General features: G+C 41.5%; 1 protein-coding gene and 1 pseudogene across 1 annotated transcript; both read right to left on the minus strand.

The window, feature by feature from the left end:
* Window positions 1-22,083: 22,083 nt before the first annotated feature.
* Window positions 22,084-23,179, minus strand: LOC132483006 (transcription elongation factor A N-terminal and central domain-containing protein-like; annotated as a pseudogene).
* A 22,166-nt stretch (window positions 23,180-45,345) lies between these two features.
* Window positions 45,346-91,545, minus strand: EGFL6 (EGF like domain multiple 6). The gene is given in 14 exon segments (XM_060088276.1): window positions 45,346-45,476; window positions 54,872-54,880; window positions 57,931-58,200; window positions 60,357-60,458; window positions 66,112-66,192; window positions 67,582-67,777; window positions 67,779-67,906; window positions 77,791-77,935; window positions 79,527-79,636; window positions 82,473-82,592; window positions 86,639-86,724; window positions 89,456-89,462; window positions 91,225-91,337; window positions 91,433-91,545. Coding segments are annotated over 14 exon segments (1,611 nt in total).
* Between the last annotated feature and the right edge of the window lie 23,054 nt (window positions 91,546-114,599).

Consider the following 114,599-nt stretch of genomic DNA (forward strand, 5'->3'; position numbering starts at 1 on the left):
AAGAAAGAAATGTGGTGACCTAACCTGGCCAGAGTAGCAAGCCAACTGCAGATCCAGCAAGACTCCTCTGAGGCCAGTGGATGTTCTTCCTGCACCAATTCTCCTGATCCCTCCCAGAATAAAACCCCTCCAGTAATAACAGAGCACACATCCTTTTTAGACCCCACATGATAGCAACCATTTTTTAGGTGTATAATTTAGCATCCCCATAGCAGACAAAAACTGGTAAGAGGCAGAGAAATCTATCCATTAGCAATGAACAACACACTGTCCAACAGCAGGAGTCAAAAAGCAAAGCTCCTCACAAAAGATGCCATGCTGACCGCATGAATAACAATAACACTCTCACAGTGATTCCTAAACAGAGCCAACCTTTTTTTTGGCCGTGCTGCATGGCGTGCAGCATCTCAGTTCCCCAACCATGGACTGAACCCGGGCCACAGCAGTGGAAGCCCAGAATCCTAACCACTAGGCCACCAGGGAACTCCCAGAACCAACCCTTTTGGACTCCTCTCACTCACTCCCAAAGTTCACCTAAGAGTTATATCTGCCACCAGTACGAAGCACTACATGGACTGAAGGGGCTAGATTTAGGCATGGTGAAAAAAGCCTGGAAAATGCCAGAGAAAAAATGCAAAATTCAATTTAAAAATTTTTTTCATTGCTTATTTCTTCTTTTTTCTTAATAATTTATTTTTTATTTTTATTTTTGCTTGCACTGGGTCTTCATTGCTGTGCACGGGCTTTCTCTAGTTGCAGTAAGCAGGGGCTACTCTTTGTTGAGGTGTGCGGGCTTCTCACTGCGGTGACTTCTCTTGTTGCTGAGCACGGGCTCTAGGCACGTGGACTTCAGTAGTTGTGGTGTGTGGGCTCTGTAGTTGTGGTGCACGGACTTAGTTGCTACGCAGCATGTAGGACCTTCCCGGACCAGGGCTCAAACCCGTGTCCCCTGCACTGGCAGGCAGATTCTTAACCACTGTGCCACCAGGGAAGTCCCAGCTGTTTTGTTTAAAGATACCTGGCCCATGACCTTGGATGGGCAATAAATTTTTTTCTAGAACAAAGTTAGAACATGATCTCATGACAGTGGTTAGACTGTAAGCTTCGGGGAGCTGGGACTCTCCATTGCCCTTCGTATCACCAGCACCTTTGTATCAGCAACCTACAGGCTAATCAGAAAATGTTTGTTGACAAGTGAAATAATATAGAAACCAAATTCCCTAAGTCTACTTCAAGGGCTCTGAGTGACTCTCAAGTTCTGATACTTTTGCCTTCGGGAAAAAAAGGGGGGGGTGGGATTTCCCCGGTGGTCCAGTGGCTAAGACTCCACGCTCCCAATGCACGGGGGTCCGGGTTCAATCCCTGGTCAGGGAACTAGATCTCCAGTGCCGCAACTAAGACCTGGCAAAGTCAAATAAATAAATATTTTTAAAAAGGGCAGGGGGAGATTCTGTTATCAGACATTTTTTGGTCAATCTTTCACATGAATGAATATGTCCCTTAGTCAAGGTAAATCTCTTCAAGTTCTCAAATCCTTCCCAATCCCTGCTCTTTCTTAAAATGAGGAGGAGGTACCCTAAATACGAACAAACATCACATTTGAAGAACTAAAGAAGTGCTGACTGTGAGCTCTGGAGTTACACAGACTGAGGTCAAGCAGGGCTTCTCAACCTGGGTGCGAGTGACATTCCGGGCCAGACAACTGTTTGTTGTGGGGAGTGGTCCCGTGTATTGTAGGCTGTTGAGCAGCATCCCTGGTCTCTACCCAATAGGTGACTGCAGCACACCCTCTCAGGTGTGAACCAAAAATGCCTGCAGACATTGTCAAATACACGCCCCCGCCCCCCACTGAGAACGACCACTCTAAACTCACACAGCCCTGCTCTGAATCCCGGCTCTGCCCTCTCACCACCCACCACCCGTGACCATGGGAAACAGACCTACCCCTCCTACGCCCCAGCAAATTCTTCATCTTTAAAATGGAGCTAATACCACAGAAATGCTGTGAGAAGTAAATGAAATGATGTACTTACAGGATTCACATGCACAGAACACCCAGTGCTGGAGTGGCCGCCCAAGAAATGGTAAGAAATGAGGGTAGGCTAAAAGTCCGTCTCTAGAACCAAAGGAACTTATCTGCAGGCCTCCAGCGTACCACAGTCTAGATGGAAGAGTGGCTGAGGAAGAAAGAAATGAAAATAGGAGAGGCTGGACAAGAGGGAAGAGCACTGAAGTATTTCCTTAGTCTCCAATAACCCGGCTTGGAGTCAAGGCCAACAATGTTCTACTTTGTTTTCCTCCATCTATTCTAACCTCGCAAATGATAAACCAAAAATATCCCCAACTCACAAAACTCTCCAAAGTAAATAAGTCAGCAAGCCAGAAACTTTTTAATACAAACAAGAGGAGTTTACAATGTCCACACAAAAACAGTGAAAGCCCCAGACGGCCACAGCAGATGCAGAGAGTAGGAGACAAAGCAGTGAAGATAACTTCAACCTAAGCTTCTAAAAGAGAAACAAAGAACAGTCTTCTTAAAAGTCCCTGGCTGAAGAATACCGAGCTTCCTTCATCTCTTCAGTTTTGTTCCACCCAACGGTTTTTGAGATCACGGGCAATTTATGCATTTTCCACTACAATGATGCCAGAGAAAGACAAACCCGGAAGAAAAAAATTTTTAATTGATTTTTTTAAAAGGAACCAAAATCTATTGATTTTTATCAGGCCTCCGAAATCCTACAAAAAGAGCGTGGTCACGTGACAATTTGGAAACTAGCAGGAAAGTCATTCCTCAAAAGAACCCCTGTCACAGTATGTGTCATCATTTGAAAAGAAAAAACTACCACCCAAAAACCAACTGATACCTCCACAACTATTCGGACAGCACTTAAAATGTTCATCTTGCCTCCCTACATACTAAGTTGGAAGAAACAGAAGAACACGATTCCGAAACCCTAGCGAGAGTCTGAATCCGATAACACTCCACACGTCCTAACTGGTCTTCCGAGTGGCCCCAACACCTTAGCAAATATCCACCTGGGAAGCAGGTCAGAGGTCGCCAATATCAAATTGTGCGCGCCTCTGCTTTCTCTCCATGAGTCATGCGGGAGTGCGCTGGGCTGGCATGCCAGGGTGGGTTTCTCCGTGTGACCCTGTATGTCTCCCCGGGGGTTGGTGTGGATGTGTCCCTCTCCCTGAGTGTTTGGGTATGTGTCACCAGGTGTCGATGGATCTCCTTCCCCGTGTGTGTGTCTCCAGGACGTCTGGGCGTCTCTGTCTTCGGGCGTGTGTCTCTCTCCCCGGGTGCGCAACCCCATCTTTCCACCTGCATCAGTCAGTAGGAGGCAGGGGGCAACAAGCCGCCCCCCTACCCCGGGGCGGGAGAGTGACCCGCATGGGCCACGCGCGCCTCCCGCCCCAGCTGCCCGAGGCCCAGGCCGCACAAGCGGCCCGCGGGCTCCGCTCAGAGGCTGACGCCCGCGCAGCCCGCCTAGGCCCCCGCCCGGCCCCGAGGGGAGTCGTCGCCCCGCTCACCTCGCGGACACACGGAGGAAGCCCAGGAGCTCCGGGCCGGCCCGTCCGGGTGCAGTGAGGAAAGGGAGAGGGTCGAACACCCGCCGGGTAGCAGACGTCCGCGGCACCGCCCAGGTGCAACTACAGTTGCTCCTGTCCAGCACCGAGGGAACAACAGGGTGACGGGGCGGGGCCGGGGGGAAGAGGGAGGGGCCTGACCGGCGGGAACCCTGGGAAGGCGGGGCGGGGCCTGGTCGGGGGTACCCAAGGGCGGCGGGTCTTCGAGGTCTCCTTCGTCCAGCACTCACCAACTCCGTGCCTGTCAATTCTAGATAAATCCCGGGTTCTCTTCTGGTCGGCTGTTCCTCTGGTCCTACGGCTGCGTTTCCGCGAGAGAGAGCACGAAATAATAGTTATCTTTAAAGGTTGACGTAAAGTGGAATTAAACAGATCGCATAAGCACAATCACAGGATGCTGATTACGTTGAGAAATGAATATGCAAATAGACAAACGAGTAGATGAAAAATGAGGACAGCTGTGATATTGTGAAATAACAGTATTTTAAATTAAATTTTTAAATTTCCTTGTTCTTGTTAAAAATTTTACTGCCTCTGTCTTCTCTATATATAAAGCAGTAGTGGGAAAAGGCGGTACTGAGGAAACTCTTCTTAATTCCTCACTTTAAATATGGAGTTGAGGGCTTCCCTGGTGGCACAGTGGTTGAGAGTCCGCCTGTCGATATGTGGGATACGGGTTCGTGCCCTGGTCGGGGAAGGTCCCACATGCCGCGGAGCGGCTGGGCCCGTAAGCCATGGCCGCTGAGCCTGCGCTTCCGGAGCCTGTGCTCCGCAACGGGAGAGGCCACAACAGTGAGAGGCCCGCGTACCGCAAAAAAAAAAAATAATAAATATGGAGTTGCGCACACGGGTCTTCCGATCCAGACTCCTGGAGACCAAAGAGGGGTTTTTAGCCCCTCTAAATATATTTTGTAGGGCAGATTTAGTTTGTTCATTTTCCAAGAGAAGGATCTCAATTATTTCCTGGGCCCACAATCATTAACCTCTGGCTCTTTAGGGAGTCATTTTCAGGTAATGAATCTAATTTAACTCTTTTCATTCAGTACTAGAACGGTTCTATATGAGAGAGTTTGTCACAAATATCAATATAAAAGACAACTTTTTATTTTGCGCGTCCGGAGCACAAGGCTCCGGATGCGCAGGCCCAGCGTCCATGGCTCACAGGCCCAGACACTCCGCGGCATGTGGGATCTTCCCGGACCGGGGCACGAACCCGTGTCCCCTGCATCGGCAGGCGGATTCTTAACCACTGAACCACCAGGGAAGCCCTAAAAGACAATTTTAGAATACTTGTGAAAGTGAGACGTAATAAAGACTGAGTTCTAGTTTGAGCTTAAATGAATTTTTCTTTTATAGAAAAAAAAAGTCTTAGGGACTTCCCTGGCAGTCCAGTGGGTAAGGTTCCGCACTCCCAATGCAGGGGGCCTAGGTTCCATCCCTGGTCAGGGAACTAGATCCCACATGCGTGCCACAACTAAGAAGTCTGTATGCTGCAACTAAGAAGCCTGCGTGCTGCAACTAAGACCCGGTGCAGCCAAGACAAATAAATTAATTTTTTAAAAAAATCTTGGTTTTCCCTGAAATCTAAGAGTTTTCGAAAAAGGGCCCTAAGAAGGTCCTACGAGTGATTCTTAGGCTGTTCCAAAATGTTAGTAAGGCATATAAACATATCTGAGTGTAGCCATAGTCAGCACCTGAAGAAAGAACTGCAGAAAGCTACTTTTTCTGAAATCTCTTTTTTTTATTAGTTTCTGCTTTATAACAAAGTGAATCAGTTATACATATACATCTGCTCCCATATCCCTTCCCTCTTGCGTCTCCCTCCCTCCCACCCTCCATATCCCACCCCTCCAGACGGTCACAACGCACGAGCTGATCTCCCTGTGCTATGCGGCTGCTTCCCACTAGCTATCTACCTTACGTTTGGTACTGTATATATGTCCATGCCTCTCTCTCGCTTTGTCACAGTTTACCCTTCCCCCTCCCCGTATCCTCAAGTCCATTCTCAAGTAAGTCTGTGTCTTTATTCCTGTTTTACCCCTAAGTTCTTCAGGACATTTTTTTTCTTAAATTCCATATATATGTGTTAGTATACGGTATTTGTCTTTCTCTTTCTGACTTACTTCACTCTGTATGACAGACTCTAGGTCTATCCACCTCATTACAAATAGCTCAATTTCCTTCCTTTTTATGACTGAGTAATATTCCATTGTATATATGTGCCACATCTTCTTTATCCATTCATCTGTTGATGGGCATTTAGGTGGTTTCCGTGACCTGGGTATTGTAAATAGTGTTGCAATGAACACTGGCGTGCATTTGTCTTTTTGAATTATGGTTTTCTGTGGATATATGCTCAGTAGTGGGATGGCTGGATCATATGGTAATTCTATTTTTAGTTTTTTAAGGAACCCCCATACTGTTCTCCATAGTGGCTGTATCAATTTAAATTCCCACCAACAGTGCAAGAGTGTTCCCTTTTCTCCACACCTTCTCCACCATTAGTTGTTTGTAGATTTTCTGATGATGCCCATTCTAACTGGTGTGAGGTGATACCTCACTGTAGTTTTGATTTGCATTTCTCTAATAATTAGTGACCTTGAGAAGCTTTTCATGTGCTTCTTGGCCATCCATATGTCTTCTTTGCAGAAATGTCTATTTAGGTGTCCTGCCCATTTTTTGGATTGGGTTGTTTTTTCAATATTGAGCTGAATCAGCTGTTTATATATTTGGGAGATTAATCCTTTGTCCATTGATTCATTTGCAAATATATTCTCCCATTCTGAGGGTTTGTCTTTTTGTCTTGTTTATGATTTCCTTTGCTGTGAAAAAGCTTTTAAGTTTCCTTAGGTCCCATTTGTTTATTATTGTTTTTATTTCCATTACTCCAGGAGGTGGATCAAAAAAGATCTTGCTGTGATTTATGTCAAAGAGTGTTCTTCCTATGCTTTCCTCTAAGACTTTTATAGTGTCCTGTCTTACATTCGGGTCTCTAATCCATTTTGAGTTTATTTTTATGTATGGTGTTAGGGAGTGTTCTAATTTCATTCTTTTATATGTAGCTGTCCAGTTTTCCCAGCACCACTTATTGAAGAGACTGTCTTTTCTCCATTGTATATCCTTGGCCCCTTTGTCATAGATTCGTTGACCATAGGTGTGTGGGTTTATCTCTGGGCTTTCTAGCTTGTTCCATTGATCTATATTTCTGTTTTTGTGCCAGTACCATATTGTCTTGATTACTGTAGCTTTATAGTATAGTCTGAAGTCAGGGAGTCTGATTTCTCCAGCTCCATTTTTCCCCCCTCAAGACTGTTTTGGTTATTCAGGGTCTTTTGTGTCTCCATACACATTTTAAGATTTTTTGTTCTACTTCTGTAAAAAAATGCCATTGGTAATTTGATAGGGATTGCACTGAATCTGTAGATTGCGTTGGGTAATAAAGTCATTTTCACAATATTGATTCTTCCAATCCAAGAACATAGTATATCTCTCCATCTGTTGGTATCATCTTTAATTTCTTTCATCAGCATATTATAGTTTTCTGCATACAGGCCTTTTGTCTCCCTAGGTAGGTTTATTCCTAGATATTTTATTACTTTTGTTAGAATGGTAAATGGAAGTGTTTCCTTAATTTCTCTTTCAGATTTTTCATCATTAGTGTATAGGAATGCAAGAGATTTATTTGTATTAATTTTGTATCCAACATTACCAGATTCATTGATTAGCTCTAGTAGTTTTCTGGTGGCATCTTTAGGATTCTCTCTATATAGTATCATGTCATCTGCAACCAATGACAGTTTTACTTCTTCTATTCCAATTTGTATTCCTTTTATTTCTTTTTCTTCTGTGATTGTCGTGGCTAAGACTTCCAAAACTATGTTGAATAATAGTGGTGAGAGTGGATATCCTTGGCTTGTTCCTGATCTTAGAGGAAATGCTTTCAGTTTTTCACCATTAACAATGATGTTTGTTGTGGGTTTGTCATATATGGCCTTTATTATGTTGAGGTAGGTTCCCTCTATGCCCACTTTCTGGAGAGTTTTTATTATAAGGTGTTGAATTTTGTCAAAAGCTTTTTCTGCATCTATTGATATGATCATACGGTTTCTATTCTTCAGTTTGTTAATGGTGTAGTATCACATTGATTGATTTGCATATATTGAGGAATCCTTGCATCCCTCTTATAGTTTTATAAATAGTTTATAAATCCCACTTCATCATGGTGTATGATCCTTTTAATGTGTTGTTGGATTCTGTTTGATAGTATTTTGTTGAGGATTTTTGCATCTATATTCATCAGTGATATTGGTCTGTAATTTTCTTTTTTTGTAGTATCTTTGTCTGGTTTTGGTATCAGGGTGATGTTGGCCTCATAGAATGAGTCTGGGAGTGTTCCTTCCTCTGCAATTTTTTGGAAGAGTTTGAGAAGGATGCATGTTAGCTCTTCTCTAAATGTTTGATAGAATTCACCTGTGAAGCCAACTGGTCCTGGACTTTTGTTTGTTTGAAGATTTTTAATCACAGTTTCAACTTCATTACTTGTGACTGGTCTGTTCATATTTTCTATTTCTTCCTGGTTCAGTCTTGGAAGGTTATACCTTTCTAAGAATTTGTCCATTTCTTCCAGGTTGTCCATTTTATTGGCATAGAGTTGCTTGTAGTAGTCTCTTAGGATACTTTGTATTTCTGCCGTGTCTGTTGTAACTTCTCCTTTTTCATTTCTAATTTTATCGATTTGAGTCCTCTCTCTCTTTTTCTTGATGAATCTGGCTGTTTTATCAATATTGTTTATCTTTTCAAAGACCCTGCTTTTAGTTTTATTGATCTTTGCAATTGTTTTGTTTCTATATCATTTATTTCTGCTCTTATCTTTATGATTTCTTTCCTTCTGCTAACTTTGGGTTTTGTTTGTTCTTCTTTCTCTAGTTCCTTTGGGTGTAAGGTTAGACTGTTTATTTGAGACTTTTCTTGTTTCTTGAGGTAGGCTTGTATAGCTATAAACTTCCCTCTTAGAACTGCCTTTGCTGTATCCCATAAGTTTTGGATCATCGTGTTTTCATTGTCATTTGTCTCTAAGTATTTTTTGATTTCCTCTTTGATTTCTTCAGTGATTTCTTGGTTATTTAGTAACGTATTGTTTAGCCACCATGTGTTTGTGTTGTTTATGTTTTTTCCGTGTAATTTCTAATCTCATACAGTGGTGGTCAGAAAAGATGCTTGATATGATTTCAGTTTTCCTAAATTTACTGAGGCTTAATTTGTGACCCAAGATGTGATCTATCCTGGAGAATGTTCCGTGCGCACTTGAGAAGGAAGTGTAATCTGCTGTTTTTGGATGGAATGTCCTATAAACATCAATTAAATCTATCTGGTCTATTATGTCATTTAAAGCTTGTGTTTCCTTATAATTTTCTGTTTGGATGATCTGTCCATTGATGTAAGTAAGGTATTAAAATTCCCCCGTTATTATTGTGTTACTGTCGATTTTCTCTTTTATAGCTGTTACCAGTTGCCTTATGTATTGAGGTGCTCCTATGTTGGGTGCATATACATTTATAATTGTTATGTCTTCTTCTTGGATTGATCCCTTGATCATTATGCAGTGTCCTTCCTTGTCTCTTGTAACATTCTTTATTTTAAAGTCTATTTTGTCTGATATGAGTATTGCTCCTCCAGCTTTCTTTTGATTTCCATTTGCATAGAATATCTTTTTCCATCCCATCACTTTCAGTCTGTATGTGTCCCTAGGTCTGAAGTGGGTCTCTTGTTGACAGCATATCTATGGGTCTTGATTTTGTATACATTCAGAGAGACTGCATCTTTTGGTTGGAGCATTTAATTCATTCACATTTAAGGTAATTATCAATATGTACGTTCCTCTTACCATTTTCTTAATTGTTTTTGGTTTCTTTTTGTAGGTCCTTTTCTTCTCTTGTGTTTTCTACTTAGATAAGTTCCTTTAGCATTTGTTGTAGAGCTGGTTTGATGGTGCTGAATTCTCTTCACTTTTGCTTGTCTATAAAGCTTTTGATTTCTCCATCAAATCTGAATGAGATCCTTGCCAGGTAGAGTAATCTTCCCATAATCTTTAAGATTACTTAAAATCTTTAAGTAATCTTAAAGTGATGAAAGTTTCTTACCTTTAACACTATAAGTACATCATGCCACTCCCTTCTGGCTTGTAGAGTTTCTGCTGAGAAATTGCTGTTAACCTTATGGGAGTTCCCTTGTATGTTGTCATTTTCCCCTTGCTGCTTTCCATAATTTTTCTTTGTCTTTAATTTTTTCCAATTTGATTACTATGTGTGTTGGCATGTTTCTCCTTGGATTTACCCTGTATGGGACTCTCTGTGCTTCCTGGACTTGGGTAGCGATTTCCTTGCCCATGTTAGGGAAGTTTTTGACTATAATCTCTTCAAATATTTTCTCGGGTCTTTTTCTCTCTCTCTTCTCCTTCTGGGACCCCTATAATGTGAATGTTGTTGCATTTAACGTTGTCCCAGAGGTCTCTTAAGCTGTCTTCATTTCTTTTCATTCTTTTTCCTTTATTCTGTTCCTCAGCAGTGAATTCTACCATTCTGTCTTCCAGGTCACTTATCCATTCTTCTGCCTCAGTTATTCTGCTACTGATTCTTTCTAGTGTATTTTTCATTTCAGTTATTGTATTGTTCATCTCTGTTTGTTTGTTCTTTAATTCTTCTATGTCTTCGTGAAACATTTTTCACATCTTCTCAATCTTTGCTTCCATTCTTTTTCTGAGGTTGTGGATCATCTTTACTATCATTATTCTGAATTCTTTTCCTGGAAGGCTGCCTATCTCCATTTCAGTTAGCTGCTTTTCTGGGATTTTATCTTGTTCCTTCATGTGGTACATAGCCCTCTGCCTTTTCATCTTGTCTATCTTTCTGTGAATGTGTTTTTTGTTCCACAGGTTACAGGATTGTAGTTCTTCTTGCTTCTGCTGCCTGACCTCTGGTGGGTGAAGCTATCTAAGAGGCTTGTGCAAGTTTCCTGATGGGAGCGACTGGTGGTGGGTAGAGCTGGCTGTTGATCTGGTGGGTGGCACTCAGTAAAACTTTAATCCACTTGTCTGCTGATGGGTGGGGTTGGGTTCCCTCCCTGTTGGTTGTTTGGCCTGAGGCGACCCAACACTGGAGCCTACCCAGGCTCTTTGGTTGGGCTAATGGTGGACTCTGGGAGGGCTCATGCCAAGGAGTACTTCCCAGAACTTCTGCCACCAGTGTCCTTGTCCTCACAGTGAGACACAGACACCCCCTGCCTCTGCAGGAGACCCTCCAACACTAGCAGGTAGGTAGGTGTGGTTCAGTCTTTTATGGGGTCACTGCTCCTTACCCCAGGTCCCAATGCACACCCTACTTTGTCTGTACCCTCCAAGAGTGGAGTCTCTGTTTACCCCAGTCCTGTTGAAATCCTGCAATCAAATCCCACTAGCTGGGCTTCCCTGGTGGCGCAGTGGTTGAGAGTCCGCCTGCCAATGCAGGGGACACGGGTTTGTGCCCTGGTCCGGGAAGATCCCACATGCCACAGAGCGGCTGGGCCTGTGAGCCATGGTCACTGAGCCTGCGCGTCCAGAGCCTGTGTTCCACAATGGGAGAGGTCACAACAGTGAGAGGCCCGTGTATGAAAAAAAAAAAAAAAACAGTTTGAAAGAGGGAAAAAACATACAACCAAGTCAATAGACGATGAAAAAAATGCATTCAATAAAATTCAACAACCATTCGTGATAATCTCAGCAAAGCAGGAATAAAAGGGGCGTTTCTTAACCTCATAAAGTATATCTACTGAAAACCTATACCAAACATCATTCATTCTTAACAGTTAAAATCTGTAAGTATGCCTCTTCAACATCGCACTGGAGGTCTTAGCTCACAGAAATAAAAGAACAAGTATGATGATTGCAAAGGGAGAAACAAAACTGTATTAAACACAGATGATATGCTTAGAAAATCCAAAGGACTCTTCAGAAAACTTATCATTCGAAGAGTTTAACAAGTTATCTTGCTGTAGATTGAAAGTGTGTATCCCCCAAAATCCATATGTTGAAATCCTAGCTGCCAGTGTGATACTCCGGCCAATCAGATACTCTTTTTGAAGATCTGAGTCTTGGTCAAGCAACATGGAGATGCTGGAACAGCTCAGAGTTCATTCTGGCATGGGTAGTGGTGGCCCCTGGTACCCAGTGACCACAGGTAATGCCAGTGGTGATGATGCCAGTGGCAGGATCTAGTACCTAGTAGTGACAGCATCTTAATTAAGCCATTCATGATCTGAATTCCTGTTTTCCTGCCCAATGTCCAAACTCAACACTCCAGCCTTGCCTCTAAGACCTACCCAGCATCTCCCCAAGAAATTCCTTTTCTAAGTTAGAAGGAGTTGATGTCTTTATTTGCAACTACTGGGTTGGCCAAAAGTTCATTTGGGTTTTCTGTAAGCTGTTAACACTCTCTTAACACTTTTGGATCAGCCAGCTTAGGCTAAGCCATACAGTGGTAGAAAAAATAACCCCTCCTCAAATCTCCATGGCTTACAAAAACAAAGATTTATTCCTTACCTTAATGTCCGTTATGGGTTAGCTGTGGTTCCATGTCATCCTCCCTCTGGACCCAAACTGATGAACCTGAACTAGCGGAGCAGCCTCTGTCTGATATATTGCAGGTCTCATTGGCTGAAAGAAGAGATATCAAAGTAATACCCCTGCTGGCTCTTAAAGCTTCCACCCAGAAGTGACGTTCATCCTTTCCACCATGGCATTGGCTAAAAAGCATGTCACACACTGGGATGTACAATCCTTCAAAGGGAGGGGCACTGCAAGTCACGTGGCAAATCTGATCTGAGTGGTGTGGTGTTCTAGAACTGGCCCACTGGAACGGTCACCAAATATTTGAACACTAACACAATCTAACACAGCTCTTACAACTCCGGGCTTTGTTTTATTAATTTGATAAGTTTCAAATTGCATAACATCAATGAAATAAATTTATTTTGAACAAGTTCCTTTTCTGGAGATTGGGTTTGAAACATGAACAATAGCAACATTTGATCTAGTTTATTAAAGTTTGATGCAGGATTCCAAAGTGTGGGGTGGAATATGCAGAACAGAAACACATATGAACTCATGTTGAAATTCTGCTCTAAGTAAAAACCTATTTTACAAAGTTTCATTAAGCATCTACCATGACCAGAGTTGGCCTCTGGGCTTTGAGGGATATAAATACAACTAAGAACTTGATGGACAATTCAAGGGAAAAAAACATGTTCACAAATAATAAAAGGCAATGATAAAAAAGAGATAGAGAAAAATTCATAGGATGAGCTAAGTGTGAAATCCCCCAGCCTAGAGATATAATGCAATTGCATGAGGAAGGGACTACTTTACAACAAGGCATGGAATTCAAATGCACAATAATTTTATACCACAGGGTATGTGTGTTTAGATGGAAATGGGCAGGGGAGGAAAGATTGATCCAATATGTTGCTAAGAATTACTAACTTTAGTCCTTACAACAATTATAGTGATGACATTTGATTGAACTCATATCTGTCAACTAAATTAAGAAACTAGGGGAAAATATCCAAATTTCCTTTTTCTTAAAGAAAAAGAATTTTATGACCTTTACCTTATAGAAGACAGTGGGTTTTTTTGTTTGTCTGTTTGTTTGTTTTTGCTTTCAAAATGTCGTTTGGCATGTGGTTAATCAAAAACAACTACTGACACAAAAGTTTGAAGGAGTATAATTGTGACAGACATAAGTGCTTATTAATGTAAATTCAGTTAAACCTGCATTTTAAATAAAGATCAGTACAGTTCCTTTGGTTAGTAAACTAGTTTACTTCTTGAGTGTTCAAAAAAACGCTCATGTGAAAGAAACCAGACCCAACAGACTACATATTGCATGATTCCATTTACAGGAAATGCCAAGGATAGGCAAATCCACAGAGACAGAGGGGAGATGAGTAGTTGCCCGGGGCTGGAGGGAGGGGGGGAATGAGGAGGGACTGCTAATGGGTACAGGGTTTCTTTTGGGGGGCGATAAAAATGTTCTGAAATTAGATAATGGTGATGGTTGTACAACTTTATGAAAACTCTAAAAACCACTGAATTGTAAAAAAATATAAATGCACAAAAGCTTAAAAATACTCATAAGTTGCAAATAGGGTATATATGTATGTATGTATGTATATGTATATGTATGTGTGTATATATATATATATATATACATATATATGTGTGTATATATATATATATATATATATATATATATATATATATATGATTTGGGGATGATTATTTTCAATGAGCCACTTTTAAAATTACTAACATACAGCCAAGTACAGTATGTAATGCATAGATAATTAAGTTAAAACAACAAGGAAATCACCAAGCAACTCTTTAAATTCTATTCCTTATCAAATATTTGTAGGGTCTTCTGGCAAGTAAAACAGTGAACAAACAGAATTTTGTTTTTGATCTCCTTTTCCTTATTCATTTCTGGTGACAGTGCTATTGAACATGAAAATGGAAAACGCTAAATAAAGGGAAAGGTTATAAGACAACTGGACAATTGTCTGTAGGCTAGTTTGAGCACATGGCCTAATACTTGATGGTGTACCTGATGCCCACTCAAAGAGCACATGGGGAAGAAAAGCTCAAAAATATTCTGGGCAAAAAAAATGTTCTCTCTTTTCCAATTCTCCATCACTCCACTCTGAAATTGTTTTGCCTATTGTAAACTACAATCACTCCCTCTAAACTTGTTTTTAATCCTTCATTTAAATTTATGTATGTACTGACAGGTTATATTCCTGGCTCTTCTGGGTTTCTTAAGCACATAATTTCAACAAATATTTGTTGAGGGCTTTCTATGTGCCAGGAACTGTCGTAGGGGCTGGGGATAAGCTGTGAACCAAAAAGGCAAAAATCCCTGACCTCCATGGAGTTTACAATTTAGTTGCGGGGAGGAGGGAAGCAGACAATAAACAATATAATTAAGCAAGGCATTGTATTTAAATGGTGAATAAGCTCTATGGAAAAAAAAAAGTCAGAAAGGGTGTTAGGAAATGTAATAAATAGCCAGGGAAACTTCACTGCCCAAGGTGACATTTGACCTAGGGCTTGAGAAAGGTAGGTTAAGTTGTTGGGAATTTGGGGGAAGAGCATTCCAGGCAGAAGCACAGCTCATGCAAAGGTCCTGTGGCAGGCATGTGCCTGGCACAGTCAAAGACTAACAAGGAGGCCAGTGTGACTGAGTGTAGGACGTAGCAAGGAGGGAAGTGGTAGTTGAGTTGGGAAAGTTAGGAAAAAGTCGAGGAAAGGCAGCAGAGGGGCCAGATAGGTAAGGCTTTAAAGACTTTGCCTTTCTCTTGGAGACAGGAACCAACAGAGAGTTTTGAGTGGAAAGTTGACATGATTTGATGTGCATATTTCCTAGGATCACTCTGGCTGCTGTACTGGAAATACAGCTAGGGGACAAGAGTGAAAGTCAGGCAACCACCTAGCAAGGTACTGTGGTCATCCAAGTGGGGGATGATGCTGGCTGAGATGCGGGATGGTGGCAGAGAACATAATGTGGTCAGATTCTGGATATTTTTAACAGCTTTAATGAAGTATAATTTACATACAATAAAATTCACTCATTTTAAGTGTACAGTTCAAGGATTGTTAGAGAGTTTGTGCAGCCATCACCACAATCCGATTGCAGAACATTTCCATCACCCCAGTTGGATCCCTTGTGCCCATTGGCAATCAATTTCCAGTCCCACTCCCAGCCCCCAGCCACTACTCATCTATTTTCTATGTCTATGGATTTGCCTTTTCTGGACATTTCATATAAGTGGACTCAGAGAAACTGTGGTCTTTCGTGACTGGCTTCTTTCACTTAGGAAATGTTTCGGAAGTGCATCCTTGCTACAGCATGTATCAGTACTTCATTCCTTTATATTACTGAACAGTATTTCTTTGAATGGATAGACCAAATTTTGTTTATCCATTCACCAGGTGATGGACATTTGGGTTGTTTCCACTTTTTTGACTATTACGAATTACACTGCTATGAACATTCACATACAAGTCTTTGTGTGGATGTATGTTTTCATTTCTCTCACATATATACCAAGGTGTGGAATTGCTGGGTTGTGTAGTAAATTTTTGTGTAACTACTTAAGAAACTGCCCAACTAGTTTCCAAAGTGGCTGCACCATTTTACATTCCCACCAGCATTGTAAAAGTGTTCCAATTTCTTCACATCCTCTCCAACACTTGTTATTTTCTGATTTTTTTTATTATAGCCATCCTAGTAGGTATGAAGTGTATCTCGTCTGGTTTTGATTTGCATTTCCCTAATGACTGATGATGTTGGGCACCTTTTCCTGTGCTTATTGGTCATCCTTGTATCTTATTTCATCTTCTTTGGTGAAGTGTCTATTCAAATCTTTTGCCCATTTTTAAGTTGGGCTTCTGGATATATTTTTGGAATAGAGCCAATAGGATTTGTTGATTGTTTGGATGTTTGATGTGAGAGAAAGAAAGGTATCAATCATGCATGCCTCCTAGGTTTTTAGCTCAAGTTATACAAGTATGGAGTTGCCATTAAGTGGACAAGCAGTATTGGAGAGAAGATCAGAGGCTTGATTTTAAACATGTTAAGGGTGAGATGCTTATTAGACATCCAAGTAGACTTTTCAAGTAGGCTGTTAGATTTATGGGCCTGGGATTCAGAGGAGAGATGTTAGCTTGAAGATAAGGAAGGGAGCTCATCAGCATAAATGCTACAGAAAGCCATGGAACTAGATAAGTCAACAAAGGAATGGGTGTAGATATCCAAGGTGTACAAGGACTAAATTCTGGAAACTCCAAAATTAAGAGGTCAGGAAAATAACAAGGAAGCAGCAAATTATATTGAGATGGAGTGGCCAGTAAGAGGGAAAACCAGAGAAAGCACAACCTACTGCAAGCCACATGGAAAAAGTTGTTCTCAAGAAGGAAGCTAGTGTGTCAGCTGCTGATGATAGGTTTCAGGGCTGAGAATTGTCACTTGAATTTAGCAGTATGGAGGGTAGAGGTGGCTGGTAACCGAGACAAGTGTAAAGTCCTGTGCTGGCTAGGAACTCGGGCATTCCATCCAAAGATATAAGCAGGAAGGCAGAGTTCATAGGCCCAGTTCCTGAAGATAAGTCAGCATTTCACAAGCAGTAACATGCACTAGAATCACTGAGAGCTTTGTGAAGAGACAGATTTGGATTCAACAGGTCTGGGATGGGCCCCTGTTTCTGTATTTGCTCCCAGGTGATGCTGATGCTGCTGATGCCTGGGCCACACTGTGAGTAGCAAGGGTCTAGAGCTGATTTTATCTGCTGTTTCTTTTTTGAGTGCAGATCTAACCACAGACATAAATGGCAACTGCTCTGGGTTGATTCTACATGATTTGTTATGTTCCAGGGGCTTAATGTCACTGATAGTGTAGCTCCAATCTGTGGCTTGAGAAACAGGGAAGAAAAAGAAGGGGCAATGATTGTGGATGGAAGCTTTAGCCCTGTTTGTTGTGTGACTGAAAGAGGGAGGGGCTTCTACGTAGAAATGCAGAGGCCAGGGCCCAGCACACTGCCTGGATAGAGGCCACTGCCTGCTGGATGGCTGTCAGTATGAACTGGCAGGGCGCCTCCCAGAAGGCCTCTTTGAGGAAGCCTGCCAGTATTTCTCCACAATGTGTATGCATAATTGGGATACTAAAGGTTTAGAATGACTCACTGAGATAAACATCCAACAGAGATCCTGTCTCCAATTCCCTCCCTCAGTCCGTTTGATTTATTGAGATATAATTCACAGACAATAGAATTAAAATAGGGTATAATTAAATATAATTATAATTAAAATAGGGTATAATTCAACGGTGTTTAGCATATTGGCAGAGCTGGGCAACCATCACCACAATCAATTTTTGAACATTTTCATTACACCCACCAAAGAAACCCCCAAGCCCTTGAGCCACCGTCTCATGTAAAAACGATATCAAAATCCACTAAGATGTTTGGAAACTTTCTGCTCAGCCATTATTGAGATTTCACAAAGCTGGGGGGGTAAAAGTCCATCTGTTGCATGAAAAAACTCTGCAGAGATGGAAGTCCTCAGTCTGAGCAGACACAGATGGCCTAGTAGACACAGAGATGCCAAACACACAGTCCACTGAAACCTGGGAGTTCTTTTGCCTCGGACATGGGTGAAGGTCTACTTCAGCTGACTTAGGCCTTCCCGGGCACCTTTGGAAATGTCTGAATTTTTTGTTTCCACCCACAAAGGTGAAATTAGCCTATTATGATCCCATTTTGATGATTTGAAAAGAAACTGCCAGGGGTTTCCCTGGTAGCACAGTGGTTGAGAGTCCGCCTGCCGATGCAGGGGACACAGGTTCGCGCCCTGGTCCGGGAGGATCCCACATGCCACGGAGTGGCTGGGCCCGTAAGCCATGGCTGCTGAGCCTGTGCGTCCGGAGCCTGTGCTCCGCAACGGGAGAGGCCGCAGCAGTGAGAGGCCCGCGTACCACAAAAAAAAAAAAAAAAAAAAAAAGAAAAGAAAAAGAAAAGAAAGAAAGCACACATTTATGAAATATAAATTTTATCTCACCTGGGAGCCTTTATAAGGAAATGAACACCGAAAGAAACAGTTGCCTGGGTGTTTCTATACTAGGTTTGATGAAGAATGGAAAGTTGTGGGAAAATGTGAAGGGACAAAGAGTATGAGCTAAGGGTAGTCAAGTGGGGGAGACCCAGCAAGACCTGTTCACTGCGATTCCCTCCAGCATCCCTCCATCTGCAGAGATAAGGAGGCTCCTTTCCTCGGTCTGGGGAGGGCACCTCTCACTTGAGGGTCTTATGACCTACCTCAGGGGAAGGTCAGTGAGGCCCTCCTGCACCTATAGTTTCTCAAATTCCTTCAGCTTAAAATATTCACTATGCCAAAGTGCCAGATTTGGGGGTAGTGTGTCCTCACCCCCATCACCAAGGACTTTGTCAGCTATATGGATGCAGGGAGACCAGTCTTTGTGTACTCTTGTTTAAAACCAGTTAAATGACATTTGGACCATTGCTACAGCCACCTAAACTGGTGTCCCACCTAAACTGGCATCTGTTCTTGCTTCCCTCCTCATCTAACTTAACACAACAGCCAGAGGGATGCTTCCTAAAGGTCATTCAAGTCTTATCACTACCAACCCCTTGGCTTCCATGGCTTCCTATCAGGCTTGGAAAAATCCCAAAGTCCTTATCATGACGAACAAGGGCGCTCATGAACCCGATGGCTCTTGGGCTTCACGTTCATCATTCTTCCCCTATGTCACTGTGCTTCAGCTCTGGTGGACTCTTGCTGTGCCTTGTCTGTGTCAGGCACCCTCCCATCCTGGGGTCTTTGTACTTGCTGTTCTTGTCAAAATGATTTTAAATGAAATGAAAGATACTTTACCTCATGAGCACTTAAAAAACAAACAAACAAAAAAAAAACAACTTTCTTTTTAGGAGATAAGCATAGGATATAAAAGAATCATTATCTATACTTAGAAAATGTAGTGCTTTCTCATTGACTAAAAGAAACAAAAAACAACCAGATTACTATTTTCCTACCTATAGTTGCAAAAGTCACTGACAAAGTTGATACGAAATGAGGAAGACTACCCAGATTTTTACATCTTGGAGCATAAAGGAATTTCCATTTCAAGGGCTTTTATTTGTCTGCAAATTTAGTTTGCCAGAACAAATAAAAACTACCAAAAAACACACACCCCAAAACACACCCAAAAACCCTAAACCAAAAAACAAACACTGACATGAACTAATCACACATGGTATTCATGTGCTGTGCTCTTTTATAACCACTGAATATTTTTTTTTTTTTTTTTTTTTTTTTTTTTTTTTTTTTTTGCTGTACGCGGGCCTCTCACTGCTGTGGCCTCTCCCGTTGCGGAGCACAGGCTCCGGACACACAGGCCCCGCGGCCATGGCTCGCGGGCCCAGCCGCTCCGCGGCACGTGGGATCCTCCGGGACCGGGGCACGAACCCGTGTCCCCTGCATCGGCAGGCGGACTCTCAACCACTGCGCCACCAGGGAGGCCCCACTGAATAGTTTTTAAGATCATTCCAAGTCACATGAAACCTCACTTTGTGAAACTTGAAGTTTTAGGTGACTTTGCAAGTTTTTCTTTAAAAGACTGTTACATCATAATAGGCAGCCCTGGGAAGACACAGATACAAAGGTATCAAAATAGAATTGATAATTAATGGCCTCAAGCCCATTTCTTCAAAACCATTTGAAAACACGAACGTATTTTCATTTCCTGCACCTTTGAGGGAATTCTGTCATGAGGCAGGTAAACTGTACATTACATCAGAGCTCTAGCAAAGGGGCTTAGGATACTGAGGGGAAAAGAACTGGTGAAAATGTGTAGTTTTGGAGACAACTCACAAACTATAGTTAAAACTATAAAAATTAAAATCCTATGAATTTTTAAAAAAGAAAAAAAATCACACGGAATCCTTGTTGTGTTTAAACATTATACAGAATGGTTAAACACTGTTTACAAAGGCCTCCAAGAAGTAATTTCCTCTTCGTTTATTAGAGAAACGTTGGTAGATTCAAAGGCTGAGGCAATGGAATTCCTCTGAGAGGTTAATGCCAGTTTTTACAAAAACAAAATTGGAAATTCAGACCTAAAGGGGTTCAGAGTGTGCCACTCCCAAAATACAATGGCATGAGGATCATTCGGACCTGAAAGCAAATGAGAAAAAGTAAACACAGGATGAGCTCTCTGCCTTCCCCATACCTACCTGAAAACAGAACACAAATTCCCCTTGTGAATTCCCTACCAGGAAGGGGCTAACAACCTCATCACAGGAGGCAAGATGGCACTCGAGAAAGAGTCTACACAAACAAACCTTGCTAAATGACCATTATCTGCCATTAGTTCCCCCCCACACACACACACTAATTTACCTTCCCAGAGTTTGCTGCCACTAAAAGCCTAAAGCCCTTTTCCTTTGTCTTGTTACTTCTCTACAAACATACTATTGTTTCTTAAAATGCTATATAAGCCCAAGTTCTAACCATCCCTATGAGTTATGCATCACCGAATTTCTCCTGCATGTATGCTTGCTACTTTTCTCTTGTTAATCTGTCTTTTGCCAGTCTAATTTTCAGGGTCCCAGCTACAGAAGACCCTTGAGGGAGTCACCTCCCCTACAGACCTAACTCTTGATAACATGAAGATTCCCTAACATCAGAAACCTAATGTCACAAAGAATTTATAAACCCTGGAGAACTTGTGTGAAGGAAAAAAATACATGACTCCTTTGACTGAGCAAGAGGACTGGAAACAAAATTCTAACTGTGGTATTAGTCATTGGTAATTTTCAGGGTTCAAGGAAGACCTGTAAATTGAGAAAAGAGAGGGGAAAATAACAAAGTTCTTGTTCTCCAATGTTAGAGCTTGAAGACACTATTCATTTAGTCCCACAACTCCAGGACTGTATTTCTCAGAAATCAATACTGAAGCGGTCTCAGACAGGGAACTGGAAGGAAGAAAATCCGGCAGCAGTTCAAGTTTGACTATTTTATGGTGTGTCACCGGGGCGAGTCATGGTACCTCTGTGGACTTTTCCTCAACTGTGAAGTGTATAGAATAACTTTCTTTTCTTAAAGGTGACAAAAGGATCAAGTGAGAGCCTATGGATGAGTAATTCTCAACTCTGCATCTTAAAATAACTTGAGGAATTAAAACCAAAATGTTTATGCCTGGGCTGCATCCCATAGATCCAGATGTAGTTGTCCCAGGGTGGGTCCTCAGCACTGTGTTTTCAAAGCTCTCCAGGTCCTGCTAATATGCAGCCAGTGCTGGGAACTACAGGCCTATTGCAGAAGCAGCACTTCTCCAATGACCTTGAACAGGATTTCTTGAGGATCCTGCCAAAATGCAGATGCAGATTCAGCAGCATGGGGCTGGAGAGTCTGCATGTCTAACGGGCCCCTAGGTTATGCTGAGCTGCTCCCAAACATACTCAGAGTACAGTAAAGTACTAAGTAGCCACTAAGCATGATGCAAAGAGGCATCCACTCTCTCTCCCAAAACTATCAACTTTTAGTGACAGTGGTGTGAGCTTCAGCAAACAACCTTCTTTCCTTCTTCATAGGATAGTTTTGAGAATAGTGTGTATAACTCACTACTATATATAAAATAGTTAACAACAAGGACCTACTGTATAGCGCTGGAAACTATACTCAGTATCTTGTAAAAACCTATAATGGAAAAGAATCTGAAAAAGAATATACATATATGTTTCCATTATAGATTATTTTACATATATATAAATTAACTATACCTCAATTTAAAAAAAAAAAGAATAGCGTGTACAAGATTTAAAAAACAAGCATAAAAGGGTGGCATGAATAAAAGGGATCACTCCAGTTATCTGTTAAGAGAACATTTATTATAGTTACAAGCACTCCCACTTGCTATGGTACCACTGCTCCCCACATTCATTGCAGATTACATAGGTCATCATTTCTTCATCTGGGTTGGAATTCTGCACCCAACTTGGAAGGAAGAGTGTCCCTCTGGCGATGACAGTGAGCTGGCAATTGAATTTCTCGCAGCATTGGCACTTTATTTTCTTGGTCAGTGTGGCCTCCACCACTTGGGGCAGGTAATGTTCCCGTATGCCAGATTCCGTGTAGGAGGCTCTCAACTGCTTCAGTTCGTGGCTGACCATTTCCATGGCGGTCACTTCGGCAAATTCCCTTGGAGACATGGTCCCAGGGAGCAAGTTTTGCTGTAAGCGAGACTTGTTGGGGGGGTTGATTGGCAACTTTGCTTCGGATGCAAGTTTTATATTTTTTGAGGTTATTGGAGTGAAGGGTAAAAATGTGCTCTTCAATTTCTCATGCAAAGTTGTGCCACAGATCGGCTCCGGGCTGCTCTGTGCAAGGACTAGTTAGAGCTTCATACACCAGCTCTGTGCATTTGGCTCTCACAGGTGCTGCAGGATCTGGCTGCTCACTCGCTCTCTCGTCGGGGGATTGAGGGTCACCGGCCCTGAGATGAGCTGTCTTAGGCTCCACTCCACCAGGGCTATTTTCTGGCATGATCCTTTCAACAGCTCCTGCAACATCCTGGGATGCGTGCAGAGAATAACAGCGGGAGCTGCGCTGTATCTCATCCTGATTTGGGTCAGGAGAAAGTCCTTGATTTTCTTCTTTATTTCCACCTGGAAGAAATAGTTTAGGGCTGCCACCGTGGCAGAGCTTTCCATTCTGACAGCAAACGCTTGGCTTTCTTTTTCAAAGCCGCCGTGGGGCAGTTTTTGAGGACTCTGTACACAGCCCTGACCACATCCATCTCCTGGAGATGCTCTGAAGGCACACGCAGAGTTTCTAGCTCAGTAAGGTGGTTGCTGAGATCCTCAAAATTCCTTTTAGACATCAGTTGCTCAATAAGGGAAGCTCTGGCAGCTATCTGCTTCTTGTCAGACATCTTGTTACAGCTGCAAAGAAAAAAGAGGTTTCTGTTTTCTCAAGCTTGTGTTTGCCAGGCGCAGATTCCTGATAGAAACACAGTGCTCTCTGCCAGTTACCTGTGCAGAGAAAGAGTCTGTAATAAAAATGGGTGCAATGTATTATGTTGCAGTTGTTCAGTCAGGGACGAAAATGAGTCCAACACATGAGATGTATGTGTTAAAGCACAGTGGTAGAGGGCTGTTGCTCGCTCAGGCAAAACAGCAAAGCCCTCAGTCCACTATGGCGTATTTATTTAAGCTTTATCTAATACAAAAAGGTTCTTTTTAGCACAGGCTGTGTCGTCCTTGAACATCTAAGCAATGCACCTCCTTATTTTCTTATGTTCCCAATTATACCAAGGACATGCGTGGATCAGTGCCCAGAACAATCAGTACTGCTTGCAGTCCTGAAACATTCTCACGCACCCAGCTTGCTAGGTGAGCAGATTCTTGGGTCACGTCTCTTCCCATGTCCTCAGTTATCCTTCTACAGTATTAGAAAATGCAATCTGCAGTGTAGTATGGTTTAGCCTCAAAAGTCTGATTCTCAGTAGTTAAATATATACATATATATATACACACATATATAAAACCCTGTAAACATCTTTTGCATTAATAGTTGCTTAAAAGAAGCATGCTGAAAGATCTGCTCTAACTTTCCCATCTCTAATTTTACAAATGAATGATCTTTCCAAATCAAGATTTGTCCACTCTTTTCTGTGGAATTTGGTGGTTATGTTGGGGATGAAAACATGCCAGTGTCAGCGTCAATGGCGGAAGGCTGGGAGGCTGGACTGTTTTCCCCCATGTGCAGCTATTTCACTGAACTCTTTGCTGATTTTACAGTCTTGTCGTAGTTTTCTGAATATAAAAGCATGAGAAACAGGGCCAAAAGTGGATGCTGTTTAGAAGTCCCAAGGGATTTAAAGAAATGATGAAGCGGCACAGGTTGGGAGGCAGCTGGATCCAGGTCAGATGGGCCCCAAAGTCAACAGGCCACACTGTGCTGACACCTGACTCTTCTGAACAATGAGGTCAAGGTTCCGACTCTGTAGTCCAGAGGATTTATGACTTTGGACTAACAGGTCCCTAGGCCAGAGTTTGGTCCCATTGACTGTTTTTCTTCTTTTTTTTTTTTTTAACTTTTAGGTGTAAAACGTTGCTTAATGGTTATGTCTGTGTGAATCTCATCCTGGGGAGGCGAATGTTCACTTTATCTAACCAGTCTCTTTTTCTCTCCACATAATGCACATAACCTTGCCTACCAAATACCCTTGGATCTTTATCTGCCCATTTGGTCCAAACGTGAACATAAGCATCTTGACGGCAGGGATACTGTCTTTTCAACACTCCATGGACTCTCATTTTACAGCACGTGATATTAAATAAACTATCACCGATCACACGTAGGCTAACGCTGAAGCGATTACAGGGAGAGTTAATGCAGTCTTCCTAGACACCATCTGACAAGGGCTGTAAAACGTAAGCTCCTTGCAGTCAGCAATTCTACTTTTATAAATTTACTTTAAGGAAATAAGAGATGTGGAAGCTGTTTTTGTAAGAATTTTCTGCAAACTTAGAAGAAACTATGAAGTCCCAAATGGTTAGACTTGCACATGAATGTTCACAGCAGCATTGTTCGTAACAGACAAGTGGAAATAATCCAACTGTCTATCAACTGAGAAATGGATAAACAAAACATAGTATATCCATATAATGGGATGTTATTTGTCAATAAAAGGAAACTCTGATACAGACTACAACATGGATGAGCCTTCAAAGCTATATGTTAAATAAAGACACAGAAGACCACGTATTGTATGATTTCATTTACATGAAATGTCTGGAATAGGCAAATCTATAGAGACAGAAAGTAAAAAAGACCAGAGCTGGGATGGAAGGAAGGGGGAGGGAACCAGTGGGGTGGAATGAAGAGTGAGTAGCAAAAAAAAAAAAAAAAAAAAGGTCATGAAGAACCTAGGGGCAATAGTGGGCCCCTAGATTCTTAAATACATGGGAAATAAATACACAGGAATAAAGACACACACTTACTAGAGAATGAACTTGATGATATGGGGAGGGGGAAGGATAAGTTGTGACAAAGTGAGAGAGTGGCATGGACATATATACACCACCAAACGTAAAACAGATAGCTAGTAGGAAGCAGCACATAGCACAGGGAGATCAGCTCGTGCTTTGTTACCAACTAGAGGGGTGGGAGGGAGGGAGATGCAAGAGGGAAAAGAGGGCTTCCCTGGTGACGCAGTGGTTGAGAGTCCGCCTGCCGATGCAGGGGACGCGGGTTCGTGCCCTGGTCCGGGAGGATCCCACATGCCACGAAGCAGCTGGGCCTGTGAGCCTTGGCTGCTGAGCCTGCGCGTCCGGAGCCTGTGCTCCACAACGGGAGAGGCCACAATAGTGAGAGGCCCACGTACGGCAAAAAAAAAAAAAAAAAAAAAAAAAAAGAGGGAAGAGATATGGGAACATATGTATATGTATAACTGATTCACTTTGTTATAAAACAGAAACTGACACACCATTGTAAAGCAATTATAATCCAATAAAGATGTTTAGAAAAAAAAGAGTGAGTGGCTACTAATGGGTGCAGAGTTTTTCTTGGGGGAGGTGCAAAATCTTCTCTCAAGTTGACTGTGGTGATGGGTGCACAGTTGTGAATAAGCTAAAAACCACTGAATTGTACACTTTAAGTAGGTGAATTGTACCATACATAAACTATATTTGAACAAAGCTGTTACTTAAAGCCAGCATTTGGGACTTCCCTGGTGGTCCAGCAGTTGGGACTCCATGCTTCCATTGCAGGGAGCACGCGTTCGATCCCTGGTTGGGGAACTAGGATCCCACATGTTGAGTGGTAAAAAAAAATTTTTTTTTTTAGTAATAAAAATTTAAAAACAGCATCTAGGGAATTCCCTGGCGATACAGTGATTAGGACTCCGTGCTGTCACTGCTGAGGGCCCAGGTTCAATCCCTGGTCAGGGAACTGAGATCCCACAAGCCATGTGGGGCAGCCAAAAAAAAAACCAAAAAAGTCTTTTTAATTAAAAATAAATAAAAAGAAAAACGACATCTAGAGTCTGATCCAAATTTAATTTAAAAATCACATGATGAGAAAAGGCCAAAAATAGATAAAAAAAATTTCAGACAGAAGTATTTTCTGAATGGCAAGATTTTAAGTGATTTTCATTTGTTCTTTTACTTTTTCCTGAATTTCCTCTAATGTGTATTATTTTCCTAATGCGAACAGTGATTAGTCTAGTTCAATTTCATGATAAACCTTATACATTTAAGATATGTGGCCACTGGAAAACGGCATGGTAAATGGTTCATTCCACTTCACCGCCCTCGGAGATCAGGGCACCACAAAGCAGCCGCCTCACCCCACCCGTGGCTCTGCATTCAGGTCAGCCCTCACAATTTCCTCACAAATCCACTGCTGTATCGAAACCAGTTCCATCTCCCCTCAAGCTCTAGCCCCAAATGTGAACAGTTAAGTGCCCAGGACTACAACTCTGAGGTTCCTACTGGTTTTCCCCACTGCAGAGCTCAGATGACCAAAATTCTGGGTCTTGCATTTTTACCACCTGGGTGGTCTTTTTTTCCCTCTATTTCTTTTTTAAAGTCAGTTAGCAATAACTCAATAGGCCATTGATTCTGGATCTTGCATTTTTACCGCTTGGGCAGTCTTTTTTCCTCTTTTTTTTTTTTTTTTTTTTTTTTTTTTTTTTTTTTTTTTTTGCGGTACACGGGCCTCTCACCGTTGTGGCCTCTCCCGTTGCGGAGCACAGGCTCTGGAAGCGCAGGCTCAGCGGCCATGGCTCACGGGCCCAGCCGCTCCGTGGCATGTGGATCTTCCCGGACCGGGGCACAAACCCGTGTCCCCTGTATCGGCAGGGGGACTCTCAACCACTGCGCCACCAGGGAAGCCCTCTCTATTTCTTTTTTAAAGTCAGTTAGCAATAACTCAATGGGCCATTGATTCTGTATCTTAAGTGGCATTTTCTAATTACTGAGAATTGGTACTTCAAGATCACTGTTTTTCCTTTTTGAATTCCACTTTCTTTTTTTGAATGATCAGAATAAAGATTTAGATTTACTTATTTTTTTATAAATAAAGTTTATTGGAACATAGCTCTACCCATTTACTTATGCAGTTTTAAAAAAATTTATTGAAGTATAGTTGATTTACAATGTTGTGTTAATTTCTGCTGTACAGCAAAGTGATTCGGCTATACATATATATTCTTTTTCATATTATTTTCCATTATAGTTTATCATGGGATATTGAATATCGTTACCTGTGCTATCGTACCTACAGGACCCTGTTGCTTATCCATTCTATTTTAATAGTTTGCATCTGCTAACCCCAAACTCCCAATTCATCCCTCCCCGATCACCCCTCCCCCTTGGCAACCACAAGTCTGTTCTCTATGTGAGTTTGTTTCTGTTTTGTAGATATGTTCATTTGTGTCATATTTTATATTCCACATGTAAGTGATATCATACAGTATTTGTCTTTGTCTGACTTACTTCACTTAGTATGATCATCTCTAGGTCCATCCATGGTGCTGCAAATGGCATTATTTCATTGAATTCCACTTTTAAAGACTGAAAACAGTAAAAGAGGTCTTCCTAAGAATCAAAGGCTCAGTAAACAGAGAACAGGCAAGACAGCACAGAAAAATTAAAAACACACATCCTCGATTGCTGAATATTGCTCTCAGCATTGTCTGCCTGAGATCTTGGGATCTGGAGGAAGTCAAGCAGGGGCATCACAATGATAAGGTCTCAAGCAGCTCAATAAACTTGAGCCCTCCCCCCAGCTGTGGGAAAGTTTCCTAATAAGTATTCATCCTACCCGCATCTATACTCATTCTATATGCATCACTACCAAAGAAAGCAAGATTGAAGTTGGCTGGATGTCAGCAAAGTGGTTAATAAGAGACCAGTCTAGAGTGCCCACAACGAGGTTAGGCAATATTTAACTCAGGTCAAATTTCTCAGTGAAGGGTCAGAGCTTCAAGGAGATTCTGAAGGGGAATTTAATTGTGGCTTCAGGGCTTCAGGGCAATGGGAGCACTGTTTGTCTTAACAGTAAAACTTTTTCTTTACTCATGGAAATCTACAGAAGTTAAATGGATTCATATATAAGCATTCTGCTCTGCATTTCATATGTCCTTTTTTTACAAAATAAATTTATTTATTTATTTTTGGCTGTGTTGGGTCTTAGTTGCTGTGCATGGGCTTTCTCTAGTTGCAGCGAGCAGGGGCTACTCTTTGTTGCGGTGCACGGGCTTCTCATTGCGGTGGCTTCTCTAGTTGCAGAGCACGGGCTCTAGGTAAATGGGCTTCAGCAGTTGTGGCTCGTGGACTCAGTAACTGTGGCTCGCAGGCTCTAGAGAGCAGGCTGAGTAGTTGTGGTGCATGAGCTTAGTAACTCTGTGGCATGTGGGATATTCCCGGACCAGGGCTCAAACCTGTGTCCCCTGCAGGCAGATCCTTAACCACTGCGCCATCAGGGAAGCCCCTTCATGCATCCTTTTATTTACTCTTCCTCCATATTTTTTTGTTTTGAATTGTGGTAAAATACACATACCATATAATTTACCATCTTAACCATTTTTACATGGATGGTTCATTAAGTACATTCACATTGTTGTGCAACCAACTTTCAGAATGCTAGTTGTCTTGCAAAACAAACTTTGCACGCATTAAACAACAACTCTCCATTTCTTTCTCCCCTGCACCCCTGGCAACCACCATTCTACTATCTGTCTCTATGAATCTGACTACTTTAGATGCCTTATATAAGTGGAATCATACAGTATTTGCCTTCTTGTGTTGGGCTTATTTCACACGGCATAATGTCCTCAACGGTCAACCATATCAGAGCATGTGTCAGATTTCCTTCCTTTTCAAGGCTGAATAATATTCCATTGTATGGATAGAGCACTTTTTGTTTATCCATCCATCCACTGCTTCTACCTGTTAGCTCTTGTGAATAATGTTGCTATGAACATGAATGTACAAATATCTCTTTGAGACCCTGTTTTCAATTCTTTTCGGTATATACCCAAAAGTGGGATTGCTGGATCAATATGGTCGTTCTATTTTTAATTTTTTGAGGAACCACCATACTGTTTTCCATTCTCCTCCATATTTTTAACAGCATTTAAATGTTGTCACATTTTCTATTCTCCCTGTGGGACAGTCATGTGGATATTAAGCAATTTATTGCCCTAGGACGCTATAGTGTGGAAGCATCTGGGATGTAAAATTTTGAGAACTGCCACAAAAAGACAAAGTAGACTGTGTGTCCAGTTTAGAGTTCTACACAGTTCATTCAATAAATGTCTATTACGTATCTCATACATGATAAATGCTGAGCCTAATGAGCTACTCTCTGCCTTGAAGGAGCTGACAGCCCAGCAGAAGGAATACAGACAAGAAGCTGGCCAATTACAAGGACAGACACCGCTGCTAAGGGACACATGTAGGAGGAATACAGAAAGCAAACCTGGGCTTCCCATCATCTGGCCGGCTCCAATTACTTCTTTGCTGCTTTCACTCTGATTCACAACATTTTGTTAGAGGGATCATCCTCCAGTACATATCTCAGCAAGAGATTCCGCCATTTGCCTGCTTAAAGCCCTTCACAGGTTCCCCTCTGCTCTCAGGATGTAGCCCACGGTCCCTGGCCAGGTAATGAAAAGCCCCCTTCCAGCTTCCAGTGTGATCGTGCTGAATCGCTGACAGACACTGCCTACCTCCCAGCTCGATGCCTTTGCCCCATTAGCTCCCTGGGCCTGCCTGCCTGTCTCTCACCAGGAGTGGGTCTCACTCCTGACTGCCAATCTGAATCATCTGGAGAAATTAAACAGCAAAAGCAAAAACAATGCCAGGGCCTCACCCCAGACAGAATGAATTCGAATCTCTGAGGGCAGGCCTGGGTGTTTTGCAGCTCTCTGGGTGACTGTGATCTAAACCAGAGCTGCACCACTGCCTTGTACACACAGGCACAACCCCCCTCCCGCAGCAAGACCAACCCAGCTCTGCTACCATCAGCCCGAAGGCAGCTCCCGTCCTGCCCCCACACTGAACGCGCACAGCCTCTCTGACTTTGCATTTTGCTAGAGGAGCCTCATTAAATTACGAAATGTTAAAAACGCTTGCTGTGCACAACTCACCTGAGAACCTTCTCTACAAACCACAACGTGTGACTGCAATATTTTAAGTGTCACGGTGCACAGAGTCCCGAAGAGTCATTCCCGCAATTACCTTCTAACAGCAGAAGACAGTGCACATCGAGCAACACTGTGCGCCGTATACGTCATCTCCATCTCAGAAAAACCCTGACACAGGTATAGCACTTAGCTCCATCTTACAGATGAGGAAACCTATTAAGAACATCAAATATTTGCACACTGGTTTTTTTTTTCATGGTTTATATCACACGAAAAAAAAAATTTTATTGTCTGCCTTCCCTACAAGACCACAGAAGAACAACGTCTGTTTCATTCACACCTGGCAAACACCTGCCAGGGCTTACTATTACTCAACAAATACTTTTTCCTCTCTGCTGGTGAGCATCATTCTTTTCACCACGGACCAGCTTGCTTGTACCCACTTTCATCTAAGCCCAGTGTCCCTCAGCTTCTTCCACGGGAGCCCAACCTCATCTCAATTCTAGTTCAGAGAATCATTTTTAAATATTCTAGTTCAAAAAAAAGAAAAAAGAAGCATGGTGCCTCCTGTGGGCTAATCAGGTGGGCTCCAGGAGTCAAGCCATTTGGGGATAAGGAGGGTCTAGAAGGTACAGTTCCCAGAAGTAGGGGGTGTCAAGTATGTGTGTGTGGGGGAAATCCAACATCCTAGAATTAATAATTATGAGAATTAAACGAGAGAGTCTTTATAAAGTCCTTAGAACTATGTCACACACTAAGCCTAATTGACAATTACACAGGACTACAATGAAAAGGTTTAGTTATATCTACCCTACCGGGCATTGTTCTAGAGCAGGGTGTCAGATAAAGGAAAGGTTTAAAAGGCCAGATAGTAAATACTTTGGCCTTTGCAGGCCATGCAGCCTCTGTATGGACTACTCAACTCTGCTGTTTTTGTATCAGGAACAGCAGTCACAGACAATACAGAAATGAATGGATATGGCTTCACTTCCAAAGATCTCTTTTTCAAAGACAGGAAGGTTGGATTTGGCTGCAGGCCATAGTCTGCTGACCCCTTTCTAGGACAGTGCTGTCCAATAGCAATATAATGCAAGCCAAAGATATAATGTAAAATTTCTAGTGGCCATGTAAAAAACATAAACAGGTGAAATTAATAATACATTTTATTTGACACAGTGTATCCTAAATATTGCTGTTTCAACACGTTGATGGATATAAAAAAAGTGGGATAGTTTGCATTGTCTTCTTCATACTGATTCTCCAAAATTCGCTGTTTCACACTTAAGGCACATCTCAATTCAGACCAGGCACATTTCAGGTATTCAACTGCCTTATGTAGCTAGTGGCTACCATATTGGACAACACAGTTCTAGAGCATATGCTAGTACAGATAATGCTGAGATACACACCTATACCCCTAGCTTCTGAATACATATTAAAAACACTTCATACAGTGCCAACAAGAGTAGGCCCTAAATATCTGTTGACTGAATGCATACAAAACCTTGTAAATATTAGCTGACATTATGGATATATGGACAAAGTGCACACATCCGCCCTAAAACGTGATGAAAGATCAAAGAGAAATTTCCAAAAGCTGGTAACAAATCAGCAATAACCTAGATCTGTTTAGATCTTTAGATCTAAGACCTAAAGAGAAAATTCAAGTTTCTAGCAGTAACTCACATACATCTCTCCGGCTACACAGGGAGACTTCCTCTGTGGAGAGAAATGATGCCAAATGTTGGTAGGGGCGTCGCAGTTTCTGAAGTCACGCAGTACTGCTCTAGGGCCCTTTCACTTTATGACGACCCCTAGCAAAGGTGCAGCGAGGGGAAGTGACGAGGGGAAAGGACCTGCACAAGGGCCCACTCTGGCCCGGGTTTGGGTACCAGTGGGTGGGGTGGAGCGACAAGCAAAGCCTGTTGCAAGCCGTCCAAGGATGACAGCCTGGCACCCAGCACACAGGCAGCGGCGGCCCCGAGGGAGCGGCCCACACGGGAGATCTCAGCTGGAGGAGAGGCGAGGGCGAGGGCACGTTCGAGCCTACCGGCCCTGGGCACACCGAGAACCTCCTCAAGCAGGGGTGGGCTTCCACTGGGAACAAGGCCTTGCCTGCCAGCAGAGACAGAGACGCCGGCGAACATAGAGCATAGCTCACGGAGAAGCACAGGCTAACCCCGCGAGACTTCGCGTCCAGATAGAACTTCCGGTCCCGGGGCGGGACCACGAAAGCTCAACCAATCCAAGTCAACAAGGCCCGGGACCCAGCGCATGCGTACTAGGGAAATGGCGCCTGCGCTGAGCGATCGGCAGCCGAGGGGTCCGGGTCGGGGACCGGGTCAGGGCCCGGGGCCACCTCCGCAGGTCAGCCCATCCCCGTTCCTGCCACACACCTCCATCCCCGCAGCTCCCAGGATGGGGTCCTGTGGTTTGGGGCCGGAGGTCCGCACCGGGCCCCGAACTGAAAGAAGCTAGCCCTACTATTGCTTTTGAGCATTGCAGTGTGTTGAACTACTCTGCAACCTATCCTTTCTGCTTCCAGTCAAGACAGCGCTCAGCTAAATGTTGACAAAACTTTGGACAAAAACTGTGAATTATCTATTTATTTAACGCAGTAATTAATTGAACAAGTACCTACTGCACCTTTCGCATGCATCAGCTGATACGAAAGTAAAAAACATTCATTAAGTAGCCTTGTGCATCCTGTACTTCCCACCTGTACACATTCTTTACCTGCAAGGGTCCAATAGAGACAAAGTGTTGGTAGAACTAGAGAAAGTGGCAGCCTTCTGGAGGGTAACTTGGAGGAAGGTTAAAGGAAGCAGGGTTTAGCTCTGGATTGGATGCTGTCAGGAAGCAGGGTGATTCTATGACTGAGCAATGTAATAAGGCTTACCTAGAAGGAGGGAAGACAGGACCAAGACTAAAGCTGTAATTAGTAAGGCAGCAGCAGCGACTCCATTTTTAAAACTGTTGAAACATTGCAAGTTTAATCCTTGATGTAACCTCAGAGACTAGTTTCAAAAGGCTATTGCTACAAAATTGCTTCCATCACAAGAACAAAGTGAGACACCTATTAATCTACTTTATTGAACAGGCGGGGTTCTGCAGGGTGTAAGAAAGAAGAAACTTAATTTTTTCTCACCATTGCCTTGAAACAAGCTCTGTTGGCTCTCTCGGTCCCCTTGGTTGCTCCAGGGCTGGAGCTTGAGGCTTGGGCAGATCCCACAGCTTTTCTTTTCTTTTTCCTTCCAGTTTTACTGAGATATAATTGACATATAGCACTGTATAAGTTTAAGATGCACAGCATAATGATTTGACTTACATACATCATGAAATGATTACCACAATAAGTTTAGTGAACATCATCTCATATAAATACAAAATAAAAGAATAAAAATGTTTTCCTTGTGATGAGAACTCTCAGGATTTACTCTTAACAACTTTTATATTTAACATACAGCAGTTGTTAATTATCTTTATAATATTGTACATTACATCCCTATTACTTGTTTATCTTATAACTGGAAGTTTGTATCTTTTGACTGCCTTCATCCAGTTCCCCTTCCCCTGCCTCCCCACAGCTTTTCCAGTCACTTTCAGGTATAAAGAAACAATCTTATTTTTAGGTTGTTAAATCCATTTTAATCTAATATCAGAACTTCTATTACTCAACCAATTCAAAGTGCTGACCCTTGCTCAGCTCAGGTGTGATCTGTAACTCTGTGGCCCAGCAAAGGGAAAGATACATGGATTAATTTCTTCACTCTCCTTACTCGACCCTTTCTCTGCTTCCTGCACTATTTTCTGTTCTCCCCAGGGTGAGGGCAGGAAGAGGAAGGAGTGGTAAAAAGGTCTTATTTGATTAGTATTGTGAATTGAATGGTCCCCCCACCCCCCCAAGATAGATATGTCCACTCCCTAGCCCTGGAACCTGTGAATGTGACCTTATTCGAAAAAAGGGTCTTTGTGGATATAATTAAGTTAAAGATTTTCAGTAAGATCATCCCTTACTGAAGGGATGGCCCCAGTAGGGCCCATCCTGGGTAGGCCCTAAATCCAGTGACAAGTGTCCTTAGAAGAGACAGAAGAGGAGAAGACACAGAGACAGAGGAGGAGCCATGTAAAGACTAAGGTAGATGTTGGGGTGATGCAGCCACAAGCCAAGAGACTCCTAGAGCCAACAGAAGCTGAAGGAAGCAAGGAAAGATTCTCCCAGAGCTTTTGGGAGGAGCATGGTCCTGCCAACACTTTGAGGTTGAACATGCAGCTCCAGAACTGTGAGAGAATACATTTCTGTTTTAAGCCACCCAGTTTTTTATGGCAGCCACAGGAAATGAATTCAGTTAATGATACTGTTACCTGGTATTGGAGCTCTCTGTGTGTTGATATCCAAAGGCTGCTTCTTTTGTTCTTTTTGTGCGCTCACTTTGGGGATATTTTGGAGACCCCACCCTCTTGCTGGGGGGCCCCTACTTACCCATTCTCTGGTTCAGATGATACACTGGTTAACCACCAGCTCCTGCATTTGGTGGCACATCCCACCCAGCCTTTTTCTATTGGATCAGCTCACCTTCAGACAGGCCTCTTGGGCGAGGTCCTTCCAGAACAACCCAGCTACTTGCTTGATGTTGACTTAGCCCTTGGCAAAGTCCCAGCAGCTCTGACCCCACCAAACCCTGGAAGCAGACGCCGCTCCCTCTGCAGTCATATGAAGACTTAAGCAACCCCAGCTGACAAAACTGTCCAGTTTTTTGGGCAAGTCGTGCACCATTTCTAGTGCCCTTTCAATTCAATTTGGGAGCACCTGTCAATCTCTCTGAATAGTTCTTTCAAGTTCCCCTCCACTTGCTGGGATGCGGGAGGAAGCTTCTAGAATTCTAACAGCCATCTTCCAATTTTGTCTTCTCCTGTACATCAGCAGAAAAGGGGTGACAGGCCATGGGTGGCAGACATAGTGTTGGGCTCCCCACTTAGTACTGGGAAGATGGTCTAGCATGTCCCTCTATAAAAGTACCCAGAAGGCACTTAACACTGGGCTCAGATTTGGGTGAAACTTCAAGTCTGGAAAAGTTCCATTTAGCATCCTCTTGTACCCAGAGTAATCTTTTTTTCTTTAATTTATTTATTTATGGCTGCATTGGGTGTTCATTGCTGTGCACAGGCTTTCTCTACTTGTGGCAGGCAGGGGCTACTCTTCGTTTTGGTACATGGGCTTCTTATTGCAGTGGCTTCTCTTGTGGTGAAGCACGGGCTCTAGGCACATGGGCTTCAGTAGTTGTGGCACACGGGCTCAGTAGTTGTGGCTCGCGGGCTCTAGAGCACAGGCTCAGTAGTTGTGGCGCACAGGCTTAGTTGCTCCGCAGCATGTTGGATCTTCCCGGACCAGGGCTCAAACCCAAGTACCCTGCATTGGCAGGGAGATTCTCAATCACTGCGCCACCAGGGAAGCCCCTCAGAGTAATCTTTAGCTCGTTCCCATACCTCTTGCTCTCCTTTCCCACACCATTTGTCCATTTTGCCATTTCTCTAGAATGTAAGTTATTGTACCCTAGATTTATGGCAACAGGTTTGTAGAGAATGAAGGAAGCCTGGCTTCCATCAGTTGGTGGCACATATCATACGATGGAAGTTCAGAGGCAGTAAAGCAATATTTATACTAGTTTGTTACTGGAGATGCTTCAAAATTCCATGTAATCAGAAAAATGGAGAAAAAGTACAAAAAGAGATGGGATAAACGGATGCCAACTCAAACACCGCTACCTGTCTACTCATTTGCCTCCCGCCTTGTGGTTAACAAATCTGAACTGAAGCCCACCCGCTGGGATTTCACTCTGTCAGGGTGACTTGGTACCAGCAGGAATGCGTCTGCCAGGGATGTGGACTGCTCCATGAAATGCCTCACCGCATTTTGGTTCTCAGGTTTTTCTTTTAAAAGGAGGTCGTTTTGTAACAGCAGTTCATCAGAGGAGCAAGATGTGAGCACTGAACTGAAAACCATTGGTCTGTGCTGCTGCTTTTGTCTTTCATCCTCGCACCCTGTAGCCTCAACGTTTATTCTCATGGACTCACCACTGTACACACCATCCACAGCCCCCCTTTCCCAACATGACCTGGGTGTGCTGCCAGAAGCGACCATTCATCAGAAATGACAATATAAAGGGGAACCATGCTCATCCTAGGTCTTCTAAGTCTTCAGTGGGAGAGACATTTGGCCAGAAGTGTACCATTCTGATTTATGGTGCCCAAGAGAAGGATTTTTTCCATTTCAGCCTCATTTTCCCCCATAACAACCTAATACTTTTTAGTTGCCACATGATTTGGCGCATATAATATTATTTTTGCTAGTTATTATTCATTTCAAACCTGATCCAAACACCACCTAGTTTTCTAGCTGCTGAAGAGAATGAAGGCATCAACTCCTTAGTTATAAGAATAAATCACTTAGTTTGGTATGTTGGCTGGGCCAATTACATGTACTCAATACCAGCTTTTATGTAATGGGGTCTATGTGGTGGACTTTAGTGGGTTTTGGCCACCTGGCTTTCAGCCCACCTTCAGAACAGCCCATCGGGTGCCCCGCTCTGCCCTAGCCAGGGGGCAGCTACATGACCGAAGCGGGGCTGATTGCACACCCCTCCCTGGGATGTGAATTTCAAGCAGAGTAATGTGGAGACTAACATAGTAAGAGATTATTCCTGCGATGGTGGCTTCCTGATCAGCAATGGCTTTTTCCCATTGTCCTGCTTCTAACCCTGCAGCTCATATCCAAGGCTGGATTTCTGGTCTGTCCATCCACCTGCACACTCCTGTTTCCTTACTGTAATTTCCCTTTGCTGTAGGTTAGTGGAGGTCTCTTTCTGTTGCTTGCTACAAGCAAACACTGACTCAGCCCCCGTCTTGATGTAGCTGTGTGATTTGAGTCATCGGAAGAGAATTCCTGATCTTACATGGTGCTGAAATTGCCTTCTTATTCGTTCCTTTGTATGAAGGCATTGGAAGCTGCTATTACAAAAGAACAAGTATTACTTAGGGAAGGTTACACCGCCAGCTCTTTTCTCCTTACACCTGAGTTTTCTTATAAGGGTCGTTTCTCTTTACTTGTTAGAGATCAGCAGAATGGGACTTGAACAAGTAAATGTTGAGAGGGGTGAACTGGGAGAGAATGAGAGGTCTGCAAGATAAGATTCTTCAAAATCTCACGGGTGACTGATTGGAAGGTTCTCGGTACCCAGAAGAAGCATGAATTCACAAGAAACTGAGGAGAAGAGAAACGGAGCCAAGATGAAGCAGGAGATGCTGAAGACAGCCCTCTGCTGCTTGCCTGCTGGCAGCCACACACATGCACATAAATTGCCAGGAGGGGGCACTGCTAGAACTCTGAGAGAGGGTCTGGAAACCGAATGAGGCAAGGAGAAAGCGTTTCCCTTTCAGCGGGGGAGCTGTGTGCGTGCAGCTCAAACTCAGGAGGAAAAATATTTTTAAAAGAACAGTAACAGGGATAGGAAAGGGGACGAAGAAACTTTTATCGCTGTGCAGAAAGAGCAACAGATGTGGGGAAGGTGAGCGTGTGTTCCAGGCTCCTGAGCAGCAGGAAAGGAAACCCTCAGGCCTTCGCTCCTGCTGAATGACTCCTCAAGACCCCAGGGCCATTTGCCTTCAGTCACAACCCGCCTGGTGTTAAGAGACGAATTCACTCCAGGTGTCACTGGTCAACTGGCACCAAGTCACATAGATGAGGTTCATCTTAAAGGGTGGGGGGTGGGGGTAATACTTTTACTTTTTAAAGTAAATTTTTTATTGAAGTCTAACACTTGTTATATACAAAAGTCAGTGCAGCAATCATTAAGTGTGCTGCTCAGAGATTTTCACAGAGTGAACATGTCCGTTTAAAAAGCATCAAGAAACAATGACCACTCCCTCCCAAAAGTCCCCCACTTGTGTTCCCTTGTAGCACCCTCTCCAAAGGTAAACACAGTCTGAACGTCTCCACCATAGAGTTATTGTCCCTGATCTCAAAACTTTTGTAAGTGGAGGGGGGAAAAACTTATATAAGTGGAACCATACAGTATGTACTTTCTGGCTTTTAAAAAAAATTTTTTGGCCACACTGCGAGGCTTGTGGGATCTTAGTTCCCCAATCAGGGATTGAACCAGGGCCCTCATCAGTGAGAGTGCAGAGTTCTAACTCGTGGACCACCAGCGAATTCCCTGGCTTCTTTTGATCAATGCCACATTTAAAAAATTCATCTGTGTTGCTGTGAGTAGCATTAGTTTGTTCATTCTCATTTCTTGGTAATATTTCACTGAATAAATATAACAGTTTATTTATCCATTCTGCTTACAAGGGACAGTATGGATATTTGAGTTGTTCTACTGTGATTATTACAAAAAGTGCCATGATGCTTTTCTATTGAGTATAAACCTAGAACTGGAATTCTGGGTTGGTATTATGTACTGTTTCTATCATAATCTAGAAAGTGGCCACAGGGTGGGAGAAACCATAACAAACAAAACCACCACCTAGAAATTGAGAACAATTTCTATAACATTACCAAACTGATTAGAGATATACATAGGACAAGTTTTTGTCAAAAATATGCATATGTATGCCCAGTAGTGGGATTGCTGGGTCATATGGTAGTTCTATTTGTAGTTTTTTAACGAACCTCCATACTGTTCTCCCTAGTGGCTGTACCAATTCACATTCCCACCAGCAGTGCAAGAGTGCTCCCTTTTCTCCACACCCTCTCCAGCACTTATTGTTTCTAGATTTTTTGATGATGGCCATTCTGACCGGTGTGAGGTGATACCTCATTTGTAACCAACTAGAGGGGTGGGATAGAGAGGGTGCGAGGAAGATGCAAAAGGGAGGGGGATATGGGGATATATGAATACGTATAGCTAATTCACTTTGTTATACAGCAGAAACTAACACAACAATGTAAAGCAATTATACTACAATACGGATGTTAAAAAATATATGCATATGTAAAATTTTTATCCTAAACCCACTTTGGGGCAGCCCTTCTCAGCTCCAGGCCAGACTCTCACCGGCCCTTACAACTGCCTCTAAGTCTGTTTATAAACTGTTGTACAGAATCTTTTCACATGTATGCTAAGGATAGAATTTTTATGAAGCAGGACAGGACGTTTAAAGATGTAAGAGTTCCCCAGAGGTCATAAGTAACCACTCCAATCTACAACTCCATTCCCCACAGAAGACAAATGACCTTTATTTGTACACATTTACAGGAATCACAAATTGCTTGATGCCTTGCCATTCCCTGGCCAAACAGAATGAAGCTGCATCCATGCAGCGCCAGGACGATGTTTTGAATGGAGACGGACTGCAGCTATTTGGCATTTGCAGTCACTGTTTGGAGGAGAAAAAAAAAAGGTTGAATGCATTTACAATGGCCTTTTAAATGTTGATCTGGTCTAAACATTCTTGAAGAGCCTCAGGTCTGTTAAAGGAATTTGAAAAAAATCTACTGGCAAATGTGGTTAGGGCCACTTCTCTATAAAAGCCAGTTCTTCAAAGGGAAACATATGTTTCCCTTTTAAACTAGTCACTACCCCTGCCCCTCATTCTTGCTTGGGGAGAAACTATACTTGATTTGGATTGTCAGTCTGATAGCACTACACGTACCAAAAGAACTGCATTTACTTGAAATGATGCTAAATGGTCATTATCCAACTTGCTACTGTCGGATTTCTTAAATGTTTTAAAAGACAAGAACACTTGATTCAAAAACAACCACTACTGGAGGAAAGTATCAAATTATAACATATTCTAAAATTTTTGGATGCCATTTGCAGCAACATGGATGTGAAGTAAGTCAGACAGAGAAAGATAAATATAATATGATATCACTTACATGTGGACTCTAAAATAAAGATGATATAAATGAACTTATTCACAAAACAGAAAGAGACTGTCAGACTTTGAAGACAAACTTATGGTTACCAAAGGAGAAAGGCAGGGGGAAGGGGAGGGATAAATTAGAAGTTTGGGATTAGCATATGCACACTACTATACATAAAATAGATAATCAACAAGGACCTACTGTATAGCACAGGGAATTCTACTCAATACTCTGTCATAACCTATATGGGAAAAGAATCTGAAAAAGAATGGATATATGTGTATGTATAACCGAACCACTTTGCTGTACACCTGAAACTAACACAACATTGTAAATCAACTATACACCAATGTAAAATAAAAAATTAAATTAAAAAAATTAAAAAATTAAATTTTGATAGTTCTCTCTCACAATGTAGAATGATTTTACTCTATGTTTACTTTGCAGAAACTAATTTACCTGATATCTTATGGTCTGATTGGAACAAGATTTAAATAGAAGTACTGGAAAAGTAAGTTCCAGAAAGCAGTAGTAACAAAGGTGAGAATGTTATCTGCAAAGCTATAAATTTATAAGAAGCCAAACTTGCTACAGTCTTTCTCACTGGCATCACCTCATCTCACTGATACCTGAAAAGTAATAAGAGTCGGATCTTGGGAGGGCACTCTCCATGGACCTCCTGTGTTTCCACCTATTGTCTGCACAAAGGCATTGGCAGCTTTTGTTCTGTACTATCTTATCAAGGGTGTTGGTAGAGCCTGGGAGAATATAGAGATAGTATCTTATTTCTCAAGAGCAGATTTATTTCCTGACAAAGATAAATATATCATCTCCTTCTGGGGCAAAGTTTGGACAGGTTGGCTATTGGTCCCCTTATAAGATTGGGGCTTTCCTCAACTCAGAGTTCCTCACTGTGGCACAAACTCACTGTGTGCCCAGCATCCACCTGGACCTGCCTCTGCATTGCCCCACCCCCTCTGAGACTTGGGGTGGGGGACAAGGGGCAGTGGTGTGACCCTGAGGCCCATGCTACCTGTTGTCCTGTGGGTAATAAAGTTCACCTCTGACCCAGGAGTCTCATGTTTTCAACTGATATCTATGAAACTGTGACAGGCCAACTGGTTAGCTTGCAAGTAGGGGAACAGCTCTTGACATCTGTAAACATCTTCAGGTAAAAGTATTTTAGAGTCATCCCACAAGTATTCTGTGCCTAAGAAAAAAAAAGAAAAGTACCAAAAATATAGGTTACATCAGGCCACACTAGAGATCAGTGCAATTATAGGGGGGCATCAAGTGCTTGACTAGAAGGGGTCATTCAGTACCCTTCCTTGTTTAGGACAGAGGCCCAGATGTGGTCTCAAAATCTTTAACTCACAGCTTCCCTGGTGGCGCAGTGGTTGGGATTCCACCTGCCGATGCAGGGGACACGGGTTCGTGTCCCGGTCCGGGAGGATCCCACATGCCGCGGAGCGGCTGGGCCCGTGAGCCATGGCCGCTGAGCCTGCGCGTCCAGAGCCTGTGCTCCATAACAGGAGAGGCCACAACAGTGAGAGGCCCTTGTACCGCAAAAAATAAAAATAAAAATCTTTAACTCAGTGCTTTGGGCAGCCGCTGAATTCAGCCTCCTGAGGAGGCAAAAACAGGGCTCAGGCCATTGTTATTTCAATGTTTATATACACTCGTGAGGCTGGAGGTCGTGGTAGATCCTGATGAAGGTAATCTAGTCTATACCAGCAGATAGGCAGCACCAGTCAGTGGTAAGAAATTTGGGTAGCACTCAGGGCCTGTGGGAGGTTGAAGATCTTGGTTTTGTTGCAGACCCAGTCTGCACAGTCTGTCCGTTTCTCTCACAGTGCTTCACAGCCTGGAGACAAGATGGAGAAAAGAAAGCAGTTGGCTTGATCCAGACTGGGGCTCTGCCTGGTGGCTGTGGCAGAAAGACACCAGAGCACGGGCCTTGGGAAGGCAGTGGCAAGGGTGTCTTTGAAGGTATGGTGGGCCTTGGGGTCTAGGTTGTGTTTTATTAGAGAGGAGAGTCAAACAAGGGAGAAACCAAGAGATGGGGAGAAAATGGAAATGTCAAGGGAATGGGGGTTTCATTTTTAAAAGGTCAAAGGATAAGCATGGGGAGATTAAGAAGAAAAAGCCAGGTCAATCAGGAGAGTTTGATGTTGGAGTTCAAGAGTTCAGAGGTGATGATCAAGCTCAAGGGGGGCCACAGGGCAGAGACTGAGGAGAAGATGGTTACTGGAATAGAGGAGGTCAAAGAACCATGAGGGCAGGTTCTGAATGGGTCATTTGGCTAGATGCCACCACGATGGTTGATGGCTATGGCTAGAAGGACAGAGGGCCAAAGAGTTATTTAACTGCACCTTCAAGGAACAGTGGCCTTTACGTGCAAGTAGAGAAAGAAGAGACTGTGGACAAGAGTTGGAGCAATGAGGATGCTGCCCTCAACTCCAGCCCCTGAAAAGAGTGCAGTGGGGGAGGATGAGCAGCTTCATGTGATCTGGATGCAGGGGGAGTGGTGGCCCTTGGAGAGCTCAGTTCAGCTAAGGTTGAGTGATGGAGTCTGTTTACCAGACAATGGAGTTTGTGTGATGGGGAGGGGGCAGAAATGGTGGGAGTTAGTGTCCACAGGAGGGAGCCCATAACAGTGAAGGGATGAGAGAGTGGGAGAGGATGGATGACAAGGGGCAGCTGCATGCTGGGTGATGGACAGGGTCAACATTTATGGGAGTCATGGCTGAATTATCTGACCTTAGTTTCCCCAAGGGAACCCAAGTATGATTCCATGCTACTTCAGGCTGGAGGTCCATGATGCTCTTGGCCATTGACTGGAATTCAAAATAATATGTTGGTATGTAAGGTCCAAGAAGTTAATCACAAACACTGTGGTCTTGTAGTAGAAATGGCAGGGGAGCCCACCAGTGGTCAGGGAAGAGTGGTCAACTGACTGGATTGTGTTTCATTTGAAATCCTAGATAGGCCAAAAGAGGTTTATTTTTGTCTTACTTAATGGCAAGCAGTGACCAGTATGGGATGGAGTAGACATGTCACCATATCATCAGGGACCCAGGCTTCCTCCAGCTATACACTCCTCCATAGGTTGTGGCCCTTGCCCTCATGGTCACAAGGCAGCTCTCAGAGCTCCTGCCCTCACAACCACATTGCAAGCAGGAGGAAGGAGGAAGAGAAATGGCAAAAGGGGCTGCCAAATGAGAGCCTTAATAATCCTTCCTGGAAGCCCCACCAATGACTTCAGTGTGCTCCCCCATCTTAAAGAGAGGTTGGGAAATACAGTCTTTTAGCTGAGCACATTACATTCCCCCCATATATATGGTTATACTAGTAAGGAAGAAGGTGAGAATGGATATGGGGTAGGCAACTAGAAGTCTCTGCTACACATATTACAGAAACATGAAATATTATTATTCAATTTAAATCATCTTTGTGTATTGATTTTCTCCCCCATAGTAACACAATTGCAGGCCTCCCTATTTCATTTCTGGTTCAATATCTCTTCCTGTAACCTGGATTACTGGGGCACTGTCTTTCACTGCAAGTTCTTCCCTCTATTTTCCTTTAATCTAAACCAAACTATGCTCTCAAATCTCCTTGGTCACTGAAGAGATGGGGGATGGGGTTGGGGGTGTCCTTCTTCAAGTTCTAGCACAGTGTTAGAAACCACTGCTGTATAACAAAGCACCTAAAATTTTCACATTTTAACACAACTATTTTATTATCTCTTGCAACTCTGTGGGCTGATTTGACTGAGCCAGGCAGCTCTCCATCTGGTCTCAATAGAAACACTGTTTTGGGGGTTTCTATAACTAGCAGTTATCCTAACACATACAGCTACAGTCCTGTATAGACTCTATGGCCAAAGAACTTTACACTAAAGGAAAACAATGTATTTTTTCCTACCATCTTAAAAGGTTGTATGTGTTTGCTGTATTAAAGAGAACATTGTTGAAGAAACATTACTTTTAAAAAAAGGAAAAAGAAGAAGGACTACCAAGAGTTTCAGTATAAAAAAACTCTAAGAGTAAGGCTACAAATTTAGTAAGATTAATAAGTGGACACCTTCTTGCTTTCCTTCCTTTTACAGCTCAATGCCTTCATTGCTTTCAGGCTAACAGGCGAGTATCTGGGGAATTTTCTGTTTGGGAGATCTCTTGAACCTCTTTCTGATGTAGAATCTTAAGAATATACTTTCATCATAAGGGAATACACTCAGGATTCATTACCACACAAAGCAGTTCTTGAATTCAGAAGAAAAGAGAAACAGAAAAGGAGGCATTAGTCTTTTTTGGAACCTGGCTACTAGCATAATTTCGTTTTAGGTATTTCTCTGAGGCCTTCATTTAAACAACTTAAGCTAATTCGCATTGCAGTTATGAGGCCTAATAAAGCAGTCATGTGTCCCCATAATGGCAAGTAATTTTAAGAATTTTTAAGAATGTAAGTAAAAAAAAATATATATATATATATATATATATATATATATGTATTTCCATAGAGAAAAGAATGAAAATCACATTTTCTAGCAAAGCAAATAACCATACACGTAATTAAACACAGGATCAACAACACATTTTCTTACTTAGAAATACTTAAACTATGACAGAAGGTGATTATTTAGATATTATTATTACAAAGAATTTAAATATACAAATTTGGTTGTAAAAGATCAGGCTAAGACACTTAGGTAAAAGTCTATCTGTGATGTTATACTTTCCAATAAGTGCCATAAAAGTCAAACAGTTAAACATTTCTCTGTGTTTTTTTTTTTTTTTTTTTTTTGGTAATTCTCAAAATGTTATATAAAGTGGTTCATCAAATCATGTAGACATATCAAACATACTGGGGTTGGAGGGGAGGGCTGAACTGACACATCCACATTTTATAGACTCAGAAATGAATGAGAAGACACAGTGGTATTATATTGAAAGCAAATATTGGCATATCTTGTACAAGAAAAGCATCTAACAATAATGATTCTGTTGATACATCACAATTTTTCAGTTTGTATTTCTAAAATACAGGGAGGATCTATTATATAATGTCAAAAAACAGAGGACTGACATAAAAAGCCAAATATAAAGATACAAAAGACAACAGTAACACTCAATCATCCACAGATAAAAGGCCATCTGGACATAAGCCTGAAACAGATAAAAGGCCATCTGGACATAAGCCTGAAACCAGCAAGATGCCATCCACCGCAATTTCTCCAGTTTTGCCCTTACCACGTTCTGCTTCAGAAATGATCTAATAATGTAGAGGGAATAAAAAATTACTTCAAAATATTTAAAGCAATGATAAAGTCCCACTATTTAATAGCTATTAAACTGGACTAAATTCATATGTCCCTGTTGCATAGAAACAGGCTTTGACATTGAATATATAATAATATATTTTCCAGATGCCAGGTATCTACACTGAGTGAATTACATTCAGAGAAAACAGGGTCACTGCAATACCTAAAAGAACCTGGAAAGCCCTGGATAGCTGAGAAGAGTCAGGTTTAAGAGGAAATTCTGTAATTCCCAATTAAAGGGAAAAAAAAAAACCTAAAAAAAAATACGATTTTCTTTTCAAAAACCAGGCTAGAAGGAATTTAATACTCCCTGTGAACATAAAATGATCACAGAACAGTGTTCAGAGCAGCAGAGATGAAGCAATTTTAGGCTTGCATGGTGACCAGTGTGTCCGGCTTTCCCTGGCTCTCCAAAGAGAAAAGTGGAAGCCTCAGAAGGACAAATGGGGGCAAAGACAGACTGAATGCCCACTGCCCAGGCTACTATCTGTTGTTCTTATTCTCCCTGGATTCACTTTCTTGAGAATGGCTGGAGACAAGCTATCACTGAGCAGCAAGTGATAGTATAACTGGGTATAGAAATCTCTTCCTCCCCTAGTCTCTTCTCAGGAAGGAACTGCTTTCAGAAATATGTTCCTTTTGGATAATTTTTTAAAGTAGTGAGCTGAAAAGCAGACCCCTCACAACAGCTGCAATGGGTGGGATAATGAAGGGAGGCATGTTTAGATCTTGGGATATGGTGGCTTTCCCATCACTAAAATCCCTGACCGATACTCCCAGATAACTAAAAATAAATATCAGGATAACCAACTGACATCCTAATTTGTGTTTGTTTTTCCACTGCATTTTTGCCAAGTCTGGAACAACAAAAAAAATTGAGGGAGGCTTCTCATGTTCTCTTTCATCAAGGAGATTTGGGATATAAAAATCAAAAGTAGACTTTTCTACAAGACATCCCCTTCCTGATATTTGCCACCCGCAGGCTTAACCTCCTTGAGTAGACTAAGCCAGTAGAAGGTGGAGTGAGGTGCCTGTGAGGAGTAGAAGAAGAAAGAATGAGGGGAAAAGTGAGTTTCTCCAGGACTAGGAACCACACCACTGTGTCTTTGTGGCAGAGCCCTGGGTGGGAAACTGTTGCCTGAAACCTTCAGTAAAGTTTTCTGGGTCCAGTCTGGCATGGAAATTCAAGAGATGAGTGACTTGAAGAACTACGTGGGTGCAGAAAATGTGGGTCTCCAGGGCCCTCATGATGAAGTGAAGATGCGCTGCCCCTCTCTTAATGTCTCTGCCACTTTTAGCCTTTCAGATGCTTAGGCCACCCTGGAGAGGGTGGCCCTCACTCAACCCTGTGTGAGCAAATAACGGAGACTGAATCCCAAGCAGCCCCACCCCCCCGCCACACAGCCTAGTGGGATGGGGCTTTGGGTTCAGATATAATTTGATTTAGAGAAAGCAACGTTACTTACCTTGTATGCCTGAATTCATGGAGTAAGACTCACATCTGCTACAAATATCCACAGCCAATATGACACTGATAAACTGAAATGCATTATTTAGTCTGGACTACTTGGCTTCCCCACCCTCCAATATGCCCCATCAAGGTTTGCCCTAGTACTGAAAAAGTTCAGGGCACAGGTGCCTGCCTCAGGCCCCTGCTGGGCCTGCATATCCTTCTAACAGGCCAGGCTCTTTGGGCGCATGTTTTCAAAAATGTGCATTTAAATAAAAGCACTGTTTTGATAGCACACACCCCAGCAAGCTATTGAGTTATGTAAAATATTTCTCAGTATATAAATTCTGTAAACATTGAGGTAATTACGAATGCTGTGCAGAGCATACTTCAATTCTCCAACAGGGATCTCAACCCTTTACAGCATGACTCAATGTTATGATCCCCAAACTATGCTACAAACACTACAGTGTAAATATGTGGATTGGATGTGTATGGACTCAAATTTTTTGCAGTGAGAATAAACTAGAATTAAGGTGTTCGTCGGTGCTAAACCAGCCCTAGAATTGGGAAAGAATGGTTAGGAAGTTCATTAACTTGGCCCAACGTATATTTTTAACTAAAGTCATGTCTCAGGATGTATTAAATTAAATTAATTAATTTATTTTCATTATAAATATATTTATTTATTTATTTGTTTGTTTGTTTATTTACAGCTGCATTGGGTTTTTGTTGCTGCGCATGGGCTTTCTCTAGTTGCGGCAAGCAGGGGCTACTCTTCGTTGTGGTGTGTAGCTTCTCACTGCGGTGGCTTCTTGCTGCAGAGCACAGGCTTTAGGCACGCAGGCTTCAGTAGTTGTGGTGCACGGGCTTAGCTGCTCCGCATCATGTGGGATCTTCCTGGATCAGGACTTGAATCCATGTCTCCTGCATTAGCAGGCAGACTCCCAACCACTGCGCCATCAGGGAAGCCCAGGATGTATTTTCTTTATTTATTTAATTAATTTATTTGTTAAAAAAAAATCCTTTTTTTAGGTATCTATTCTTTTTAAAAATGTATTTAATAATTTAATATATTATTTTTGGCTGCATTAGGTCTTCATTGCTGTGCACAGGCTTTCTCTAGTTGCGGTGAGTGGGGGCTACTCTTTGTTGCAATGCACGGGCTTCTCATTGCGGTGGCTTCTCTTGTTGCAGATCACGGGCTCTAGGCACGCGGGCTTCAGTAGTTGTGGCTGGTGGGCTCTAGAGAGCAGGCTCAGTAGTTGTGGCGCACGGGCTTAGCTGCTCTGCATCATGTGGGATCTTCATGGAGCAGGGCTCGAACCCATATCTCCTGCTTTGGCAGGCAGATTCTTAACCACTGCACCAACAGGGAGGTCCACAGGATGTATTTTATATAAGATGCTCTGCTTTGATTCAAGTGTGATGAGTGAATGAAGAGATGCTGAATCTAACATCTGACACTAAGGACCTGGCTTTTTGGTTTGACGCCTATTACAGGATTTTACTTAAACTAAGTAACACATTCTATTTCACAAACAGAGTAGAAATGGAATCCTGATCATTCTTCTTGTCACCACTGGTTGGTACTCTGCTCTTCGTGTATCTCCTTCTAGATTTCACCCTATCTTTTCCCTTCCCACTTCGAGCAAACTTTTCATAATGGCCTATAGGGGCTGTCCCCAGGGCTCTGTTCTCTTCCCTCCTGATGCCTCTACAGTGTGGCTTTCCCTCTTCCCCTCCAAAGACACTACTCCTGCAAAGGTCGGTAGCCACCTACTGATGGTCAAACTTGATAGACTGTCATTTTTATCCTATTTATTCTTTCTGAGCAGTACATCCCATTGGTCAACTTCCTCTTAAAACTCTGCTCCGTTTTCCTTTATTAAATCCACTGGGCAATAAAGGATGAACTTAGCAGGTCTGGGTTGTCCAAACTCTGCACATTCCAAAGACAGGTTTGGCCCTTGACTGATTCCTGGAAAATAACCTCTAAGTCCCTGGAATATCTTACCTCTTAAGAGTGTCTGTGGCCACACCAGATAACTTATGCTAACAATTTGACTTATCGTGGGGACCTTGGGCCACACAGTATCAGCCTGTCCTCCAGAGAAGCTAAAGAGTGAGAAACCAGGGTCAGCCATGTGGGCAGTCATGCAGGCAGACTGATCCAGAACAAAACCCCTGAACACCAAGGCTTGTGTGAACTTCTCTGGTGGGCAGTACTTTGTGAATGTTGTTATGCATTGTTACTAAGAGAATTAAGAGCTGTCTCTATGACTCACCAGGAGAAGAAAACTACATGCTATGCCCAATCTCTCCTCTGCCTTACATGCCTTTTCCCTCTGCTGATTTTAATCTATATCCTTTCACCGTAACAAACTATAATTGTGAATATAACAGGTTTTCTGAGTACTGAGTCCTTCTAGGGAATAATGGAACCTGAGGTGGTCTTTGGTACCCCAGACAATGGCCACTCTCTCAGTGCAGTCCAAAAAACATTTAAAGAATGACCTTCTAGATGTGGTAGATATATACAAAGGAATACTACTCAGCCATAAAAAAATGAAATAATGCCATCTGCAGCAACTTGGATGGTCCTTCAGATGACCACACTAAGTAAAGTAAGTCAGACAGAGAAAGACAAATACCATATGATATCACTTATATGTAGAATCTAAAATATGATACAAATGAACTTATCTACGAAACAGACTCACAGACATAGAGAACAGACTTGTGGTTGCCAAGGGGGAGGGCGGTGGGGAGGGAAGAAATGAGAGTTTGGGATTAGCAGATGCAAACTATTATAGAGACGATGGATAAATAACAAGTTCCTACTGTATAGCACAGGGAACTATATTCAATATCTTGTGATTTACCATAATGTAAAAGAATATGAAAAAATATATATATGTATAACTGAATCAATTTTCTGTACAGAAGAAATTAACACAATATTGTAAATCGGCCCGGAGGAAGATGGCGGAAGAGTAAGACGTGGAGATCACCTTCCTCCCCACAGATACATCAGAAATTCATCTACACGTGGAACAACCCTTACAGAACACCTACTGAACGCTTACAGAAGACCTCAGACCCCCCAAAAGGCAAGAAACTCCCCACATACCTGGGTAGGGCAAAAGAAAAAAAGAATAAACAGAGACAATAGGATAGGGACGGGACCTGCACCAGTGGGAGGGAGCCGTGAAGGAGGGAAGGTTTCTACACACTACAAGCCCCTTCGCGGGCGGAGACTGCAGGTGGCGGAGGGGAAAAGCTTCAGAGTAGTGGAGGAGAGCACAGCAACAGGGGTGCGGAGGCCAAAGCGGAGAGGTTCTGGCACAGAGGATCGGTGCCCTCAGGCACACATCAGCCCGAGAGGCTTGTCTGCTCGGCCGCCGGGGCGGGCGGGGCTGGGAGCTGAGGCTCGGGTATCGGCTTTCAGTCGGAGCGCAGGGAGAGGACTGGGGCTGGCGTCAGGAAGAGAGCCTGAAGGGGTTAGTGCACCACGGCTAGCCCGGAGGGAGTCCGGGGAAAGGGTCTGGAGCTGCCGAAGAGGCAAGAGACTTTTTTCCCTTTTGTCTCCTGGTGCGCGAGGAGAGGGCATTAAGACGGCTGCTTGGGGAAGCGCTGGAGACAGGCGCGAGCCGCGGGTAAGGCGTGGACCTCGGAGACGGGCGTGGGCGGCCGCCGCCGCCTGCCGCCGCCACCGCGGGGCCTGTGTGCGAGCACGGGTCACTGTCCGCCCCGCCTTCCGGGGGTCCTGTGCACCCCGCCACTGCCGGGATCCCGAAACCCAGGGACGGCTTTCCCGGGAAAGCGCACGGAGCGCCATGGGCTGCTGCAACGTCACGCCAGCCTCTGCCGCCGCAGGCCCGCCCCACACTGCGCGCCCCTCCCTCCCCTCTGCCTGAGTGAGCCAGAGCCCCCGAATTAGTGGCTCCTTTAAACCCGTCCTGTCTGAGCAAAGAACGGACGCCCTCCGGCGACCTACGCGCAGAGGCGGGGCCAGGTCCAAGGCTGAGACCCGGGAGCTGTGAGAGCAGAGACAGGGAACTCTCTCTGTGCAGCCTCGGAGGCAGCGGATTAAAGCTCCACGGTCCATTTGATGTGCCCTGCGTCTGTGGAGTGCATGAATGGACAGCGAATCATCCCAAATTGAGGAAGTGGACTTTGAGGACAAGATTTAAGACTTTCCCCCCTTTTCCTCTTTTTACAACGAATTATTCCAAATTAAGGAGGTGGACTTAGAGAGCAAGATTTCAGACTTCTCGCCCATTTCCTCTTTTTACAACGAATTATCCCAAATTGAGGACGTGGACTTGGAGAGCAAGATTTTTGATTTTTTCCCCTGCTCTCTTTTTGTGAATGTGTATGTGTCATCTTCTGTGTAAATTCTCTCTGTATAGCTTTGCTTCCACCATATGTCCCAGGGTTCTATCGGTCCGTTATTTTTTTCAATAATTACTTTTTAATTTTAATAACGCTACTATATTTCATACTTTATTCTATTTTACTTTACCTGCTCTATTTTTTCTACCTTCCCTTCCCCCCTCCCTCCCTCCGCTCCTCCTTTCCTTCTTTCTTTTTCTTTCCTCCCTCCCTCCCTCCCACCCTTCTTCTTTCCACTTTCTTTTTCTTTCCTTCCTCCCTCCCTCCCTCCTGTCTTTCTTTCTTTCTTTCCTTCCTTCCTCCCTCCCTCCCTTCTTCCATTCACTCTTCCTTTTGCTTTCATTCCTCCCTCCCTCCCTCCTTTCTTTCTTTCTTTCCATCCTTCCTTCCTCCCTCCCTCCTTTCTTTCTTTCTTCCTTCCTTTCTTCCCTTCTTCCTTTCTTTCCCTCTCTCTTTCTTTCTTCTACTAATTCTTTCTTTCTACTTTTTCTCCCTGTTATTCTGAGCCGGGTGGATGAAAGGCTCTTGGTGCTGCAGCCAGGAGTCAGTGCTGTGCCTCTGAAGTGGGAGAGCCAACTTCAGGACACTGGTCCACAAGAGACCTCCCAGCTCCACATAATATCAAGCAGCGAAAATCTCCCAGAGATCTCCATCCCAACACCAGCACCCAGCTTCAGTCAACGACCAGCAAGCTACAGTGCTGGTCACCCTATGCCAAGCAACTAGCAAGGCAGGAACACAACCCCACCCATTAGCAGAGAGGCTACCTAAAAACATAATAAGGCCATAGGCACCCCAAAACACACCACCAGACGTGGATCTGTCCACCAGAAAGACAAGATCGAGCCTCAACCACCAGAACACAGGCATTAGTCCCCCCAACCAGGAAGCCTACACAACCTACTGAAACAACCTTAGCCACAGGGCTCAGACACAAAAAACAACGGGAACGACGAATCTGCAGCCTGCAAAAAGGAGACCCCAAACACAGTAACATAAGCAAAATGAGAAGACAGAAAAACACAGAGCAGGTGAAGGAGCAAGATAAAAACCTACCAGACCTAACAAATGAAGAGGTAATAGGCAGTCTACCTGAAAAAGAATTCAGAATAATGATAGTAAAGCTGATCCAAGATTCTGTTTCCAAGACCCATAATCTTGGAAATAGAATAGACAAAATGCAAGAAACAGTTAACAAGGACCTAGGAGAACTAAAGATGAATCAAGCATCGATTAAAAAGACAATAAATGAAATGAAAAATACTCTAGATGGGATCAATAGCAGAATAACTGAGGCAGAAGAACGGATAAGTGAGGTGGAAGATAAAATAGTGGAAATAACTGATGCAGAGCAAAATAAAGAAAAAAGAATGAAAAGAACAGAGGACAGTCTCAGAGACCTCTGGGACAACATTAAACGCACCAACATTCGAATTATAGGGGTTCCAGAAGAAGAAGAGAAAAAGAAAGGGACAGAGAAAATATTTGAAGAGATTATAGTTGAAAACATCCCCAATATGGGAAAAGAAATAGTTAATCAAGTCCAGGAGGCACAGAGAGTCCCATACAGAATAAATCCAAGGAGAAATACGCCAAGACACATATTAATCAAACTGTCAAAAATTAAACACAAAGAAATCATATTAAAAGAAGCAAGGGAAAAACAAACAAATAACACACAAGGGAATCCCCATCAGGTTAACAGCTGATCTCTCAGCAGAAACTCTACAAGCCAGAAGGAGTGTCAGAACATAATTAATGTGATGAAGGAGAGAAACCTGCAACCAAGATTACTCTACCCAGCAAGGATCTCATTCAGATTTGATGGAGAAATTAAAACCTTTACAGACAAGCAAAAGCTGAGAGAGTTCAGCACCACCAAACCAGCTTTACAACAAATGCTAAAGGAACTTCTCTAGGCAAGAAACACAACAGAAAGAATATACCTACAATAACGAACCCAAAGCAATTAAGGAAATGGGAATAGGAATATACATATCAATAATTACCTTAAATGTAAATGGACTAAATGCTCCCACCAAAAGACACAGACTGGCTGAATGGATACAAAAACAAGACCCATATATATGCTGTCTACAAGAGGCCCAGTTCAGACCTAGAGACACATACAGATAGAAAGTAAGGGGATGGAAAAAGATATTCCATGCAAATGGAAATCAAAAGAAAGCTGGAGTAGCAATTCTTATATCAGACAAAATAGACTTTAAAATAAAGACTATTAGAAGAGACAAAGAAGGACACTACATAACGATAAAGGGATCAATCCAAGAAGAAGATATAACAATTGTAAATATTTATGCACCCAACATAGGAGCACCTCAATACATAAGGCAAATACTAACAGCCATAAAAGGGGAAATCGACAGTAACACAATCATAGTAGGGGACTTTAACACCCCACTTTCACCAATCGACAGAACATCCAAAATGAAAATAAATAAGGAAACACAAGCTTTAAATGATACATTAAACAAGATGGACTTAGTTGATATTTATAGGACATTCCCTCCAAAAACAACAGAATACACATTTTTCTCAAGTGCTCATGGAACATTCTCCAGGATAGATCATATCTTGGGTCACAAATCAAGCCTTGGTAAATTTAAGAAAATTGAAATTGTATCAAGTATCTTTTCCAACCACAATGCTATGAGACTAGACATCAATTACAGGAAAAGATCTGTAAAAAATAGAAACACATGGAGGCTAAACAATACACTACTCAATAACGAAGTGATCACTGAAGAAATCAAAGAGGAAATTAAAAAATACCTAGAAACAAATGACAATGGAGACACGACGACCCAAAACCTATGGGACGCAGCAAAAGCAGTTCTAAGGGGGAAGTTTAGAGCAATACAATCCCACCTTAAGAAACAGGAAACATTTCAAGTAAACAACCTGACCCTGCACCTAAAGCAATTAGAGAAAGAAGAACCAAAAACCCCCAAAGTCAGCAAAAGGAAAGAAATCATAAAGATCAGCTGAGAAATAAATGAAAAAGAAATGAAGGAAACGATAGCAAAGATCAACCAAACTAAAAGCTGGTTCTTTGAGAAGATAAACAAAATTGACAAACCATTAGCCAGACTCATCAAGAAAAGAAGGGAGAAGACTCAAATCAATAGAATTAGAAATGAAAAAGGAGAAGTAACAACTGACACTACAGAAATACAAAAGATCATGAGAGATTACTATAAGCAACTCTATGCCAATAAAATGGACAACCTGGAAGAAATGGACAAATTCTTAGAAATGCACAACCTGCCAAGACAGACTCAGGAAGAAATAGAAAATATGAATAGACCAATCACAAGCACTGAAATTGAAACTGTGATTAAAAATCTTCCATCAAACAAAAGCCCAGGACCAGATGGCTTCACAGGTGAATTCTATCAAACATTTAGAGAAGAGCTAACACCCATCCTTCTCAAACTCTTCCAAACAATATCAGAGGAAGGAACATTCCCAAACTCATTCTACGAGGCCACCATCACCTTGATACCAAAACCAGGCAAGGATGTCACAAGGAAAGAAAACTACAGGCCAATATCACTGATGAACATAGATGCAAAAATCCTCAACAAAATACTAGCAAACAGAATCCAACAGCACATCAAATGATCATACACCATGATCAAGTGGGGTTTATTCCAGGAATGCAAGGATTCTTCAGCATTCGCAAATCCATCAATGTGATACACCATATTAACAAGTTGAAGGAAAAAAACCATATGATCATCTCAATAGATGCAGAGAAAGCTTTCGACAAAATTCAACACCCATTTATGATAAAAACCCTGCAGAAAGTAGGCATAGAGGGAACTTTCCTCAACATAATAAAGGCCATGTATGACAAACCCACAGGCAACATTGTCCTCAATGGTGAAAAACTGAAACCATTTCCACTAAGATCAGGAACAAGACAAGGCTGCCCACTCTCACCACTCTTATTCAACATAGTTTTGGAAGTTTTAGCCACAGCAATCAGAGAAGAAAAGGAAATAAAAGGAATCCAAACTGGAAAAGAAGAAGTAAAGCTGTCACTGTTTGCAGATGACATGATACTATACATAGAGAATCCTAAAGATGCTACCAAAAAACTACTAGAGCTAATCAATGAATTTGATAAAGTAGCAGGATACAAAATTAATACACAGAAATCTCTGGCATTCCTGTACACTAATGATGAAAAATCTGAAAATGAAATCAAGAAAACACTCCCATTTACCATTGCAACAAAAAGAATAAAATATCTAGGAATAAACCTACCTAAGGAGACAAAAGACCTGTATGCAGAAAATTATAAGACACTGATGAAAGAAATTAAAGATGATACAAATAGATGGAGAGATATACCATGCTGCTGGATTGGAAGAATCAATATTGTGAAAATGACTCTACTACCCAAAGCAATCTACAGATTCAATGCAATCCCTATCAAACTACCACTGGCATTTTTCACAGAACTAGAACAAAATATTTCACAATTTGTTTGGAAAAAAAAAAGACCCCAAATAGCCAAAGCAATCTTGAGAACAAAAAACGGAGCTGGAGGAATCAGGCTCCCTGACTTCAGACTATACTACAAAGCTACAGTAATTAAGACAGTGTGGTACTGGCACAAAAACAGAAAGATAGATCAGTGGATCAGGATAGAAAGCCCAGAGATAAACCCATGCACATATGGCCAACTTATCTTTGATAAAGGAGGCAGGAATGTACAGTGGAGAAAGGACAGCCTCTTCAATAAGTGGTGCTGGGAAAACTGGACAGGGACATGTAAAAGTTTGAGATTAGATCATTCCCTAACCCCATACACAAAAATAAGCTCAAAATGGATTAAAGACTTAAATGTAAGGCCAGAAACTATCAAACTCTTAGAGGAAAACATAGGTAGAACACTCTATGACATAAATCACAGCAAGATCCTTTTGGACCCACCTCCTAGAGAAATAGAAATAAAAACAAAGATAAACAAATGGGACCTAATGCAACTTCAAAGCTTTTGCACAGCAAAGGAAACCATAAACAAGACTAAAAGACAACCCTCAAAATGGGAGAAAATATTTGCAAATGAAGCAACTGACAAAGGATTTATCTCCAAAATTTATAAACAGCTCATGCAGCTCAATAGCAAAAAAACAAACAACCCAATCCAAAAACGGGCAGAAGACTTTAATAGGCATTTCTCCAAAGAGGATATACAGACTGCCAACAAACACATGAAAGAATGCTCAACATCATTAATCATTAGAGAAATGCAAATCAAAACTACAATGAGATATCATCTCACACCAGTCAGAATGGCCATCATCAAGAAATCTAGAAAGAATAAATGCTGGAGAGGGTGTGGAGAAAAGGGAACACTCTTGCACTGCTGGTGGGAATGTGAATTGGTACAGCCACTATGGAGAACAGTATGGAGGTTCCTTAAAAAACTAAAAATAGAACTACCACATGACCCAGCAATCTCACTACTAGGCATATATACCCTGAGAAAACCATAATTCAAAAAGAGACATGTACCAAAATGTTCATTGCAGCTCTATTCACAATAGCCCGGAGCTGGAAACAACCTAAGTGTCCATCATTGGATGAATGGATAAAGAAGATGTGGCACATATATACAATGGAATATTACTCAGCCATAAAAAGAAACGAAACTGAGCTATTTGTAATGAGGTGGATAGACCTAGAGTCTGTCATACAGAGTTAAGTAAGTCAGAAAGAGAAAGACAAATACCGTATGCTAACACATATATACGGAATTAAAAAAAAAAATGTCATGAAGAACCTAGGGGTAAAACGGGAATAAAGACACAGACCTACTTGAGAATGGACTTGAGGATATGGGGAGGGGGAAGGGTAAGCTGTGACAAAGCGAAAGAGAGGCATGGACATATATACACTACCAAACGTAAGGTAGATAGATAGTGGGAAGCAGCCTCAGAGCACAGGGAGATCAGCTCGGTGCTTTGTGACCACCTGGAGGGGTGGGATGGGGAGGGTGGGAGGGAGGGAGATGCATGAGGGAAGGGATGTGGGAACAGATGTATATGTATGACTGATTCACTTTGTTATAAAGCAGAAACTAATTTAAAAAATAAATAAATAAAAGAAAAAAAATATTGTAAATCAACTATACTTGAACAAAATAATTTTTTTAAAAAGTGGCCTTCTAGTCTCCATTCATTTTCATAAGTGATGGGCATTAAATGAATGAGCTTTCACATATTAAGGAGTTTAGAGCCTGGTTTGGAAGGAAGTTTGTGAGAGGAGCCTGACACACAAACAGCTCATTCCCATAAAATGTTGATACGCATGCACTTGACAAGTATTATCATTAGTTGTGCTATTAATTACCTCATTTATTTCGCTCCAGAATATAAGCTCTTTAAGTGGAGGAAAGAGTCTAATTCATCTTTGTAGCCCCAGTGCCTATATACTTCAGTAAGTGTTTTATTTTTTTTGTTAAATCACTGAAAAACAATGTAAATATCTCATTTAATATGTTTTCCACTCATGCTTTTGGGAATATCAATCCCTTGATACAGCTGAATTTTCCCCATCTTCCATCATTCATCCATGCTCCTGGTCTTCTCCCATGCCAGGGCATTATTACTATTTTTCACAAACACTCGAAGTTTCCCTACTTTGTTTCCAGCCAGCCAGTAATGAAAGAGCAAACAGAAGTTGCTTTGGGGCTGCAGGTTAGGTAGGACAAGTTTCAAACGGCCGATGTCCTTCTTCTGACCTGCCAGTACTGGAACTGCCATATAGTAGCTAACAGCTTGAAAGAGAAGAAAAACCCACAGTTAATGAGGCCAATGTAAAGGGTTTGGCTATAGTATATAAAGTATCTATAAAAAATTAATGCTAGTTTATTATAGGGAATGCTGAAGTCCTTTTCATTTCAAACATTTAGGAACAAAATTTTCATGCTAAAATGGATTTTAGAGATCACAGAGGTGAAGTTCTTTGCTCTCCAGACAAGGTAACTAAGAATCAGAGAAACTGAAGAATTTGTTCACATTCACAAAGCTTGGTAATACCAGATATGGGGCAAGAACCTAATTAAATGGTCTTTTATCACTGTAGGTGATTTTCTGCTAATGGAGAACTTGTGTTCCAGAACTTTCCACATTGATTGTTTGAACCTTGGAATGCATTTCCCCAAGTTGGCATGTATCATGGCCAGATCATCAGGTGGGTCCACAGTGTAGTATTTAATCCACACATACATGACTTTGTAACAATGGTATCATGGTGCTCAGCCACCATGTGTAATGTATCACTCTAAGTTCTGATTGAACATGGCAGGAACACAGGTCACTTTTGTTTCTAAGATCCTTTTCTCAGGTATTTTTTAACCAGTGTGGTGGATGTTTGCTCATCTCCAGTCTTCTGGTTGTGGCTTTGATGGACTTGGGCAAAAACTCTCATAGAGTGGGGTTTGAAGAAGTTGATAGGAAGAAGGAATTCCTCTAGAAGCCAGAAGAAAGACATGGTGGGTGGGTGGAGTCTTCTGCTAGTCCACAGACACTCCCAGGACCCAGGTTGACGATGCTTTAGTTTTCACTGGACCCAGAGATTTTCTGGTCTTCTTCCCCAGTTAGTAAGTTTGCTAGATTCAGAAACTAAAAATACAGGCTGCCCAGTGGAGTTTGCATTTCACATAAACAACATGTCTGAGATATACTAAAAAGTATGCATTGCTATCTGAAATTTAGGTATCCTATATTTTATGTGGCAATTCTCCTAGCTATACTCTCTTCTGTGACCCATTGTGGTAGGTTTCCCTTTCACTCCCAGCTGAAGCCCATTTTGATCTGTCCTTGAGATTTTATCCTTCTAAAAATGCTGATTCATCCCATGTTTCTTTTCTATATTTAACTGTAGGGAAGAACCAGCCCACCTAGAGATCTGATGGAAGTTCAGGAAGGGAGGGAGGACAATGTGAGTGATGCAAAAGCTGAGAACCCCAGGGTCATTTGTGAATGAGGTATTTGTAAATAGGGGACTTCTACCCTCTACCCTAATCCCAATTTCTAAAAGGAATTTTTATTAGGAGATATCCAGTTTCCTGATTGCATGTAAGGGTTTGCAAGGAAAGATCTCAGGGAGGAATTAGTCTAGAGGAAGGATCTACAAGAAGGATCTTTTACCTGAGAGCTGAGCCTATACATCCCCAAATAAACAATTTGGTAAGGATCTGGATTTCCTAAAGGTATAACAGTTATCTCTAATTATAGAGTCAGCCTTAAATGACCAAGATTCAATTTATGCTCCAAATGGGATCAGCCAGCCAAATGTTCTACCCAAACAGAAGTTAGAACTCATCAACAGTGTTTAAGTAGGCAGTGGAAAGCAGGCAGTTCAGAGCTTAGGCAGAGAAAAATCCAGTGGAAAGAAAGAAATCCTCAAGCAATAGAAGGAAAGTCTAGTCCAAGAGTTCAGATTGCTGATTTGATGCTCATTATGGTTTCAATGTTCTGAAGGGTAACTCTACTAAAACTCCAGGTCTAGGGAGAGATCATATTTCCTTTTCAGATTTATATCCCCTGCCTTCCAAACCCAAAACAAAACCACAGAGCACCACAGCTGGTAAACTGGGGAAAAGAAACAATTTCCTTCTACCTTTCCCCAAATACTCTTAATGCTTATATGAATTCCCACATCTGTCTCTCAGCAGCAGGAAAATGAATATGGAAGAATTTTGCTGGATAATCCTTTGCGGGGGTAGGTGGGTGGGAGAGAGATTAAGGAGGAGAATATATGCTGACCCAAGTCAATCATTCATCAGGGGAGACTTGGGAAGGTCTAAAAGTTTCCAAACTTGACAAACAACCCTGACCACACAAGCGATAGGAAAAATCACTCTCCAATCATTGGATCTCTCTTTCCCTGGGCCATATCACATAACATGAAATAGTGAAATCTGAATACTATTATCTCGGTCAGCAGGATTCCAGACGAAATCATCTTCTATATCCTGTTTCCAGTCACAGACCCCGTAGTCAAAGCTGCAGTCACCTGAGATATTTAAATCTGCTGAGAAAAAGGGTGCATTTCATCAACATTAAGAGCATTAGGAAAGGGAATTGCCTGGCAGTCCAGTGGTGAGGACTCCACACTTCCACTGCAGGGGGACCGGGTTCAGCGTGCGAACCCTTGTCAGAAACTAAGATCCTGCAAGCCACGTGGAGCGGCCAAAAAAAAAAAAGCATTAGGAAAATGTTTAACATTGGGAGCTTTGGAAGGCAATGCCATGTTTTCAGTTGCTGTCAAGTGTTTAGGGAATTTGGGGTACCTCCCTGGTGGCACAGTGGTTAAGAATCTGCCTGCCAATGAGGGGGACACAGGTTCGATCCCTGGTCTGCATGCCATGGGGCAACTAAGCCTGTGAGCCACAACTAACTTAGCCTGCACTCTAGATACTGGGAACCACAACTAGTGAGCCCATGTACCACAACTACTGAAGCCCGCGTGCCTAGAGCCCGTGCTGTGCCACAAGAGAAGCCACCGCAATGAGAAGCCTGCACACCACAACGAAGGGTAGCCCCCACTCGCCGCAAATAGAGAAAGCCCATGCACAGAAATTAAGACCCAACGCAGCCCAAAATTAAATAAATAAATAAATAAATAAATAAACGTTTAGGGAATTTGGGACTAGCAGATGCAAACTATTATATATAGGATGGATAAACAATAAGGTCCTACTGTATAGCACAGGGAACTATATTCAATATCTGTAATAAACCATAATGGAAAAGAATATGAAAAAGAATATATATATATATATATGTATATATATATATATATATATATATGTATATATATATGTATATATGTGTGTATATATATATATATATATACACATATATATATATATACATATATATATATAAAACAGTCAGTTTGCTGTATACCAGAAATGATCACAACATTGCCAATCAACTATACTTCAATTTAAAAAAAAAGAGAGAGCTTAGCCAAGCTACACCACAGTATCGCTGCCCTGGCATCCGTTTTGTTTGGCAACACGGCTTGTGGGGGCCTCTAACTGGCACTAGTCATTGTGCAAGTGCATGCCTTAGATAAGAGCTTGCAGAGTCATGAATAAAAGTGAGTTCCTGATATGACTTCCCCAACAGCCCTTGTGATTGACAGTCTTCCCTACTTCCCAGGGCCTGGCCCTTGTGCACTCCTTAGATAAGACCCCCTCGTAGCTTACCAAAACCCTATTGTTTTTGTTGGAATGCATCAAGCCAGGCTTCGCCCAGCAACCCCAAAGCGCTCCACACATGGACCCTAATAGAGGTGTGTGCCCCACATCCTGCCTCGACTTCCCTCTGTGGCCCCTGGAGGCCTTGCCATGTAGTCCCCCAGGACCCAGAGTAATAAGCTTCTCTATCTCAATTTCTTTTGTGGGGTTTTGTTGAGCCATGTGGCATGCAGGGGCTCTACTTAACGAATGTTAATTTAACAAATTCTAACAACTGCATGGACTACAGGGCCAGTTAGTACAAACTTTGAACTAGTGCCTCTGGTTACTTTTATGTAGATTGGGGTCTGCAAACTGACATCCTGGCTCACTGCTTGTTCTTGCAAATAACATTTTATTGAAACACACCACGCCCATTCATTTACATACTGTCTATGGATGCTTTTGAGCTACAATGACAGAGTTGACAGATGCAACAGAGATGGTATGGTTCACAAAGCCTAAAATATTTACCATCTGGCCCTTACAAAAAAGGCTTGACCCCTGATGTCGGTGTTAGAAAACACCACTGGGAAAGAGGGGAAAGACTGAGATGCTTCTGATTTATAACAAACGTCAGTCTCTGGCTTGGATTTGGGGTCTTGGCAGTTTATACTGAGGAATAAAGGAATGGCAAGGAAAGGGGAAAAGGAAAAGCTAAAGAGAGAAGTGGCAGCAACTGGTTTTGACTCATTACAAGTTGCAAAACATTTTCATGTACATTACATCATTTGATTTGACTGTCACAAAAATTCCACAATCAGGCGCATTTTCAGGTAAGTAAAACTAAGAGTCATAAGTGACTTGTCCAAGTCCCCCAGACACTGCGGGCTGGAACTGGACCTGAATCCTAAATCAGACTGAAATCCAGGCTGTCTGTCTGCACATATCTTAAGCCATTACAAACACATGGCTTCTTCTCTCACTTTCCTGTCTTTCTAACACTTATTTTCCCCTATTCCAGCAAAGATATCTTATTTCTAGTCCCAGTTTTAAAATTAAAAGATGGCAGGGGGATGGGATGAATGGGGAGATTGGGATTGAAGTATATACACTATTGATACTATGTATAAAATAGATAACTACTGAGAACCTACTGTAGAGCACAGGGAACTCTATTCAATGCTCTGTGGTGACCTAAATGGGAAGGAAATTCAAATAAGAGGGGATATATGTATATGTATAACTGATTCACTTTGCTGTACAACAGAAACTACCACAACATTGTAAAGCAACTATACTCCAATAAAAATCAATTTAAAAAAAGGAAAAATAAATAAATAAAAAATGCCAGGTAACACTTGCTTCCACTCTTCAATTTTTTTTTTTTTTTTGGTATGCGGGCCTCTCACTGCTGTGGCCTCTCCCGTTGTGGAGTACAGGCTCCGGACGCGCAGGCTCAGCAGCCATGGCTCACGGGCCCGGCTGCTCTGCAGCATCCAGGATCTTCCCGGACCGGGGCATGAACCCATGTTCCCTGCATCGGCAGGCGGACTCTCAACCACTGCACCAATAGGGAAGCCCCAGTCTTCAATATTCTTTAGTAAGTGCTATTACTCGTTTGACAAGTTGATGTTAGCAGTCCACAAATAATGCAACATAAGTTTCAGTCGGTTTATAACTGTAATGGCACGTTTGTACCAAACTCCCCCTTTTTTTGCATCATGTGAGAGATGGGGAATGTAAACTGGGGCAATGGAACGGTATGTAGCCAAACATTCCACTAAGAGATAAAACTCAAGGCTTTGGTCTCACCAGCACCATATTTCATTCGTATAGCACTTTATGGTTTACAAAATACTTTCAAACACATTCTCTGATTTAATCCATACCACCCTCCAAAACAGATGCTGTTGGTGCCGCACCAGTACCTGTTGGCACGTTATGTTCCCTTGCAGGCACAGGGCTTTCTACTGCAAACAACACAATTCTCTGAGTGAGGGTATTCTCTGGCTGGATCATGCTTGGCCAAAGCCAGGCAGACCAGAATAACAGGGAGTTCTTTCCCTCGGTGAGTCCTCAACCAGTGATGGACAGGACTTGGTGGTTAGCTACCTCTGCTTCCTGCCTTTGGGTATGACCACTAAGTTCTGGAATTGGACCTGGACCTGAAGTCAGATTGGAATCCAGGTTCTCTCCAGTCTTGTAAAGGGTCCAAATGGGATAGAGATCCAGTTGCCACAGTGGTGTCCTTCCCTGATTTTATGGCAGGCCAGGAGCACCAGGGAATTAACACCTTCCTGGGAGTGGCCTTCAATCAATGTCAGATGGGAGTTGGTGTATAAATACCCCAGCTCCCTTGCCCCTCCAGTAGGATAATTCTGAGCCATGTGTTCTATACACTGGCTCCCAGATTCCCCAGTTGGATCCAGCTCCAGGCACCTACAGTGGAAACTTGCTCAATGACATGTCCTTTATTAACTCCTTCTCTTCCCCGGTCTCCAACCACTGTTTCATGGAATCACTGTGCACATAAACCACTTGCACACAAATTCTTGTCTCAAGGTCTGTTTTTGAGGAACTCAGCCTAAGACAGCACCTTAGAGAGGAGTGTTGTTCTTATTCTGACTTTACACATGAAATCCATGAGATATCACAAGCCTACGTGACCTGCCCCAGGCAAACATCAAGTGGAGGAGTTCTGGGGCTCACCTGAGTCTACTAATTGAGACTGAGCACTCTGGACACCTTATTCAAAGACCTTTAAAATCAGAGGCATTAGCTAATAAACAAAATTGTAAACTTTCTGTGTTTCTTTGAGGATTATGGAAGAAAAAGTAAAGTAAGAAACCTGGTTGATTTGGAGATCCAAAGAGGACTCAAATAATTTATTAATGTCATTTAGAAGTGTAAAGCAGAGCTGGGGCAGAAGTTCCAAGCACCTAGAGAAGGTAGCTTAACCCCTGAGCTATAAAACATTTTCTTCCTAACCAGGAAAATGGGCAATAAGATGTTTGATGCAGAGAAATTAAAAAAGCGGAACACTGGGACATCTCTGGCAGTCCAGTGGTTAAGGCTCTGCTTTTCCACTGCAGGAGGAGTGGGTTCGATCCTTGGTCAGGTAACTAAGATCCTGCATGCTGCATAAAAACAAAAACAAAAAACAAACCAAAAACAAAAACGCGGGACACTTAGGAGAAATGTGGAAGAAAACAAGATGCCTATAGGAGTTGGGTCATGGGTCACTACCCTTTGGAAAATTTTTTGTAGAAGCTTCTCAGATTAAATTTGGAGGAGTGAAGTAGAGAGGTACTTTCTTCATTGTGGAGATTGTCCTATAAACAAAAAGCACAGAATTGGAGAATGTAATCATGGATTAAACATAGAAGGAAATCCAATTAGCACAAGCTTAGAACATGTATAGTGGTAAGTGAAGTTTGAAAAGGAAAGAGATCAAGACATTCATATTTACACCAAGTAAAAGGGATACATATATAGGTAGGCTTTTCCCTGATGTCTGTGTAGAGATGCGCGTGTAATTTGTCGTGGGTAGTGAAAGTGCTAAATAAACTCAGAGGAAATTAGGGATGATGCCTAAGAAATTCCAGATTATGAGGCCTTGCTAGAATGATCACATAAATGGTCCCAATTTTTAGCCCTCCCTGTGTCCACACTCTCTGCAATATGACTTTGTCGTGCCTTCCCCAACTCTTAAGCCTGGGCTGGCCTTATGACTTGCCTTGGCCAATAGAGTATGACAGAAGCCACGCTGTGCCAGTTCTGGCCTAGACCAGGCCTGTGTGCCTCTGCTCTCTTTCTGGGAACCCTGCCACTGCCTCACAAGAACAAGCTTGGTTAGCCTCCGGGAGGACGAGAGACCCCATGGAGCAGACCAGAGTCGGCCCAGGTGTCCCATCTGAGGCCCCAGGCCTGTGAGGGAGCACAGTTAAGATGAGCGAAGTCACCGAGCAGGCCCACAGCTGATGCAGACACAGGGGCGAACCCCACCCAGACCAGCCCAGATCAGCAGAACTGTCCAGCCAACCCACAGACTCACATGCAAAGCTAAATATTTATTGACAGGCACTGAGGGTTTGTGGTTGTCTGTTACAAAGCGCTACTGTGGCAATAGGTAACTGACACAGGCACTTAGGGCCAGATTTTAGTACATGATGATTTTCAGGTTGTGGGCCCCCATGGGTTGAAGTTGAAGCAAATGTTATTTTCTGCCGTCTCCATACATATGATCTACCTCACTTCTTTACTCCAGGTTTCATGTAGAGAGAAAACATCCTTATAGTACCATAATCATTGGTATTAATCACATAAGGACTTGCTATTTTCACACTGGCACTGGTTATCATGATGTAATGATTCTTCCCTTGGGTACTTAGGAATGAAGCAGTGATTCATACACAACCATCTCATCCTATGAAGAAATGAAAGGGCCATGGGACACCATGAAATAGCGTATACTTGGAAGAAGGCATTACTCACCTCTGTGTTCCAGTTGGGATGTTGTAGCTCTTCTTTGGACCAGAACCAGATCAACTTCTCCCGCTTCGTTCACCTTAGGGGCTAACAATGAACACTTGATCAGTTAAAAAAAAAATCCTAAAGCCTCACGTGCTAAGAAGATATGAATGAACAAACAAAGAGGGTTTTATCATATACAGCTGGCCCTCCATATCCATGGACTCTATGTCCACAGATTCAACCAAACACAGGTCAAAAATATTTTTTTGAAAATCCAGAAACTTCCAAAGAGCAAAACTTGAATTTGCCTTGAGTGCCAGGCAACTATTTACACAGCATTTACATTGTATTATGTATTTTAAATAATCTAGAGATTACTTAAAGTATATGGGAGGATGTGTGTAGGTTATATGTGAATGCTGCACTATTTTATATAAGGGACTTGAGCACCCATGGATTTTGGTATCTGTGAGAGTTCCTGGAACCAATCCCCCATGGATACCAAGGGATCACTGTGTTCTACGGACAGAATATGTTACAACTGTGTTTCCCTAACATTTCCAAAGCATTCGTATTTGTTCCAGTTTCCTCATGTAGAACATCTTTTTCCACAGGTGCCCCCAGTTGACCTAAGCATCACCCAAGCAACCTAAATTGCACATCCCTTATCACCATGTTTTGGAAACATATCTTTTGAGATTTTGACTCTATTAATGGAGATAATGTCATTGGTATGCTAGTTCTTGGACCAGTGGTGCTGGAGCTACTTTTCATTTGGTTAAATCTAACAGCCATGGAGCAGGAACAGACAAGACAAAATATAGAGGGAGCAACAGACGCCTGGTGAGAATGAAATGGAAAGTCTCAATGTGCGGGATCCAGGCTGGGTTAACATGGAAACCACCCTGGAGGGGCTGAGGCTGGTGATGGGCTCTGCTCTGCCACCAGTGACAAGGGCAGTTCTCCAGCTCATGCAGAAAACTTAAGCTTAACGTTTCTATAGAATTTTCCTCCAACTGTCTGTCTTGCTTTTTTAGATAATAACCACGCAACTCTGAAAATCTTCTTTCATGAGTGCACCTGTAAAAAGTGCCTTCATGAAGGAAAAAGGTAGAGTTTGGGAGATTCACCAAGGGGCGCTCTCTGGGGCCTGGGGTTGTGCTGCATGCAAAACTGGGTGTCCAGACGACCCTGCTGGCAGGACAACTGGGCTTCCTTGGCCTGGAGCAGAAAGCGGGTCTGCATCAAACAGGAAACCCCACAGGCAAGGGAAGAGGCCTGACCCTCCGTGCGTCCCACAGCAGCAAACTGGATTTCGTATCTGTGGAAGACTAAGTTTCCAGACCTTAGATAGAACCCTGCTTCTTAGGACTTAAAGCTGACCCCATCTTACTTAAGGCGTGAAACTGTCTTCCCTTTTTCTTTCATTTGCCAGGAGAAACTACAATGCACTTTTCATAAGATGTATAAATTCACAAAAGTGATACTCACAAAACACATCTCCCAGAAGGCTTTGCTCCTCCTGCACATGGCTTGCCATTCCTTTCTCTTCTCTTTTCTCTTCTTCCAGCCCCTCTTTTTTTCTCTAATCATCCCTCTTTTTTTCTCCATGAGGGTTCCCATCTCTGAAAACGCTCTCTTCAGAGTTGAAGGGCTGCGAGTCAACCTTAAGGGCAGGAGTCCGCCCCAGGTTCTGTGGTGTTTTTCATTTTTACCTTCTTTTTCATGTTATTTTTGTGAGCAAGCAACTTCTTGATTCTTTCTTTGATAGTACCAGGTTCTCTGAGGAATTCCTTCACAGAATTTTCAGTGATAACTAAAACCAACAGTAAAAGAGAAGTTCCACATTGGCCAATAATTAGATCTCTCATGAAAAATGGAGCATTTAAAAAGCATCAAAGTGAGGTACATGAATGCTTCCAGAATCAACACATATGAGGCTCAACCATTTGATATTTTAGGATATGTTTGCATCGGTTTTAAGCAGTTCCAATTTTATTTTTTTTATTTTTTATTTTTTTGCGGTACGCAGGCCTCTCACTGTTGTGGCCTCTCTCGTTGCAGAGCACAAGCTCCGGACGTGCAGGCTCAGAGGCCATGGTTCACAGGCCCAGCCGCTCCCTGGCATATGGGATCTTCCCGGACCGGGGCACGACCCCGTGTCCCCTGCATCGGCAGGCGGACTCTCAACCACTGCGCCACCAGGGAAGCCCATGGTAGGATCTTAACTACCTTAATTGTTAGAGGTCAAACTTTCGTTTTGCTTCAGAGACTGTGATAATGAAATACCTGCTCCTACCAAGCTGGGCTACAGATTCCAACGTGATGGATTTTCCAGGATCCTCTAATATTTCTGCTTCTACAGTGCTATTCGCCAAAGCTGCTGTTGCCCAGGTGGCCCTGTAATTTGTTTAACTGTGATATTCAAAGATTATGGCTAGCATTATGGTGACCCATATAAATTGCCAATAATGGGTCATTTGTGACCTATAAAATGGTGATTTTCGATTCAATGTATACATACATAATTTTTCTTCCCTGTTCTCTCTCCCCTTTGAATTTCTTCATATGAAAAGCTAAATGATTTTACTTACTATTTATAAAGAGGCATCTATATTTACTGTTTTTCATTCATTTCTTATTTCTCATCACTAAATTAAATTCTTTTCTAAAGTGTGCCTTTAAATAGACTGACAGACATAGAAAACAAACTTATGATAACTAAAGGGGAAAGGGAGGGATAAATTACGAGTTTGGGATGAATAGATATACACTGCTATATATAAAATAGATAAATAACAAGGACCTACTGTATAGCACAGGGAACTATATTCAATATCTTGTGATGGGGCTTCCCTGGTGGCACAGTGGTTGAGAATTCACCTGCCAATGCAGGGGACACAGGTTTGAGCCCTGGTCCAGGAAGATCCCACATGCCTCAGAGAAACTAAGCCCGTGCACCACAACTACTGAGCCTGTGCTCTAGAGCCCGTGAGCCACAACTACTGAGCCCACATGCCACAACTACTGAAGCCCACGTGCCTAAAGCCTGTGCTCCACAACAAGAGAAGCCACCACAGTGAGAAGCCCGCGCACTGCAACAAAGAGTAGCCCCCACTTGCTACAACTAGAGAAAGCCCGCGCACAGCAGCAAAGACCCAACGCAGCCAAAAATAAATAAATAAATTTATTTTTAAAAAATCTTGTTAAAGCCTATAATGGAAAAGAATCTGAAAATGTATGTGTGTGTGTGTGTGTGTGTGTGTGTGTTTATGTATAACTGAATCACTTTGCTCTACACTTGAAACTAACACAACATTGTAAATCAACTATACTTCAATTAAAAAAAAAATACAAACAATATGGATAAAAACAAACTCTCCTTTGACCATCATCCCCAATTCTAGAGCTCTCCCCAGAGCTAAACACTGTTAGCATGGTGGAAAGCATCCTTCAGACTTTGTCCACACTATTCATTTTGGTTCACATAAATGGACTTATACTCTCTGTACTATTTGACAACTGCTTTTTTATTCATGAATGTCTGGAGATACTGTCATGTTTGTATATATAAATAGTTATACCTTAAAAAATGTACTTCTAGGGTGATTACTCATACTCCCCAGTGGATCAATGACCACTGGGGGAAAATGTTAGTGTAGAACTTGAGAGGTAGGAAAAAAAGGTCTTTTAGCCCAGCATATTTTTTTGTAGATGAGGCAACTGGGCAACGTTAAATGACTTGCTCAATGTAACTCAGCTACCTAGGGGCAGAGCTAGATTTGAGGGTAAAGCAGATGAATGAGTCTTTTTCCAGTCCTATTTCCATGACATATTTCTTCCTGCTTTAGGGTTAAGGGTTACTTTTCTCTAACTGCCTCAAATTCCTCGAGATCTAGAGTCTAAAGATACATGCCTCCTTTCTGGGGATCTACTAGTGATAATAAAGAGTATTCAACTACACACTACTATATATAAAGTAGATAAATAATAAGGACCTACTGTACAGCACAGGGAACTATATTCAATTATCTTGTAATAACCTATAATAGAAAGGAATCTGAAAAAGTATATGTATAACTATATATATATATATATGAATCACTTTGTTGTATACCTGAAACTAATACAACATTGTATATCAACTATACTTCAATAAAAAAAAAAAAAGAATATCTAAACTGATGTGAAAAAGTAATTTAAGGGAATTTCCTGGAGGTCTAGTGGTGAGGACTCCATGCTTTCATTCTCGAAGGCCCAGGTTCAATCCCTGGTTGGGGAACTAGGATCTCACAAGCTGCTTGGTGTGGCCAAAAAAAAAAAAAAAAAGTTATTTAAAAAGGTTAAAAACTCTGGCCTTTAAAATCAAATATGTTGTCCTTTTATAAAACATTTAGGGATGTGCTAGTGTAAGAGTAAGCAAAAAGGGTCTAATACCACTGAACCAATTCTACAACCTGGATAAAGTTCAGAGGGAAATGAAATAAGGGAGTAGGCACCAATGTCAGTGTCCAAAAAGAATATTAAAAAAAGACATTGGATTGAGAGTTTGTTAGCATATTTTTCTTGGCAATATTTTAGTGTCTTCTTCTCAGTTGCTTCTCCAACATTTGGCTGATTTGTTCTGTACCAAAATGGTAGAAAAATAAATAAGAAGAGGTCCACAATATTTTGAGTAATAAAAAGGAAAAAGAAAAATGTTTTGACAATATATATATTCCTAATTAATACATTGCTCTTACTTTGAAATCAATCAAGGTTGTGATGACAAGAGGTACATTTCTCTTTTCAATGAAATGTCCTAGTTATTTATCAATGTGACAGCCTGTAGTTACAGGTTCAAAACCAATGACTAGTAATACAAATAATCCATCATTGTTCATTTTCGTGAACTTCAGATGGCCTGTTTCAGCTGATTTGCCAGAATTTGAATAAGCTCTGATTGTAATGTGCATATATACACCTTCCTCTGAAGGCCGCGTAGTGCAATTCTGTCTACGGGTCTCTGATTCTTTTCCCAGAACCCAGCATGAAAAATTAACAGGAAATACCCATTCCCTGGAAATTTCCTTTATGCAGTCAGTAACCTAACACTGAAGACCTTTAATATATAATGAGGAGAGGGTTTCAGTCCACACCAGGCAAACCTAAACATCTGCCTTTGTTTTCTGTGCTGAAGTTTTGATTTTTCCTATTGAAAAACAAAATAGAATCATCACAACCTTTGTTGTGCCAACAATTTCACTCCTTCAGTATGTAAAGAGCTGAGGCAAGGATAAAGCAAACTATGCATATGCATGACTATGAATGGATACATCTGGCTGTATTTAGGTGTTGTTATTTCAAATCTGAAACTGTTTCTCTTGAAAATTTCTTGATGAGTGCAATATCTTTTTGAGAATATACAAATGTGGGAGGAAGTTGCAGTAGGAAGGTCTGGCACATTTGGGGATCTTAGACATAAAAACGGAATTCCAGAGTTTTCAGATTCACAGGCCAGTCTTCTGTAAATGAGGTTGACAATTTCTCTTTTGGAGCGATCTGAGATTTCTCTAAATATCCACGTTGTCAAGAACTCTACTTACCTGAAAATCCTCAGTTTGCTTAGAGAAGACCTCTATGATGTGAGACCATCTTTCTCAGAAGAACATGACTTTAACATTCATTTACCTGTGCCAGGTTCACCAGATGATCTCCTATCACCTGTCAGGAGAAACTCTCCTCTCATCTGCGCTTTAGACATGGTCTTGGGCAGAGAGGCTTAATCATGACTGAGGAACGTACTGTACCATGAGATGCAGGCATCAGGAAGGGGCTAGGATAGCAGAGAAGCTGACCCAGGAGGTTTGCTGGGGAGGGGCCCCATAGAGGTGCCCACCCCAGAGGAGTAGCCATGGGTCATGAACACATCTATCCTGCCTTCAGGCACACAGCCCTGAAGCCCGGTTTCCTGGGTATGACTCCCAAGTCCCCACACCTTCTATGTCCTCAAGCCCATATTTAAATTCTCTTTGCCTCAGTCTCCCCATTTATAAAGCTGGGTTAAGAAGAGGGTATTTGTGAGGCTGAAATGAGTGAACACATGTCAATTACTAAGATTAGTGCCTGACATACATTTGGCCTGTGTTTGCTATTATTTTTAGATTTCATCACCAGAATGTTGAAAATCTTCTATTGAGTTAAAAAAAAAAATTTCCAGGCCATACCTCCAAACTTCTGTTTATGTTATTACTGAAAGAAAAAATATTCAATGACCTGGTTGTAGCAACACCTATGCTCTTGAATATGCTCTGTATAAACTGAATTAATAATGACTAAAGCATATTCTTAATGACTAAAGAAGCCTGCTTTCCAATGGGAACAATTGTTGAATTTTGGTAAAGAAGCCATTACCACTATTACTTCTATTACTAGTGCATGGTTATCGAATATTTAATACATTCTGGGCTGGAGCTAAGCCCTATATGTGAATGTTTATTGCTTATATATAGATGATTTCATGTAATCGTCAAAACAATATTATGGGCCAGATACTACTATGTATATTTTGTAGATGTGGAAACTGAGACACTGAAAGTTTAAACAGTTTCAGTCCACAGGCAGTAAGCTAAAGAGCCAGCAATCAAGCCAAAGTAATTTGATTCCAGAAACCACGCTCCTGGTAACTAAATGACTTAGTGTCCTTTCCTAAATTGAATGTTACTACCCAAGTCGGGTAGTAGTAAAGTTTTGATTTCCTTAGAATGACACATAGCTGCTGTCATATTAAGACCAAATTATCGAACAGTGTATTATTAATACTAACATATGTTACAACAGTAAAAGAAATACATACATCAACATTTAGGTTGCTTTGTCCTTTGGGTACAGATGGTACATAAGGATAATTGACTAACTCCTCTTCTGTACTGCCACGTAGGGCATAAACTTTCCCCAAAACTGTGAACTCATAATAAAAGTTGCTATGTTATTATACAATAGCAATTCACATGGATACAAATGTATTTTACAACATAGTATTGTATAATGCTGGATGCTAACTGGATGCAATTCTCTCATTTTTGTGTGACTTTTCTTTGCACATAAGGGTGGATTTTTTGGCCATCCTTTAAGCAACGTGTGTTAAGACTTTAAGATCAATTTTCAAAAGACACATGGCTGTTTATTTTATGGAGAATCAATCAAACCAGGATGGAAAGGACTGGACAAGTAATACAGTGAATGGCCCAAAGATAATTTTCTCTTGTAAATAAATATTCTGGTGGAAGACTAAAGAAATGATTCTGCTGCAGAATGGATAGTAACAAGATGAATGATTTTCAGATATCAAACAGAACATTGTGATGAATTTGAGGTTTCCAAGAATCAAGAAAAAATTGTTTTACCCCCCCCTCCACTAAGCTTAGAGTTGGATGGTCAAAGAAAAATGTAAGTTTTCTTGACATAAGAAATGTTTGGGCTGACCAAAATATACAAACAGCTCACGCAGCTCTATGTCAAAAAAATAAATAAATAAACAACCTAATCAAAAAGCAGGCAGAAGACCTAAAATGACATTTCTCCAAAGACATACAGATGGCCAAAACGCACATGGAAAGATGCTCGACATCACTAATTATCAGAGAAATTCAAATCAAAACTACAACGAGGTTCACCTCACACCAGTCATGATGGTCATCATCAAAACGTATACAAACAATAAATGCTGGAGAGGGTGTGGAGAAAAGGAAACTCTCTTACTCTGTTGGTGGGAATGTAAATTGGTACAGCTACCATGGAGAACAGTATGGAGGTTCCTTAAAAATCTAAAAATAGAGCTACCATACGATCCAGCAATCCCACTCCTGGGCATATATCTAGAGAAAACCATAAATCAAAAAGATGCATGCACCACAATGATCACTGCAGCACTATTTACAATAGCTAAGACAAGGAAGCAACCTAAATGTCCATCGACAGATGAATGTAAAAAGAAGATGTGATACATATACACAGTGGAATATTACTCAGCCATAAAAATGAACAAAATAATGCCTTTGCAGCAACATGGCTGGACCTAGAGATTATCATACTAAGTGAAGTAAGTCAGAGAAAGACAAATATCATATGATATAATTTATATGTGTAATCTAATAAAATGATACAAATGAACTTATATTCAAAACAGAAACACACTTACAGACTTCAAAAACAAATTTATGGTTACCAAAGGGGACAGGTTGGGTGGGGGGATAAATTAGGAGTTTGGGATTAACACACACACTACTATATATAAAATAGATAATCAACAAGGACCTACTGTATAGCACAGGGAACTCTACTCAATGTTCTGTGATAACCTATGTGAGAAATGAATCTGAAAAAGAATGAATATATGTATAACTAAATCACTTTGCTGTACACCTGAAACTAATACAACATTGTAAATTACCTATACTCCAATAATTTTTTTTTTAAATAGACATGTTTGGGTTGATGTAGGATTTATAATTTCTAAACACTGGGCTACAACATTGAAAATGCAGGTTGCAAACAGCTACCCACTTGCATACTTAAAGACAGTGCCTTCATTTCCATGTTGATAACACACTGTGGTTTCAAGAGGGAGCAAATGATGGAGAAGGAAGAGGACACCAGATTTACTCTGGCCAGTTCTCCTTAATCCCTTTGATTCTTTAGTTTGCGGGCAGGGGTGTGCACGCGGAGGTGAGTTGCCCACTTACTGACACAAGTGTTTTCCCAAGGCATCTTTTTTTTTCTCTGCATGGCATTTTTTTTTAATTCACTTTTACAGGATTTCAGAGTCAAGAGCAGCTAGACCTTAATGAATATGATTGAAATTATGCTAATAAGAGTCAGAGCCTGAGCTACCTTTTTTGAGCATCTACTATGTGCCCAGCTCTCTCCACCTGTATTAGTTACCTCATTCAAATCTCGCAAGGAACCTACGAGAGAGCTACCAGGAGGAATGTGGGCTCCCCCAAAGCAGAACCCGAGAGGAGGATTTGGGTGCAGGTGGTTTACTTAGGAGGTGGTTCCAGGAGTCAGAAGTGGGGGAAAGGGGGCTTCCCTGGTGGCGCAGTGGTTGAGAGTCCGCCTGCCGATGCAGGGGACACGGGTTCGTGCCCCGATCCCGGAAGATCCCACATGCCGCGGAGCGGCTGGGCCCGCGAGCCATGGCCGCGGAGCCTGTGTGTCCGGAGCCTGTGCTCCGCAACGGGAGAGGCCACAGCAGTGAGAGGCCCGCGTACAGCAAAAAAAAAAAAAAAAAAAAAAAAGAAGTGGGGGAAAGGGCACAGTGAGATGGGAAGGGAGAAAAGTCGAAAAGGTACCTCAGTGGGCAGGTAAACACTGTGGGTGACTGTGGCTCAGTCCTGCAGGGGACATCTGGAAACTAGCATAGAACCCACCTCAGAACTGTTCCGCTGTACAGGGGAAGCTGGAGGATTTACGCACAGACGCCTGGCTTTCACCGCTTGAGGACTGTCCCCAGGGATGTGAACTCAGGGATGTACCTACTGGGGAATGGGCACCCTCTAGAGGAAGCCACAGAGCCACGATGCAGAGAGAGTCCACGGCACCAGGGCTCAGGGGCATGCACAGAACTGTCCACCCGTCTCATTGAAATTAGGAGTCTCCAAGGGAGTGTGGCCTGGCCACTTATAAGCACCCACCACAGAACCACCAGGATCCCCATTTTGGATAGGAGGAAACTGAGTTTAGAGGGGTGGAGCAACTTGTGAAATGTCACAGCCATCATGGGGCACAGCTCAGATTCAAGTTCAGGCTTTCGTCTCCCCTGAGACTGGGCTGTTGACCATTATTACATCATACAGCTTGAGACAAGTGAGGCCGGAACAGACATGTGCAAATTTGGTGGTGTGAAGGAGCCCTTGATCACTGATACTATGTGGATCCTATGTGGAAAGCTGATTTATTCCATCTCTTCTCTGAGGGCCTTTCAAAATTATGGCATCTTTCCCCACATCCTGCCGATGCACAGCCCTGCACAAGCAGCCAGTCTCTCTCTCTCAGTGAGCCCTGAGTGGCCTGGGAACTGAGAGGTGTTGAAGACTCCTGGGGCCTTGGCCCAGAGCCCTGGCTTTGCCTGATTCCCGGTAGGTAGGGAGTGTGTCTGCAGCTCGCCTTCCCCACCACAACCTCATCTCCTTCTTATCAGCACTACTGAAATCTCTAAGATGTTCAGGTGTGATTTCTTAACATTTTCACCAGCCTAACTTAGAACTAAATAACAATATCAGAAAATAAATTCTATACATGGAAGGGCTTGGAACTCCTAAACAGCAAAGAACAAGATGGGCAGGCAACCACTGACATCATCTGAAAAATCTGAACATTTTGTTCAAAGGCCACCAGGAGCAGGGTGTCAGACTCGTCTGAGCTTGTCTGCTGGGTTTAGACTAGGAAATTTTGCTGAAATCCACACAAGTGAGAGCTTCCTTGGCCCTCTTCTCCCTCGACTTTCTTTCTATACTTATCATATGCACACAAAATAGGCTATTGTTTTTAACTTAGGCACAAGGGGGTCAGGTGCTAACCGTAATCACTTTTCAAATCACAAAGATTTGTTTCCCTGGACAGCTCTCCATGTGGACTCCCACCGTGTCCAACGGCACCTCCCTTTAGGTATCAGCAAACAGGTTCCTCATCTGTGACACAGCCTGGCTACACTACAGAGCTGGAGGGGTCTGTAGCAGCGCATAGGATCCTAGCCCACAAGAAATGGGGATTTCATGAGCCGGTCCAGGATGGCCTCTAAGCTTGAGGGAAGAGCTATGGAGGCTTCATAAGACAGTTCAAAACCCAGGAACCGAGTGTTGCCCCAACACAATTACACAGGACACATCCTGGGCAGCTCTGAGTGTAGAATGGAAAGAAATACTACTTTTTCCCCCAATGTTAGCATTCCATGTTATGCATATTATGTAAACAGGAATCTACAGGGAGCCCGGATGTCCCTTCACTGCAGGACAGGACCCATCACATTCTATCAAGGGCAATGGGAAAGTGTCCAAGGGCTCCCCAAATGTCTTGCTCATTGAGACTTGGAATTCCTTCCCTAAGGGACAGGATCTTCTATTTCACCCAGATCAGGCGGATAGCTGAGTGATACCTGAATCTAATCAGCATGATCTTGGTGACCCTGGAAAGGGGCTGTGGAGCTTGAATGATGGATGGACTGAATGAGGAGAGAGGAAACTGCACGTGCCTTCATCTCCATTTTTCTACAGTCACTCCTGAAGCAAACTTATGAACAGACCACTGAGATCAAGGTTAAGCAGGCCTTGTTATTCTTCCTTTTATCAAATATAAATATGCTTCATGGTTCCCATTTTTAGCTATACCTGGAGACAGAACCAAAAATATAAGCAAAACAAAATTGACCAATTAAAAAAAAAACCCACAAAAATCATCTCAAGCTATTTACCTCCATAATAGAGCTATAGAGACTAAAGTTCCTTACTTTAAATCTTGATGGACCTGAATTCATATAATTCATGTCATCAGAATTCCCTAAATGCCAAAAACTTAAAAAAATATAACTTTTTCTATGTTGTTAAGCTGGTCAGTACAGTAGATAGTTCAACTAATAGACTGAACTGATGTCAAAATATCTGTAGAGAAAGCCTACACTTTTAATGGGGAGAGGAAAAAATAATAGGTGCCACCAATTCTTACCTACACAGTCATGTCGGCCACTGAGATATTTTAGTTCAAAACCAACATGACATTTCCAATAGTAGCTTCCAAATGTGTTCACACATCTTCAATCGTGGGGGCAGATGGCTTTATCCGAGGCACATTCATCAGTATCTAGGATGGAGAACCAGGAGATGTCAGGGATAGCAAGAAAACACCGTCCCTCCAAAATACTCTCATGCACTCACCAACAGCACACAACACACACGGGCACATGCAGCTTCTTCATTGGAAAACTCTGATTATTCGGGTATCAACATCGGGTACCAACATCCGGGAAGTGTTGTAGATCACTGAGGCACACTCACTGCCTTTCTATCACTTCGTACATCTTGTTTTAGAGTCATTATCTCACTGTAATGACATTGCTTATGTTCACATTTTCTCTCTCTTTAGGGCCTGCCTTTTCTGGGGCAAGGAGCGTATGGCTGGCACTTACGACACAGACATTACATTTTTCTGAAGGAATTATTATTTTTCCAGCTATAGATATTGTATGGCAAACCCAATATACAAACATTTAAATTTTGCATTTTACAAAAGAATTATTTCATTAGCAAACTTCTCCAAATCCTGCCATATTGTCCCAAGTCACAGAAATGTGGTTTCCTAAGAATGCACCTATACATAAATTGTGTGTCAAGTGGAATGATGTGATGATGCATCTTCAGCAGACAAGAGGCTTCCTTCCTTTTCTACCATGGAAAGTCATGTCACAGAGGGGCTGACTGCTATGCTGACCAAACCATTAAGACTCACACTTTGCCTTAACTTGCAGATGTCAAATGAAATGGATTTGGAACTGTGGTTATTTTGAAACTGTGGTTAAACTTGCAGCTTGGTGCTGTCTTATTGTTCCTTTTGCATTCTTAAAATAATTAACAAATAAGTGTTGGATTGACCAGAATTAATTTTCAGGGATCACTTCTGGGCACATCATGTTTCCCCTCTAATAAAAATGGTACCTGACAAGTCAACGAGGTGGGCAACAATTTGGATTCAGTTTGGTCAAGAATTAGCCTTGCCATATAAATCTGATTTTACTGAAGATTACTAAATCCTGTGAATTGATTAAATCTTTGACTACTCTCAAAGAACGGAACCAAATTTTTAATTTACACAGATTTTTCAAAAAAGTGTTTAACTGATTTAGGATCTATTTGGCTGAGCTTTCTAAGTGAGGTTTATCAAGTTATGTACATAAACACCAACCACCTCTACTAAAAATATTTCTATTGTGGTACAGAAGTTAGAATATTAAATCATACTGCTATTTGCTTATTTAAATCAAAAGAGATTAAGAACTCTTTCAACATCCTATTTGGTTTCACATCCTATATTAATTCTGTATGCTCACTTGGTCTAAGTATTATGTATCTTTAGTGCGATTTAGTTAAATACAGCACTATGAGTATATACAAGTTGATAGTTGAAGTTAAAAATGCAGGGTAAACACTCAAAATTAAAATTACTTTTATCTTTTTCCACTATGGCATTGGGCAATCCAAAAATTATAGAGAAGTGTTCTTTCTAGCATCACAAAGTGTGTCTAGAGCATATGTGGCTATAAACATTGTCTTAGAAATGGATATAAACCTATCATTTTATGAGCTTTCAATGTCTAGTCAACATTGACTAGATGAATGGAAAAGGAGGAATTCAGTAAAGGGAGAAGTCAGGGGAGGAGGTGATTCAGGTTGCTCTGCCTATACAACTCTTCCATTTGTGGCCAGGCAGAATCCCGAGGATGGACACAGACAGTGCTGCCCCTCTTTTGTATCTCTACAGCCATACTGGCAGTTTGTCATGGCACATGTCCTAGAGTCTGCAAAATGAGGCACAGATTAGCCTTTCCCCCATGAAATAATAAAAAGTACTTACAGACTGAGAAATGATCTCTAATCTCTGGGACATGAAATGTAATACGTGGAATGGTATTAGAGGATAAGCTTCAACATCTTAGTCCCAAATGGAGAGCCAAATGGAATCTGGGCAGGGGTGGTGTCTTGGTGGCCCCATGGTCTATTTTGTTGGCCAATGCATTACATTTGACTGTCTTTAGGCTGAGCATGCACCACTCAGTTACCAAAGGCGGCATCTCTCTCTCTCTTCCCGTACAAGCTCTAATCACTCCTTTATGTCCCCTGGCTGGTCTCTATTATTGGCTGAAATGCAACCTCTGATGTAGATGATTCATCTGAATAAATAGGGGAAAAGAATGCAAATTCTAGCCATCTCTCCATTCATATCTAGTCTCAGTGAGAGTCACTTGAGTCACAAAACCTTGTCTTTTAGGTACCTATATTAAAACATGTAGCAGATAAGACTGATCAGCTACCTGAAAGCAATTCCCATCACTGAGGCTGGAAAACCAGTTACTCGTCTTTTTCCCAGCTTCCCATGCAGCAGTAAAGAGTGGCCATATGACTCAGTTATAGCCAAAGAGATATTAAGATAAGTCTCCTGGAGCTTCTGGAAAAGATGCTGCTGTATGATAAAAGGCACATGCATAAAAGAGGCATTTGTTCCTTTACATCACTCCTTTCCTCTTTGTCTTGCCTACCTTTGATGTGTGTGTGATATCTGGAGCTGGGGCAGACATATTGTAATCATGAGGCCACAGGCATGAGAATGAATTCAACACCCTGAGGATCGCAGAGGCTGAGTCCTTGCTGACCTGTTCTGGAACTGCTTGCCTCCAGTTTTTAAAATATAATTTAGTTGGATTTTTCTGTCACTGTTTGCTAAATAGAATGCATGTCACAAAAATTCATAGCTTTAGCAGGGTTCCAGTATGTATGGATCAAAAATGCCTATAACAGGGGAGCACAGTGAAATCTTGTCTTCATCCACCTGCATCTATAACATGCCAATCACCCTGCTGGACCAAAGAGACTACAAAGGCCAAGGTAAAATAAAACCAGCATCCAGGAGACAGATTTAGGGTCACGTGGACACTGTGAGCTATAAACATGGAGGCACAGGCAACACTCACATACACAGAAATAGACAAAGAGAGTACAGGGACAGATACTGGGTCATGGTAATGTAACAAATACCAAGCAATGGTTATATTTCTAGTTTATTCTTTTTCTCTTTAGGTGTCTTCTTTCAAAATTAATCTTCAAAATTTACATCATTCTAACTTTCCATTTAGAGAAAGGTATCTTTTCTGGCACTAATTAGGCTTTCTTGGAATGTTTCAGAAACATCCATTAGCATAGATCTTTTGAAAATGTTAAGTGATGACTAGAAAGCCCTGAACAGTCATCCCATGGGGCTGGGGAGTGGGGAGGGGAGGTTCTGGCCAAGTTCTGTTTGGTAGTGGCTACACAGGTCCTGGCTTCATGAGAATTCATTAAGCTGCACATTTGTTTCTTGGGGGTTTCTGTTTAATTTATAATAAGGATTTTTTTTAAAGACTCTTTGAATGACTGCTTTATCTGTTAAGCATGCTTACTAATGGAGAATCTAGGTGATGGGTGGTGTTGGGGCACTTTGCCAGGTGGGAGGGGGCAGTAGAAGGATGCACTGGTAGGGGAGCAGTGAGCTGTGTAAAAGCCCAGATTTTACAAATGAGGGAGAGCCCAGGATAGGCTGGGGAGTCCAAGGGACTCTGCAACCATTGGAAGCTGGCAGAAGGTGCAAACTCCAGGTTTGCTGGGGACTGCAGGGCAGAGGATAGAGAGATGGGGAGGGAGGAGAGCACCGGGGGAGGCAGGGAGGATGGGTTTGCTTTTCAGTTGCAACATAAAACCTGAAAAGCCTTCCTTCTCAATAAATGAATGCATATAGACACTCACCCTCCCACAGGACATGGGTTCTCTTTAACCAAGAAGGGTTTTTCTTTTCAAGAATGTGCATCGGAAAGGATTTCCAAGAAGACTCACTAATCTTTGACCGCGGGGCAAGGGGCCTAAGAAAGATACTTGGTGGGAAGAATGGATGTTCCAAGATGGAATTGAAATTTATCACCTTCCTAAAGCAATGTGTTTATTTTCTTTAGTATGCTTATTTTCATGAAGAAACCCAATATGTCCATACGTATAGAGATATATAATTTATTTTTCTCCTCAGTTAGTCTTTTTATTTAAAAACTTAGTGGCCAGGAGAGGCACACCCATAGAGACAGAAAGCAGATTAGTGGTTACCAGGGCCTGGGGGCAAGATGAGTTGAGAGTGACTGCTAATGGGGATGAGGTTTCCTTTTGGGGTGATGAAGATATTCTGGATAGTGGTGATAGTTTGTACAATATTGTGAATGTACAAAATGCCACTGAACTGTACACCTTAAAATGCTCACAATGGTGAATTTCACAATGTATGTATTTTACCACAATTAAAAATAAAATAAGTGCTCAGGCTTCCCTGGCCGTCCAGTGGTTAAGACTCTGCGCTTCCACTACAGGGGGCGCGGTTTCGATCACTGGTCTCAGAATTCCACAGGCTGCATGGTGCAGCAAAAAAATAAAAATAAAAATGAAAATGAAAATAAATAAACTAAACTATAATGAGCGCTCAAAGATGTTTTAGCTTGGGGTGATGTTAGAGTCTTTGGGGTATTTTCCCCCCAATGAAGCAAGTCAGCTTTTCCTCAAGCATCAAATGGCAAAAGTCAAGCTTCCGGGTTGACTGAGAGCAGGCTGACTGCTGAAACTTACTGGAACACGTGGCATCCGGCATGAGCATATGGCCACTGAGGCAAAAGCACTTGTAGCTACCGTGTGTATTCACACATCTATGTTGGCGCGGCCGGGGTTTTAATCCACACTCATTCACATCTGCAGGGAACCATTAGAAAATGGAGAAAGATTAACTGAATGAGGAAGCCTCCAGATGGGGTTGGAAATGGCGTTGGCTTCCCTGAACCCCACCTGTGAGGGTGAGCACGAGGGGCGATGACTCGCCTTGTTGCCAACCATCAGGGAAGAGTTGGTGAGGACGTGGGGCAAACTGGATGGTCACACTCCGCCGGATGGAATGTAAATGGGTACAACTGCTTTCGAAAACTGTTTGGCAGCACCTGCTACAGCTAGATAGAGACATACCTGTGACCCAGCAATTCCAATCCTGGGTGTATGCCCAATAGAAACACGGCTATGTGCTCACCAAAACAACATATGCTAAAATGATCACAGTATCACTATTCCTAATAGCCCCAAACTGGAAAGAATCCAAATCTCTCCCAAAAAAGGATGGATAAACAACTTGTATACTCATGCAATAGAATACTACACAGCAAGACTGAACAAACTATTCAATACAAGTACAAGCAACCATGGATGAACAGACATGATATCGAGCGGGAGAAGCTGGACATAAATGAGTACATTCAAACCAGGCACACGTGAAACAAACAAAACAAATCCAGGAACAATTATTCTGTGGCGTAAGACGTCAATGTATGGTTCCTTGCTGAGGGCTGGGGGCAAGTGATGGAGGGGAGCATGAGGGGTCTTCTGGTAGGCTGTTAAGTTTCTGTTTCTTGATCTGAACACCAGTTATGCAGGTGTTCTTGAAAATTTATTGAGTTGTACATTTTTGGTAGATGTATAATTTTGTGTTTCCTACTTGAATAAAAAGTTAGAAATATATAATTTAGATACTTCTGCCTTTAATGCTGTCCCAGGTGGCCTATGACAGATACCAACAGCACAACCTCCTTTCAATTATTATTTTTGGCAGCTCCATGATGGCTAAATTGTCTTGGCTCACACCTTTCCAGAGGGAGTACTGCCAGGCAGCTATTATTGGTGGTGAGGTCACAGGACAATATTTAATCCCATATAAAGATGCTCAGAGGATGTTGTTAAATAAGAAGGTTGCAAAACTATGTATACAGATCGATGCTAAAATTTCTTAAATAAAAAGCATAGAAAAACAATGTCTGGGGGAATTCCCTGGTGGTCCAGTGGTTAGGACTCAGTGCTCTCACTGCCAGGGCCTGGGTTCGGTCCCCGGTCAGGGAACTAAGATCCCTCAAGCCATGCAGCACAGCCAAAAAACAAACAAACAAACAAAAGCCTAAGAGGTTGTGCTCTATATGTTTATAATCTTTACCTCCTGATGGTAAAATTGAGGGTGTTTCTTCTCTATGCTTTTCAGTGAATACTTAATGTTTAACAAAACATTAAGAATGAATTAGCTTTTTATAAAATAAAAAATGATACAGAAGGAAAATAAAACTTGAAAAGCAATCATGGGTCTCATCTTTGGGAATGTGGTAATGTGGGTACCTCATGTCTTAACTCCCTCAAGGAAGAAATAGAAAGGAGAAAAGAACCAAATTCCATGTAAGATGAAAATTCAGTGCAGCAACAGGCGAAGTCCGTCCTGGAAAATAAAGAACTGGCACTTTCACCTCTGAAAAGAACCTTATGTGGGGATTTTCCAACGCCTTAGCTAGACATTTGAACCCACTTCTCCACTGCCGATTCCCTCTATGCTACCATCTCCTGCATGGATGCTAAGTGTTTCAAAAGCAGAAATTTAAAAATACTGCTTGGATATAATGGGAAAGCCAGAGTTATCCCATCACTTGGACCTAACTCAGAGGTGTCTCTTGGAAGAAGTATTTTGGGGAAAGACATCAGTTGAGGGTTGAGGCCTGTGGCTGTTAGTGCTTATAGGGGGACTTTGATCAGGCTGCCTCGGGGCAGGGACACTAGGGAGGGGAGACGTAAGATCCCAAATCTGAGCTGACTGGACCACTCCCTCAAAGTTAATATTTTGCTGGGACTTGAAAAGCAGCATGAAAAATACCCTCTCTATTCCAACTCTCTTGAGAAGCTATCTTGGTACAGTATCTAAGACATATGGAAAAACAGGTTTTCTGGTGTGAAAGACCTGGTAAGGGGCACAGCTGAATTATTACTTGTGAGAGCATGACTCTTGACGCACTTCCCTCAAGCCATTGGACGCGGTTCTAAGAAGCACCTTAGCGGCACTGGTCTCCATGCTGGTGGTGGGAGAGAAGAGATATTCCTCTCTGAAGCTGCAGGGCTGGCAGAACAAAGAAAGGCTTTTTCAGCATCTGCAGCTAACCTCTGGGCTTGGCTGTGAGGACTTGGGGGGCGCAGCATGGAGTGGGTGCCTGCCCTTCTCTGGAACTCCATTCGCCCTTCTAGAATCCTGGCAAGGCTCTTTCTTAAGGGCAGCTGAATTGGATTTGCTGCTCTTTGCTCAACTGCACTATAGAACTAGGGACCCTTTCCTAATTGGTGCAGCTTTCTTGGTGCAGGGGTTCCTCAGTCTCGGCACTGTGGACATTTGGGGACAGATCATTCTTTTTTTTTTTTTTTTGCAGTATTCGGGTCTCTCACTGTTGTGGCCTCTCCCATTGCGGAGCACAGGCTCCAGATGCGCAGGCTCAGGGGCCATGGCTCACGGGCCTAGCTGCTTTGTGGCATGTGGGAACAGATCATTCTTAGTGGTGGGTATTCCCCTGTGCATTGTAGGAATGTTTAGCAGCATCCCTGGTCTCTACCCACTAGATGCCAGTATTAACCCCTCCAAATGTCTTCAGACATTGCCAGATGTTCCCTGGGGTAAGGCTTCCAGGTTTATCAAATAAAAATGTAGGATGCCTGGTTAAATATGAATTTCAGAAAAATGACTAATACTTTTTCAGTGTACATATGTCCCATATAATATTTGGAACATACATACACTATAAAATTATTTGTTGTTTATATGAAATTGCAATTGAAAATAAAATTTAAATTTAAATCTAATGGGGGATCTGTATTTTATCTGGCAACTCTTTCAGGGGGACAAAATTGCCTACTGTTCTCGATATTATAACCTCTTTAATATCTTCAGATACAGCATATGGCAAAAGTCATAAATTGCCTTTTAAGGGATATCAATTACAGGGACTTCCCTGGTGGCACAGTGAATAAGATTCCATGATCCCAATGCAGGGAGCCCGGGTTCGATCCCTGGTCAGGGAACTAGATCCCACATGCATGTGCAACTAAGAGTTCCCATGCCACGACTAAGGAGCCGGCAAGCTGCAACTAAGGAGCCCACCTGCCGCAACTAAGACCATGTGCAACCAAACAAACAAATAAATAAATAAAACATTTAAAAATAAATAAATAAAATAAATCAATTACGATAAAAAATATGCATGTCATTCAACCCATCAATTCCATTTTTATACATTTACCCTATAAAAAGGTATATCCTTGCACTCAAGGGTGCAGGGATATGCATAGGATGATGTCTGATTTAGTGCTGTATGTAGTGGCAAAAAATTCAGGACGACTTATATGATAGTGGTTAAACTATTTTTTATGTAAATGATAAAAACATTTTCTCTACAGATTAGGATACAACCTTTAAAAGTATGAGATAGGTCTGTGTGCACTGACATGAAAAGATGCCCATGAGAAATATTCATGTCTGTACTATAATAAAAAAGGAACTGCAGAGATGGAGGACACATTCTTAGTTATGGGGAGAGGATGGACTGGGACCAGACATGCTCACTTTTTAATTTATATTCTTGTGCACTGTTGGATTTTTTTAGTAAAAGATATGCATTACTTCAGTAGCTTAAAAACACAATAAGCATGATTGGTTCAGAGGGAAAAAAAAGCCTTTTACTTGGTATCTTAACAAAAGCATCAGAATGACTTTGACATATTTCTAGAAGACATTGATTGAAAAATCTCGTTCTGAAACCACTTTCATTTGAAGATTTGAGTTAGAAACTACAGAATTCTGAGCACCATACTGTGTTCCAAACCCCGCTGCACTGCCTGATCTGTGTCTGAAAGCTCTGTGGTAGGTCTGTATTACCATCCTGGTCTGTAGTACTGACCTTGACTACAAGTTTTCCTGGTGTATCCTGGAACGCATCTACATTTGTTCGGTCCCACACACTCACCAAACTTGCATCCAGGTTCACTCATGGTTGTGGAAAGAAAAGGTGTTTGGACCATAAAACAACAGGAATACCTAGCCCAGTGAAATGCACAGATGTCAAACCCAGGTGCCTTCTGTATGGCAGAGAAATACACGGCGACATACAGAGGGCAATCTGCTCCCTCTCTAGTCTCTAGTTTTCACCTTAAGATACTGGAAAGCATTTTGCTTGTGAGCTATATCACTGGGCCCTATCCACCCACTCCTTTTCACGGAAAAAGAAATCTGACTCTGTATTAGATGTTTCTTTTACTTCAACCTTTGCTTTTGCTTCGAGTTAAGATTGTTGCCTATAGGGACTCCGCCTGGTCTTACCAGGGGTCCAGTGGTTAAGAATCTGCCTTTCAATGCAGGGGACATGGGTTCGATCCCTGGTCTGGGAACTAAGATCCCACATGCTGCAGGGCAACTAAGCCCATGCGCCACAACTACTCAGCTCACGCACTTTGGAGGCTGAGTGCCACAACTAGAGAGAAGCCCGAGCCACAACGAAGAGCCAGTGCACCACAACGAAAGATCCTGCATGCCACAACGAAGATCCCGCATGCCACACCTAAGACCAGACGCAGCCAAACAAAAAATGAATTAAAAAAAAAGAATGTTGCCTATAGCTTGAAATATGCAGGATAGCCCATTCTCAAGGCTCTGACCTTTAAGCATATAACACTCTTCCACTCAAACTGAGATAAAAATTTGCAGAACAGAGAATAACATTTGTCTTGTTGGAGGTTTACAGGAACATTGTGACCTGACCTAGGTGTACAGCTACAAGAACAAAGGATTCTGTCACCAAGAAGTATGCAGCAACCGACAATGCGCATCCTTCAGCTTGCCTTTAAAATGCTTTGCTGAAACCCTTTGAGGAGTTGGGGGTTTTGGGGAGCCTACTTCTCCTTGCATGGCTCTGAAATAAACACTGCTCTGCTCCAACCTCTGATGTTTTGGGTTTGTTTGGCCTCACTGCGTGTCGGGCACACAAATGTGCATTAGAGAACACAGTGGCACTCAAAGAAAAAGAAAGCCTCCCAGGCCACAGTCAGCCATTTTTGCATGTAAACACAAAATTTAGTAAAAGGAATATGATTTGTGAGCTGGAAGAGACTCCATCTTGCAGCAAGGGCCAACGTCCCTCTCTTCCTTTATATTGTTGCTTCTTTCTTCTCTCCCATATTGTCTCTCCTATTTTTCTTTTGAATGATCAAAATCTTTTTAATGCTGTGTGTTATCAGTCAAAATGAACAACCCACAGAGAGATGCTATCTCCAGCCCCAATGATGGGAACCACAAGTGTGATGGTGCTGGTGATGGTAGTGGTGATGGTGATGGAAGCATGACAAAGACAGGATTTGTTTTTCTGTTTTATGCACTTCTATATCCAGACACCTGACAAAAATTAGGCACTCAATAAATATTTTTTGGATGAGTGATGTGGTGGGAGAAACAACAAGGATAAGATGGGGAACAGCTTGGGTTGGGGGCAAAAAAACAGAGTCAGAGGTGGTGGAAATTTTGAGTCCAGCTCATAGGGAAGAGATAGGGAGAAAAAAGTTACAGATAGGAAGAAAGGAAAATGGGAAAACCCAAACATAAGAAGAGGAGAGAGAGAAAAAATAATGAATGAGAGAGACAGGAGGCATGTAGGGAATCATGGACCCTTGTATTTTCTGGATCTAGTAGGAGCTCCAGAAACAGCCAGCATATGACAGGATGACTCAACAACTGCCCAGAAATGCTTGCTTAGTTCTCTGCCCATTGATTCCCTGTCTCATAGTAGGTCCACCCCTAAGCAAGCTTGCTCCTAAGGACCCCAGCATCTTCCCCTTTGACCCCAGCCCTACTTTTTGCTGTCACCATTCATCTCCCAGCTACCTGGACTCAAAATCTCAGGTGTCAGTATTTTTTTCTTGTCCCCAACCCAATCAGTTACAGCGTCTTATCCTTCTATCCCTGTTTCTACCACCAATTCATTCAAAGAACAATTATTTATCTAGCTAATAGGAACCACTTTGCCCACAGATATCTGGGAGATTACACCGCATGCCTCTCTCTCTTCCCCACTTTCCCCACGTCAGCCTGTGACCAGTGGATGCAGGGGTTGAACAGCCTAGCCCTTTGTTTCTGGGCAGAAAAAATTCTGTGGTACAATTAACACTCCAGAGCTCCCTGTGGGATCAGACTGAAGCCAGATTTCTCTTGAAGCCACATCCTTTGTCTCTCTTCTTCCCCTGCTCCCTCACTCCCTTACAGATTTCTCCTGAGAGCACCTCTCAATATAATATTTGTACAAGAATCACCCTCAGGGCTTCCCTGGTGGCACAGTGATTAAGAATCCGCCTGCCAATGCAGTGGACACGGGTTCGAGCTTTGGTCCGGGAAGATCCTACATGCCACGGAACAACTAAGCCTGTGTGCCACAACTACTGAGCCTGCGGTCTAGAGCCTGCAAGTCACACCTGCTGAAGCCCTCGCTCCTGGAGCCCATGCTCTGCAATGAGAGGCCACTGCAACAAGAAGCCTGCGCACTGAAACGAAAGAGTATCTCCCGCTCACTGCAACTAGAGAAAGCCCATGCGCAACAAAGAAGATGGGAGGGAGGGAGGGAGAGAGGAAAGAAACTAACCTCTTTAGCAGCTTGCCTTCAATTCTTTCATGCCTATGGTATTATACTGTCCACAAAAGCACTGAGAGTGTGACTGGCTGTGTGTACCATGGCCAACTTGCTCTGATCTAGTTACAGAATAGCCCCTCCAGAAAGCCAAAGCTCCCCCTCATTTATTCACCAGAGACACGCAAGATTTATGGCAGTAAAAGTTTCATGTGACTGTAAGAGAGATTCCAAATCAGGCATCCCACATGGTTTTTGACCCTTTGCACCTGACTGACTTCAAAGAAAAATGTGTCATGTTGTGTCTAGAAAAAGAATAAAGCAACATTGAATTCCCCCATCACCTGCTGCTTTGAGGGACAGAAGTCTGCAATGAGAGTTCTGGGTCCTTTCTGGATCAAGGGGAATTTATGAGGCATTTTCTATGTGTGTCGGGGAATGAGCTCAGTCTTTGATGCATACACTCCTTACCTCTGAAGTAGGTATTCAGCTCTCCGAACTGCAACGGAGAAAATGCAGACTGAGCAAGCTTACCTACCTCACCCAAGGTCACCCACATCATTCTGGTTCTCAAGACAATGCCCTTGATCATGACACAATACATCCATTCAGTGTGAGGACCACCCTTTCAACTGACAAGGTCCCAGGGGGAATGTTCTAACTTTTTTTCTCTAGGCAAACAGTGATGAGCTTCAAACATTTTTTTCTAGTATCTTCATACTCTTGTCATATCCTCATAAGGAAACTGTGACAGTGGAAGGTTTTACATAACATCAAGCGTGTGAGAGCGATATCCATGTCCCCCAACGTTTCATGGATTTCAGACATGATCAAGTTCTGCCCTCACCTATTGTCTATCCAGATATTTTTGAACCAACTAAAGAGGTGGAGGTTCGGGCAGGGAAAGAGCAGCAAAAATAAGGTAGCATTGTTATTCTAAAAAATAGCTAACTTTTTTGTGCTTTACAGTTTATAATCCACTATGATCCACACCAGTGCCTGAAGCATATGGGACATGCAGTCATGTGTTCATCCCATTTAACAGATAAAGGATCCAGTTCAGGCCTATGCCACCTACTAGGTACACAGGGACCCTGAGACCAGATTCCTGTGCTGAAGGAATGCACCCCTGGTCAGCCAGTCAGCTAGGAGGAATGCAGATTTGATTCTTCTACACTGCGAGTGTCGATTACTATAGAAAATTATATAAAAAACAATGCAACACAAAACTCTGTGCTCAGCCCCAGACTCCCCAACTCTTGAAATTATCAAAGGCCTCTCTTGGAGTTCCTAACACATGGACTGAGAAACAATGTCCAAGGCAAATTATGGTACCTTAGTTTGAAATCTATACAAGAGAACCATGCATATTTTGCATGTATGCATGCATCCCTTGAAACCATCCAGAAACTGGCACAAAAGACTTAAAAAATGTGAGTAACCAAACTGTAAAGTAAATGGATAACTTTCTTGTTTGTGGTGATTCATGATTAAAAAGTGAATTTCATAAGAAATCAGTGGGAAAAATTATAATTAGAAGGAGGGATTTACTGACCTATTTTTGCCCAACTCAGTTTCTCTAGATTAAAACAAAAATAGTAACAAACAACCCAGCCCCATACTTACTAAGATAGCAGCAGAAATAATTGACGAGACAGGGCTCCTGAAACAAATCATGTCGACGGTGATGGTGTCAGCCATATTTTGAATGGGAAGAGATCTCACAGGAACCAGACCTTGGGTGTTGGCAGTTAGCATGTCCCTCCTCTAGGGAAGCCACTGGCAAGCTGGTGACAGCTTATGGTGTCACAGATGAAAACCGAAGGACCCAGACCTACTACCTGAGCACAGGGTGGTCGGAGTTTTTACAAAATTACCTTCACAAACTCCCATGCTGCCCCTTCTCCAGCCATAGCAGCAAACCAGTTTGGTTCCATAATGACAGACCCCAGGCTGGAGTGACGATGCCGACAACACGTGATCCTTTGGACTGCAGATAAAGAGCCACATGTTAGTACTGAGAAAACAGGAAGGGCCACAGAGACTCTGCCCTGTTACTATATGGACAGGAGACATGATGATTACCTGGTCAATTTCCATAAACCTGTTAGAAGCCCTAGATCAGATTTTGAAAACCTGAATTCTGGGGTGCCAGCCTCTGCTACCACCTCTTGCCAGCCTTCCCCAGTAATTAGCATCATCCATTTCCTTCTTCCCCAGGGTTCGAAGAATTGGGTTACATAAGCTATAAAACTAGGACACATAATCTAAAAAAGAGGCCACAAATGTCTGTTTCTGAACCTTGTAGAGGGCTAATTTTCAAATCTGCATTGTACAGACACAGTGGCTACCCAGGTCTGTTTCCACCTCAGTGCCAAGTGTGCTGATGTGACTCCCTGGCCCCATGGCTTTGTCCCAGACAAGAGAGCTGCACTTTTACCCCACTGGACACCTGGGGACCATTGAACAAACTGGAATCTCAATACACTATAGACGGTTAAAGCTGTGAAGGCTCTAGAGATCTTTCATCGAAGCCCTCTCATGTTACAGATGAGGAAACTCCAGCCCAACAGAGCAGAGTCACAGCCCCAGCAGAACCATGTCAGGGATTCCAGCCCAAGGCGCCTTCTTATTCCTGAAAACACAATTCACTCAACTTTTCAACCATAGAGCAGGGGTTGGCAAATGTTTTCCATAATGGGTCGGATGGTAAAGAGTTTAGGCTTTGTGGGCCATAAGGTCTTTATCCAAATGCAAAAGCAGCCACAGGCAACAGTAAATAGATAGGCATGGCTGTGTTCAATAAAACTTTATTTATGGACACTGACATTTGAATTTCATATAATTTTCACATGTCGTGTCATACAATAAAATTCTTTTGGTTTACCTTTAACCATTTAAAAAGATAATACCATTCTTAGCTCAAGGGTCACATAGAAACAGAGGGCCACCCAGCCTTGGCCTGGGGCCTGCCGTTTGCCAACCCTGATCTAGAGGCCAGAGAGAATGGGCCCCGCACCGAAGCACTACAGCTGAAGCTCCCTGCGTGTTCACCCATTATTCATTGGTCTGGGATTGGACAGGGTTGCTTAAGTCGTTTATTTTTGTGGATGGCTGGGGTTGTTTCCTCATGCACATTAAATACACTATAAAACATATGCATATTAAATACCTAGGCACTTTAACAGACAAGGAATGCACATTTCACCATGTGCTTTCTGCTTCACGACTGAATTCTATGCAAGTTAATAACACCTTAGTCAAGTTCAGGAAGTTAAGCAACCCTGTTGCTTTTCCCCTGTGGTCTGCTTCTCCCACCAACTTGGTTATTCAGGGAAGAGCTGCAAACATATGGTCTGGGACATTTCATTAACTGAGGACACCAAATGCAAGGATGATTTTACTACTGACTTTTTCTTGAAGGGGACTTTATTTTCACCCTCTAAAGGAATTCATTTGAGGAATTTATAAGTCAATCACTCGATCATTTAGAACAGGGTTTTTAAACCTCTACATGACTGATATTTGGGGCCAGATGAATCTTTGTTGTTGGAGGCTGTGCTGTGCATTGGAGGACATTTAGCAGCAAACCTGGACTCTATCTGTAGAGCCAGTAGCAGCCAGCCCTGCAATTGTGTCAGCCAAAAATGTCTCTGGACATTGTCAAATGTCCCCTGGGCTGGGGGGCAAAACTGTGCCCTGTTAAGTACCACTGCATTCAAATGAAACATTTATTGAGCACTTGCTATATTCCAATCACTGTCTTAGGCACATAGAGTGATTAAAAAGTCCCGACCTTTGCTCTCTTAAGTTCATAGTCTATTGTAAACAGATATATTAGAGTATAGGGCAGCATGGTAAGTATCATTACATTGCTCTCAGAAAGAGTTTGACTGAGAAATAATACAGCCCTCTGTCATAATCTAATCTGGATATTACTAACAATTCTGCAAGGGATACCATAATGTTGACCCAGTCTGCACATAACTGACAATTCCCAAACAAGAAACAGTGGACAAATGAACATGAAGTGTCTTGAGTGAATAAGTGCTAGTTCAAACACACTGATGTAGTTAAAAATCCTTTTTTAGCATTTAAAAAATTGAGTTAGAATTCACGTAACATAAAATGCAACATTTCCAGTGTTTTTTAGTATATTCATTATGTTGTGCAACCATCACCAACATCCAATTCCAGAACATTTTCATCACTCCAAAAAGAAACCCCATACCTAACAGCAGTTAGTTCCCAATTCTCCCCTCCCTCTATCCGCTGGCAACCACAAATCTACTTTTTGTCTCTGGATTTGCGTATTCTGGACATTTCACATAAATATAATCATATACTATATGGTCTTTTTGTGTCTGGCTTTTTTCATTTAGCATGTTTTCAAGGTTCATTCATCTTGTGACACATAAGAGTACTTTGTTCTTTTCTATTGCTGGATAATATTCTATGGTATGAACAGAACACATTTGTTTATCGATTCATCAGCTGATGGACATTTGAGATGTTTCTACTTTTTGGCTACTATGAATAATGCTGCTATGAACAACTGTGTACTAGTTCCTGTATGAACATATGTTTTCATTTCTCTTGGGTATATACCTAGGAGTGAAATTTCTGGGTCATAGGGTAACTCTATGTTTAACTTTTTGAGGACCTGCCACACTGGTGTCCAAGATGGCTGCATCATTTTATATTTCCACCAGCATTGTATGAGGGTTCCAATTTCTCCACATTCTCACCACCACTTGTTATTGTCCATTTTTTAATTTCAGCCATTCTATTCAGGTCCTTTGCCCATTTTCCAGTTGGGTTATTTGTCTTGATGTCCTTAAGATTTGAACACAAAGATCAAAACTAGTCAGGAGGGGCTTCCCTGGTGGCGCAGTGGTTGAGAGTCCGCCTGCCGATGCAGGGGACACGGGTTCGTGCCCCGATCCCGGAAGATCCCACATGCCGCGGAGCGGCTGGGCCCGCGAGCCATGGCCGCGGAGCCTGTGTGTCCGGAGCCTGTGCTCCGCAACGGGAGAGGCCACAGCAGTGAGAGGCCCGCGTACAGCAAAAAAAAAAAAAAATAATAAATAAATAAAAAAAAACTAGTCAGGAAAATGAGGTATCCCCATATCCTGGTGAATAGGTAATGTAACTTTATCTCACCCTGTGAACAAAATCTTCCACCTAGATGCTCAGAGTCAGTTTCTTGACCATACATGTTTGTAATAAACCTTGACAAAGTGCCCACATCTCTTTCCTCTTCCTTTAACAACATGGAGCTCACGTTTGGAGAGCAGAGTGGAGGGAGAAACTAACTTTGCCTGGAAAAGAGGAGGAAGGTGTCACAGGGGAGGCGACATTTCAGGTGGATTTAAAAGAAAACATGATAAATAGGAAGGCTATGTGGGGGGGAATTCTGCCTATGGGAATTTAATTCCATATTTTTATAAGGAATGTGGGATTCATTTAATTAGATTTCAATCTATCAACAAAACCATAGAGATCACTTGCCAACTTTTTTTTAAACTTGTATTTTATATTGGAGTACAGTTGATTTACAATATTGTGTTAGTTTCAAGTGTACAGCAAAGTGATTCAGTTATAAATATATGTATACCTATTCATTTTCATATTCTTTTTCCATTTAGGTTATTACAGAGTATTCAGTAGTGTTCCCTGTGCTATCCAGTAGGTCCTTGTTGGTTATCTATTTTTTTTCAAATTACTAAAATTTATTGAGGAAAAATTTAAGAAACATTATACCAGATAACTCCTTCCGAAGAGACAGCTGAAGTTATTATATTTTGAAAGGAAATGTTTCAAATAATGTTTTTAAAGAGGAGAAAATATCTCCTTTTTTTTACAACTTTATTGGAGTATAATTGCTTCATAATGTGTATTAGTTTCTGCTTTATAACAAAGTGAATCAGTTATAAATATACATCTGTTCCCATATCCCTTCCCTCTTGCATCTCTCTCCCTCCCACCCTCCCACCCCTCCAGGCAGTCACAAAGCACCGAGCTGATCTCCCTGTGCTATGTGGCTGCTTCCCACTAGCTATCTACCTTATGTTTGGTAGTGTATATATGTCCATGCCTCTCTTTTGCTTGGTCACAGCTTAACCTTCCCCCTCCCTATATCCTCAAGTCCATTCTCAAGTAGGTCTGTGTCTTTATTTCTGTTTTACCCCTAGGTTCTTCATGACATTTTTTTTCTTAAATTCCATATATATGTGTTAGCATACGGTATTTGTCTTTCTCTTTCTGACTTACTTCACTCTGTATGACAGATTCTAGGTTTATCCACCTCATTACAAATAGCTCAATTTCATTTCTTTTTATGGCTGAGTAATATTCCTTTGTATATATGTGTCACATCTTCTTTATCCATTCATCTGATGATGGACACTTAGGTTGTTTCCATATCCGGGCTATTGTAAATAGAGCTGCAATGAACATTTTGGTACATGACTCATTTTGAATTATGGTTTTCTCAGGGTATATGCCTAGTAGTGGGATTGCTGGGTCATATGGTAGTTCTATTTGTAGTTTTTTAAGGAACCTCTATACTGTTCTCCATAGTGGCTGTACCAATTCACATTCCCACCAGCAGTGCAAGAGTGTTCCCTTTTTTCCACACCCTCTCCAGCATTTATTATTTCTAGATTTTTTGATGATGGCCATTCTGACTGGTGTGAGATGATATCTCATTGTAGTTTTGATTTGCATTTCTCTAATGATTAATAATGTTGAGCATTCTTTCATGTGTTTGTTGGCAATCTGTATATCTTCTTTGGAGGAATGTCTATTTAGTTCTTCTGCCCATTTTTGGATTGGGTTGTTTGTTTTTTTTGCTATTGAGCTGCATGAGCTGCTTATAGATTTTGGAGATTAATCCTTTGTCAGTTGCTTCATTTGCAAATATTTTCTCCCAGTCTAAGGGCTGTCTTTTGGTCTTGTTTATGGTTTCCTTTGCTGTGCAAAAGCCTTGAAGTTTCATTACGTCACATTTGCTTATTTTTGTTTTTATTTCCATTTCTCTAGGAGGTGGGTCGAAAAGGATCTTGCTGTGATTTATGTCATAGAGTGTTCTGCCAATGTTTTCCTCTAATAAGAGTTTGATAGTTTCTGGCCTTACATTTAGGTCTTTAATCCATTTCGATCTTATTTTTGTGTATAGTGTTAGGGAGGGATCTAATCTCATACTTTTACATGTACGTGTCCAGTTTTCCAAGCACCACTTATTGAAGAGGCTGTCCTTTCTCCACTCTATATCCCTGCCTCCCTTATCAAAGATAAGGTGACCATATGTGTGTGGGTTTATCTCTGGGCTTTCTAGCCTGTTGCATTGATCTACCTTTCTGTTTTTGTGCCAGTACCATACTGTCATGATTACTGTAGCTTTGTAATATAGTCTGAAGTCAGGGAGCCTGATTCCTCCAGCTCCATTTTTCGTTCTCAAGATTTCTTTGGCTGTTCGGGGTCTTTTGTGTTTCCATACAAATTGTGAAATATTTTCTTCTGGTTCTGTGAAAAGTGCCAGTGATAGTTTGATAAGGATTGCATTGAATCTGTAGATTGCTTTGGGTAGTAATTTTCACAATATTGTTTCTTGCAATCCAGGAACATGGTATATCTCTCCATCTATTTGTATCATCTTTAATTTCTTTCATCAGTGTCTTATAATTTTCTGCATACAGGTCTTTTGTCTCCTTAGGTAGTTTTATTCTTAGATATTTTATTCTTTTTGTTGCAATGGTAAATGGGAGTGTTTCCTTGATTTCACTTTCAGATTTTTCATCATTACTGTACAGGAATGCCAGAGATTTCTGTGCATTTATTTTGTATCCTGCTACTTTACCAAACTCATTGATTAGCTCTAGTAATTTTCTGGTAGCATCTTTAGGATTCTCTATGTATAGTATCATGTCATCTGCAAACAGTGACAGCTTTACTTCTTTTCTGATTTGGATTCCTTTTATGACCTTTTCTTCTCTGATTGCTGTGGCTAAAAGCTCCAAAACTATGTTGAATAAGAGTTGTGAGGGTGAGCAACCTTGTCTTGTTCCTGATCTTAGTGAAAATGCTTTCACTTTTTTAACCATTGAGGATGATGTTGACTGTGGGTTTGTCATATATGGCCTTTATTATGTTGAGGAAACTTCCCTTTATGCCTACTATGTGGAGGGTTTTTATCATAAATGGGTGTTGATTTTTTTCGAAAGGTTTCTCTGCATCTATTGAGATGATCATATGCTTCTTCTCCTTCAATTTGTTAATATAGTGTATCACGTTGACTGTCGTTTATATTGAAGAATACTTGCATTCCTGGAATAAACCCCACTTGATCATAGTGTATGATCCTTTCAATGTGCTGTTGGATTCTGTTTGCTACTATTTTGTTGAGGATTTTTGCATCTATGTTCATCAGTGATATTGGCCTTTAGTTTTCTTTCTTTGTGACATCCTTGTCTGATTTTGGTATCAGGGTGATGGTGGCCTTGTAGAATGAGTTTTGGAGTGTTCCTCCCTCTGCTATATTTTGGAAGAGTTTGAGAAGGATAGGTGTTAAACTCTCCAAGCCAGAAGGGATTGGCAGGACATATTTAAAGTGATGAAAGAGAAAAACCTGAAACGAAGATTACTGTTTTTTTTTTTTATCAGTGAGATCACACCGTGTTCATTTTGATATGTCTGACTTACTTCTTAAGTACTTCTTACTTCTTACTTCGTCTTACTTCTTCTCAACATCTCTTACTTTTAAAGATGTTGACTTAACATAGTGCCCTCAAAGTGCACCCATTTTGTTACAAAAGACAGCATTTTCCTTCTACTATGGCTGAATATATTTTTATTTTGACACTTTTTTTTCTGCCACACAAAATACTTTTCTGTGGCACCTTTTCTTTATCCATCTATTCAACCTAAGTGTGTTGTTTTCCTGTTATGGCATTTGAGAATAATGGTGCAGTGTACATAGGAGGCAGATATCATTTTGAGTTGCTGTTTTTCCTTCCTTTATATAAATACCCAAAGAGTTTTTTCTGGATGATTTGGTAGTTCTACTTTTTAGCTTTTTGAGGAACCACCAAACTGTTTTCTAGAGTGGGTACACCAATCTGTCTTCCCAACAACAGTGTAGAAAGGCTTCCTTTTGTCATGCCTGCTATCTTCTCTTTTTTGATAATAGCCAATCTAATAGGTATGAGGTGATATTCCACTACTGAGGTTTTGCACTTTCCTAATGTATGTTGGATATTAGCCGCTTATCAGGTATGTGTTTGTAAATATTTTATACTATTCTGTAGACTGCCTGTTAATTCTGTTGATTGTTTCCTTTATTATATAGGAATGTTTCAGTTCAATTTCACTTAACTTCACTTTTGATGTTGTTGCCTGCTCTACCGCTGTCATAGTCAAGAAATTATTGCCAAGACCAATCTTGAGAAGTTTGTTCCTTATCTTTTCTCAAGGGCTTTGTAACTTTTCGGTCCTATATTTAAAGCATTTCCCCCAACATTATTGAGTTATAATTGTCATATAACCTTGGTACTTTTAAGGTACACAGCATGATGATTAGATTTACATCTATGTTTTGAAATAATACTATAATAATGTTAGTTAATACTTCTATCACCTCACATAGTTACCAATTTTGTGTGTGTTCTGTAGGAATATTTAACAACTACTTTCCGAGTAACTTTGAAATATGCGATAAAGTCGCATATTAGGTAACTAAGTCACTATGCTGTAATTTAGATCCCAATCACTTACACATTTTATAACAGGAAATTTGTACTCTTTGACCATCATCTCCCTATTTCTCCCAACCCACACGTATTAAATACATATACACTCTCTGCTTTGATGACCTCAGCCCTTTAGATTTCTTAAATAAGTGGGACCACACAGTTTGCTTTATCTCTCTGATTTTTTCACTAAGCATAATGCCCGCAAGTTTATTCCATGTGGTCACAAATTGCAGGATTTCCTTTATATGGCTGTATAATATCCATTGTGGTAATATATACATTTATTAATCCATTTAACTATTGATAAACAGTTAGTGACTATGCCTTGCATATTTTAGGTAAATATTTATACAGTGAACATGGGAGTGCAAATATCTCTGTAAAGTAACTGATGTCATTTCCTTCAAATATATATATTCAGAAATGGAATTGCTAGGTTACATGGTGGTACTAATTTTAGTATTTTGAGGAACATCCGAGTTATTTTCTGTAGTGGTTGTTCTAAGTTACATTCCCACCAACAGTCTGTAACTGTTCCCTTTTCTCTACATGTTTGACAACACTTTTATCTCTTGTCTTTTTCATAATAACCACTATGAAATGTGTGAGTTGATATCTCATTGTGGTTTTATTTTGCATTTCTCTGACTATTACAGATGTTGAGCAAATCTTCATGTGTCTGTTGGTCATTTGTAGGTCTCCTATGAGGGGAATATATCTGCTAAGGTCTTCAGCCCACTTTCAAATTATATTATTCAACATTTTTTTTAATTGAGTCCTTTTATGTTTGGACATTAGTCCCTTAGCTGGCATGTAGTTGGCAAGTCTTTTCTCCCATTCCATAGGAGAATTCCTATGCCTCCTATTCTATTGCCTCTTCACTCTGTTCAAGTTTCTTTTTGTGCAGAAGATTTTAAATTTGATATTGTCACACATGTTGAATTTTCTTTTTGTTCCTTCTACTTTTGGTATCATATCCAAAAGTCATTGCTGAGACAAATGTCTTGGAGATTTTTTTCTGTTTTATTCTAGGGATTTTGTGATTTCTGTTCATGTGTTAATTTTTGAGTCGTCTAAGATGGGTGTTCAGTTTTATTCTTTTCCATGTGGTTATCCAGTTTTTCCAACACCACTTAGTGTAAAGACTATTTTTCTCCATTGTTTATTCTTGACGTCCTTGTCAAATATTAGTTGACTGTACATGTATGAGTTTATTTCTGGTCTCTCAGTCCTATTCTATTGGTCTATTATCTATTTTTTTTGCTAGTCTCACACTATTTTGATTACTGTAACTTTGGATTACATCTTTTTTGGAGTATAATTGCTCTACAATGGTGTGTTATTTTCTGCTTTATAACAAAGTGAATCAGTTATACATATACATATGTTCCCATATCTCTTCCCTCTTGCATCTCCCTCTCTCCCACCCTCCTTATCCCACCCCTCTAAGTGGTCACAAATCACCGAGCTGATCTCCTTGTGCTATGCGGCTGCTTCCCACTAGCTATCTGTTTTATGTTTGGTAGTGTATATATGTCCATGCCACTCTCTCACTTCGTCTCAGCTTACCCTTCCCGTTCCCCGTGTCCTCAAGTCCATTCTCTACATCTGCATCTTTATTCCTGTCCTGCCCCTAGATTTTAAAAGTATGTATTTATTAAGTGGCTTTACTGATCTCTGGGAAAATAAGTTTCAGGGCTTAGGTGAAGCCGGGCAGCAGCTCCTCTATGCGTGAAGTGGCAACTGGTGTGCCAGAGAGCTTGAGGCGTGCCGTGCACAGCTGGCTGGGACCCGCCTCCAGCACAACCCAAGCATCCTCTGCGCTCACTGTTCGCTGCTGAGAAACTTCCCTCAGACTCAGGTCTGTTCCCTCTTGTCACCAGCACCACGTTTCGCCATCTGTTTCAGACATGGGACAGGTTTCGGCGATACCCGCGCTCCAGGATTTCACAATTTAGTTGAACATTCAAAGCATGAACCAAGGGATGCCGGTTTGGAAAGACACTTCTGTCTTCTAGGTTTTCATACTCTGTGGGCTTTTCTTCCCAGAATGCAAATCATGCACAACTAGAGCTGGAAGGTCACCAAGTCCTGTACAACCCTGTCATCTGACAAGTGATCTCTCCTGCTCATTTGCAACACATTACTTACACGGGACCACTAAAAGATATTGTAAGGCAGTAACCATTTCAGAAATGAATGGCAGAAACTCGAGCACTATATGAGTTCAGAGAATTCATGTGGGTATTTAGATATTCTTCGTTTTGACAACTATTATAATAGAATGAATGCTCGGTCCCTACTGCAGCCCCACCCTCACCCACACCCTGTGGCTTCAGGGTGGGCAGAGCCTATGGTCCCCACACTTTGGCTTTGGACATGGCTGTGGGACCTTTTTGATGAATGGCCTGAGGACCAGTTCCAAGCCTAGGTGGTAAAACACCTGGGCCTCTATTATAGCCATGAGAAGACCATGCCCCAGCCAGCCTCTTGACCCAAGAATGAGCATCAGGTGAAAGAGAGCTACCTGATCAACTGTAGACTCACAGCTAGCCTAGTGTATATCAGCCAACCCATAGATACATGAATAAACTCAGCCAAGATCAGCAGTGCCAGCCAAGCTACTGAGGCTTATTGTGATAATTTGTTACACAGCAATAAATGTCTGATACACCTGTGACCTGGTATTATAAATAAAATGAAGACTATAGAGAAATAGGAGATTTGTCTTGCTTATAAGCTTGACTCATGGTTATATAATGGGCATATGCCTTAATTCTAGCCAGTGAAATGTGAGAAGTGGGGATGGGGCAGATTCTTGCTGCAGACCATTGATGTCCTTATTGGCATGAGCCATGCTACACTGGATCTTCTGTTTTATGGATGAAGACATCTTAATGGATTCAGTGTCCTTGGTTAGTAGCCAGTTAAGCCATTGAACTGTTCATAGCTAATAGTGATAGGCATTATCCTAAATGCTTTACACACATCTTATTGAACACTCACAACTGTATAGGTAGGGATGATTAACTCTCCCATGTTTGAAGTGTCAAACTGAGAGGTAGAGACGTTAAGTGACTTGCCTAAGTTCACACAGCTAATGAGTGTAGAACCAGAATTGAAAAACAGGGCTCATCTCCCCTTGGCCTGTGCCACTCTTATGTTGATATCTTTTCTTCATCTTCTTACTCCTTGGTGACTTCATATGTCAAATGAGTCTCATGAACAAGGTAATAAGATGGTCTCTTCAAGGCCATTACCAAAACCCTTTTAATTCTTCATATCATAACTAGTTTTGTCAACTGAAAATGTTAAAATTGAAAGGAAAGAATATAAATGTACGAACTGTACACCTACAAATATCTTAAAGCAAATGCAAGATTAATATTGTCTAAGTGTGGCTTTTCCCACAAGCAGACCCTAAGGCAAGGATTTGAGCGGAAGTAGTTTGTTCTGAAGGCTCATAGAACACTGGTAAGGGAGTGACGGAGTGAAACAGGAAGGGAAGGAAAACAGTAGCATGTGTGTATCAAGTTATAACTGGGGAAACTGGAGCATCAGCCTGCTGAGCATCGCCCAGAGCCAGCTTAGATGGTGCACCTCCACATGACCTCGCCCAACAGGTGAGGGAGTTGGGCTATTATAGACCACATCTGCATTCAGTCATTGACTGAAGGCTTCTAACAGGCTACTGATCCTAAGATTTCTGCTTGCTGAACTGACGTCAGAGTGGGGGGTGACAGACAAAGAAAGCCCTTAGCCCTGTAGAGGCCCAATGTTGAAATAGTAGTCCAGGGGGATACAGGCAGGGCACCACATTGGCTGTTACCTAAAGTCTAGAAAGTCCTAAAGTCTAGAAATTGAATTGAACTGAGAATTATGTTTTTACCCATGCCACTGCTCCCTAAACATTCAGAGCCAAACACTTCCTCCTCCAAATACACCATTATTCAAAAAAGTCCGACTAAAACATGACTAGCCTCAAATGTGGGGGCCATCCCACTTGCTTAGCCCTGAGTCATGAAGGGTCAGAATAACATCATGCATGTTTATCTGTCACTTTCTAGTTTTAGTTTCAGCATTTTGATGCTGTTTCTTCTTCTTCTTCTTTTTTTTTTTTCAGAGCTGACTTCTCTTCTGTTTAATTAAAGGAGGTGATGAACATGACAACAGAAAACTTCCAGAGGAAGTCAAACACTCCTCAGCCAATGCACCTATTATTTCCTGGGGACAACTGTCAAAAAGGGCACCATCAGGAAGCATGTGGAACAGAGAAGGAACCTAGAAATGATGTGTTGCCAGGTGAGAAGATGTTAGACACAAATTGCCACGTCGAGGCTGTTGTTTTTAATAACCACACTGGTGTGGCTGACTTTGAAGAGAACTGCTCTTTAGATGGCCCTACTCCATTCTACAAAGGCAAAACAAGCTTTGATCAGAATCTCATAAATTCATCTACCCCTTTTACAGGAATACTTTTTGTTTTCCAATCTATTTCCACTTAGCCCCCTGCATGGAACAGGTGTGATGGGGGTATTTTTGTGTTGAGTATATACCCATAACACATATATAAATCTTTCAACACTTATGATGTGCCTGGTGCTGAGATCCAGAAGTTATAGTGAAATATCAGCACCAGAAACAAAGCACTGTTGGACGAAAGGGCGGGGTGGAAAATTGTCTAGGCCAGAGTTTTAAAACTTTAACATCAATACAAATTACCTGGGGGTCTTGTTTGGGGTTCTGTTTCAAAAACGAACCCAAGTGATGCCCATGCATCTTGTTGAGAACCACTTAGTGTAGTGAGGGTCCAGAGACCACCTGGCCCAGTAGTCCTCAAGCTCAGCTGCATGTTGGGATCATCTAGGAAGCTTTGAAACTACTGATGCCTGGGTCCCATCTAAGGTGATTCTACTGTCTGGACTATGGCTTGGGCATGGGGACAGTTGGAAATTCCTTTGGTGGTTCTAATGGAGAACCAATATTGAGAGCCATTGATCTGGACCAAATCTGACATCTTACAGTTGAAAAAACTCAGCGTGTGGAGCGCCTTGCCTGAGGCCACACACAGGATGAGTTAACATCCCTGTGTTTCCATCACATAGGCCTCCCCCTCAAATTTCATGACGTCTTCTCCATCACCATTCCTACTGAAGAAGAAAATGGCATCTCTTCTTCACCTTCTCCATTAACTGTAGCCCAGAATCATGTTCTAGAAATGGATGTCTTTTCTTAGTCTGTTTCTTTCCATGTCTTCTTTTTCCATGAAAGGATGCAGTGAAGAAGTGTAAGACTCAATGCAGACACTGCTAAATTCTGCAGGGGAAGGTGTGTCTTGTGGTTCACACTGCTTTCCTTCATTCTGTGCCTGTCAAACAAATTCCAAACACTAACAGTCTTCCTCCCTTTTCTCCCTCCCATCTCAACCCCCACCACTGGATCCTTCCCTTTCTATTCCTACCCTCTTCCCTTGCTCAAACATTTATCTGGGACCTACAAAATGCCAGGCCCTGGGATAGGCAGTGGGGACAGCTTGTTGGAAATGTGTACACCAGATAGTCCCTGGTTCCTTTTTCTCCCTGATGACATGGGCTGGACAACCAACATGTGGTTCTTAGAAAATCTGGTCTTTAGCAATATAATTCTCACTTCTTAGGAAGCAGAAGAAAACTAAGGTATGATGCAAAGAGCAAAAAAAAAAAAAAAAAAAAAATACCATGATCCATTTTCCCCTCAAATTTAGCCAATTCCCTACTTGATATTTGAGGAAGAGAATGAAATTGATATTTGTAGAGTAATTATTACATGCTACACATTTTGGAGAGAGTAACTGTTTACTCTTAACAACTCCTATATAAAGTAACTATTACCACACCATTTTACAGATGAACAATGAGAGGTTTAGAGCACATAAATATCTTGTCTAAGGTCACTTATCAACGTAATGGAAAGAACATGAATTTTGACGTCAGGTCTCACTGGAGATTAATTTTGCCACTAAATTTCATTTTTTATGGCATGAAGTGGTTGTTGGTGGGGTGGTCAGCTCACCACCAGGAACAGTGAATAATATTTTATGTGTAGGGGAGGGGAGTATGTTCCAGTGAGGAGCAACACGACTTCAGATTTTTAAGCAAGTTTATGACCCTTTAAATGTCATTACTATATAGAAAAACCGCCTTGCCCATGAATAAAATCTCTTGGTCTGAATGTTAGCTCCCTTGACTTTTACCATATTCATAAGTTTCCAGCTTAAGGCACTCAGTCACACGGTGCTTTTTTGTCTTTATTGTGGGAAGGTATGTCTTGATCCATCCTGTGCACTTCCTTCCTGTCCCATGTGTAAATATCCTTTGCTATTTTCCTGTTCACAATTGAATGTAATGATATCTTGGAATACATCTACAGCTTGTCTATTTGCTTTTTCCTACATAAACCCTATAGAATGACTTGTTAGGACTAAAGCCAGGAAACTCAGTTTAGACAGGCCTTAAAAGTAAAGACTTTTACTCAGTCACTCCAACTTGATTTGGGAAAGATTGGTTGAGAAATATTCTGTGGACTATACATTTGTGATATTAAAAAAATAAAAAGTACCAAAATTTGCTGAAACAAAAATTTTTTTTCTTTTCTTTTTTTCTTTTTCTTTTTCTTTTTTTTTTTTTTACATTATCTACCTATTTTCAAAAAGTTCTCCTAGACCTTCCCTGGTGGTGCAGTGATTGAGAATCCACCTGCCAATGCAGGGGAAACGGGTTTGTGACCCGGTCCAGGAGGATCCCACATGCTGCGGAGCGGCTGGGCCTGTGAGCCATGGCTGCTGGGCCTGTGCTTCCAGAGCCTGTGCTCTGTAATGGGAGGGGCCACAACAGTGAGAGGCCCGCGTACAGCAAAAAAAAAAAAAAAAGTTCTCCTATATGGTTTACAGACTTATTTATTTCTTTAACAAACATATAATGTTCCCTAATCAATCATGTGCTGGACACTGTTTGGTTGAGATAAAAAATGACTACGACATACTCCCTTGCCCTAGGTGACAGAAATGTAAATATATTATTGCAATTAATGGCCTAAGTCTTCATAAAAGTACTTTGGGATGCTGTGGAAATAAGAGAGGGAGAAGATAACTTCTTTGTGTTCTATACATGTAAATGTCCCTGTTTGATCCCCTGCTTTCATGGCCATTTGATAAAATGATTTTCATTTTTAAAAAATATTTATTTACTTATTTATTATTTATTTTGGTTGTGCTGGGTCTTAGTTGTGGCACGCAGGATCTTTAGTTGCAGCAGGCAGACTTCTTAGTTGCAGCATGCGGACTCTTAGTTGGGGCATGTGGGCTTCTTAGCTGCGGCATGCAAACTCTTAGTTGCGACATGCATGCGGGATCTTGTTCCCCGACCAGGGATCAAACCCAGACCTCCTGCATTGGGTGTGTGAAGTCCTACCCACTGGACCACCAGGGAAGTCCCTAAACTGATTTTTAGATGGCAAGATTTCTAGAAAATAGAAAACGTTGAAAGTTATATTTATTCAGATAATAACTTATCCCAAACCACACTGACTCAGGAGTTCTGTTACTCTTGAGTGAGGCAGTGTTTAGTAAAGAAGAAAAAAAAAAAAGAGCTCAGGACTGGAAATTAGGAGAATCAGGATTTAGTTCCAAGTTCTACCAACTTTGCAAGCCAGTTTGCCTCTTTGGTTCTCACTTTCTACATCTATATTGTGCTTGCAAAGGATTCTGGATACTTCAGTGTCTTTCTCCAAAGTTGCATGATTCAAACATTTTCGTTGGCAGGACGGTGGAGAAAAATCAACCATGTCCCCAAAGACAGTATTTGAAATGGCAAAGTTGGGTTAACTTCAGCAAAGGAATCTTGATCTGATTGGGTGGATGAATGAGTGAATGAATTTTGTCTTCCATTGTAGTTAAGATTCATCCTGCTTTGCTTCTGGAGTTTATTCCACACTCTGTGAGACCTTTTACACATATACATTAATTAATTAATTAATTAATTAATTAATTAATTAATTAATTAATTGACTGAGTACCCACTTGGTGCTGGGCACAATGCCTGGGGTTGGTGATATAAAGTTGAGGATGTCTAGTGTTAACTGACATTAGTGTCCCCAATCATCATGTCTACCTAAAAACCCATTAGTGCCCCCAATCATCATGTCTACCTAAAAACCCACTGTGCATTTCCAAACACCCTCATGAAGGTGGTACTGTCCTGTTGAGAACCACTGGTCTAGCATGATGGGGAGCTTCATGAGCTTGGCTAAAGGGTTTTCACTGCATCTTATGGGTTCTGGGAGCCACTGAGGGAAGTTAAACAGGGCTTAACAGGATTCATGATCATATGTGTGTTCAAGAGCACGGAGACTTCTGAATCTACTGATCGCCAAAGGCTGCATACTGTGAACACGTGCAACTCTTTGCGGGTTTCTTAGTCACTGATGGCAGCCCAGAACCAACAATGGATAGGGACTTGGTGAGTTCACACTTCAGCCACCCCACCCCTTGGTTGGGAGAAACCTGAGGCATATTCTTCATGGTCTCCCAGTGATCCCCAGTGGGAATGAAGTCCAGATGCCCAGATGCCTATTTCCAAATAGGCTTGATAACTTACTCTTTCTTGGCTTCCTTCTCTTCCCTGTCTCACTTTCCCACTCCCTTGCCAGTATTTCTGGGAATCACCTTTCAAATCCTGCTGGCATTCACCTCCTTGCCTCTGGGGAAGCCCCAGACTAGACACCTATATATTCTGGTAGGAACTATTTCCATTCAAACTTTGAATTACATCTTATGGCAGATTTGGAAAGATAACCCCCTTTTAATTCCATTTAATATAAATTCTATTGTATGTGTGAGCTCTGAGGTTCCCCAAGGCCAATTTGAGAAGAGTGAGGATACTTTGCCCTTCTTTAGATGGAGAAGTGGTCATTTTGGTATGATGTATTCATTTATACTAATCTTACTAAAATCAAGGAGATAAAACACATGAGTGGAACCCTAACCTCATTGCTTGGCCCCATACCTTTCATTTAGTGATCTTGTAAGGATGTGATATTTTTTGTATCGTATGAAATTTGTATGGTGTGAAAATGAAGAAAACACATCTTTAAAAATTTTTTTTCAGTGTAACAAAGTACACTATAAATTCCCTAAATGATAGATTTATGATGTATGTAAATTCTAGTATTTCCTTCTTTTGTCAAACTCATGATACTGTTTGGGTGTCAGGGATAAGAATTTATGCAGCTAGAAGCATATGACATAAACACAATATGACAAGTATTATACATTTCTTTGATAAACAGAAAATAATATGTAATTTTTTTTGTTGATGTTAACTACGTTTCAGATTATGAAAATAAGTTACCCCATGTTTGCTACTGGGCTCCATTAAGACAAGCTAATTACTAAAACATTTTAGATGACTGCATATTTTCAAGAATTAACAATACAACATACATCTGATGGAAATATATGACTGTGCTCAAAGTTTACTGTTAAAAAGTTTATTTTGTCTGCTTTTTCATTCAGTAAAGGTTTATGCAACACAGATCCAGAGACAGAGTAGGAAAAAGAAAATTCCTGCTCTGAGAGCTTTCTTATAATGAGAGAAAACAGGCAATTAACAATTAGGTAAAATAAAACTGAATCCAACAATACATGAAAAGGATCATACCTCATGATCAAGTTGGATTTATTCCAGGGTCACAATGATGTTTCAACACACACATATCAATCAATGTGATAACCACATTACCAAAGGCAAAAATCACATGTTCATCTCAATAGACACAGAAAAAACATTTGACAAAATTTACTGTCCATTCATGATAAAAACTCTCAAAGTGGGTATAGAGGGAACCTATTTAATATAATAAAAGCCATTTACAACAAACCAACAGCCAACATAATACTCAACGGTAAAAAGCTGAAATCCTTCCCACTAAATTCAGTAAAGACAAGGATACCCACTCTCACTACTTCTATTTAACATAGTATTGGAAGTCCTAGCCACAGCAGCCAGACAAGGAAAATAAATAAAAGTTATCTAAATTGGAAGCAAAGAGGTAAAATTGTCACCTTTTACAGATGATGTGTTTTTTTTTATAGAGAACCCTAAAGTCTCCACCTCAAAACTATTAGAACTAATAAATGAATTCAGCAAGGTGGCAGGATATGAGATTAATATACAGAAATTTGTTGCATTTCCATACACTAATAATGAAATATCAGGAAGAAAGTAAAAAAAAAATTCCTGTCTAAAATCATATAAAAAAATTAAATGTCTAGGAATAAACTTAACCAAAGAGGTGCAAGACCTATACTCATAAGACTTTAAACATTGATGAAGAAAACTCAAGATGATTCTAAGAAATGGAAGGATATCCCATGCTCTTGGAATGAAAAATTAACATTATTAAAATGGCCATATTACCCAAAGCAATCTATAGATTTAATGCAATCCCTATCAAAATACCCATGAAATTTTTCACAGAACTAGAATAATCTTAAAATTTATAAGGAACCACAAAAGACCCTGAATTGCCAAAGCAATCTTGAGAAAAAAATAATGCTGAAGGTGTAACCTTCCCAGACTTCAGACAACGCTATAAAGCTACAGTAATCAAAACAGTGTGGTGGGACTTCCCTGGTGGCACAGTGGTTAAGAATCCACCTGCCCATGCAGGGGACACGGGTTTGAGCCCTGGTCCAGTTAGATCCCACATGCCATGGAGCTACTAAGCCTGTGCACCACAACTACTGAGCCTGCTCTCTAGGGCCCATGAGTACAACTACTGACTCCATGTGTTGCAACTACTGAAGCCCTTGCACCTAGAGCCCATGCTCTGCAACAAGAGAATTTACCTCAATGAGAAGCCTGCACACCACAAGGAAGAGTAGCTCCCTGCTCGCTGTAAATAGAGAAAGCCCATGTGAAGCAATGAAGACCCAACACAGCCAAAAATAAATAAATAAATAAATTTAAAAAACAACAACAACAGTGTGGTATTGGCACAAAAACAGACACATATATTAATGGAACAGAATGGAGGGCCCAGAAATAAACCCAGGCACCTACAGTCAATCTACAACAAAGGAGGCAAGAATATACAATGGAGAAAAGACAGTCTATTCAATTAGCAGTGCCAGGAAAACTGGACAGCTACATGTAAAAGAATGAAATTAGAACATTTTCTCACACCATATACAAAAATAAACTCAAAACGATTTAAAGACCTAAATGTAAGACCTGAAACCATAAAACTTCTAGAAGAGAACATAGGTGCAACACTCTTTGACACAAGTCGTAGCAATATTTTCTTGGATCAGTCTCCTAAGGCAAAAGAAATAAAAACAAATGAGACCTAATTAAAAGCTTTTGCATAGCAAAAGAAACAATCAACGAAATGAAAAGACAACCTACTGAATGGGAGAAAATACTCTCAAATGATGAGACTGACAAGGGGTTAATACATAAAATATACAAACAGTTCATACAACTCAATGTCAAAAAACCCAAATAACCCAATCAAAAAATGGGAAGAAGACCTAAATAGACATTTCTCCAAAGAAGACATAGAGATGGCTAACAGGCACATGAAAAGATGCTCAATACCATTAATTATTAGAGAAATGCAAATCATAACCACAATGAGGCATCACCTCACACCTGTCAGAATGGCTATCATCAAAAAGTCCACACACACACAAAAATATTGGAGAGGATGTGGAGAAAAGGGAACCCTCCTACATTACACTGTTGGTAGGAATGTAAATTGGTGCATCCACTATGGAAAACAGTATGGAAGATCCTTAAAAAAACTAAAAATAGAGTTACCATATGATCCAGCAATCCACTTCCTGGGTATATACACAGAAGAGACAAAAACGCTAATTTGAAAACATACATGCACCCCAATATTCATAGCAGCATTATTTACAATAGCCAAGACATGGAAGCAACCCAAGTGCCCATCAACAGACAACTAGATTTAGATGATGTAGTATATATCTATATCTATATCTATATCTATATCTATATCTATATCTATATCTATATATAGATAGATACATAGATATATAGATATATAGAGATATATAGATATATATACAGTGGAATACTACTCAACCATAAAAAAGAATGAAATAGTGCTATTTGCAACATGGATGGACCTAGAGAATACTATGCTTAGTGAAATAAGTTGGACAGAGAAAAGACAAATACCATATGATATCATTTATATATGGAATGTAAAAAAATAACACAAATGAATGTATAAGCAAAACAGACACACTCACTGTTGATATAGAAAACAAACTTGTGGTTACCAAAGGGAAGAGAAAAGGGGAGTAGGGAGAAATTAGGTGTATGGGATTAACAGATGCAAACTATTATGTGTAAAATAGATAAGCAACAAGAATATACTGTTTAGTGTGGGGAATTATACCCATTATCTTATAATAACCTATAATGAAATATAATCTACAAGGTTACTGAATCACTTTGCTGTATGTTACCTGAAACTAACACAATACTATAAATCAAATATACTTCAATTAAAAAACTGTAAAAAAGAAAAGTACATAAATATGCAAGTAATATACTGTTATTTTAGTTATAGAGAAAATTTTTAAATAATTTGGACATCCTATTACATACCTAGGCCCTTTCTTTCTTTTCTTTTTTTCTTTTTTTCTTTCCCTTTCCTTGCGGTACGCGGGCCTCTCACTGTTGTGGCTTCTCCCATTGCGGAGCACAGGCTCTGGAAGCGCAGGCTCAGCGGCCATGGCTCACGGGCCCAGCCGCTCCGCGGCATGTGGGATCTTCCAGGACCGGGGCACGAACCCGCATCCCCTGCATCGGCAGGCGGACTCCCAACCAGTGGGCCACCAGGGAAGCCTCAGCTAAACCTTTTCTTGATTTGGCTTTATAATCACAGAAAAACAGAATTGGAAATTTTAGTCAAGTCACTAACTTGTGTTTGGCATTACACGTCATTTATTTAAATTACATCTGCTTTCTAAAACCTATCTTTCAAAGCAACATTTTAATAAAGATTTTTTAAAACAGCAAAATATTCATTTTGTCTCCCTTGGATAAATGGAGAGGAGTATTAATCACAGCAGGTGTACCTTTCAAATGTGACCTCGGACTTCCTGCAAATAGCTGTCCAAAGCTTAATATCACTCAGTCCCAAACTGATCATTGATCATTCAACGTCAGGAACTGCAGAGAAATAATAAAAGCGCAAACTTCAGCAATAAGGCAGCACAAGATATCCTATTTCTCAAAGCAGGAAAAATGTCTTCACAGTAGTTGAGTTTTTTTATTGTTGAGTTTTGCTTCCACTTAGGGGAGCTAAGTTAAGAATCTTCTATTCTCTGTTGTTCTTAAGGAATTGAATCAGAGACATGACCCAAACCCACCAATGGATGTCACCTGGATGTCAACAATACTACTGAAGTGCAACCCAGCTCAAATCTCCTTACCCTGAACTGTATGTGATCTGTTTTCCTGGAATGAGAGAGTCACAAGCATGTAATTATGAGATCAAATATAGATGGACTTCTTTCCTTTCCTTTCTTTTCCCTCCCTCCCTCCCTCCCTCCTTCCCTCCCTTCCTTTGTGGCTGTACTGGGTCTTTGTTGCTGCGTGTGGGCCTTCTCTAGTTGCAGTGAGTAGGGGTCACTCTTTGTTGCGGAGTGCAGGCTTCTCATTGCAGTGGCTTCTCTTGTTGTGGAGCACGGGCTCCAGGTGCATGGGGTTCAGTAGTTGCGGCATGAGGGCTCAGTAGTTGTGGCTCATGGGCTCTAGAGCACAGGCTCAGTAGTTGTGGTGCACAGGCTTAGTTGCTTCACAGCCTGTGGGATCTTCCCAGACCAGGGATCGAACCCGTGCCCTGCATTGGCAGGCAGATTCTTAACCACTGCGCCACCAGGGAAGTCCCTGAATGGACTTCTAAGATCCACAAATCAAGTGATCTATCTCAAACTGCTACTAATTCTTGGTAAAGGTGAATCATTTTTTGATGTTATTTCTTCACCAGTCTCAGGGGTCAATGAGAATACTCTTAGGATGTGAGACATTTAGAAAGTTTGTATTCTGATTTAAGTGTTAAGTGCAAATAGATATGAGACACCACCTTTGAAGGAGGCGATCAAAACCTGCCAGCCATGGTTTAATCTCATCTTGTGCTTTTCCTTTTCTGTCCTACTCTAATTAGTGCAAGGCTAGCTGAGAACTCTGATTTCCATTCTTATTCATAAAGGCATCAACATGAGAAATAATGAGAAAGACAAGTTTGGAAAACAAATTTATAAAGAAGTAGATCCAATTTTACTTGGTATCCTCTATCTTTAATTTGTTTTGACACTGTTTTATGACATAAAATTTCAGAGCTTGATGGTACCTTGTGAATGACCTGGATCATTTCCACAAATATGGAATGAAGGTTAAAGCCCCATCTATTACTAACTGTATCACATGAGATGTGTTAAATTTCTTTTTTTAAATTTCCTCAGCTGTGAAGTGTGAAGAAGTTATAATATTTTCCAGTGTCATTGTGAAGTTAAATGAGCTGATACAGACTCAGCCCTTAGAATGGTGCCTGGCACAGGGCAAGAACCCACAAGTGTTAGATGTCATTGGGGTTGGAATTGTTTTTTATGAGATGGATCCAAGGCCCACAACTACAGAAAGGCAACCGGGGCTTCAGATTCCCAGCCCAGTGTTCTTTCTATAACACCACACTATAAAACTAACACTGGTTTTGGAGTTTGGGAGTCAAACAGAAGTTAATCTCCCAGTTATAATGTTGATTAGCATACCAAAGAGGTGTATGCATTTGGTAGACTTAATTTTCTGCATAATGACAAATACAGAGCCAGTATTTATTGCAAGAATTCTGCTAATGCTTTCTAACTTAAAAAGCTTCTTAAAAAGCTGTCTTGTTTAGCCTCCTGTTTTCTATAATAAACCCACTAAAGCTTTATTCTTCAGCTATGTTAGATCCCAAGCACAACCACACCAATAAGAAAAATTAGTCAAAAAATATATATTATCCACACACCACAAGGTTCACAGCAGCACTATTTATAATAGCCAAGACATGGAAGCAACCTAAATGTCCATCAACAGATGAATGGATAAAGAAGATGTTGTACATATATACAATGGAATATTACTCAGCCATAAGAAAGAATGAAATAATATCATTTGCAGCAACATGGATGGACCTAGATATGATCATAATAAGTGAAGTAAGTCAGATAAAGACAAATATCATATGATATCTCTTCTATGTGGAATCTTAAAAAATGGAACAAATGAACTTATTTACAAAACAGAAAGAGACTCACAAACATAGAAAACAAACTTATGGCTACCAAAGTGGAAAGGGGTCAGGAGAACAGGGATAAATTAGGAGTTTGGGATTAGCAGATACAAACTATTATATATAAAAGAGATAAACAACAAAGA

This window comes from Mesoplodon densirostris (assembly GCF_025265405.1).
Source record: "Mesoplodon densirostris isolate mMesDen1 chromosome Y unlocalized genomic scaffold, mMesDen1 primary haplotype SUPER_Y_unloc_2, whole genome shotgun sequence".
Classification (NCBI taxonomy): domain Eukaryota; kingdom Metazoa; phylum Chordata; class Mammalia; order Artiodactyla; family Ziphiidae; genus Mesoplodon; species Mesoplodon densirostris.